At 46.9% G+C, this 105,396-nt stretch overlaps 2 protein-coding genes and 1 non-coding gene across 14 annotated transcripts; 2 read left to right on the top strand and 1 right to left on the bottom strand.

The window, feature by feature from the left end:
- Positions 1–1,161: 1,161 nt before the first annotated feature.
- Positions 1,162–67,983, top strand: RFFL (ring finger and FYVE like domain containing E3 ubiquitin protein ligase). Of its 6 annotated transcripts, XM_047080820.1 has the most exons (9): positions 21,034–21,160; positions 21,406–21,548; positions 49,650–49,757; positions 49,861–50,048; positions 56,578–56,991; positions 60,131–60,214; positions 61,180–61,390; positions 62,625–62,648; positions 65,293–67,983. In XM_047080820.1, exons 3-9 carry the CDS (start codon positions 49,673–49,675, stop codon positions 65,472–65,474), a joined length of 1,188 nt encoding a protein of 395 aa, XP_046936776.1. In that variant the 5' UTR covers positions 21,034–21,160; positions 21,406–21,548; positions 49,650–49,672; the 3' UTR covers positions 65,475–67,983. The 6 variants fall into 6 exon arrangements, with proteins under 6 accessions (XP_046936781.1, XP_046936776.1, XP_046936780.1 ...); XM_047080824.1 differs by lacking the exon at positions 49,650–49,757 and having other exon boundaries at positions 21,036–21,160; XM_047080825.1 differs by lacking the exons at positions 21,034–21,160; positions 21,406–21,548; positions 49,650–49,757 and adding an exon at positions 1,162–1,352.
- A 2,398-nt stretch (positions 67,984–70,381) lies between these two features.
- Positions 70,382–92,408, bottom strand: LIG3 (DNA ligase 3). Of its 7 annotated transcripts, none has more exons than XM_047080815.1 (20): positions 92,311–92,408; positions 89,429–89,982; positions 85,451–85,594; positions 83,404–83,601; positions 82,282–82,433; positions 81,422–81,588; positions 81,232–81,309; positions 80,600–80,768; positions 78,978–79,133; positions 77,117–77,248; positions 76,644–76,723; positions 76,218–76,305; positions 75,768–75,845; positions 75,314–75,437; positions 74,567–74,709; positions 74,146–74,220; positions 73,586–73,732; positions 72,755–72,947; positions 72,287–72,369; positions 70,382–71,168 (listed from the first exon to the last, which is right to left on the bottom strand). In XM_047080815.1, the coding sequence occupies exons 2-20, from the start codon at positions 89,976–89,978 to the stop codon at positions 70,935–70,937; spliced, it is 2,991 nt and encodes a 996-aa protein (XP_046936771.1). In that variant the 5' UTR covers positions 89,979–89,982; positions 92,311–92,408; the 3' UTR covers positions 70,382–70,934. The 7 variants fall into 7 exon arrangements, 5 of the variants coding, with proteins under 5 accessions (XP_046936771.1, XP_046936770.1, XP_046936773.1 ...); XM_047080814.1 differs by lacking the exon at positions 92,311–92,408 and adding an exon at positions 91,453–92,056; XR_006962297.1 differs by lacking the exon at positions 92,311–92,408 and adding an exon at positions 91,453–92,057 and having other exon boundaries at positions 71,081–71,168; positions 72,287–72,365.
- An 808-nt stretch (positions 92,409–93,216) lies between these two features.
- On the top strand, positions 93,217–93,319 carry LOC124513703 (U6 spliceosomal RNA). The gene has a single exon (XR_006962522.1). It is a non-coding gene; the product is annotated as a U6 spliceosomal RNA (small nuclear RNA).
- The last annotated feature ends 12,077 nt before the right edge of the window (positions 93,320–105,396 follow it).

Genomic DNA, 105,396 nt, shown 5'->3' with positions numbered 1-105,396 from the left:
TTAATAACATGGGAATGACAGGACTCAGTTTGCTGGGTTGTGAAGATTGGAAATCATACTTGTGAGAGTCTACGTGTATAAATGATAGTATTTTTACATCACTTCCTTGTGATGCTCATTATTTTCAAATACAAACTGTTCACAACTGTGGGAGGTTTTGACAGGAACCTAAAAATAGGAGAAAGTATCACTAGACTTGGTCAGAAGAATGATGAGAATGTATATTATTTTCCTAAGGCATTTTCCTAGTCTACACTGGCTAACGATCCCCCATGCAACCCTTGTGCTTTATAGTTTGCTAAGCACTTCTCCGTAGTGCTCTGTAATCCTCATACCAACCTACCTCCTAAACCATTCCAATTCTTTCAAGAATGAGGAAGCTGGAGTTCGGAGGTGTTAGTACCTGCTGAAAGGTACACAGCCGATGAATAGCCAGGGTGGGCTCCCGAGCACAGGGTCATTTTCCTTTTACTAAGGCCTTCCTCTGAGCAGTTTCCGCACCCTCTTAGGGTAAACCCTAACCCTAACCCTAACCCTAACCCTAACTAACCCTGGGGGTTTAGACTGGGAAATCCTAGAAGAGGGAGGTGCCAGCGAGTGAGTGGGACAAGCATGGGTTTTGATGTCTTACAGATCTGGCTTCTAATAGCTTTCCAGCTACAGAACCTTGACTAAACTAATGAACCCTGATGGGCCCGGGTTGCCTCCATTATGAACCATCACCTGCTTATAGCATTGTGGCGAGGAACAATGAGATAGGAGACGCGACTCACAACCTCTTACAACGAAACCAGTTCAAAGATGTTAAAGGACTCGCTCAAGGTCACCAGGCTGCACCACCATCTAGCTGAGCCTCAGACCTGGACTCCAGCTCGTCGCGCAGTCTGGTGACCAAGGCAACGAGGAGCAGAGGGATGTCCAGATAGGGGCGAATGCATGCATCCACAGGACTCAGTCTCAGACTCGGCCAGCCCCGCCTCCGGCGGCCCCAGCTCCGCCAGGGGGCGCGCTCCGAGGCCGCGCTCTAGCCCGCCGCGTGCCTCACCCCTCTCTATGGTGGCTCGGGAGCTGCGGGAGCGGAGGCGCGCTCCCGAGAGGGGGCGGGGCCGCGCCGGGGGCGGGGCCGCGCGAGGGGCGGGAGCGGCCGGGCCGGGCGGCTGGGGATGGGTGGGGGGGCCAACTTCCTGGGGCCGCCCGTGAGGATGTCGCGACCGCCCCCCGGTGCCCCTCAGCCCCGGAGACGCCGCCGCGGCGGAGCCCGAAGCCCCCCTGCCTGAGGCGTCCGCGGCCCGGATCCGGCTCCTCCCCTCCCCTCCCCTCCCAGGTGCGGACCGGGCGGGCGGCCGCGGCAGGTGAGGAGGCGGCGGCGGCGGCGCTGGGATCCGCGGGGCGCCCGGCCTGGGTGGGGTCCTGGGGGAGGCCGGGGTGGGGGCGCTGCTCGGCCTCGGCTCTCGCCGCGCTGTGGTCTGGAAGCGCCTCCTCCGTGCGGGGCGCGGCCTGGGACTCTCCCTGCCTCGCTGGAAGTCTCCGCATCCGGGGCAGCTCGCACCTGTCCCAGTAAAAGTCCTTCCAAAGAAAGCATTTCACCTGTGGGGGCAGTAACAGGAGACGGGTCTTTTCAAATATCCCCAAACGCCTTACATACCGGCAGGTTCAATTGGTTTGTGGGGGGAAAGATGCCGCCTTACGGCAGAGGAAACTGAGTCAGGTACGCGGCGGCCTGGTGCCCCCTTAAAGGAGCTGGCTTGTCCCTGCTTCCTAGCGGAGGAGCCTTTCGGGCCTCTCGGAAGGAGACGGCTGGAGTTTGGAGGCTTAGTGGAGAAGTTTGGGAATGTGCTCCCCCCCACCCCCTCCCGCTTTAGGGATTTGTCCTCTGTTCGTGTGAGGTGGTGTGTGAGGTCGTCAGTGGCCAAGACGGAGAGGGAAGTGGGGCCTCTCTGCAGCCGGCAGCCCCTGAGACATTTGCCCAGGCGTAGGGAAGAATGGCTAGACCAGGGGAGTCAGAGCATGGCAGGCATCTGTCTGCTCAGAACCTGATTTCGGGCTGGTAGAAGATACAAACAACAGCATATTTTCTCCTTTTTGTTGGCCTGTCATTTATTCTAGTGGGAAAAAACTGCTTGTGTAATCAAGGAAGGGTGTATCAAGCTCCTCCCAGTCTACCGCAGGGAGAAATTACGGTTAGCTTGGAAATAGGGCTTTACCCACTACTGTCACTTTGCACCTTGGCTAAAGGCCACGGTGACCTAATTACAGACATCCACAGGTGCATGTGGCCTTCTAGAAAGCAGCGAGTTCCTTATTCATCCCCTTTTACAGGTGGTTTGGAGGACCGGGAAGATTTCCCGTCACTCCTGTTGCTACAGCTGTCTGGGGAGCCTTGTGATTTTCTTAGTGACAATTCAAGTTACTGCAATGTGACCAAAGCTGTCCTATTTATTGAGCCATTTTTTTTTAGGAATGGGAGTAGGCAGGGGACAGGTGCTGGGCCGAGTTCCTATACAGAGTTCCAGGGTTGGGAGATGCAGGGTTGCTCTCTGTTCAGGGGATTTCAGGTTTGAATAACTTCTTTATCGTTTTTTCCTGATTGTGTTCTTTTTCACATTCAAGGAAGTGGGTGATGGCAAGTATTTCTGAAGCATTATGGCATATTGCCTAATAATTTTGGACTTCAGAGTACAGTTCATAAATTACAGTTGATTTAGAGGTGTTATTTTTCTTAAGTTTGGAAGTTGTGTATAACAACTTGATGTGGCAAGGCTAAATAATAACTTGATTGTGCTTGAAGGAAATTTCCATGTAATCTAGGAGACACCCACACACTTTAATGTCTATATCTAATTATGAAGATAAGCCCACTAAAAACTTTCAAATTGGTCAGGTAGAGGTAGAGAGCTGTTACTCTGTTTACATTGGGATCAAGGGTTTTAAATCCTCTAAATTGACTTAATTTAACCATTTGCTAAAATAATACACACAAAACAAGAGCTGTTCTCAGATTAGAAATTAATTTGTTTTTTTAAAAAAATTTTTTTAATGTTTTTATTTATTATTGAGAGACAGAGAGACAGAGTGTGAGCAGGGGAGGGGTAGAGAGAGGGGGGGACACAATCTGAAGTAGGCTCCAGACTCTGAGCTGTTAGCACAGAGCCCGACACGGGGCTCGAACTCAACCAACTATGAGATCATGACCTGAGCTGAAGTCGGTCGCTTAACCGACTGAGCCACCCAGGTGCCCCAGAAATTAACTTGTTTTTAATCTTTCTCATGGCCAAGGGGTTGACATAACTAACTGCTTAGCACTATCTAATAATGCATCTTTAAGGCCTCTTAAGATAGCAGTGGAAAAAGCATTTTCAATTACCAGCATTTAGAAAAGACAAAACAGCAACAGTAACAAAAAAGGGCACAATTTCTTCCCTAAACACATGTTCACTGTCATGTTTAATATAGCCACACCCATCTGTAAGAGTATTGTCCCTAGAACTTTCTGGAAACACCTATAGACACCTAAAGAGTGTTAGGGTCAAATTCCACCTTGATGTCTTATAATAGAATCTTTAATGCTGCTATTGCTTTAATGGTAGATTAGAGACTTAAAAAAATATTTATTTTGAGAGAGAGTGCTGCACCCATGAGCAGGGGGAGGGAGGGAGGGAGAGAGAGAGAGAGAGAGAGAGAGAGAGAGACAGAGAGAGAAAATCTCACGCAGGCTCCACAATATCCACTCAGAGCTCCACACGTGGCCTGAACCCACGAACCTCAAGATCATGACCTGAGCTGAAATCAAGAGTTGGTCGCTCAACCGACTGAGCCATCCAGGCGCCCCTAGAGACTTTTATATCAAACTTGTACTGACCATAGTGTTTATATTTTGGGATGAAAGTTTTAACCTATGTACCTTTCGAATCTCCTCACCTCTGCAATACAGAGCTAAGTTATAATTTAGAGTTTAATGAGAATACATAGTTTTCAATTGCTATTGGTTAAATCTCAAGGGACGAGCTGCTTTATTATTGTTTGGTAATGATTACTGGTTTGGTAATGATTACTGGTTATTATTTTTGTTTGGTTACTGGTTATTGGTAGTGGTTACTTGTGTTTATGTAAGAAAGATTTTGGTAATTATAAGGACAATCTGTATTTTTTTATTACCTTTTTTTGGTTTATTTTTTAATTGAACTATAGTTGACACACAAGGACAGTCTTTTTATATGCAAACACGCGAACTCCCATTCTTTCAATAGGGAAATGGTTTGGTCATTTTCTTGTATCGTGACTTTATATTATCAACAGTGTTTTAAATAGGACTTTTTTTTTTTTTTAATTTTTTTTTTTTCAACGTTTATTTATTTTTGGGACAGAGAGAGACAGAGCATGAACGGGGGAGGGGCAGAGAGAGAAGGAGACACAGAATCAGAAACAGGCTCCAGGCTCTGAGCCATCAGCCCAGAGCCTGACGCGGGGCTCGAACTCACGGACTGCGAGATCGTGACCTGGCTGAAGTTGGACGCTTAACCGACTGCGCCACCCAGGCGCCCCTAAATAGGACTTTTAATAGGATATTCTGTTACATCTCAAATGAAAGCCATCCCTGACAGGAAGGAATCCTAGGCCTTGGCTCTCCCAGTTTCCAGGATTTATCAGTTGCCATGGTCAGGACAGTGGTTTTATCTAATCCTATAATGCCATTCTTACTTTAAACCCATTATCTTCCTTTCTCTTGATTAAGATGGTCATGAAGTTTCTTTGCTTTCCCCTGTGCAGGTTGAATATTCCCCATTTTTGATGAATTTGGGCCCGTTAACGTTCTGAATTGGAGCCAAACGGTTAAGAGAATCCTACTGCACAATCTTAAACATTTTCCTTTTTCAGAGCAAGCATAAAATCTGTGTTTCCTCTGGGGGAAAATTAGCTTTTTGAATCTGATAGGAAAACCAAAGCTGGTTTTTCCAGCTTTGTACCAATACAAAATCTTAACCTTTCCTTTCTGGTTTTGCCAGTACAGTGACTGGTGACACTAGTGAATGATGAACTAGAGCCTTTGGGAGATCCCCAAGTCTTCCCGAATCAGTAAAAAAAGGTCACATTGTATTCAGTGCAGCCTTTAGCCTTTTTAGTGTGTTTTATTGCAAGCAGTTCCCAAAAGCCAGCCATTCCTTGAAAGCTGCAGTTTGCAGCTGAGTCACTAAGGGGTTCTTTAAAAATACAGATTTCCCAGCCCCACCTCCTGGAGATTTGATTGAGTGAATGAGTGATGACCAAGAATCTACATTTTGTTTATTTATTTTTTTAATTTTGTAAAAATGTTTATTTTATTTTTGAGAGACACAGAGCATGAGCCGTGTAGGGGCAGAGAGAGAGGGAGACACAGAATCCAAAGCAGGCTCCATGCTCCGAGCTGTCAGCACAGAGCCCAATGGGGGGCTCCAACCCACGAACTGTGAGATCATGACCTGAGTGAGATCATGACCTGAGCCGGAGTCAGAAGCTTAACTGACTGAGCCACACAGGCGCCCCAAGAATCTACATTTTAAAAACCATTCTGGCATCTATTTCCAAAAAGGTCCCCAAAGCGATTCTGATATGCAGCCAGGTTTGGGAGCCACTGTTGCACTGCTTTGAAATTCTTTACAAATGGTAGTCCCTTTAAAACCATCATTATGGTATCCAGGATGTTTGATTTGCTAGAATAGCCCATTTCCTAGTCATGACAGATAACAAAGAGCTTTTATAACTTTTATGTAAATTACTTTACAAAGAGGCCCCCCCCCCCACCCTCCCGCTGTATTATCTATCTGGAGTCATGAGGGAGGGTTGGTGAAAGTAGCTTCCTTTATTTCCTGAGTGGACAAATGAATGATAATGTGGAAACGACTGGAGGTCTGAATCAGTAGTCGAATCTAGTTACGATCAGTGTTGGATAGGAGAGATGCCTGGGAATTCTCCGCGTGTAGGATTTAAAAATAAAGCCAACTTGCCAGATGTTTCACTGCTTCATAGCCAAAGAGCTTTATTGAAAATAATGGAGGCTTAATAGTCAATAAAATTTAGTCACGGGTCCTTTGCGGAGTTCATGGAAGGAAGCACAATTGCTGAAGTACAGAACCATCCCAGTTAAAACAGAATTGGGGCACTCAACATGTTAGTTAGGGAATTAAACTTGGGAAAAGTGTAACAGTTGAGGAAATAGACAAACCTGGTTTTGAATCCCAATTCTTCCACCTTCTGGCCTCTGCTACTTCAAGACACGTTCCTTAATCTTTGTCAGCTTCATTTTCTTCATCCCCGAGATGAAAATAATACCTGATGGGATTGTTGCGTGGATTAAAAGAGAGAAGATCCATTCTTTATACATGGCAGGCAACTCCATGAATGTTCACTTCTCCTACTTTCTGCTAGGATTTCTATTCCAGAGGCTTAAGATGTCTTTCTAAATCTGGCCTTCTCTGTATCTCTTTCCAGGAATATCTACTCTGTCAGCTCTTTTAGAGAGTCTCTGAAAGAGTGAGGACTAAAGTTAGGAACTGGATGATATGGGTAAAGAAGAATGAGTCATAGGACACTCAAAAGTGTTTTTAGAATGAGAGGAGTATAGGCATATATCCAGAGTTACTGTTTGCAGAAATGAATTAATGCCATCCAAATTCAGCCATACGTATCTGTCTATCTGGGTGGTAGTGCGCGGGCACTCACGTCAGTCTAGGAGGCTGTAAGGGTGGCCCCGTTAAGTAGCAGCTGACATCCATTTCTTCCCTCATCTCCCGTTCTCCCTTTCGGTCTCTTTTGTTTCTCTTTCCCTCTCTCCTCCCTTTCAAAGTGCCCTTCCTTTCGACTTGCCAATCATGCCCCAGTAATCACAGGCCAGGCCCCTGAAACTCCAGGCTAAAAGAGAGGTTGCTGGTTGCTAACACCTGTCTCCCAGCTAAATGAATAGGCCCTTTTGTGGGCAGGATGTTAAAAAAGCTGATTAGTACAATACTGGCTTAAAGGACCTATTAATGATACAGCATATGTAAATCAGAGAGTGATTCAAAGCCATTTTCAAGATTTCTTTCTTATACCATATATTTATTTTTTATATTGAATTATGATGTTGGTTGCAAGTTTGTGTCTAAACCATGAATCTGTTTATTGCCCAAACAGACTAATTTTTGTCATTTGATTGGGAATCATTTATATTCTAAAGAAGTTTCTACCCTTAAGGGCCTTTGTATTGTTCAGCAAATGTCTAACTGGTGTGTAATACAATTAAAGTTTTGTTCACTGTGCTGCTGACATAATTAGTTTAATTTCTGCTCCTTATATATTTCTCTTGGCAGCTGGGAAATTAAAATACTAGATGTTGCATAAAACTGCTTTTTTGAGGGGGTGATTTTACTGTCAGTTGAATGGACTTAGGCCCCAGGGTACATTTTTTAAGATGTCTTATTCAACTTTCCTGTAATAGTCTTCTTTCTCTCCATAGAATTAATGTATTAAGGCACATAATTGGCTATTTAAGCATTCAGAAGAGACAATGTTTGGCCTTTACCCCATGATTATATTTTTTCCTTACATCTCTTTTGAGGAAATGTGTGTAATTTTTGAAACCTCTAAGTATATTACACTTACACGAGCATGTGGACTTTTGCAAAGACTGGAGAGTGGAGTGGGTTTCTCTGATAAGGTGTATTATTTAATGCCCTCCCCAAATCACCGCTCTGTTCTTTTTAGATCATAGCGTTTGCAGACCTGATGTGAAAGTGGAGAGGCTGAGCTGCCTGGCAAATCCTCCTCACAATTTTTCTATGATACGTTTCACAGAAATGGCTCTAGTCTTCAGGAACAGAAGTTGCTCTCGAGGAGACTTTACGTTTAATTACTCTAATCCGCCCTTCATTTCCTATAGGATTCTTGCAGAGATTCTCACCAGGCTGCTGATTTCATGGAGTCATGACTTTACACAAGTTTTTAGCTCTGTTAAGGCTTCCAGCCTCTTTTTGCGTTTTTTTTTTTTAATGGAAAGTGACCTTGGTCTGGTAATTTCTCCATTGTCCTCTCCTATAAAAAGATAAGCAAAATCTTCTTGCAATCTCAGCAGCCTTTTTCAGCAGCTACCCCTCGTGCTGATTTTGAACTTTTAAAAAATTTTGTTGAGCAAGTGTTACTTGACTTTTTAAAGCTGCCCCTCTCTGGTGCTGGGGGCTAGGCCCCCATCTCCCAGTTTAACATGCTCAGGCCTTCTGGAATCGCGTATAAAGACCTGATTTCATTGTCTCTGGGTTGTGGAGTGGTCAGGACTCCCTAGGACAACTGTTTGTTTCCCGCAGTCCAGTTCTAAAGGGAGGGGAAGCCCATCCCCATTTGAACTACCAGGAGCCAGTCTGGTGCTGAAAACATTTTAACTGCCTTGATCCTCTTGAAAGAAATGCTGCCTAGTCATCCTGAAACTTACAGGAAGTTAGGCCAACTGGAGGCTTTGCTGGCCTCTGAGTGGTTAATGCAGTTCGTTAGTAATCAGCACCATTGTTTATTTGCAACTGCTGGATTATGTTAAAAGACTTGCAAAAAAAAAAAAAAAAAGCTTTTCTTAAGTAAATGGAGCATCCTTCTCTCCCACCCCATCTTCTTCATGCTCTACTCATTTGCTTTGGAAAATCTTTCCAGTCTCAGTCCAGATGACAGGCATACAGACGAACAGCACAAGATTTGATCCTAAAATGTGTAGAAGTGTGTTGTCCCTCCAGCATTTTCTGTGAATCTTACCTTTTTTCTTTATGATAATGTTTAAGACATCTGCCTGGGAAATAGCCTCATCCTATTTCTGCTTCCAACCTTTTCCTAGGTCCTGAGTCAGTGGGTCCACAACCAATTAATTATACCTCTTCTTAACCATGGTAAACTATTATTTATTGGTGTGGAAGAAGATTCACCAGAGCATAAGGCTTTAATCGAAAATGCTGGACAAAAGGAGCATTCTAGTTTGGAGAAAGAGAGCAGAGTGTTTCCTAGGGCTTGCTCTAGCAGCAGTAGGTCAGCTGAAGTTCAGTTAGTTGGAGGAATCTTTAGTCAAGGATGGTCCTAGAAAGAGGGGGAATTGGTTTTTTTGTAAAGTAGCAGCCATTGTTTGGGCATTTGGGATTTTTTGGAGGGGTGAAGAGGGAGAGTTAGGGGCTAACATTTTGTACAGTTGGAAGAAGGTGGCAGGAAGAATTGCGGATGCTAGGACCCTCTCAGCCCATAGCGGGAAATTCTTAGTCTTTCAGCTTCTCTCCTGTTTGCCTTGGTTTCTACCTTTTGGGCATGACTGGACTTCAGGTACCATTCTTGGTCATTTTATTTACTGATGGAAGAATTTGCTTAATCATTCTGAGTGCAAGCTGAAGTTTGCCTTAGCCAGTGTTTGCTACGGGACGGGTGGAGCGAGGGGGTGCCTGAATATTCCCAGAAAGCTTGACAAAGGCCACTCCACCTTCCTTACTGCCCTCACCGTATAGTTGGACCCAGCACTCCAGATGAATCTGAATCCTCTACTCCCATGCCCACTGGTCTGATCCAGTTAGGTGTTTCCTAACTCTCTCGGTTGTTGACACAGTTGCAGACCAGCAGCTTGATGAATAGGGACAGTGAGCCAGCCAGTTAATAGGGGACGTAAAAATGGTATCATTCTGCCACTTCACCTCCAGATGATCTTCATCAGATTCTTAAACTTTGTGTGATAAAATTTTTGAGGGGTGCCTGGATGGCTCAGTTAAGTGTCTGACTCTTGATTTCGGATCAGGTCATGATCTCATGGGCTGGGTTTGTGAAATCGAGCCTTGTGTTGGGCTCTGTGCTGACAGAGTGGAGCCTGCTTGGGATTCTCTACCCTGCTTGCAGGCACATAGGCGCTCTCTCTTTTTCTCCCCACCCCCTGTCAAAATAAATAAATAAACATTAAACATTTTTTTTTCATACAGCATATCAACATGTCTCTTTTTTTTTTTTAATTTTTTTTTTTTTCAACGTTTATTTATTTTTGGGACAGAGAGAGACACAGCATGAATGGGGGAGGGGCAGAGAGAGAGGGAGACACAGAATCGGAAACAGGCTCCAGGCTCTGAGCCATCAGCCCAGAGCCTGACGCGGGGCTCGAACTCACGGACCGTGAGATCGTGACCTGGCTGAAGTCGGACGCTTAACCGACTGCGCCACCCAGGCACCCCAACATGTCTCTTGTAGTACCAAAACTAATACTGAAAATGAAAATACACTGACAATTATATTTAAATTGGTTTTTATTTGAGATATAGGCTGTCCATACCTGCACTGTACCTACTTTTGGAAATGCTCATAAACCGTAGCCTGAAATCCTCCTTGTCTCATCTTTTTAGAAACAACACAAACGTAAAAATAAGCCACTGGTTTTATTTGGGAGGGATTGCAGAAAATTCAAGAGTCTCTCTCCCCCTCTCTCCCTACATCCCTCTCTCTCCCCATCCCTGCTTGCACTCTCTCTAAAAACAAACAAAACAATTTTGATGTCATAACATGTACATATTTACATGTATTTTAATTTACATTTGGTCTTCCCAACCAAACATCATTTTTTTGGTTGTTGTTTTTTTTTAACTTCTGTGCCCAACGTGGGGCCCAAACTCACAACCCTGAAATCAAGAGCCACAGGCTCCACTTACTGAGCCAGCCAGGCACCCTCACCAATGTCATTTTTATAAATGGGGAAAAGTTGGGGCATCTGGCTGTCTCAGTTGGTAGAGCACGTGACTCTTGGTCTCAGGGTCATGAGTTCGAGCCCCACATTGATGTAGAAATTACTAAAAAAAAATTTAAAAATGGGGAAAAGTTGAAATTTATTACATATTACAAATATTATAAAAGTGTATTAGGGGCGCCTGGTGGCTCGGTCTGTTAAGTGCTGGACTTCAGCTCAGGACATGATCTCATGTTTCGTGGGTTCAAGCCCTGCGTCGGGCTCTGTGCTGGCAGCTCAGACCCTGGAGCCTGCTTCAGAGTCTGTCTCCCTGTCTCTCTGCCCTTCCCCCAATCACACTCCATCTCTCTAAAAAATAAACATTGAAAAAATTTTTTAAAAACGTTAAAATATGCTTTCTGTAAGTTTTAATATACGAAATTAAAAATATTCTTTACCTAAGATAATTTATCAGGGATTACACACAAATTGTAACCTTTTTTATTCCTAAAAACATTGCTATAATATATAAAAATATATGGCTGATCTCAAATTTTAGTGTGCCCCATAGTCCCGTGGGCACTTGTAAAAAAAATTCAGTTTCCTGCTTCTTAGCCTAGACTTATACAATCAGTGTTTGGGACTGAGGCTTGGGTTTCTGACGACCATAATGATGATGGTGGTGGTGGTGGTGGTGATGATGCTGAGAAATTCTGAAATTACGAGGCTGCCTTTATTTTGCAGAGGAGGAATTTAAGGCCCAGAGGAGCTTAAGGCACTTTGAATAGCATTGTTCTAGGTGGTTCTGAGGACATTGATAATCACTGTCTTCCTCAGCTACCTGTTACCTGTAAATGAAACAGCCCTGAGCTCCCATCCCTGCTTGGGGAGAGAAGTTCCATCACCTGGTGATTTGCTAATTCAGAACGACAGTGTTACTACTTGGAGATTAGGTGAGGGATACTTACCTTTAATATGTTTAAGAATAAGTCAGTACAACTTGCATTTGGTGTCTGGATCAGGAGGGATGTTTACCTCTTTTGACTAACCACTAAAAAGGAGTTTTCAACCTCTTGGCCTAACTGTGAGTAACTTTACTCACAGTTAATAAAACCTGCTTAAAAGTGTAAGACAAAATAAAATATGGGGATGTGCAGTTTTTTTGAGGCACTAAAGTTTGCGGTGCCTTTTTTAGAAACCTTTTATAAGTAGTCTAGGAACAAATCTTCCTAGTTTGTGTTGCTGTAATGTCAAAATGAATGTTGATATGGAGCAGGGGGGGATAATCTCTGCAGGCTTTGCATCCTGGTTTAAATTGCCTAGTTGGATAAAATGTCAAACTTGATAGATTATTGGAGCTGTTATTTTGGTGGTTAAACAAAAATGAAACTGTTTGGATGTTCTCAAGGAACACTGCTCCCTGTGTCTGGACTTTGCACTGGAGAAAGTTTCAATTGTTCAGAAGCAATACTAGTTAGAAAATGCAGCTTCTGTGGCTCCTAGCACAGCTGTCTAAATTACCAGCTCTGTTGGGGCCTTTGGACAAGCATTGTTGAACACTTTTGGAAACAATTTACGTTTCTGATTCCAAAACGTCTTGGCTGTTCCCTGAATAGTTGGGAAACCTAGAAGTGGAGAAAGGTATGGCATTGTGTCTAGATTATTCAAGTCAAAACTGTTTTCTTTAAGTGTCTCTCGAACAAATGTCTCTCGCCATCTTTCTGACTGGGGTGGGGTGGGGTGGGGGTGGGGGGCTGTAAAGAGAGTGTTGACTCCCTGGGCCTTTCTTTCCTAGTTACTGACTATTCAGTAGGATGGCACGTTGTCCGGCAGTGTGCCACCTACAGAGGACTTTGGTTATTATAACCTTGATTAGGAAAGAAGGATGGAGAACATGAGTGTGAGGATACAGATGTTTTTGAAAGTCTGTGCCTGCTGTGTGAAGCCTTGAATTTGCACTTTGAACATTTGATTTGGTGAAGGACATTATAAAACTGTCTCGACAAAACAGCCCCCTTTCCTATTGAAATCATATTTTGCCCACGAGAGTTTGGGAAGCATTAGGCCTGCTCAGCAGGATTTATTTTACTCATTCCGTTGTGTAAAATGATACTTTTTTTCTGAACGGAATTGTATGCGTTGTTTGGTGGGAGTCAGGGGAAGGCTTACTCTTGTCTAAAAGTATGAGAGAATTTGGTGGAAGACTGATGAAAAGACTGACATTTCTTTTGCTGTGTTATACTTGTCTTTGTGCCATATTTTACCTGTATAAAAATTACCAACACTCCCTGTGTACTTGCTGTGTGCAGGGACTTGACTATATGAACTTATTTCATCCTCCCAACAGTTTTACGAAGCATGGGTACTAGTTTCTCTGTTCCACAGATGTGAAAACACTGCACAGAGAAGTTAAGTGATGGGTGCAAGGCCACACAGTGTTTGAACCCTTCTGGCTGTGAAGTCCAAGCTTTCAACCACCAGGCTATAGTGGCCGCATGGTCCGCTGACACATCCGTTACCATTACTTTTCAGAGTATGTCTTCAGAAGTAGGTTCTAGTTCATATAGTGGTGGGCTTTGAAATTTCTTATATGTGGGCCTCTTTGTGTGAAATGGTATTTAAAAAGAGTGTTAGGTGCTTGGGTGGCTCAGTTTGTTGAGTGTACAACTTGGTTTTGGCTCAGGTCATGATCCCAGGGTCATGGGATCAAGCCCCACTTGGGGCTCTATGCTGAGCATGGAGCCTGCTTAAGATTCTCTCTCCCTCTCTCCCTCTCTCCCTCTCTCCCACTCTCCCTCTCTCCCTCTCTCCTTCCCTCTGCCCCTCTCCCCTGCTGGCTCTCTAGCTCTCTCTCTTAAAAAAAAAAAAAAGATGTTAGCAACACTTGTTACTTACTAGTTTTAGTTCTGTTAGCACTGAAGTGTTGTTTCATGGTTTATTCCAAATTCTAACGTTATAATTGTATTTTTAAAAATTTATTTATTTTTTTTTTGAGAGAGAGAGAGAGAGAGAGAGAGAGAGAGAGAGAAAGTGGGGCAGGGGCAGAGAGAAAATCCCAAGCAGGCTCTGCATTGTCAGTACAGAGCCCAGTGTGGTGCTCAAACCCACGAACCATGAGATCATGACCTAAGTCAAAATCAAGACTCGGATGCTCAACCAACTGAGCCACCCAGGTGCCCCTGTAATTGTATTTGGTGTATAAACCAGTCACCCTTAAAAGCACATTTGGCTAAACAGCTAAAGCTTTGGCTTAGAGAAGGATTTATTGATGGCTTTTCATTTTTCAATTATTTTTTTTCTGGTGGGGGCAGTGTCTTCCTGTTTGTCACTAGGCCTCAATAAATTGCCCTCTACATAAGACATGTAGATGTTCTGACTTCCTGTTGTAAATGATAATGGAATAAATGGTGATAGACCATTTTCAGGAGGAAGTCCTGATCAGTATAGAAAGTAAAACTTTGCTCTCTGGGCTTGAGACACGTGTCCTGCTTCCCCTACGTATGAAACCCTTGAGGACTGGCTTGAAGAATCACAGAAGAAGCATCATTTAATTTTTTTCTGCTAACCTCTCCCTCACATTTTTGGAGAATGCTCCTGAGACTTTTGTAAGGAAAGCTATTTGTAGTAAGAAGCCTGTCACATGTGAGGTGCCCTACCTGGTAACCACGTCTTTCACAATTTCTTTGTCTTGTTGCTGCAGTGTTCAGATGCTTTTGATTTCCAGCAGGGTACTTTCGGCTGAATGCTGAGCTGAAACTACAGCAGAATTCATTCTGTATGGGTTACTTCTGCCTTTTGGCTCATTGCTTATGGCTCTGGGGGAGCTCAGACGGAAATACAGGGAGGGATGAGGCACAGGTAATGCCTGAAATGTATTTCAGGTGGTTGGGCCAGCAACTGATCCATGCTTAGAGGATCTTTTTTCTTTTTTTTCTGGCATGGTAGGAACTGCAACATAAGAAGAAATGTGCTTTGCTTTACAAACTTTTCGCCTTTCTGGGTTCCCCGTGGTGATTGGACAGTTGAATGAGTAATTGCACTTTTATAGTCACATCATCCCTAATCCTTGGCAACCAGCGATCTGTTCTCTGTCTGTATAATTTTGTCATTTCTGAAATGTTATGGAAATGGATTCGCAACAATATGTGGCCTTCTGAGATTGGCATTTTTAACTTAGCATGATGCCTTCCATGCAAGTTGTGTGTTGTAGTAGCCCATTCCTTTTTGTTGAGAAGTAGTGGATGTGCCACAGGTTTTTTTTAGCGATTCACCTATTGGTTGTTTCCAGTTTTCAGAATGTAAATAAAACTGTCACGGACATTTGTTTAGAGGTGTTTTGTGTATACAAGTTTTAATTTCTCTAGATTAAGTGCCTAGGAGTATAATTGCTGAGTCGGATGGTTTATATATGTTTATTTTTTTATTTTATTTTATTTTTATTTATTTATAATAAAATTTTTATTTTATTTTATATTTATAATTCAAAAATGTTTAATTTATACTTATGTATAATTTAAAAATGTTTATTTTATTTTATTAATTTTTACTTATTATTTTAATGTTTCACTTACTTTATTTTATTAATTTTTATTTTTTTAATGTTTTATTTATTTTTGCGAGGGTGCGAGTTGGGGAAGGGCAGAGAGAGAGGGGGAGTGAGAATTGCAAGCCTGACAAGAGGGGGGGGACTTCAAACTCATGAACCATGAGACCATGACCCGAGCTGAAATCGAGTTGGATACTTGGGGGGGCACCTGGGTGGCTCAGTCGGTTAAGTGTCTGACTTCAGCTCAGATCATGATCTCACAGTCCGTGAGTTCGAGCCCTGCGTCAGGCTCTGTGCTGACAGCTCAGAGCCTGGAGCCTGCTTTGGATTCTGTGTCTCCCTCTCTCTCTGCCCCTCCCCCATTCACGCTCTGCCTCTGTCTCTCAAAAAGTGAATAAACATTAAAAAAAATTTTTTTTTAAGAGTTGGATGCTTAACCAACTGAGCCACCCAGGTGCCCCAAATTTCTGGTTAGTTCTTTAGAAATTTGCCTCAGTGAAAATATCCTTAAATATGCTGAAAATTGATTTTACAATGGCCCTACCATCTTATTCACATAGCTGTTTTTTTGTCAAGTGACCTTAGGTACCCCACTTCTGGTAATATTACTTAGCTTATGTCACTCATTTAAAAATACTGAAATAGCACGAGAGTGTAATATAAAGCAGGGGGTAAACCCCATCCTTATCAGAAGTAACTACTATGAAATGGTTTTAAACTTTTGAACTATATGTGTTTTGTATCTTTTTTCACTCTATGTGTATGTATATTCTGTGTGTGTGTGTGTTCGTGTTCCCATAGTCCCCATCTGCTGTTGTGTTAATGCTTTTTTTGTTTTCAGTGGAGAATGTATTATGGGCATTTTGGCTGTGATTTTTTTTTTTTTTTAAGTGCTTCAGCTTGGGATAGTGTTGTTTTCCTTTTTCTAACCCCTTTTGTTCTCTTATAAAAGGCATGAGAGGTACCTTTGAAAGACCTAAACAAAATGTATTTTATTCTTCGTTACATGAGTTTGGGTTGAAATAAGGTTGTAGCTTTATTTGCAAGGAAATCAGCAGAATTCTGGATGTTGGAATCTACCTATCCACTTTATTATAAGTAATGCAATTTTGATTTTATGAACCTTGAGGGAAGCAAGAGCTGTGAGCACAATAATCTTTGGAGAACGTACAGTCCTTTGGGTATTAGCCTACTCATCAGGGGCTTAATCAGATGGAGTGTTTTCTTAAGTGCTACTGAAATGCACAGTTCAGTCTTTATTTTGAAATCTCTCCTGTCTACTGTCTCTCTTCCATTATCTTGATTACCTTGATGGGACATTCAAGCTGTGCAGCCTTACTCTCTTATTTCCACAGCCTACACAAGCCAGTTTGAAGATTAACTGTAGGTGAACAGGTAGTTTTATCTACTTGGCCAGAAATCACCCATCCAGATGAGACACATGTCAACAGAGGCCCCACAGACTTGGGCACCTGTGAGAAGGTAACTTAAATCTTGTGGCATTTTAGTGGAAACCAAAGTGAAAAGTCAGAAAGTTTGACTTATGGGAGGCAGGGCATGGGTATGGGAGGTGGCAGGGAGTAGAGAGAGAAAGAGGAGTGTGTGTGGATGTATTTAAAGAGGAGAGTCCAGAGGTACATAGTGAAGAAGAATTGTGAATTCAGGAAATCTTCAGAGTTGAATTACAGAATCTTTGTTCCGAGAGGGTGGTTACTGGGGAATAGGACGTGAGCCTACTAGTCACTTCATTAATGAAGCTATGGGAGTTGTTTACGTGATGGAGTTGGAGGACAAGGGCCTGTCCCTGCCCTTCTTCTGTATTAACAACTCAGGAGAGAAAATGAAGAAATAGCTTTGTAAAGGAAATTACACTATCAGACGGTTCCCACATTTCCATCGCCAGGTTTCTAAATTGAGCTGCCCAGGATAGCAGATTGGTCACATTGCTGACTTCCTTTCCCCCCATCTTGTTATTAGGGCCTCCCACTGTGTCCTGTCAGCTTAGGATTCTTCCTTTTCCCGTAGGCTTGCTACTTTTTCAATTCCCTGACATTTAGGGATCTAGTATTTCACTGTGACTGAGGTAGGCAGTTGCTGTACCCTCGATATTGGATACCCTTTTGAACTATTACACCGCAGTGGATAATCAAATACCCACAATTACATTATAGACCAGATTCTGGTCACTGTACCATCAGGGACAGACTCATGTCACGTGCCCTCACACAGCTGGTTGGGGGGGGGGGTGTTGTTTTGCAGCAAAGTGCTGTGAAGCAGGTTCCCACACCTGAACATGAAAGTGGCTCGTTAAAGATTAAAAGGACTGCCTGGTCCTTCTGGCCCCAAGATGGAATGATCCCCAGCATGGCGACAGCCTCTGTCTCCCAGGAGAGGCCATTTTATACAGGAGGTTTGTGCTTCCAAATGTTACAGTAAGCCTGCATTGGCTGATGCTGTGGTGATAAGTTGGCATTTGGGTACTCTCAAGACATATGAGCTATATAGCATCCCATGGTTTGAATTTCTGGGCAAAACTGCCTCATCAGGAAGTCAAAAGCCTCTACTTTCAACCTGTGCCTTTTGGGAGGTTTTATCCTTTGTTTTATTTGACTATTTTGTTGAGTCAAGTGAACTTTAATCTTTACAGCCATAAAAATTCCATTAAGCCCCTTGTACTGCATCCCAGGTGTGAAAGTGTCTCAGTATAATGACTGTGGGTGACAGCTAAAATCCTTAAGAGTAGTTAGGGTAATAATTGTCTCTGGAGGCTTGAAGAAAATAATGGTCCAGTTGACAAAATAAATACAGTTCAGTTGTTGTATACTTACTTGGTGATTCTTGTGGGTAAGAGGACTAATGTCTGTGGCATACTCAGGGAGACTGTGGCTCATTTTGGTGGTCTTTGAAACACAACTTTTCATTTTATTGTAAACAGTGCTCGGGGAACATAGCTATATGACTGGTATCTCAAAATATTTGAGTCCCACCTGCATCAGAATCATGTGGGAGCAGGAGATGATTATTGAAAATTCTGATTCTGGGGCCTCTCCACTTGGGCTAATCCAGAATGTCTGAGGGACTCGGATGAGAAAGAATTATTTTCAGTAGGCACCCCTGTGGATTCTTAAGTACCCCTAGAGTGGATTCTTGAGTATCCTAAAATTTACTCATTTTTCACATTTAATTTCTGTGATTTATTAGACGATAGATGTTTGATTGATGCTCATCTGTCTTTTTTGAAGGGGAGGTACTCTAGTTTTTTAAAAAAGGTTAGAAGATCCTAGAACTCCAAAGATGAGAATTTGGCAATGTCCCTAATACTCAACAAGCTGAGGCAGCCACTGGTTTCTGGAGACTTGGATTTATCAATTCAACCTCTTCTCCATAAGAGAAAGGATATGGACATTAATAAGATTAATTTTGTTGAAAAGAATAAATGTGCAGTATCCTTTAGGATGTTGGGGAGGGGAAAGTAGGTAAAAGGGAGATGATTAGAGGAAAAAGTGAGAAAGGGAAAAGATTAGTTAATAAATGGTAAAACGTTTAACCCAGTTTTAAATTACCGATACTTGGGGTGCCTGGGTGGCTCAGTCGGTTAAGCATCCGACTCCAGCTCAGGTCATGATCTCACAGTCTGTGAGTTCGAGCCCCGCGTCGGACTCTGTACTGACAGCTCAGAGCCTAGAGCCTGCTTCTGATTCTGTGTCTCCTTCTCTCTCTCTACCCCTCCCCCGCTCATGCTCTCTCTCTCTCTCTGTCAAAAGTCAACATTAAAAAATTAAAAAAAAAAATAAATTACCAATACTTGAATACGTGTTCCTTGTTAAAACAAAAAAATTCAAATTCTCGCGAAACTAAAAATACCTCCTGGATCTCCCATTGCAGTTCCCTCCCTGATGTGTGTATCCTCCCATATCTTTTTGTATGTATTTGGTAATTCTCTATGGATTTGGAAGATGACAGAATCCAGAGATGTGAATTTTTTTTTCTCTTTTGACACCTGGCTTACTTAACGTTTGTAACGTTAAGATCTCTTGCAGAAAAAAAAGGGGGGGCCTATAAATAGCATTACATATTCCTGTTCAAGAAAAACAGTGAGTGTGAGTGTGTGCAGATATCACACACACACACACACACACACACACACACACACACACACACACTTAATCTCTCCTGTGACCACCCATAAAATGTACCTTTAGGTGAGGAATAACTTGTCTGAGTTTTAACATAATGCATTGAGAGAACTTAATAAGCACAAAGCCACAATTATTTTTCTTATTTCTCGTTTTCATATAACCTCCTAGTTTTCATATAACCTCATAAAACTTCAAGTGCCTGAAGCCATTTGTTCAGATTTAGCATCTTTTGAAAGCCCTAAATCAGTGTAATCCTCAGCCTTTCCAGTCTAAAAGAAGGAACTGGGGTGGGTATGTATGGTTATATTTTGGGGAAACTGATTGGAACTGTACAGAATCCCAAACCGGGAAATGATAATCTGCCATATTTCTCTTCACCTGCTAATGGTGTTTATTTTAGCAGAATTAGGAGATTCTCATGCTTCTGGCCCCCGTGTTGCTGTTTATATAATTTATATTTACTTCCTGGGTATAGTACCATCTGAATTTTCTCTTCCTTTTTTGCAGTTACTAATATAGAATGAGCCAGAAGCCTCTAACAATGTTTTCTCCAAAAGAGGTTTCATATTTGTCCATTACTGTACGAACCTTGAGAGTTGCTCCATACCAGAATGTTGTTTATCATCAACTACAGAAATATTTCTTAAAATGTGGTCCATGAGATAATGGTTGTCAGCTGCTGTAAAACGCTTTTATCATTTGAAAAGAACTAATTAACACATACTGTAGGAAAACTTCTTTTAAACAGCCATTTTCTGAAAAAGAAAATGCTGAAAGGGAGGAAATAAAAGAGAGAACATTTTATAAAACCTTATAAAGCCCAGTGTGGCTATCCTACTGGAATAATGTAATTAAGGGGAATTAAGCAAGTTGGATAAATAACTTTTTTTTTCTTTAACTAGACCCTTGAAAAGGAATAGAATTAAGTAGCATAGTTATTAAACCCAAAATCTGACGGTCTGCACATACATTTTAATTAACCTAATAACATTTACTGAATGACAGGCTGGGCTGGTAGTTATATCCAGAGTTCATAGCATGTGGGATCTGCCTTGAAGGATGGACAAGGCTTGGAATGGGAGCCTTGAATGCCCATGCTAAGGAAGAGCTGGTAGCTGTGGGAAATTTTGAGCAGGCAACAGAAGGATCTGATACGAAATCTCGTTTCTTTCCTATCAAATGAGAAAACACAGAAAGCAAGGGCTTAATCTTTTGTTTTCTTGGTATAGCACCAAAGCCCATTCTAGCTGGTCAGGGCAAATTCAATAATAATTAATAGCTGTTGATGAACCAGCCATTCTAGAATTGATTATTTAATAAGCTGGCCAATAAATGAGAATCGACCTAGATTTAGGGGTTTTTAAATGTAAGTGGTAATACAGTTTTCAGACACTCCTGTATTCCTTAAGCATCTGGTAGGTGTGATGGTAGATAATGTAGCTTAAGCTGTGTGTGGCAGCTGATTAAACAAAAAAGCCTTCAGTTATTTCTGTCTTAATTTGAGATTTTGAATTGCCTAAGGAAATAGAAAGGTCAGAGAAGGCCTAGTAGGGAAAAAGAAGAGTGAGCCTGGTCATAGCTGACAAATTCACTCTGATGATTTGACCAGCTAAGGATGACTGGGCAAGTTCCGGAGTCCTCTGACCCAGATGTTCTAATTTGTAAATGCAAAGTGACTTCTTTATCAGCCACTCTGGAGAAATCTTCAGGGTTGTGAACCTGCTACCTTCTGTAATCTCGCTGCCCTGAGCCCCGGGCTGTTCTCAAATGAAACTTTGGAAAGTGACCACTGGACCCTCCCAGGTAAGGGCTCCAGAGGCAGCCAAGCGACCAGCAGGAGGGCCATGAGGAAGCTGCCCCCGGTAATCACCACTGGATTTAAAAAAAAAATCAGTGGGGCGCCTCTTCTTTTTCGAGGTTGCACTTGATTGTGGTTGGCTCAGGCTGGGTTGTTTGGGAAAGAGGAGTTTTGCCTAGCATGAGTCAGCACTGCCCTGGGTAAACCGCCTGCTCTGTTGCAATCTCGCTTACCAAAGATACGTCCCCAGGCGGCACCATTCACTCTGCCTGAAAGCTGCTGCTGTTGGCTCCTGAGATGAGCTCATCTGAAATGGCTCCAAGGACCTCAGCGGCAGGAACTGGAGGCAGCCTGCTCTCTGCTGTGGTAATGTTTTGAAACAGGCAAAACCAGGTAACCCCAGACTGTTTTCTCTTAGTTTCATTTTCATCAGCTAGACTGAGCTGCAGGACGAACTGGGCCAGTCCTTTGTCTCAGAAGTTCGTTAATGCCTTAACAATTTGGATGTCTTAAAGTCAGTCCTTCAGTCCTTTGGAGGGGGTCTGAAGGGGAGAAGTTTCACTTCATTTGGGATCTGGATGTGGTTTTAGATCTAATTAGACCATTTATTACAGAAACCTTAGAGAAGCCAAACACATCAGGCTTACAGCTTTATCCATCTTTTGCTCTTACAGTTTCTGTCCTATGTTTTTTGAGAAGCAGTTTGGTCAAACTGAACCGTTATTAAAGGAAGAGAGAGAAGCAAAGGTATTTTATTATCTACCTAATCATTGGGAATATCGAATTATAGGGAACACTGTCTTATCAGTGAGTTTCCATATTTCTGAGGTACTATGAAGCACCTCTCTTCATCCCTAATTCTGATCAGGCTACTATTCTCTCTCCCTCCTGCTCTTCACTTCTAACCTTGTTTAAAAAAAAAATTTTTTTTTTAATGTTTATCTATTTTTGAGACAGAGAGAGACAGAGTGCAAATGGGGGAGGGGCAGAGAGAGGAAGACAGAATCTGAAACAAGGCTCCAGGCTCTGAGCTGTCAGCACAGAGCCCGATGTGGGGCTGGAACCCATGAACCGTGAGATCATGACCTGAGCCGAAGTTGGACGCTTAACTGACTGAGCCACCCAGGCGCCCCTCTCTTCTAACCTTTTTAAGTCTTAAGTCTCAATGCTAGGCAGTTGCCCCTCTCAAAGTTTGCTTCTGCTCCTTCCAGTTCCCTCCAAGTGGCGCATGTTCTTTTACCTCAGGCCTTTAAGGCCTTTACATAAGCCAGCCGTCTCTAAAACACCCTGCCCCAACTTAACCTAGCTACTGGCTTTAGCCTGGAAGTCACTTCTTCCACAAAGTCAGAATTTACTCTGACCATAGGGTATATCAGCAATCACCGTCTGTTTTCTTACACTTCTGTCCATATTACTTGGCACATGGTTTTCAGGGTAGAATGAGGAAGAACGTATAGTGTACTTCCTCAGCTCTGATCCTCTTACCAAACCGTTTGTTATTTCGGCTTCTACCCACATTACCTTGCTCGTGTTTTCCTGAAGAACCCAAGTAAACTCCAGATTACCAAACCCAGTGTTGTGGTTTTAGCCTCCACCTTACTTAATCTCTGCTTGGCATGTGGCAGTGTTGAACCATTCCTTCCCTGCCACCCCCAACCCTCTTCATTTGGCTTTGAGGCTACCTTGTCTCTTCTGAGTTTCCACAGTGTTCTTCTATTATTTCTTTGTATTCTCTTTTGACTATCCCATAAATGTTGAGATACTCCAAGGGTTTGCCTTGGGTGTCTTTCCACTCTTCCCCGTAGCTTTACTCCAAGGATCTCAAATATACCCATAAATTCAGCTATCCTCAGTATGTCTTACCAACCAGCTGTCTGTCCCACGCTTCAGATCCTTATTTCCAACTTGATAGACTTTGTCCAACTTGACAAACCTACCAGAGTGTTCAAAAGGCATCTTAAATTGTTACATACATTATCTCCACTACCCAGTATCAGTTATCTGCTTGTATTGCTGTAGGTTTGAACTCTGTCAATGATGTCTACCAAATCTTCCTATTCATACTTTTTAATGCCTCACATCATCTAAATATGCTAAATCCATGGTTGCTTAAACCCTTTTGATTGTATTATTGGAGTACTGTTTCATGTGTGGTTTTCCTTCATTTCCACTGTATTGCATTACTGTACCAGAGGTCAGAAAGTAGACATTTTGTTTAACCAGTCCAATGGCTTAAAATGTGTGTAAATAGTTTTAGGCAGGGCCTGCACTCTTCAATGATTACAGGTAACTGGGATGCCTGGGTGACTGAGTCATTTAAGCGTCCAACTTCAGCTCAGGTCATGATCTCACAGTTCATGAGTTTGAGCCCCACGTCAGGCTCTGTGCTGACAGCTCAGAACCTGGAGCCTGCTTCAGATTCTCTGTCTCTCCTCCCCCTTCCCTGGTCATGCTCAGTCTCTTTCAAGAATAAATAAACATTAAAAAAAAAAAAAAAGATTATAGGTAACCCTTCTCCCAGATGTTAAATACTAAAGATGTCACATTTTACCTACTTTGCCTCCAGGAATTTGAGTTTATAACTTGTGGTTGAGACCCTTATCATATCTTTTTTTTTTTTAAAGACTTTATTTATTTATTTATTTATTTATTTATTTATTTATTTATTGTTTTATTTTTTTTTTTTAATTTTTTTTTTCAACATTTATTTACTTTTGCGACAGAGAGAGACAGAGCATGAACGAGGGAGGGGCAGAGAGAGAGGGAGACACAGAATCGGAAACAGGCTCCAGGCTCTGAGCCATCAGCCCAGAGCCTGACGCGGGGCTTGAACTCACGGACCGTGAGATCGTGACCTGGCTGAAGTCGGACGCTTAACCGACTGCGCCACCCAGGCGCCCCTATTTATTTATTGTTTTAAAAAGTAATCTCTACCCCCAATGTGGGGCTCAAACTCACGACCCCAAAATCAAGAGTCTCTACGACTGAGCCAGCCAGGTGCCACCACCACCCCCGCCCCCTTATCAAATCTTGACTGGGCTTTTGCCACTCTACCATGGGTCTTTCTCTGCTCCTGTCTCCTCCACATTGTTGCCAAAGTTATCATCCTAAAAGCCCAAATCAAATCTTTTCATTCTCAGGTTTTCAGAGTGCCATTGGTTCCCTGTTACCAACTTATTTTGATACGTGAAATCCTTCACAGTTTGACCCTATCCTACCTGTTATTGTTACCTGTCTCATCTCCTTCCTGTCCCCAGTCATTTCTCTCCAGCCCAACCCCTTCCCAACTTCTCTCATTTTCCGAATCCCTGGTTATTGCACTTTCTTCTAGGACTCTGTGTCTTTTTCTGGTGGCCTCCCCCTCAGACTAGCAAAGTACTCATCCCCCAGGAGACTTACTTCATATGTGAAACCTTCCCTGCCTTCTTCAAGTAGAGTTATTCCTCCTTATTTGGACTTCCACGGTTTATTATTTGGTTTCTTCCAGTAGACTGTTGAATTCCTTGACTGAGCCTGTTCCCTGGCCTAGATCCTGACACCATCAGACAGTGTTTGAAGTGGGTTCCCAGGGTCCAACCACTAGTCCAAACATTTTTATTAGTCTTGGCAGTATTAGAAAATTCATAAGCTTTCTTATTAGGTGGCAGCTTTTTAGTCCTATTGGATGAACTTGAGCCCATGGTGCCTATTCCATATATTTCACCTGAAACCATCAAAGTTGATTTGAATATTTCTTGGGCTTGCTGAAACTTAGTTCTACAATATCACCTACTATTTTTATATAGTACTTTACAAAATTATTTCCCTTGTATCATTTTATTTGATACCTACAATACTGTTTTGGGTAGGCTTTATTTATCCCTATTTTACTGGTGATTATAAAGCTACATTTGACATTGAAGCCTACATTCATGTGATACTTCAGAGAGAAAATGTGTTTTTACATTGCTTTAAGCAACTGGTTTGTCTCTTTGTAGTTAAATATACCCTGTTGGGTTTTACAAAAAAAAAAAAAAGGTGCCTTTGCTCAATAGGCAAGTGCTAAAGATCTTGCCTTTTACAAGACTGCTTTGCCATCAAGGTGGAAGGAGGTACCCTGAGCCCACCTGACCTACAGAAAGGCCTTGACTGTGGTTAGAGACCTTGACTGAAATTAATGGCGTGCCCACTCCAACCTCAAGCTTTTCTGTTGTGCTTCCTATATCTAGAATTTGTTAAAATCTATTTCAATAATGGAGTGTGAAACCAGGTTGATGAGTGAAGGGAGTCGGCACAAGGTGGAGTAAGCTGAACGTTAAGAGCCCAAAAGTTTTCGTAATAATGTCAGCGTATGATTGCATTTGTAGGGTAATAACTTCTGTGGTGCTAACATGCCATATTTGGGACTGTGTGGAATTTGAACCAATACGATGAACCACAGAGCAAGGAAATAATCTCTGTTAGATGCTGGCATGTGACTTCCAATTTTTGTCCCCTGCCAGCACTGCCTCAATGTTTGAGAGGATAAAAATGATTACAAAGTTTAAAAACAAGTCCTATCATTGTAAGTTTAAGAAAAGAAAGGAAAGATTTTAGCCTACTGAAGGAAAAGCTAAGGGATGGCTTGATTACCATCTTAAAGTAGAAGAATAGTTTTTGCCAGGGGGGTTTTGATTAATTGTTCTTTGGTACTTCAAAGATCTAAGAGGAAATGGGCTTAAATTGAAGGAGGAGTCATTGTAATGAATATGAGGAAGATTTTCTTGATCATCCAAGTTGGGAAACATTTGAATGATTGCTAAAAGCGTTGAATTTCTGACGATTTCAGTTTTCTATTACCGTGTAGCAAATCATCTTAAAATTTGAGTGGCTTCAAATGGCAACCATTTTATTGCTTATGAATCTGTGAGTTATATTCAGGGAAGAAGGGCATATTGCTTTGCTCCATGTGATTTGACTTGACTGGGGGATCCAACATGGGTTCACTCACATACGTGGGCCTCTCTGCTAGCTGTTAGCTGAGACATCTTGGTTCTCCTCCATGAGTTCTGACACTCTCTTGGTCTCTCATCATTCATTAATCAAAATCAAGCTCCTTTGGGGCGCCTGGGTGGCGCAGTCGGTTAAGCGTCCGACTTCAGCCAGGTCACAATCTCGCGGTCCGTGAGTTCGAGCCCCGCGTCAGGCTCTGGGCTGATGGCTCAGAGCCTGGAGCCTGTTTCCGATTCTGTGTCTCCCTCTCTCTCTGCCCCTCCCCCGTTCATGCTCTGTCTCTCTCTGTCCCAAAAATAAATAAACGTTGAAAAAAAATTAAAAAAAAAAAAATCAAGCTCCTTTTACATGGTGGTTGGTTTCCAAGGTGGCCATAATGGAAGCTGCAGGGCCTCTTAAGGCCTAAGCCTGGGCATGTTAATCAGTATCTCCTGGAGGGTGTTGGCACGTATGAGACAGTCTATGTCCTTTCTCTCAGATAACCTTAAAATGAGGGTGGGGGTTGAGAAAGGGAACAAGACTGATCCAGATAGGTACAACATAAGGCAGAATGGTGGGTGCCTTAAGATAGGCCTGCTGGTCTCCTCTTGCTTCCAGGACCTGATTGAACCCTCTGCCTGGTATGCTCTGCCCTCCAGTCTGCCTAGGCTAAATTATGTCTCATTCATTCAGCACATCATTTAAGGAATGTTTTTTGAAACCTCGCATATTTTTTCTCATAGTTTCTAGCACCTTTTTCCTTCATAACATTTTTTGTTTACAATTTTTACAATTTGTAATATTTGTGTGATTATTTGACTGATCCACAGTAGACAAAAATATGTCTGCTTTGCTCTCCAGTAGCTAACATAGTACCTGCCTCATAAAAGGCACTCAGCAAGTATTGTTGAATGAATAAGTGGTTGATTGAATGCATGCGTGAATGAAGTGATACTTGAATTCAGTTTTAAAGGGTGATTAGAATTGTGGACAGGTGGAGCAAATGACTGGGAAATTCATGGTTCTGAAGTGGAGGTGTAGGTTAAATTGCTCATGTAATTCTAGAAGACGAGAGGAACTGGTTTGGGTGGAGATGAAGGGTTTGGTTTTGAGTGTATTTGCTGTGCTAAATTTGAGGTATGGATATCTAGGAAGCATTTAGAAGTCAGGTGCTGACACTGAAGGGTGAGAACTGATTCCAGATATTTAGATTTGGGAGTTATCTGGCTAAAGTCTGTGGAAACCATTCATTCAACACAGACTCCCCAAGCTCCGACTGTGTGTCAGAAAACTGTGTTACAGGGCAGGTGAGCTCGAGTCTCGCTGAAGAGGAGCCAGCTTGGTGAAGAGAGCTATGGACAATGTTCCAGGTCGAAAAGGAACCACAAGTGGGCAGACCTGGGCGGGGGGGCAATAAATCGTCCTTTTCTTTTTGAGGACCTGAAAGGAGGATCACCAGGGGATTAGAGTGAGGTGAATGGGGGAGTGGGGCAGCAATGGGGGGCGAGGTAAAGCAGGAGAGAAAGGCAGGCCCCATATCACACAGGCCTTTGTGGGCTCTATGGGGAGTCTAAACTTTACCAAAATAAGCATGGTGGTGGGAGTCACTGAAGGTTTTAAAGCAGGAGAGTAACAAGCAGTATGTTTTTTTGTTTTTTGTTTTTGTTTTTTTAATGAAAGGTGATCCTGAGTACTGTGTGGAGAAAAGAGAGTGGCAAAGAGGGGACCAGTCAGGAGGTGTTTGCCCTAGTTCTTGAGAAAGATCATGGTACGTAGGACAGGGTATGGCAATGTATAAGTGAGAATGGGATATTTGCAGGATAGATTTGAAAAGACCCAGTAGAATTCACTAGAGAAGGAAAAGAAGAATGGTAAGTACAGAGTCCTAGGGGACACTTAGGGGGCAAAAAGGAGGAGCCAAGAAGGAGTGGGAGAAAGATTGGTCTTTGAAGTCAAAGGGGAGTCTAGCTACTGCACTTTCAGTGGAAACCGAAGGGGAAGAAGGAGCCAGAAGGAAGAACACGGATAGGTCATTGGTATATGGCGCTGCAGGGAGGTCAGGAAGGTGGAGGATTTAGGGAAAAGTCATGCGTCCAGCCATCAGATCTTTGGTGACCTTGGAGAAAGGGCTTTGGGTAAGATAGTGGAGCTAACAAATGAGTGTGTGACCTGGAGGTGAAGCAGAGCACCACTCTGTTTTGGAGAAGTAGGGAGTTCGAGAGAAAGGGAGACTAAGCGGAGAGCCCACTTGTGCAAACTTGCACAGAGAAGCATGTGTGTGGAAACAGATTTATAAAAACTTTAATGGACCAGTGTTTACCGAGCATCTACTATATGCCAGTTGCTGTGCTAGGAACTATACTGAGTCTGTTTTATTTATCTTTGTTTTTAAACAGTTTGCCTAATAGTGTAGTGACCTCCAAAATGAATTTCTAGATTCTAAGGTATATAAGAACTTCCTTTGGGGTATGGGAAGGAGACATCAGAACTAAGTTTTTTGTTGTGTGTTTTAATTTTTTTTAATGTTTGTTTTTGAGAGCGACAGAGCGTGAGTGGGGAAGGAGCAAAGAGAGAGAGACACACACAGAATCCAAAGCAGGCTCCAGGCTCTAAGCTGTCAGCACACAGCCGGACGCCAGGCTCGAACTGAAGAACCGCGAGATCATGACCTGAGCCAAAGTCAGACACTTAACCGACTGAGCCACCCAGGCGCCCCAGAACTAAGTTTTTAAAAATATTTTTATTTTACTCTTTGAAATTTCTTCTTAGTATTAGGTTTTAGAAAGAACACAGTAGGGGCACCTATATTACATATAGATAATTGGAGATGTGCTAATTTTTTTTAACTGATGGTCAGAAATGGTGCTCTCCTGGTCTGAATAAAGGGGAGTTTTTGAGATGGAAAGAAAAGAAGAGGCAGAAAGGGGGGTGGGGAATCAGCATACCAGGTAGTTTGTACGTTGTTTTAAACCTGTCCAAAACCCTGTGATGCTGTTTCCGCCATTTACAGACAAACTGAGGACCAGAGACTAACTTGCCCGACGTCACACAGCTAGTTAAGCGGTAGAACTGGAATTTGAAGCCAGGTCTGTTTTGCTTGAAAGCCTTCTTACCTGACATATTTTCCCCCTCCCCTCGTCTGCTTGATGGCTCTTTCATATTTTTCCATTTAATTCTCACATCTTAAAATACACATTTTGGGTGTCCGTGGGTGGCTCAGGCAGTTGACTATCTGACTTCAGCTCAGGTCATGATCTCATGTTTTGTGGGCTTGAGCTCCCAAATGGGCTTTGCGCTGACAGCTCAGAGCCTGCCTTGGATTCTGTGTCTCCCTCTCTCTGCCCCAACCCCCTTGTGCTCTGTCTCAAAAATAAATAAACATTAAAAAAACCTAAAAATGAAATCCACATTTTGCAGTTGAAGAGTCTGAGGCAAAGGTAAACGGTTAGCACGTGGTCCCATATCTAGGGTAGGGCACCAGCGGCGTGGCGCGCCTGATCACCGTGTTTTTCCCAAGGTACCACCACTGCCTCAAAGTAAATAGAACCCTGTTGAATTGTTTCGGTAAAGTAGGTGAGGCAGTTGCTGGTTATTTGACCAAGGCGTGGAAGAGGGGAGAGGGATTGGTTGGGCTTACACAAAGTAGAAAAAAGTAATAGTTCCCACTTTTTGAGCATTTTGTGTTGTTAAGGGCTTGCATTAATTACCTCATTTAGGGATTCCATTTTACAGAAGTGGACGCGAAGATTGGGAAAGTTTAGCACCTTGACTGAGGTCACGTAGGAAGACTGAGTTCTGTCTAACTTCAGGCCCCATGTCCCAAAACCCTGCCGAACACTGCTCTTTGGAAAGTTCCTGTGGAGACATCAACTAACGATGAATAAAAGATTTCTGAGGCCAGTGGTGGTTTGGTCCCAGTTGTATGAATTTGTGGGGTACCCAGTAAATAAAGTCTTCTGACGTTTCTGTAATACTTGGTAGCTCAGGTGTGGAGAGGTTGGGGAGTTAGAAGGGAAGAAAACCATAGAATAAGAGTTCAGTAAATCAAGAGAGTTCAATAAATCCTGCCTCAGGGTGTAGGACTGGTGGATTGCAATGGATTGTGGTGTCGAAGAAAGTTGTGTTTGAAATTCATTTTTATAATAAATGTGGTTCTGTTTGATGCAAGGTATGTTGGGATATGGAGGCAAGAATGCAAAGATGATAAGATGGGATCTTTGACCTCTAGAAGGTCAGAGAGAGAGAAAGTGTTTGACTGTGGTGCATGATTGAAGGGTATGGAGCGGTAGAAGGGGAAGAAGTATGGGGAAGTATTCTACAGACTGGCTTGTTGCAGATCGAGGGTGGCACTAGGTAGGGCCGGCCCGGCGGGTGCCATCTGTTTCCTCAGGAAGACCCCTCAGGGTTTCGGTCACTACGTCTTAGGTCTGGTTCAAGGCACAACATTTGTCTTGTTTCGTACCTGGAAATGATCAGTCTTCTGGGGACAGCACTGTATTCAGACTTCAGTGTCTGTGATCAGAAAGGAATGACAACTTATTATTTTAGAGTGACTGAGGCCTTTCCTATTGACAGGAATCTGGATTTTGCTAGGGTATTGCTTTTCTATATCAAGAGATCTGAGAAATGAAATTTAATAATACCACGCTTGCTTGATGAGCATGGAATAATAGAATAGTTTGTGAGGGAAGTTAGAAAAAAAACAAGCTAGGATTATTGATTGCCTGGGGCGCCTAGGTGGCTCAGTTGGTTAACCGTCTGTCTGACTCTTGATTTTAGCTCAGGTCTTAATCTCAAGGTTTGTGGGGCCTGTTTGGGATTCTCTCTCTCCCCTCTCTCCTGTCCACCACCCCCATCAAAGTAGGTAAATCAACTAAAAAAAAAAAAAAAAAAAAGATTGTTGATTGCCTACTATACGCTCAGTTTGGTACTGCGTGCTTTTGCATAGAGTAGGACATTTAATTCTCCCAGTGGGCCAATTATCCTCAGTTTATAAATAAAGAAACCAAAGCTCTGTCTCAGCCGGTAAGAGGATAAACTGAGATTGGAACCCAGTCCCTCCAGTTCTTAAGAGCCCATACCCCTAACTGCTCCTGTACGCAGTTCCCATTTAAGCTTCATGAACAGACCTTGTCCCACAGGAGAGAAGATGGTGTGCCACCTAGTTGAAGTATTTCTCTACCTTGGGTTATTCTGGACTCAAAATGGCCCCCTCTGTTTTTTTCTAGGTTTTTCTAAGTTTGTTGACCACATTTTGATGTGATTGTGTTCTTTTTATTTTTAAGTAATCTCTACCCCCAATGTCGGGCTTGAACTCATAACCCCAAGGTCTAGAGCCATGTGCTGTACCGACTGAGCCAGCCAGGCACCCCAAAGTGGTCACATTCTTTATTTAAATATGTGAATACCATCACCCAAGCCCTTTTGTCTTCCTGTCTTCTTGCTTTTAGTTTGGGAGACATTGTATCTCTTTGGAGGTACTAATCTGTACACATTGATTTTGCATTAATTTTATTATCTTAATTTTATGGGTCATGAGATTCCTCCAAGCTCCTAACTTGTCACCCTCCCTCCTTCCCCTTCCTTCTCCACTGGATTTAAACTCAAATTCTGAGTCTGACTTTGGAATACTTGTCTGGCTCCAGTCCAGCTATCCAATTTAGCTGTGGCTCTGTGGATTGCTAACTGTTATTATTACCATCCCTCCCTTCATGGCCACTTATAACTCAAATCAAATCCAGTTTCTCACTGTACCTCTATGTCCTTGATTTCATACTTGGGTGTCCTTGCTTTTCTGTTGTGCTTTTGGCTTAGAATGTCATTCTTCCTGTGCAGCCTCTTTGTCTGATCCCTCCCTGGGAGTAATCACTCCTTCCTCTGGGTCTCATAGTAGAGAATTCTCTTTTATGGCACAGTACACTTTCTGCTATATATTTCAATAGTTTGTGTACATGCCTTTATCTCTCCTACTAGACCATAACCTCACTGAATAGATTTATCCGGATGACCTTTGTATCTCCTGTAGTGTCTAATTCAGTTCCCTGCACGTAGTAGGCATTCGATATCTGTTGGATGAATAGGTAAATGGAGAAGCAGAACTAATTTTTTTTTTTAAATATTTGCTTAGAGAGAGAGACAGACAGAGCCATGAGTGGGGCAGGGGCAGAGAGGGAGGGAGACAGAATCCAGAGCACAGAGCTTGATGCCGGCTTGAACCCACAAACCGGAGGTCATGGCCTGAGCTGAAGTTGGACATTTAACCAACTGAGCCACTTAGGCGCCCCTCCTGAAGCAGAAATTAAGATTTAAGTTTCTGCTCATTGATTTGGATTCTGCCCCCCGCCCCTCCTTTTTTTTTTCCTTTCTCATTTCTTTTTCTTTTCTGTTAAACTTGCTGTGTTTTCCTTTGTACTGACTCACCGAACTTGTCTTTACCACTCCTTTTTCTTACTCAGATTTTGCCTCATTTTTTCCCCATTAACAATCACTGTGTGGGAGTGCCACAAGCTGCTGGTCAGATTGTCTCCATCCTTTTGTGGCTTTATTCTGTACAGGAATCATATGACCAGCATGAGAACCGAGTGGTGACTACATTAAGATTTTAATAAAAAGACCATGTGTAAAGAGAACAGTCCTTAAGGTTTGTTATTTAGCTTGCAAATGGGAAACTTTCCGATCCACATTTCAAGGGAAGGGAAAAGAATCCTTGGGTACTTGAGAGGTAGACCAAGGCATGTATTCACACTGTGGATTTGTGGGGTGTTGGAGGTGTCTTTTTTGACCAAAGAAATAACGCCGAAAGCCACAGAAGCCTTTTCTCTTAGTGTTGAATCCTGGAATCTACAGCTGGAAGAAACATTAGGGATTTGTGTTGTTCAGCCTTCCTATTTTCCAGATGAGAAAACAGACCCTAGGAGGCTAACCGATGGGTCCATAAAAACTGGGATATTTGTTGGCCCAGCATTTATTCCCAACACTGAATGTGGCTTGTGGGGGACACCGCTAACTCTTTGAAAGCGGTGAAAATTTCACTTCACGTGGAGGCTTCAGGTCTGTAAAACCAGAAGGCTTTTGCTGCCAAGTAGACCCAGATTGGTAGCAGGTTGGGTTGGGGGCAGTGTTCACCAGAAGGGCCCTTTTAAGTGTTGTGATCACTCGGGTGGTTCCCTTCTGGGCATCTGCTCGGTGGGGATTCTGGGCTGACAGAAACCTGTTTCTTCTACATTTGAAAAGAGACCCACGTTTAATAATAAAAACATTTCCAATCTTCCTTGCTCTTTTCCCAGCCTTCATATTTCACGTTTTGTTTCAGGCGTGACTTCTTATCTCAGCGCATGTTTGTGTTCAGTTTTTATTATTTAGGTCAGGCGTCAGTAGGAAGCGTAGGAGAGACCGAAAGTGGCTCAGGAGCTCATGATTGTTTTTTTGGTGCTCTTCAGGTGAATCTTTTTTAACCCAACTCGTAGAACAAATGTTGTCAGTGGACTGCTGTTCAGTGAACCATTTGTTGGCAGATATGAAAGGTTACCTGTTTTGTGGCTAGGCAGCAGCAGTGTAAATAGATCAGACTGCCTAGAACAGGAAGTCAAGTGCAAACAGGATGTGCTTGTCTTTACTGTAACTTTGTGTATCTGTGTTTTGAAACTTGGTGTGGTTAAAAAGTCAAGACTTCTAGTATTTGAGCTTGACCAAAGATGTCTCTGTTTCTGGTTTGAAAAGGTGGGAAGGCAACTAACTAGTCCTTTATTGCCCTTGCCTGTATACAGGTACACATCTTTCTTCTAGGGATTAAGCCATTCTTCCTTACACCGTATTGCATCCATATGTTTCATAAAATGGAACCACTGAATTGCCTGCTGATGTGTTACTTTTGGTAGATGAGGGATCCAAGCTGTGCTTGGCTATTTATTTCTTAATAACAGTAGAAAATCTTAGCCTATAATTCCCCCAGCCTTTTAAATTACAGGTTCCTTTTGTTGGATTCCAGGATTTCTAGCACACCTTTTGAGTGCTTCCTAAGTGTGGTAGTTTACAAATTACCCCCAGGCCTTTTTAGTCTTTGAATTGAAAATTTCCTTGTATGTTGGAGGCTGGATCTAAAGCTAACTGCTGAACTGTTTTACCCCTGTAGGCATGTTTCTGGAGAAGAGATTAAATAAGCAGTTTGCTTGTTGGGGAGGTCACTCAGCTGGTAAACAATCTTAGGAACCTCTATTTGATAAACCCCTTCTCATTCCTCATTGCTTCCCACTGCTGAAATCTGCTTTATTACGTTCGTTAGGGAACTGGATGGTCTATAGAATAACTCCCTGTGGGAAGTAATCTTGGGATCTTTGTGGATTATCATAACCACTTGAGCTATTTCAGAACAGGTCCATTCTGGTGGTCTCAAACCATAAACTAATGAATATGGAGCAGGTATAAGTCTGGGTAATGTTTTTTGTGCAATCCACATCCTTGCCACATTGCAGACTATCCTTCCACTTTTCTTGTTTTTAAGTTTATTTATTTATTTTGAGAGAGGGAGTGTGCACTTGTGCACGTGAATGTGGCCGGGGGTTGGGGAGGGGGTAGTGGCAGAGAGGGAGAGAGGATCCCAAGCAGGCTGCATTTAGAGCCCTATGCGGGTCTCAAACTCATGAACCGTGAGATCACGGCCTGAGCTGAAACCAAGAGTCGGGTGCTCATCTGACTGAGCCACCCAGGCACCCCTGTCCTTCCACTTTGTAATTCCAGGAGCAGATGGGTAAAGTGGCACATGTTGGCATCAATGAGAATAGCATTACAGTATCAGTATTATGATAGACCGATATCAGCACAGGTGTCTCTTCTCTTGACTCTCGCAAGGAGTGGTAAATATGAGCCAGTTTGCACTTCATTCTGGGATATACAGGCAAAGAATAAAACCCGAAGACCAGGTTAAGCACAGGTGTTCTTCCCAAGGAGGGAAGGTGATGAGAACATGAAGGATTTCTTTGTGGTATGAGGTGAACTAGAAATCTCCATTTCTGCCTCTTGGGAGAGATAGTGGACATATCACATCCTGGCAGGAGCAGAAAACATTTCAGAGAGTCAGCATAATTTCTAGATTGAGATCAAACATCAAACCAAGCCAAAGGTCTGTGGGAGGAAGGGGGTGGTTAGTCTGAATCTATCCTGGGTTTATCACAAACTCCCATCAGACTTCAGCGCAGCACAGGCAGTTATGGGGCGCCAGGTGGGGGCCAGAGGTGTGTGTGTGCTCAGTCCTCTGCATCAGGTGGACAGAAGGGTTGAGCTGAGGGAGAGTCTCCAGTAACTGAGCCGTGGGAAAATTGGCAAACTTGTTGGCAAAGTGGTGGACTTGGGAAGAAGTGTAGCAGGCTGGGCTGCATGAAGGGAAAACCACCTCCAGATCCCCTCTGCCCCTTCTCCAGGGATTATAAAGTTAAGAGCTGATGGGAGGGGCCTGGGTGATTTAGTTCTTGGAGGATCATTAGAAAACTAGACTTTGCCTGATGAAAGAAAGGTATTAGCAGGTCTTGAAAACAGCAGATAGGGGATAGAGCAGGTAAATTTTGTCCCTTTAAAGAACCTTAAAACAGCTTTTCTTTAAGTTACTTGTAGCCAGCTTTTATTGAGTACGGTTCTGTGCTAGGCTCTGGAGTACATGCTTGACCTGCATTATTTTAATCCTTTCAATTATCCTTTCAACCTAGCAAGCTCTGTTGTTTTTGAGAAAAATAACGTTTAAAGGGATTAAATAACACCAGGGGCTAGAGTCCTCAGTTGAGTTCACGCCACTGTACGTTTAGCTGCAGTGACTTTTGTGCGGTCCACTTTGGAAAGGCAGATGGGGTCATTTTGACCCTAGACAGAATTCACGCCCTGAAGCGCTGCCTTTCCCCAGGGCTTTGCATGTGGCAGAAACCCTCTCAGTGAATCCCTGGCTTCCTTATCCTGGTGACCCAGTAGTCCTGTCACTGTGATAGTAGCTCAGGAGAACAACTTCTTGGGTCCAGAATAGCCTCTCTGGTAAATCCTGTTTTCTCCACGAGAGTTCAGAGGGATCAGAATCTCTTTATTCTTGATGAGCTCTGTCGTCAGTTTTGATGGAAGAAGGATCCTGGGGTAATTAAACCACAGGTCCGTTTATTCTGTTTTCAGCTTGTTTGAAGACTCCTCTGAACTGCTTTCTTTCCTGATTGACTCGCCCTTTGGGGCAAAATGCCTGGGCTGAAATTAAATGTGTAGGTTTCTCTGCTGCAGTGTTCAATCTGTCATCTCTCCTGAACGCCACACTAAGAAGCAGCCATTTAATTGGTCAGACCCCGAGGGTGAGATTTTGGCACAAGGCCATTGGTTAGAATTACTTTTCCCTGAACTTCGCAGCAGATGCTGAGGTCCCTCTGCAAGTATTTGTCATAGACTAGTTGAAACGAGGGAGTTTTCAAGAACATTTATAACTTGGATTATTGTGTATGTTTTTCACTTGTTTACAACAGTTATCACTTCAGGAAAAGAGCTCATGTATTACTAGCGAAAAGTGAAACCTCCCTCCTTTCCCCTTCTTCATGCTGTCATTTTAACGCTTTGTGTTCCAAGACCCGCTGCCGTGGTTCCTTGTGTCCTGCTTCTCCCTCCTCTTGCTTGAGCTGCGCACATTGGTAGCGACTGGCAAAGCTCTGCTTAGACCTGGGTGGATCTGGTAGAGTCTCTTTGATTGTCTAGCATTGCTTTTCTCTGTTGTTTCTCTTCTCCATGTGTTGATTTCACTTTAATTTGTGTTCTCTGCAGTTCTTATCACTGTGCTATTTATTCCCAACCGAAGCCGCTGGGAGGTCACTGAAGGCTTCTGTGCCTTTCGATGCAGGGAGGGGATGGACGTGCTGATCCTGTTCATCCTCGAGGTTTTCTGGCTTTCTAATGCTATCGTAACTGGCAGTTTTAACATGTGTCTGTTACTTCTAGAAACTCAGTCTGTTACCATTCTTAGCAGACACTTTAAAAACTTAATCCTCGGGGCGCCTGGGTGGCGCAGTCGGTTAAGCGTCCGACTTCAGCCAGGTCACGATCTCGCGGTCTGTGAGTTCGAGCCCCGCGTCAGGCTCTGGGCTGATGGCTCAGAGCCTGGAGCCTGTTTCCGATTCTGTGTCTCCTTCTCTCTCTGCCCCTCCCCCGTTCATGCTCTGTCTCTCTCTGTCCCAAAAATAAATAAACGTTGAAAAAAAAAATTAAAAAAAAAAAACAACTTAATCCTCAGCAAGTGTGAGGTAGGCATGTACCTATTAAACCTTTCCCTTAACATACTGCTATGGTCATTTGGGTTTAAAACCCTTAATTTGCTCATCAACCTGTAATCAGGATTGTAGAGTTTTCAAGCATGAATTTCTCTCTCTCTCTCTTTTTAAAGCCTGTTGTTGTTATCATTAATAAGACTTCAACAAATACCTGGTGATCACGTTTACCTGGCACTAAGGCTGGGAATTAAGCTGTAGACTCTTTTCCTGTTTCACTCCCTAACCATGGGAGAAGAATACTTGAAAAAAAAAATTACACAAATTGTTAGCCAATTGATTAAATGCAGTGCTGCTACAATGCTCATCCCCTCAGAATGTAATCACCATGTGGTGAAGGGACCTTGCCTGGTTTTGTTCCTCTTGGAGTCCCCAGCACCTGGAAGAGAGCTCTGCAGAAAGTAGCGCTAAGCAGACAGTCAGGTGAATGAATTAAAGTTCTTGGGAGGTGTACGAGATGCTGTGGGAGCACAGACAGGGTCAAAGGAGGTTTTCCTGAGGAAATAAATGCTGCATGAGGAGGTCAAGGTCGAGGGTATAGCGTGAGGGAGGTTCCTGAAAACCCACATAAGCTTGGTCTTTGAGGGGTCGACGGAATAGCAGGGTAGCTGGAGCTAAGAGCAAGGAGAGCGAGGCCCTGATTGCTAAGGATTTGCTTTCACTATTATTTAATGGGTACCAGTGAAAACACTTATTAAAAGGAGAGTAATAGAGTATTAGGTAGTTGAGACAATTAACTGAAAAACCCCTCCTCAGCTGGAACCAAGGTGGGCAAGGATGGAAACCGAAACATCTTAAATATTGATTAAGGGCTCTATCTTTAGAAAGTTGGGGGTCTCTTCATAGCGTCAGTACCCCAAAGTTGTAGTGGGTCGGAAATGCAGATGGCCTACTGGATGTATAAATTAAAATTCTGTATTCCCGGGGCTGGTTTGTCTGCCATCCCTTTTACAAGGTCCTCAAGTGTTGAAAGGTTGGCTCGGCGGGTAGGTGGTTTCCACTGTCTCTCCTATGGTCAACTCATTTACCTTGCTCTCCAGCACACAGGCTCTGTTAGTAGTGCTATGGGGAGGGAGTTGTGGGTGGTGAAAGCATCGCCCTCTTTCTGTAGGGCCACAGATTAATCACCCCTAGCTGTATGACTCGACCCGAAGGGCCCAGCCTCTTGATTTAGGAAAAGAACATTGTAATTTCGATGTTTGCAGGATTATTGTATTAAATGAGACAACAGATGCCGACAAAACAACTCACGTGTTTTGTAGTGTTTTTACTTTTCCTGAAAAAAATACTGTTTTCTAGGATCATCTGAGAAGGGATTTCTGAACCCCTGAGTCTAAATACCTCCTATTTTCCCCTTGTCTACCCCTGAAATAACAGCACAGGAAATTCTTTCTCTCACCTAGAGCTTTGATCCTTTATATTAAAGTAGAACTTGGGAACTGGAGGACATAGGAGTCCTAGCGTCTTTGAAGTCTGACATCTCAGAATGAATAGGGGCTCTGGGAGCTGGTTTGGAGAGAGGCAAACATTGAATCCTCCTTAGCCCCATGCCTTATTATAAGGCCAGCCATTTACTGAATGTCTAGTACCATCTTCTGCTCTTTTTGTAAGACTAAAAATTAGCTCGTAAAGTACACTCCCTCTTGATACTGAGCACCTACTCTGTGTCCAGCTTGCGAGGTACAGGCAAGTTTATTCCTGTTCCGCCGAAGCTCAGAGAGCCCACTTTCTCAAGTTCATTCCGTTATTCCTTGTTAGAGTTGGATTTAAGGTCACGTCTGACTGAAGCTAAAACCAGAGTAAGATGTAGTTGGGAATTTTTTTTTCCTTTTTTTTTGTTTTTGAGAGAGAGTGCGAGCAAACAGGGGAGAGGGAGAGAGAATCTGAAGCAGGCTCTGCGCTTTCAGCTCAAAGCCTGACGTGGGGCTCGAACCCATGAACCCTGAGATCATGACCTGAGCTGAGGTGGAATGAATGCTCAACCGACTTGAGCCACCCAGGTGCCCTGAGAATTTTTTTTTTAACTCTTGTATTTTCTAAAAATTTAGCCCCCAAATGAAATGCCTAGCTAGGAAATATGCATTATCCACTCCCCACATCCTAAGGACTGCTTGGGAGGATGGACAATGTCTATTAGGATTTAAAGCCTTTGGAAATGTTTTCGTCTGCTGTGTTCCAGCCTTGTGACAGATCCCTTGTTTATGCCCAGCCCAGACACCACTTTACCAGGGCTGCTGATCTGATTCAGGCCTCGGGTGTTAGAGTTCCATAATATACTTGTCTTCTCTGTGACTTAGGTGTTCTGAATTCTTTATCCTAAAGAAAATATCTCAGAAATAATGTCCGTATCACAGAGAACATGCTTCACTCTCCCACGCCCAGCAAGTGAGACCAGTGTGTAATATGGTGCACTTGTGGGTTGCTTACTCACAGGTGCAACAGTGGCCCTGTTTCATGCTCATGGTGTTGTCGCCAGCCCTTTAAACCTTCCCCAGCCAGGGTGGTTACCTTAGGCAGGTTTGCTGGAAAATTCAAGTTGTGACTTTGAGTTTGGGTTTTAAATTAAATAGTTTTGAGGGATTTCAAGTTTCTTTTCAAACGTTAGAAGTGAGCAGCCTTCCAAGTTGAGAGATGATTGTAAATTTCAGGTGAGTTCTCAAGATAAGGATTCTTTATCGTGTGGGTGGTGTGATCAGCTGTGCCGGAGCCCCACCTAACCCAGTCCCTTAGGTGGTAGGAGACTCAAGTTTTGGGGCATCAGAGAGAAAAAGCATGAGACGTATGGGGCTTTCTGGCTCATAGTCACTGTTAAACATCTAGGCTGTTGCCATTTTAGAATTGTAACTTAAAATGATAATTTCTTCTAGCATGTTATTTATTGATCAGTGATCACTTACTGTGGGTTAGGCACTTTCTGAATATTATTTTTCATCCCTACAATTACCTCCCAACACAGGGATTATCCCTTTTATAGAGGTGAGGAAACAGACTCAAAAAGCTTAAGTCACCTGTCCAAGGTTAGCTACCCTTTGTTTTTGATAAAGGGCTTTTTTTTTTCATAGTCCCTTTATGTCACTATAAATATTGACAAAATGCTTTGGGCCCTAAGGAGAGATAACTAGTACTTGCCTCATTGGCTGTATTGATAAAATACTTGAACGTTCTTCTGACCTCTGTTTGTTCATTTCACCAATTATTTGGGTGCCTGCTGCAAAGTGGTACGGTGCTAGATGTGGATAACAAAGTGAGGACAGGTGGGGTTCCTGCCCTTGGAGTTTCCAGTCTGTGGGTAGATCAGCTGTAAACAAAGCTTTATAATTGCAGATATCGGCAGTGCTCAGGAAGGAAACTAAGGGCAGTGAGAGAGAGGCAGTGTTGACTGAGGAGGACTCCTCTCAATCGGTGGTGTCCGGGTTGCATCCTGAAAGATGAGGAGGAACAACGCAGGCAGGGAGAACAAGCGGAGACCTGGAGGCAGGATGGAGCCGTGTGCTTGACCTCCTAAAGGCCACCATGGCTTGAAGCTTAGCGAGCAGGGAGAAAAGCAGCATGACACGAATCAGAGAAGTGGACTGGTGGCACATGCAGGGTCTTTTAACCATGCAAGGAGTTGAGTTTTCCTTTTAAAATGCAGTGGGACTCTGTTCAAGAGCGTGTGTGTGTGTGTGTGTGTGTGTGTGTTGGGGAGAAAGAATTGGAGAGAGGCAAGAACAGAAGCTGGGAAGCTAGTTAGGATCAGTTCTTCTACCCAAGAAGCCCTTCTAGACTCTGGAATTACAGTAGAGCGTAAAATCCCTGCCCTCGTGTATTTTTTAAATTCTAGTTAGAAAAGCAGTTAACAAGCCAGTAATACCAGTTCATGCTGTTAGGCATGAGACTAGAAAATGACATTGAAACTGAAGAGTGAATGGCAGGAGGGAGCCAGGTATGTGATATCCTGGGGAGAAGAGTCCAGGCAGGACTCTTCCAGAAGCAAACAGCAGATTCAACGTCTAAGGAGGGAAGTGTGCCGTGTGCATAATAGATCAGATGGCGGTTGAGATCTCTGCCGTATTGGGGGGGGGAGGGGGGAAGGGGGGTGGTGACAGGGGAGATGGAGATAGGAATTTATGAATCTTCAGCTTAAAAACAGTACCCAAAGTCACCCGACAGGGCTCCTCTCGGGAGACTATGGATGGAGAGGGTGCCAAAGACAGCCTAGGGGCTCCCAACATTGAAGAGCAGAGGGAGGGGAGAGAGCAGCAAATAGGCTTTGAGCTGGGAGGCAAACCAAGGACACGGAGTTGTGAAGAGTGTTTCAAGGAGGAGGCAAGGGTCACTTGTGTCTGGCTCTGCCAGGAGGTTAAGAGGAAGACAGAGAAGTGTCACTTGGATCTGGCCACTTGGGATTCCTTGGTGACCTTGAGAAGAAGAGATTAGGTGGAGTGGTTCAAGCGAGACTGGAGGGTTTAAAGAGTGAAGTTGATGAAGTGAGTTGAGTATTGGGAGAATTTTTTTTTTTAAGGTTTATTTATTTATTTTTGAGAGCAATCGAGCAAGGGAGGGGCAGAGAGAGAGGGAGAGAGAATCCCAAGCAGGCTGCATCGTCGGCACAGAGCCCTGTGTGGGCTCGAACTCATGAACTATGAGATCCTGCCCTGAGCCGAGGTCAAGAATCAGATGCTTAACTGTGCAACCCAGGCGCCCTAGGCTGATTTTATTATTATTTGACTGATTGATGGACTGTGGAATCAGGACTACTTCTTGCAGCCTGCAGAGCACGGGCTTCATGGTATAAGCGATTTAGTTTCACATCTTGGCTTTACTACCCTCTAGCTATGACCTTTAGCAAGTTAAGTTCTCTGAACCTTGGTTTTCTCACCTGTAAATGGGATGCACTAATCTAATTTGCCTTGCCAGAATTGTGAGGATCACATGATAAAGCACTAGGTAGTCCCTAGCTCAGTGCCTGACAGATCAGAAGTATTCTTCAAGTGGAGAATGACTACTTTCTTCTCTACTTCTGAAAACATGTAATTACTTATCAATTATTTCAAAGAGGCATAGCTAAGCCATATTGATAGGCTTTCATAGCATTTCCTTTCAAAGTCATTGCAATTGTACTTTAATTGCTTTTTAAGGATAATATACAAGATGAAGCAAAACCTATTCTGTATTAATGATCCATAACGTGGGATACTTTTCGTAATGCACTTACAGCCTAGCTGCTTTTAACAATTCCAGGAATATGGTAGTGACAATTGGCAAACCTCCCTCACGGAACTGCAGACATTCTTGAAGGCTTGCTTCGTAGCCACTTTCTGATTTGCCGTGTCAGAAAGGTACTTCTTTGAGGATTGTGGGCATTGTAATTCGGTTTTCTAAAAAGGATTTTTGTGAAATCTTACACAGTGGTTCACCATAAGTATGTTAATTCCAGGATGTTGCATCTATGTAAAGCCCGTTGTTGCAGAAGTACCTTGGCACACAGAGCAGTTAATTAAAATCAGAACAGATTGGCTGAGAACCTTGGGGACTTGACTTTACTGCCTTAGATTTTGGAGGTTAGCAAGGTAGTTTGGAGTCGCATTGCAAACTAGCACTTATTTTACTAGGGCACTGACATTCTGACCCTTCTACTCCATGGGTCCATTCTGACCCTTCCGTCCTCCTCGGTAAAGCCCATGACAACCACTGATCTGCTTAAAATTATTTGCCTTGGGCAGGTGAACGAGTGCAGAAGTGACTGTTTTAAAATTACTTAGGATTCTAGGACTTAATGGGGAGAAATCACATTATCTCCCTTCTTGCCTCTAACTACAACTGTACTCAGCCTACCTGGGATAGATCATTTATCTTAACCCTGTTATTAAAACTGTAATTTTCCTGTTCAGCAGAGCTTAGTCTCTCAAGAAATGCCAGCATACTTGTCAAGCTGACACACTCCCACATGCTGACTAGCCTTCTCGGCCCCGGACCGCAGGGTTCCTCCACAGGGAGGAGCAAGTTTTCTTGCTCATCTTGGCCTTACACCTCCCGTCTTCCTCCCGGTCCTGCAGAGCGGTCCTGCAGAGCGGGAGAGGAGAGCCTTGCAGGCTTCAAACAAGCTCCCTGGGACCGCGGTCAGAGACTGTATTTGGGGATTAAATCGCCAAGTCCGTCTTTTCCGAAGAGGGTGAGGGGAATCGGGGAAGCAATTTTCAAACCCTCAAAGAAGATTTGATCATTTTCTTTCAAGATCAGGAGATTTACAGATCAGAAGGGGAACTTTCTCATGATGGCGCCATGGGCAAAATTCGTTATACACCCACGGTTGGTTCCACTTCCAGCCCTTTGGTAACACGATCAGATGCCAAGTGTGTGTGTCTGTTTAGGGCTGAGGGATGAAAAAATATTGCCAAGAGAAAAGCGTTTGGTTTGTATGGCAATGTTAAAATTACAAACGCTTTCCTTTCACTCCCTGAGGTAATCCTGAATACAATTGTAATTTAGGCTTCGTATTTTCCGGTTTGGCAAGAGAGTACTTTTAACTGGCCACATTAGGAAATGGTATTTTAATTATATGTCAAAAAGAGTAAAAGCCTGGTCTCCTGACATTGGTGACAGGGTCACCAGTTACTGAAGTTAGCTACTTCAGCACTGGAGACCTCCCCCCGCCCCAGCCCTTTCTGTAATAGTCCCGTCCCCACGTACTCAATATGCCCGGGATAAGACTCTGTTCTCCACCTGCACATGGGGCCGGGGGAAGAACCCAGAGGCAATCTTCAAGTCTTCTCCCAGAGCCAAGACCTCCTGAGCCAGGCCACATACTTGGATAGGCTGATGGCTTTTCTTTCACAGCTCTTCAGAGGAGGCAGTTAAGATTAGAACCAAAGTTGAGAGAATGAAAATACTGCCGTGGAAGATAGATTGTCTTGGTTCTCGACTGAGGAAGACCTTTCTTAGCTCTTCTGTCAGGATGGCCGAGTTGAGCTGTATAGTTGTGCCTCATTGGGCCCAGAGTCCCCTGGGGGCAAGGACCTAGTCGACCTCACTTTTGGTATTCCCAGTGCCCAGCACAGCGCTGGTGCTCCCTAAGTGCTTGGGAAAGCACAGGAATTTAAACACTGTACAGCTGGCTGGCCTTCTGGCTGTTTTCCTGTTGATCATGCCTTGCTCTGCGGGCCTACCCATCGTGTGGCAAAGTCCTTGGCTTTCAGAAAAAATTGCAACGTTTAGATTCCTTGTGCGAAGGAAAAGTTTGTTTTCTTCTTGTGGTTAACATCCCCCCACCCTTGTCTTTTTACTTCATCCGTTCACCTTTGTCTGCTGGCAGCTTATCTTTGGTGACATCTGTCTCCCCTTGCTTCCAGTCTCTGGTGAAAGAGGTGACCTTTCTCCTCCCCGCCCACCCCCAGTCTTTCTTTCTTCTCCTGGCCCTGACTCCTACCTTGTGTTGCCAGCTTCCCTTCCCCTGTAACCTCTTCCTCTTTGGGGGTCTCCTGCAGTTTCTGCATTTCTCTGTCTTGTGTTAGTAACCTGCATCCTCTTTAGCTCTGGCCTTCTCTCTTCCCTTCATGGCCAGAAGTTTCTTCAGAGAATAGTTAATCCTTAGGGCCTGGCTCATCCTCACATCTGACCTGTGGTTAGCCATCAGGTTCTCTCTTCCTTAACTGCTCGGATGAAGAACACATTCACGTTTTCTTGAAACTGGGGCCTGGGTCCATTGGACATTTTGTATTCCATGCGTTCTACTCTCCGGGTCATTTGACAGGAATGATCAATCAATGACAGCATTGATCATTTCTTCCTGAAACACAACCCTCTTCCAGGTGCCCCCCCCTTGTTTTTATTTGTTTGTTTTGTTTAGTTTTGGTTTTTTGTTTGTTTTTTTTAAATTTATTTTTGAGAGAGAGAGAGAGACAGAGAGAGACAGAGCGTGAGCAGGGGATGGTCAGGGAGAGACAGAAACACAGAATCCGAAGCAGGCTCCAGGCTCTGAGCTGTCAGCACAGAGCCCAACGCGGGGCTCTAACTCGTGAACCATGAGATCATGACCTGAGCTAAAGTCAGCCATTTAACCGACTGAGCCATCCAGGCGCCCCCAGATCGCCCACCGTTGAGCATTCTTCCTTCCACTGTTGTGATGGTTTTCCTCCACTAGCCCTTTAGGTCGGGTCTTCCCTGGGGCACTCCCTGGCCACCCTCTCTGACCCCTCACTGTCTAATTCAGTCTTCTGCCCCGTTCTGGCTTGCCATGCTTCCAGCAGGCTGAGGATTCCCAGACCTTTGTCCTCAACCAGGACTGTGCTCCTGTGTGCTGTGTCCATCAGCAAGTCCCCTGGGTACAAAACCCCACTTGTCGTCTTAACTGCCCCCTGCCTTCACACAGACACATGCCTCCTCCTGAGGGCCTTGTCCCTCGTTACAGTTAAGGATTCTACCATGTCCTGTTGTTTTTTTCAGAGACCCCCAGGATTCGTCCAAGACTGCTTTCTCTCCCCATTCTCCCACTGCTTCAGTTCACTGACACATCCCACGAGTTTGTCAGAGATCTGTCTGTGCCTTTCTCTTACGCCCGTGTCCTCGTGTCTTGACTGTACTATAGCAGCTTCCTGCTCCTAGCCTTCCCCTTGCAGGCTTGTTCCCCAGGCTGCTTACCGGCAGAGTGCCCACTCTAAAATGTAAATAAGATCAGAAAACCTGCTTGCCTGAACCCCTCACCGTGTTCCATTACTTGCAGGATAAAGTCCAGATTCCTTATCGTGGTCTTTAGTGGCTGCTCGTTTGCCTGCTGCACACCCCACCTTTACTCTTGACCCTACTGAACATTTTGTAGTTTCTTTTTGTATTTTTTTAACTTAAATATTTAATGTTTGTTTATTTTTGAGAGACAGAGAGAGAGACAGCACGAGCGGGGAAGGGGCAAAGAGAGAGAGGGAGATACAGAATCTGAAGCAGGTTCCAGTCTCTGAACCGTCAGCACAGCTTGCCCATTTCAAGTGGGGCTTGAACTTACAAATTATGAGATCACGACCTGAGCTGAAGTCGGATGCTTAACAGACTGAGCCACCCAGGCACCCCCATTTTGTGGTTTCTTTAATGCCATGTTGCATGCAGTTTGCTCTTTCTTGCAAATTCGTTTTACTCTGGGCCAGTTACTCTAACAGCAGGATATGTGTGGCATCTCACTGGAGAAGTCTTCTCTGGTCATCCCTTCACCCCTGGGGAGTTGATTGTATCTTTGTAGCCTCCCATATGCTGTAGGAACCTCTGTTAAAGCACTGAGCACCCTGAAATTTCTAGCTTTGGCTTTACATTTCTTTCTGTCTTTTTAAAAAGATTTTAAGTAATCTCTACACCCAACATGGAGCTCGGATTCACCACCCAGAGATCAAGAGACATGTGCTCTACTGACTGATCCAGCCAGGCGCCCCTGCTTTTACATTTCTTGTTCCCCTGCCAGACTGTGAACCCCTCGAGGGTCAGATTTCTCCCTTTACCTGCCTAGCACTGGAAACAGCAAGGCACTTGCTTCCATAAAGGTTGGGTGTGTGGGGGAGTGGAGATTCTGACCAAAGTTGCAGACCACCCACAGCCGGGCTGCGCTGATCCTCGCCTTGCCCCCACCCCCTTCAGTTACTTGACCCCTTCTGCTAATTTTGTCACAGATGTCCATATCCCTTTTTAGGATAGCCCAGAAAGCCAATGGTAATTGTGGGGGAAATCTCTAGGTTTACTTTTTAATCTGAACCTTGCCAGAGAAATCGTGGCTGAGCTATTGTTATAATGCTCGTAGCAACGACTGATTTGTTTAGTGGCTCTCAGCCCAGAGAATGTCCAGGTGAGAAAAAGGAAGAACAGAAAGGTAGGACTTACTAGAGGCAGGTGTAGTAAAGCAAGGCTTGGGCCCAGGTCTTTTGGTTCCAGATCCTGCATTCCTTGCATTACAACACATGGTCCCAGATGCTCTTGTCCAGGTGATTGAGAGAATCGTACAACCCCTCTTTCAGAGGGGCCACTCTGCTGTTAGCGCCATTATCTTGCCAACACAGAACTCATTTATTTAACTGTTTCTCACTTTGTTTTTCCATGTGAACTATTCATTGCAGTTAAGACTGTCTTCTAGGAACTGAGAGGCCTTGGACAAGTCCTAGGCCGAGACCAAGGTGTTTGATGTGTAGGAAATGGAGTGAATGCGATTAAAGTTTAAATACCGTGTGTGATTCATCCTGTAGTCTTTGTTGAGCTATCTATCTGCTGGGCACTGGCTGACTGTCATGGTCCCTGTTCTCAGGGGAGGGAGGGGGGTGGGGGGTGGGAGGAGGCGGATGTGAATCAGACATGCCTGCAAAAGGGAATGAATTCTCCATCAGGAGTATTGGGAAATGCTAGAAGCTAAGAAGGCCCTAGAGTAGTCAGGAGACCTAAGGTTATAGCTGTGTGAACCAGGAAGTGAATCCTCCTGCTGGGCCTCTGTCTTTTCCTCTGTGAGATGACCAAGCTTGAACCAGTCGGCTTCATACTGTTAGTACTTCCCAGCTTAGCACATGTTTGAACTATGATTTGCAAAGGCACTTTGCATGAGTCAGGAGGCAGAGCAGAAGGTACCATTCTTCTGTGTGACCTGATTATTGAGTAGTAACACTAAATGTTTCATTTATTATTTCTGTAGGCAGAGAGTTCAGGCTCAAAATGTCCATATTGACTGCCATGGTGTACTAAGAAAAGCACGCTCTTACTTCATCACGGCAATGCTTGGCATTTCAGGGGACGCTTTTGCAACTTTAGGTTATTCTGACATTTGAGGGATTGGATCTTCTTTGTTCTGTGATCTTAAGCATCTGGGTGGCTCAGTCGCTTAAGCAACTTGATCTCAGCTCAGGTCTTGATCTCAGTTGTGAGTTCAAGCCCCGTACTGGGCTCTGTGCTGGGTGTGGAGCCTACTTAAAGCATTTGGGGTGCGTGGGTGCCTCAGTCAGCTGAGCGTCCGACTCTTGATTTCAGTTCAGGTCATGATCCCATGGTCGTAGGATTGAGCCCTGCATCATGCTGTGCATGGAGCCTACTTAGGATTCTCTCTCTTTCCCTCTCACTCTTTCTCTCTAAAATTAAAAAAGAAAACCAGGGGCACCTGGGTGGCTCAATCAGTTAAGTATCCATTCGACTTTGGCTCAAGTCGTGATCCAGCCGTTTGTGAGTTCGAGCCCCTTATTGGGCTCTGCACTGGTGGTGTGGAGACTGCTTGAGATTCTCTCTCTTTCTCTATCTCCCTCTGTCTCTCTCTCTCTCTGCCCCTTCCCCACTTACATTTTCTCTCTCTCAAAAATAAATAAACTTAAAAAAAATCTACTCCTTTGGACAAAGGAGCACCCCTATTTGATATGTTAAATGGGACTAATATTCCAGAATTTCTTAATAAACCCATAGAGGCACCTCTTCAGCAAGGTTACAAACATTGGTTGAGCTTCTTCTGTGTGCAGGACACTGCTAGGGTGCAGCACACACATGGCTAAGAAGTCATCCCTGCCCTCAAGGAATTTATGCTTTAGTGGCAGAAAATAGAGGGTAAGAATGTCTGTGCAACAAACTGTTTAAGCTGCTGGGAGAGAGGTTTAGGAAGGACTGGAAGAACAAACATCAGAGCAGTTTGCTCTGCTGGCCGGCAGAGGGGAAATCAAGGTGGGTGGCATGGTACAGGAAAAGAACGTTAGGTTTAGAGTCAGAAGACCTGGGTTTTCAGAATCTCAGTTCTCTGTATATTAGCTGGGTGACCTTGACTTCTTTGAGCCTGGGTTGTCTCATCTCTAAAGGAAATAATAATAGTTCCTCTCCATGGTCATTGTGAATATGGGATTATACTTGTGTGTGTATATGTACATGTATGATAAAGTCCTTTCTTTTTTTAAGTTAAAAAAAAAAAACTTTTGTTTATTTTGAGAGAGAGAGAGAGAGAGAGAGAGAACGCAAGCGGGGGAGGAGCAGAGGGAGAGAGGGAATCCTAAGCAGGCTCCAAGCTGTCCGCGCAGAGCCTGATGTGGGGCTTGAACTCACAAACTATGGGATCATGACCTGAGCTGAATCCGAGTCAGACGCTTAACTCACTGAGCCACACTGGCGCCCCTGATAAAGTTCTATCTATCTGAGCTCTAGGAGCAAATTCATCTTCCTGAATAAAGTGGGTATTAGGTCACTTACGATTGCTAAGGCAGTTCTTTACTTGAAGTCAGGTCTCAGATTAAACCAAAACATAGCTCAGCAACCTTTCAAAGGTAGGGTGCCATCTCGGCTGTCCGTGTCGTCCTGGTAGATCAGGCGTCTGTCTTGTGTGCAATGGCCACTGGTGAAGCAGGAGGTGGCGAGAAACCTACGGCCCCTGAAAACATGTCTTCACCTCGACGCTCGACTCTGGCAGCAGGTGTGGATTGAGTATCCCGGCTCACTTGTGCCCTCGGGAATGGGGGAATGCAGTAGAGGTGTGTCTTAACTCTGACCCTTTTCCCCTTCCTCCCTCGCACCAGATTTTATCATGTGGGCAACCTGCTGCAACTGGTTCTGCCTGGATGGACAGCCTGAGGAGGTCCCCCCGCCCCAGGGAGCCAGGACGCAGGCCTATTCCAACCCTGGGTACAGCTCCTTCCCCTCCCCCACAGGCTCGGAACCAAGCTGCAAGGCTTGCGGGGCCCACTTCGCGAACATGGCCAGGAAGGTGAGTGTTGACTTCACGGCCTGCTGGGCCGCTACAGCCTCAGGTCCTCGGGCAAGCCTGCCGACCCCTCCGTAATGCCTGTCGCCTTGCCGTTGCCTGATCCCATAACCCACACCTGATCCCTTCACAAGATTGTTAAAGAAAAACTAGCCCAAAGCAGAGCATCTCAGCGTAGATTTGGAGCCAGATAGGCCTGAATTCAGATGTCAGCTTTGCTGCTTACAAGCCATATGACTTAACTTTTCTGGAGATTCTTTCCCCACCCCCGTCTCTAAAATGGGGGTGTAATAGTCATACGCATCGGACAGTGTCGTGAGAATAAAGTGGTTAGGCCACCAGGGGCGTCCAGCATGATGCTTGGAACGGAGCAGGCACTCAGTGTTACTCCCTTCATTCGCTGTCGTCATAAGAAGCCCGGCCGCAGATTAACTTGTTCTTTTTATCACTCGCAGTGCCGAGGACATCTCAGGTACATCAAGACCCTGACAGGACAAAGACCGGGGCTCTTTACTGTAGCGACTTCACTGGCCGTGCGCAGTAGTCATCATGTTTTCCAGATTAGCAAGCAGCAGGGGAGACCAGTGGCTGGGGAGTTGTGCCTGGGTGCGGGCGTCCCTGGTTAGGGCTCAGAGGCGGCATATTCTCCTCGGTCAAGCACGGCCGGGGCTGAAGGTGAACCCTGACCTGGGAATTCCTGCATTCTTCTGCAGAGCGGGCAGTTTGCAGCCCTGGATGTGATGTTAGAATGGCGCTGATGGGGACTTTGAGAGGAAGAGCTACTTTTCAAGCCACGTGCTGTATGCCAGGGTCTGCTGTGAGCTGTGTGGATGTTTTGGTTTCATTTCATCCTCGCAGTGTCTCTGTGATAGAGGTTTCAGGGTCCCGAAATTCCCATTTTACAAATGAGAAACTGAGGCTTTAGAGTTTAACCGTTAAGAAGGAGACTGTCAAGTTCCTGGCAGATGGCGTAAGAGGAATTGAATGACTCCCGTCTTTTCCCTCCACTTAGGTAGTGCCCCAAGATCATGTGGTTAGTAGAGGGCAGAGCCAGGATTCACACCCAGCTCTTTGAATTCCCAAGCTGCCTCCCAGAAGACATTCAGCACGTCAGAGAATTCCTGTAGCGCTGACCACCCTTTTGTTCCCATAAGGTGGAGGAGGACTGGCATTTTGCCTCGTAGGTTGTGTTTTGCCTACGCTCCACTGCAGCGAAGGTGGGCCCTCAGCAGAGCTTTGCCGCGATTTGCTTGGCCGCCCTGGTCACTGCTAGAATGCCACCAGAGAGGCCACTGCAGGTGGCCAGGGAGCTGTGGTTCAGTGGCTGCGACGCTGTTCCCCTTACACTTAGACTGGAAGGTCGAGTCCTTGGACGGAAGCCGATGCGGAGACTAGAAGGAGCTGGGAGTCCTCTTAGTGATGGAGACGGTGGGGTGGGTTCGGGAGCCGAAGCAAGATGGGCAGGAGGCCCATGGGCTGCTTGTCACCTGCCGGGCACTGAGCTTGGTGTTTCAAATGCGTTCCCTCTTTGACCCCTTAACACAGCCTATGAAACGTGTGTATTGTTTGTTCCCATTTTAGAGATGAAGAAATTGCTCTCTCTGTTTAAGGTAGTCAGTAGTTTCCAGGACTCCTCAGGTGCAACTAGAGTCTGTTGGATAGTCCAAGACCTTGCTGTTTTCAACGAGAAATGCTGGGAACAACTGCGGGAAGAAGTGGCAAAGTAACTTCCTGTTCCTTTGGAACAGGAAAGACATTTGTTTCAGTGAGGCTGTGTGAATTTGCTCTAGGTTTGTGTGACCTTTTCTTGAAAACATCAGTTATACCCTGTGGAAGGCGAGTGGAGGGGAGCAGAGAGCGAGCGCAGTGATGGTGATCAGCTCGGGCACCAGCACACTAAGCGTGTCGAAAAGCATGTTGAGAGAACCAAGGGATCTGGCGAGTTCCTGACATTTCTGAGCCAGAAAAGAGAATGAGTGAGCAAGGAAACTGCCCCCCGAGAAGAGAGAATGGCGGGTAGGTGAACGTGGGAGGAGGCTTCATTTTTGTGTATGGTGCCTGTTTCCACCTGACGTAAATGTTTGCGCATGGCCCATCTTCAGAGGTGGAGCACAGGACGGGGATTCTGTTGATTTTGTTTGCAACTCTGTCCCTAGTGCTAGTAGAACAGTGACTGACATGCAGTCGTAGGCAATATGATTTTATAAATGAATGAATGACTAGGCAGTTGAGTTGCCAACAGTTTGTAAAGGAGGAAGTAGGCTGGAGAGTTTCTGTTTTCATTACTTCGTGGTTGATAATTCCATGCTGAAGATTTTCATTGAGGGCCCAACTCTGCTGCTGCAGCAGTGTGCTCACAGCTAGAGGTTACAGGTTTGTGGAGACGGAGCTGAGTCGGCCTTTCCCTCGGGGAGCTCCCTGGCTGGCTAAGGAGGCCCTCATAGCAACTGTGCAAGTTGTGTACTAGGGAATCAGGCATTGCTGGTAAATTGAGACACCAGATAATTCTAGCTGGATGAAAGAAAGTTTATTGATCTGCAAAGCAGCGGCTGAAGTAAAGACACCAGAGGTGGGGCAAGTGCCAGGTGTGTTTGGGAACTGTGAGTGGCCTGTTTGGCCAGAGTGCAGGATGCTCGAGGAGTTAGGGTGGACCACACTGGGATCAGATGGTGAAAGGCCATGACTTCCGCTGGAAGGAGCTTGTCACCAGATAGCAAGGAAGCACAAGAAAGATTTTGAACAGGAACAAAAGAGATCAAAGAGATAAGGAGAAAGCTTCTGTAGCAAAAAGAGCTTTTGGGGGGTATGAGAGGAAGAAAAGTTCCAGTTTGAACGGAAAAAGATGGCTATTGGTACGATGTTGTCTTGCCACAAAAATAATTAATTTTGTGTAATTCACAATGGATTTTGTGAATATTAAGGATGTTTTCTCCTAAGAGAATTTTTCATTTGTAACTTCCTTCTTAAGTGGATCAGCATTCATATCTTTAGGGCTTGGCAAATAACAACCACAGGCTTTTAAAACGTGTTTTCTAGAAGTTGGTTGAAAGGAAATGATTACGAGGATCCTGCTGTTTTTCTTTTCTTCATTGTGGTCAGTATCTTCTGAATACTCATCCAGTACAATGCACAGATAACATTCAGGACTATCTGGAGAGAACATAGCTTGTACCCCCTGCCTTAGAGTTTTTAGTCCTAGAGAGGGATGACAAGCCAAAGGTTTTGCCCCAAGCCAGAAACCTCCTCTGTATTTGCAATACCCATGTGTAGTTTGGCAGGGGCCCTGACCGTTTTGGAAAGTGGGGTGGGGGGGGCTGGTGCTCAGCCTCTTTAGTTGGACCAGTTGGGGGAGGCTGCGGAGGAGGAGGAGGTCGTACTTAGAAACTGGAAGAGATCTTGGGATCTCAGAGTACTGGCAGAAGCTCAGAGATAAGGCAAAGGGGGAAGGGAATAAAAGGTGACTGTGTTACCTTTTTTTGTGAGTGCCCACCTTATGCTAAGGTTTCCTATGCATGATCTCATGTAATGCTTTCAGTAACCCTTAGAGGTGGGTTGACCTTCTGATGTTACAGGTGAGGAATCTGATGCCCTGGGAACTTACTTGTTTTGTACAAGTTCCCTTAACGAGGAAGGGACCTGCCAGGAATGAATCCTAACTGTGTCACTCCTCAGGCTGTCCTCTTCCTCCCGCAGTGGGCTGCAGGGAGAAATGCCCATAGGAAGGCTGGTGCAGAGGAGGGGCTGTCCCACCTGTGCCAGGGAGTGTGCACGGGGAGTGGGGAGGAATAACAGAAGGGCAGATTAGCCAAGGAGAGCGACCTGCCCTCCCCTGCCCCCCACGCCAGGCATCCCTTGAAGGGTGGTGCCTGCCTGGAGGTGCTGTACTCTTGGCAATTTTGCAGGGATGTTGGCTTCGCTAACTCATCTTTCATGCTTCCTTGTTACTCAGTTGGTTTGCAGGGGTTGCTAGAATTTATACACACGTGTTGCCTTTGCTCATTCTGCCCACGTTTGTTGACAGCCGTTTTCTCCTTTCCCTTTGTCTGTCCTGGCTCTGCAGGCTGGTATGCTAGCCTGGAGGCTGTCTCACTCCTTGAGGGGGTGTTTCAGATGCCGGCTGACTTGAGAGTCCCCTGCGAGCAAGGGGATATGGAGAAGCTGGGTGGCTGCCTTTGCATTCTGATCTTGCATCCAATAATCCAATAAGCTGGGCACATTTGAAGAAAGAATAGAGAGTTGTTTAGATCTGGCTGATTGAGCAACTCAGGGCTTTTTAATTGCGTCAGGCTAGGTCTTGTCAAACTGCATTGACTTAAGTAATGTTCCACGTCAGGACCTGCAGCTTTATTATACCAAAGCCTCGTCATTTCATGATCAGTCATCCTAAACGTATTTCATTTCCCAATAGAAAAGCTTTAGATCTAAATGAACCCCCCAGGACCCCAAAACATCTATTTTCCACCTGAGTGGCTACAGGTTTCAGGACTCATGCAGCCATGTGTCCTTTTAACTTGGGCTCTGACCATTTTATTGTCTGGTTATGACTGTAGAGAGTGAGGGAGCTGGATATGTGTCCTTTCAAAACGCCTTCTAAGTATGAGTGGTCAAAACTGGGTGGTAGACATGCCCGTTTCCCTTTATGACACAAATGCCACTTGGAGCCTTCTTCAGCCTGCACAGGGGTATCTGATCTCACCTAGGAGAACCTAAGTCTCTCGGGCATTCTTGCGAGTTTGAATTCAGCTTTCTATATTTAGAAGAGAGGGAACAGAAATATTTAGTTAATGCTCAAGTCACCAGAGGATGAAAAGTTTTTAATTTCTTTAGAGGACTAGTGTGTGCTTCCAGGGCCATGCCAGCGTGCCCACGGATTACCTCTGCCGTGGGAGTGTGGCCTGCTCTTGGCTGGGACAGAGCTCAGTCAGATGTCGCTGTGCTGGCTCAGCCTGTAGGGCAAGAGGCTGAGGATTTGCTTCCTGTGAGTTGAGCAAGCCCTTGTGTGCTGTGTGGTCTGCCGTTATGGGAGAGGCTGCTGTCATGCAGTACCTCCTACCTGCTAGGTGCTCTCGTCGTGCGGCTGGGACACTCTGCACTTGTGCGGATGAGAGCTCCTTAATCGCGTCTGGGGGGCCCCTGTAGCTGTCTGAGTATTTGCCTTGGGTATGCTGCCGTGCGTCTCTGGATTGCCAGCACTCTGGGCCTTCCTGGGCGGGGGGAGGGGGGGGGGGTTGGAGATGGAGAGCCAGGCCCTGGACTAGGTCCTGCTGTAGGCTTGACCGGGACTGAGTTAGGCAGCATGGCCTGGTGCAACGGGTGTGGCTGCGGACATTCCCCATGGACAGGCCTGCAGTGTGAGTCCCAGCTCTGCTGTTCCCTGCCTGCCCTCGAGTACGGTGCTTAATTTCTCTGGGCCTCGCCTGCTTGGTGAAACAGGGAGGCCTGTTAATAATGATTGATTAATGATTATGTACATTAATACATAATACAGTGATACAGTAGTGCTTTGCGGGGTTGCTTTGAGAATTAAATGACAGGCCCTAGCACATCGTGGCCTCTCAGTAAATTTAATTAATAATAGTAGTAACCACCATCATACGTATGCATTTGCTTTCTTTTCTCAGCAGTAAAATAGAAAGAATCGTAGTTGAGAGTTTGAATCCTGGCTCTCAAAATTATCTCCCATTTCCTAGATATAATTAAAAGAGTTAACACTTATTGAAGAATCACCTGTCAGATATGCTAAATGCATTCTCTCTTAACTATACAATGGTCATATGAAGTAGATACTATTATTGCCCCCATTTTACAGATGAGGAAACTGAGGGCTAGAGAGGCTAAGTTACACACCCAAGGTGACACCATAAAAAATGGGGGAGAGGGGCACCTGGGTGGTTCAGTCAGTTAAGCGTCCAACTCTTGATTTCCACTCAAGTCATGATCTCACAGCTTTGTGAGATCGAGTCCCGAGTTGGGCTCTGTGCTGATGGTGCAGAGCATGCTTATGATCCTCTGTCTCTCTGTGCCCCTCCCCTGCTTGTGCTGTCTCTCAAAAAATAAATAAATAAACTTTTGAAAACAATGGAGGGGGGAGACTAAATAAAAATGTTGGTTTTTTTTCCGACCCTAAAGTTGGTATTCTTAGTAACCTCTGTTTTTCTATCTGTACAATGAAAAAGTAAGCCTCAACTGGAATAATAAACGTAGCGTCCTGTACATGGATACACAGATGCATACGGGGCGGGGGGAGGTCTGCCATCTGGGGGTGGTGTTTAACCTGAAAAAGGGAGCTGGCACCCGCATCCTGGGGCGCCTGGCTGGCTCAGTCGGTAGAGCGTCCGACTCTTGATCTCGGGGACGTGCGTTCAAGCCCCATGTCGGGCCGCGGGGCCTACTTTAAAATAGCCTAAAAAATAGGTAGCTTAGTACAAGTAGGAGTGATTGGGGGAGGCCTTGCTAGGCATGCAGCCGTAGGCCCCCATCCCACCCCTCTTGTCCTCCGTCTGACATGGTTTCCGCTGCCTCTTGCTCTAAGCAGCAGACCTGCCTGGACTGCAAGAAGAATTTCTGCCTGAGCTGTTCGAGCCAGGTGGGAAACGGGCCCCGCCTCTGCCTTCTGTGCCAGCGGTTCCGAGCCACAGCCTTTCGGCGGGAGGAGCTCATGAAGATGAAGGTGAAGGACCTCAGGGACTATCTCAGCCTCCATGACACCTCCACCGAAATGTGCCGGGAGAAAGAGGAGCTGGTGTTCTTGGTGCTTGGCCAGCAGCCCGTAATCTCCCAGGAGGGCAGGACTCGCGCGCCCACCTCGTCCGCGGATGTCCCCGAGCAGCAGGCCTTCCTGACCCAGCCTCGCGCCAGCACGGTACCTCCTACCTCGCCTCACCTCGCCTCTTCGTCCGCACAGGCCACCTCTGTTCCCCCAGCCCAGGCTCAGGAAACCCAGCAGGTATGCACCGGGTCACGGCCGCCCCCGGCCGATCAGGGGGCTCAATGCGCTCTCCTGCTCGCTGTGTGCGAGTGGGCGTGAGGCTAAGTGTCCCTTCTGCCTACTGATGCAGGCATGTTTTCTGGACATCAGACCCCGGTTTTGTTTTTTTCAGAGACGATAATGCACAGCATCAGGTATTTTTGTGGTTTTTGTATCTTCTCAATACAGACATATATCCCTGTTAGTCAGTTTTTAAAAACTCATTGTTCCAGAAATATTGTGAGAAAGCTGTTAATTCCAAATTTAGTTCTGTGCAGACTGCCCTCCTGCTTATCTTTGTTATCAGTCTTCCTTAGCCAGGTGGGGAGCTCGGTGCCTTAGTAACCGTCACAAGGCACGTAGGAAAAGGCACATGGAGAGGGAAGGGAGAACGGAGGAACACTGCGACCAAAACACGGTCGCTGCTTCTCTCGCCAGTCACCGTTTGGGTCAGGTTGTGGTTGGTATACTATGGAATGGGAAGTGGCCTCGGCATCCTCCCAGGGGGCTTAGAAACAGCAGGCAAAGAGCAGCACATTGGCGGAGCTGTGAACCAGGCCTGGGGAGTACAGAGCTGCCTGTGCCTTCAGGAAGCCCCTGTGAGAGGGAAGGTAGATGTGCACACCAGCTACCGGGTCAGAGCAAGGCCAGTACACTTACCCAGCGTGTCAGGAGTGGTGGCGCCCCAGAGATACACTGAAGTGCCTCGGTGACCCTTTTATTTTTCTGGCATTAGGACGTAGAAGATCTGGTTTCCATATCCAATCTGTCACTGACTCTTTGGTCACCTTGGGCAAGCTTTGAGCCTTCATCGATGAAATGGGGTTAGCGATCCCAGACCACTTTTGCTCTCACCAGGATGTTGGGAGGACTGGCTGGCGTGACAGCGGGTCTGAAGAGCTGGGAGCCTCTTACAGCTGGCTTAGCACTAGTGTTAGGTCCTGTGCAGGCCGTGGCTGGCCGCTGCCTCTTGCTTGTGACCCCCTCCTTCGCCGGGACTGGGCCCCTGATTCAGCTCTGGCAGGCACTGAGGCATAAAGGCCAGGGTGCTGGCTTACTTCACCTGCAGTAAACTCACGTAGCTCTCTTGGGGGCTGTGGTGTGCCCTCTCCCCAGCTGGAGTTTAACTCTTCCCTACACTGGGGCTCTGTCTCCTGGCAGGTTTTACCCCCTAGTATGACTTCCTCCCTTGGCTGGGTTGAGCACTCCTGTTTATGGGGAGCCCGGAAAGTAACTTGAGGAAATTGCTGTTCCCTAAAGAACTTTCAGGTGGGTTTTTCCATGAAAGGAGTAGGTTCTTAACTTCCTGCCCTTAAGCAGAAGTTCCAGGCTGCACCCGCAGGTCACAGCTCACATCCCCTGTTCTGGTGACATCTGCAGTTTTCAACCCAGGAGAAGAGACATGGGAAGTCAAGTAACTCGTGCAGACTACCTGCACCTAGGACGCAAATCTGCCATGGCGTCCGCTCCAGGCTTCTTTCCCTTCCCCTTAGCACCCTGGCCATCACTACTAGGGATAGAAGTGGGTGGAATAAGCAAAATAGTGGGTAGACACTAGTTACAGATTTTGATTTAGCCAGTGGGCAAACTGAAAAGACAAGAGCATGCTTTGCAGTGTGGATTCCAGTTTCTCTTTCTAGGAAAAAAAGGACATACAGAAGCTTATGGACATTTTTCTAGGAAAAAAAGGACATACAGAAGAGTCTACTTAGGAGGTTAGGCTCGGAAAGGCTTTGTAACTCCAGGAGACTGGTGGGTACCACATCCACGTAAAGCTAAGGGAGAACCAGATACTGTTTTGGGTGCATCCCCATACATGTATGCTACATGTGTGATCTCACCACCACCTGGCATTTTTGGTGGTGGTGGTGATTTTTACTTTTCATTTCCATTGTAGTTATTGGCCTCTTCTTAATTAGCTCTATGTCATGCATAGTAATCTGGGATGAGTGGTTGGGGCCATGGGGGACTGGTTTCCTGGGCTGTCCCTTTATTGTTCTGAGAGTCTGGAGGAAAGGCCTGTGAGCTCAGACACCTGTTCGCTCCTGGCTCACACCAGGGCCTTTGCTTGGAGGGAGCAGTGGGTGAAGAGGCTCTAGTTAAGGGGGTTGTGGCTTAAATGGTGATGCGGGGGTGGGGTGGAGTGCCTGCGTGGTTTAGTTGGTTAAGCATCTGACTCTTGATTTTGGCTCAGGTCCTGATCTCCCACTTTGTGAGATTGAGCCCCGTGTCAGGCTCTGCTTACTGACAGTGCAGGCCTGCTTGGGATTCTCTCTTCCTCTCTGCCCCTTCCCCACTTATTCTCTCTCTTTGTCTCTCAAAATATACATTAAAAAAAATGGTGATGGAACTAGGAGGCTCACAGTTTTAACTACTCTTTGACAAAGCCTTTTGAGAAGTTAGAATTCTAAACTCCTTAAGCATAGACATCTGTCTTTATAGTTTTGGGCTAATAGATTCTCTGGTGCATTAAGGTAATTTTTGACCAGGTATCAAGATAGCTCTTAGTAATAGTGTGCACTGCTGGTCGGAGCACATTTCTAGAATGTAAGAGCGGTGACTGGATGGAAGAGAGGGAACAGAGTGATAAGGTCTAAAAAGTCTCATCTGGGTCAAATGAGGAAGCCAGGGAGATATGGTGTGGAGGCGAGAAGACATGACGTGAACAATTTGTGAGAAGATCGTGGACATTGGTTCCAGGGGTAGAACCAAGGATGGTGGGTAGAAGTTACAGGAAGGGCAGTTTGGGATCAGCGTCAAGGAGAACCTGGATGGCAGTTAGAGAGCAGCCCGCAGTGCAGTGGACCTGTGGTCCTCCCCTCACTTGGACTGTTCAAGCTGAGATCACATTGATGGTGAGTGGCCACTAATGCCACCCTGGTGGTGAGCAGAAGTAATGTATTGCTTGTTTTTTAGAGTTGAAATCTGTTTGTATTGTTTCTCCCCCCGACAGAGTCAGTATTAAAGAGCAGTCTTTTGTAATGCTGTGGTTCGAGACACCAGATTTCTGGGGGAGATGGGAATACGTTTGGATATGGTATGAGCTGGGAAGAGGCCCATGCTGTGCAAATCCCTGGGTCGTCTCTGTGGATGTGATGGCACCTTTCTCTTCCCACAGGCCAATGGCCATGTGTCTCAGGACCAAGAGGAACCCGTCTACCCGGAGAGCACAGCCAGAGCACCTGCTGAGGATGAGACCCAGGTGGGGCCTCTGCTCGGGTCTGTGCCTTTGCCTTTGTTCTTTTCACTGGTGTTGCCAGGCTGTGATTGGGACCCTCTCAGCAGACTCAGAAGTGAAGAATCAGCCTGTGATGATAGTCTTACAATTCTGTTTTCAGGGGTGGAGCTTAGTGTTAGCGTTCCAGATAAACCTTGGAAGCCGTCAGTTGTTAAGTGAGGAGTTGTGAGGTCACAGTGGAGACCAGGGAGCCTCGCGGCCCCTTTGTTTCTAGTCTCTTGCCTTTCTGTAAGTCGCCAGAGGGCAGGCTCCTGGTGCTGCTGCGCAAATCTTGTCGTTCTTTTCTTCTGCTTCTAGCACACAGTAGCTATTGTCAGGAGAAGGAGGTCAGAAAATCAGGAGGAAAGATGAGACGGAGTTCAGGCTTCAGCCACGGCGGGGCCAGTCCAGAGGGCACAGCCAGCAGGGCCACGAAGCTGTGGTCGAGGTCGCGTACAGAGGAGTGCTGGCCAGGGAAGTCTGCCTCTTCCAGAGGGAAGCAGAACTCACTCCAGGGGAGAGGGGAAAGGCCAGCACCATGCTTGGTGGTTTCTTGTGTTGCTACCTTTAATCTTCACAGGAACCCTGTGCGGCAGGACGGCAATTTCTCCTTTACGGAGGGGAAGACGGGCTTAGAGAGGCGAGCAACTTGCTCGATGGTGTTTAGCATCAGTCGGTGGAGGAGTCAAAATTCGGGCCGCGTGACTCAAACCGGTGCGCCTTCTCCTGTATGACACCGGTTGGTGGGTTTGGGGCTGGCTGTGCCTGAGCCCAGGACCGTGGGTCAGGAAGAGACTGGGGGCTCTTTTGCAAAGCAAAGCACCAGGCCAGGTCCTCTTCCTGCCTCTGTTCCTACTTACTTCTTGAGGTCGGGCCCAGAAGTACGGTCTCTTGGCGAGAGCTTGCCGAGGTAAGAGCTGAGCCCACCGATCTCACCGTTGCCATTGCAGTCTGTCGACTCAGAGGACGGCTTCGTCCCAGGCCGGAGGGCCTCTCTGTCTGACCTGACCGACCTGGAGGACATTGAAGGTCTGACCGTGCGGCAGCTGAAGGAGATCCTGGCGCGCAACTTTGTCAACTACAAGGGCTGCTGTGAGAAGTGGGAGCTGATGGAGAGGGTGACGCGGCTGTACAAGGACCAGAAGGGCCTCCAGCACCTGGGTGAGGGGCCGGCTGCGCGGCAGCTGCACACGGACCCGGACCGCTTGCTTGCTCTCACTCTAAAGCCTGACGGCACCGACCTGACTAGATTTCCGTGTTTTTAGCCAAAGAAGGAGTCACCTTACGCATCTGCACCGGCCAGTAATAGCTGCCATTTGAAGTTGAGTGCCAGGACCGGGTTAGGCACCGTGTACATTCATTTAATCCTCAGAGCTGCCTGCGAAATAGGCATGATTGGCATTACCCTTTTATTGTAGAGCCTGTATTTGAACTGAAGGCATCCTGGACGGAGTCCATAGCCTTTCCCACCACGTGTCCCCCTCCCCCCCCTCCCACCCCGCCATACCCCGCCCAGCAATACCCTCCTGAGCAGTTGGGAGATGAGGAGGTGCGTCTGCACACGTGGTACAGGGGAATAGATCTATTCTGCCTGATCGTGGGCTTTCCCTGCAGTCATTTCCCAAAGCATTCTACATGGCATCAGTTTTAGGCAGTGCCCAGTAAAATATCTAGGCCTGTGGTTGAATGAATTTGGGGAAAGAACTTCGTCTCCCTATTACCGATTCATGAGGGACGCCATAGGAAAGGCAGAGAAGTCCTGTGGAAGAGGAGTGTGTATTCAGCTGTTTTTAAACTCCTCTTTTCCTAAAATTTCACCCAGAGCCCTCTCCTCCCCACCTGATTTAGCTTCTGCAATCAGCATTTTGATTCCGTGCATGCTGTTGGTGGTCGAGATCCGATTTCAGGCTCTCCTGTCCCACCAGTTTATCAGAGTTGAGGATGTCTGACTAGTCGCCTGCTCACAGACTCACTTTCCTCTCTGGGATTGTCCCCAAAATCCCTGTAGAGTTGTGATGTCCTGGGGAATAGGACATGGCCCCATGGGAGTACCTCATCCAGACTCCTTGGCTGACTGTTCCTTCCTTCTTGATGTTAATGCTGCTTCGAAAGTGATAGAAAAGGATACTGTGCCTCTGCAGGGTCCTGCCTACTTGGCAGTGTTGTTCATCCAAACCAGTGGAATCCCTTTTACCAAGACTGGACCGGACACGCCAGCGGGAGCTGTGTGTGAGCTCTGAGCGTGTGAGCGAGGAGGGCAGGCGTCTGGCTGGGCTCTTGGCCAGCCTGGCTCCCAAGCAGGGAAGTGGTCCGAGCACAAAGTGAGGACAGGCTGGTTGGAGACGTTCCTCACGCCATCACACATTCAGACATCTTCTTTTTCTTTCCTTTGCAGTGTGTGGTGCTGAAGACCAGAACGGTACGTAGTTGCTTCTATTTGGGACCGTGCTTGGACTCTGAGCTCTTCTGTCTTTCCCCTCTACTAACCCTGCTTCCTCTTAGCAGGCTAAGAATTGTGAGCGTATTGGCATCTAGACAGCGTAGGGAAAATTTCACGGAGAACCAGGGCTTCTCAGCATCTTTAAAAACTGTCCTTCTCGCCTCCCTGGGAAAGCTGGGGAAGGTGAAGAGTGGCAGCCTACCCAGGGGCAGACTGATGTGCATGTCTCAGGGTTGCCAGAGCTTGGGAGCCAGCATCTGTAAAATATTTACCAAAGCGAGCGGCGGCGCGTGTCGCATTCGCTTCATTTTTCATACTCCTGCTGCTAAGGCGCTCCTTCCCCTGCAGTTTTCACTCTGTTCTGGTCTGAGTGGGGAGGGTCTCTGCATGTACCTGCAGAGAAATCACCTGACATGTTTCACAGCTCCTGGTACCAACCAAAAAGAGAGGGAGGTGACTTGAGCCTTGTTCATACAGGGCTGGGCGGTGGCTGGAGCTGCTCTCGGGATGGAGCAGGAAAGGTGTCACATGTGGTGCTCTCTGACCACAAGACTCCTATACCACCCTGCTGCCACACCCCCACCTGGGTGTTAAAGACAGCCACTGGGCTGCAGGTATCCCAGAAAGCACTACAGAAATCTGGCGGGGCCTGGGCTTCATTCTAAAAATACCTTCGTTCTGCCTTTTGAAAGCCTCAAGGCTGTGCGATTGAGCTCTGCCCCCAAGAGAGAATGTTCTCAGAGTAGTGTTGGGGCCTGCAAACCATTTTATTTTTTTATTTTTTTTTTTTTATATGAAGTTTATTGACAAATTGGTTTCCATACAACACCCAGTGCTCATCCCAAAAGGTGCCCTCCTCAATACCCATCACCCACCCGCCCCTCCCTCCCACCCCCCATCAACCCTCAGTTTGTTCTCAGTTTTTAACAGTCTCTTATGCTTCTGCAAACCATTTTAAAACTTTCAGAAGACTCTCCCAAACTTGTTCTTTAGTAAAATGGCCTTTTGCTCAGATAAATCCTCAAACGTTGAGTTCTCGGCCCCCACAAACCCTTGGGGGTTCTAGACTCACCCCCTCTCCTGGTGCCAAGATCAGGCTAATCCACATGCTGTCTTTTTTGTTTGTTTGTTTCTCTGGGAGAATACTGGCAACTGAATAGATGGGTTATCGTTGTTCCTAAGAACAGCAATCAGTATGATATTCTGTAGTTCGCTCTAGATCATTTTATGTATATAGTTCAGTCCTTTCCAAACCCCTGTTGGGGCCAACAACTGCTCGAAGGGGCCAGTAGGTTTCACTGCCTTTCACAGCTAGCCCACCTCAAATGTTGCCTGACTTTTTGAATAGTCCGGGAAACAGAAGAAAGTGCAGAGCAGCAGTGGCATGGGACAGGTGACTGGCACGCGACCAGCTCCCTGCTTATGGCTACCTGGTTTGGGCTACCATTTAAAACATGCTGGGGATGGCTGGGATTTTGGACGTGGATTTTCTCTTTGCACTAAACTAGGATCCTGGCCATGCCCACTGCACCTCATCACTGGCCCAAGCCAGCCAGCTGCTACTAGCCCTGTGCACGGAGCAGCTGATACTAATTCCATAGTCCCTGTCCTTGGGCCACTTGCCCGGAAGGCCTGCCTGCTGGGATTCGAATCCTGGCTCCTCTACTTAGCAGTCTTGTGTCCTTGGGCAAGCCACTTAACTCCTTGGCCCCAGGTGCCAAGAGTACCTACTTCCTAGTTTCTAATGAGGAATCAGAGAGTGAAAATACGCAAAGCTCTTAGGACCCTGCCTGGCACAGCATTCCGCAAACGTGAGCTGCTAGCACTCCTTTGGGAGATGTTCATTTATGAGACATTTAGAGAACACCTACCACATGACTGGCATGTTAGGGATTCAAAGAGAAATACCCGACCTCAGAGCAGACAACAAATGCCAAGTGTAGAACTGCAGAAATTGATGGAATTTGTTGAATTAAGGAGCTCCTGGTGTGGTGGGGGAGATAAACACTGTGATCCAATGCGAGGAGCAGGCGTCGGGGGGTGGGCACAGAAGAGGGAGCTATGATCTCTGCTGGGCTCTTCTGCCCGGAAGTCCCCTCTGAGGAGGAGGCCCTGGGGAGGTCTGTGGGATAGCACAGGGGGCCCCCCTGATCCTTGGCTATATGAAATTGGGGATATGTTTACCGATAAGCCCTGCCATCGTTAACAAGCCGTTCACTACAGTACCATTTAGATCTAAACTTTTTGGAACCAGTTCTTTATCTTTTCAGCATGTTCTGCCTCAGGGGATAATGAGTCCCCAAGTGCCACTTTCTCACCATATTACATCCTCAACTGTCTGAAAATTCTTTTAAGCTTTGAGGACTTGGCCTTATTTAGTTCTCCTGTGCTGGCTTGTGTTTGATCTCCAAGTACTTTATTCTTCAGATCCGTAGCCTGCCCCACAGAGGCACAGATTAAGCACGCAGCTGGGATTGAGGACTGGGGGCGGGGTGGGGGGGTGGGGGGGAGATGTCTGCCTGGAGCTCCAGTTGAGGGAAGTGTGTGGACTGGGGCGTTTGTTCTCTTCCACACTCACAGCCTCCCCTCCCCTCCGCCTGCTTCCTGCCCGGTATTTGTACAGGGGGAGCGGCACCGTCCAGCGTGGAGGAGAACCTGTGTAGGATCTGCATGGACTCGCCCATCGACTGTGTCCTGCTGGAGTGCGGCCACATGGTGACCTGCACCAAGTGTGGCAAGCGCATGAACGAGTGTCCCATCTGCCGGCAGTACGTGATCCGAGCCGTGCACGTCTTCCGATCGTGAGGGCTTGCACCGGCTTCTTCAGTGCCTTATGGGGATGTAGCTTGAGATGTCTGGGCTCCAGACTGGGCAGCTCACAGAGGGGCAGGCTAACAAGAAAATCTGCAGTGCTCATAAGACCGGGGCGAGCAAGGATGCTGTCACCTCTGGGCATGCCTGTCCTGCCGCGGAGGCGCACCTCTTGGCTGGCAGCGCCGGAGGCCGGTGGAATCTGGAACAGACTGCACGAGCAAGTCCCTATCTCAGTGATCTTGGGGTAATGATGGCACCTGATGAAGAGAGGACTTGCCAGAACTTGGACCGCATCTTCCTCCTTTCATCCGAAAGCCTAACAGTTTCACCCTTGTGTACCCCACCCGTCCTTCTGAGCTCCCTGCCTCTGGCCTTCACCGGTCAGAAGTCCTGGTAGAAATGGTTCTCTTCCTCCCCAGCACATTTGGATTTATTTCTGCTCTGGCTTTCTGTGCTTTAACCTACCTTTGCTAACGTCTCTGGCTACATTGCCTAAAATCCATTTGTTTCTTCAGACCAAAAAGATGTTAGCTTACCAGACCGAGAGTGATCCTCCTTGGGACTGAATTTGGACCGGTAAACTTAGCTCTGGTGAGAAACAAAACTCAACTGCTACTGAAAAATTTCAAAGTCATGAAGAGTTGCTTCCTTAAGTGCTGGGACTGGAAGCGATGAGTCTCCTGACCCCAACCCCGGCTCCCAAACTGCTGGGAAGTTTGAGTCCGTTTGCGTGAGACGGCTCACACAGCCTCTCTGCTTCTCTAGGGCCCGCACGCCATCCCTGTTAGTTTGAGAGAAGGGAAAGTGTTGGGTGGAGGCAGGGGCTTTCTGCTTAACTTTGACTTCTCCAGCAGACAGGAATAGCAAACCACTTTCCTTTGAGAATGAAGTCCCACTCTTTTCCATGGTCTCACTGAAGGCAGAGAGCCTTGCTCTCCTCTAGCCACACTTCTCCTGAAGTTCCTGGAGACCAAACCTCAACACCCGAGGGGTATCTGAAGTTACCGAATGAGACTGGAGTCAGCTGTTGAGCAGACAGCTGCAAGTCTTACTTCCCCAGGTTGGTGGGGACTCTCTACTCCCATTTCCTTTCTCAGAACACTGACTTGAGGGCAGGTCAGGAAGAAGCATTCTCAAGGTCCTTTAGAAAGACCATACATTGAGCTAGAGGATTCTTGAGCCCTTTTAGGGTTGTTCTACCACTGGAAGAGCCAAAAGGCTTAGGTTTGCTGGAGAAGCTTAGTCAAGAACCCACACACATGCTATCGAAGAGCCTTGTGTGCGGCCATCACCAATGGATGAACTACACAAACCCTAGACACCGAGGGCCTTGGCAGACCACCGCCCCCACCCTACTCCTCTGCCGAACAGTCAAGTTCTCTCAGACTGGAACCTAGCATGACTTTGGAAGACAGTGGGAAACTCCAAGGGGACCTGTTTATCGGTACAGATGTGCTTAGGCTTTCCCCCATCATCAACCACTATTCCCCTTCAGAGGAGTGAAATGATTGCATAAGGTGGTTGCCAGTTGAACCACTGGGCCACTTACCTGGACATTACACCAAGCCCTGGATGACTGGATTCTGGGACTCAGCCTTTGTAGGAATTGGGGGAATCAAGAGGTCAGTGAGAGGACCTTTGACCTTTCTGCTGGACAGTAAATATTATGGTTTACAATGCGTACCAGTTTGGCAGAGAATTCCACCACTTCTCAATTCCACTGTGAAACAGGTCTATATTTATGCAACTCAGTTAAGATCTAGCAATAACTTCAGGGCAGATGCTGGCTCTCTCCCTAAAACTTGCTTTCACTGCTGAGGCCTTCCCTCTCCCCACCTCCCACAGTCCCTCTCCTAGACAGAAGTTACGAATAATATCCTGAAGGTTAGTAACCTCAGTAAGAATTATAACTGGTATCGTTTCATTCTGGAGAAAGAACTTGCCTTGGAGTCTTTTGATCTATTTTGACGAAGGTTTTCATTCAGGAAAAATGGTGTCAAACCACCCTGATTTGTCGTCATCCATCATTATCATACCAAATAAAGGCTGGGAATTCAAGATCCCATTTCAGTTACTATCTAATCTAGGTAGAAAACCTGATTTTTCTGAGTAACCACCGCCCCCTGCCCCCGCCCCCACCCCTCATGGATCCTTGGGTCTTAATTATCATGAAAACCTCTAATTCTTCCAGTTATTCCATGGCTTTTGCTGTGATTGTTCTGAGATTTCATTTGAGACTTGTTTCAAGACTTAGGAGAGCTGACTGGTTCATAATATATTGGAATAGTTGGATCCAAGCTAGTAAGAATAAGCTGTACAGGAATTCATGCACAATATATATTGTATAAATTGGTTGAAATCTTGGGGACGTGAATGTGTTACTTCAAGTGGCTTATATTAAGAGTCTTCAGAATTACTTGGGTGTTAAAGCAAACCCAAATGTGTATTTTTTGTTACAGAGCTCTGCTTTATAATTTTGTAATAAAATTTCACTATAGAAGCCTGTCTCATCTGGTGGGAGAACACCAGAGGTCTGAGAGTTAAGACTGACAAGAGAATTGATACACCACAGGCTAATCCCAGGCTGTGTGCACATAGGCATGCTCTTGAGAGACTGCATTATTTGTGGAGATGCTTGGGCCACTGTGGCCTTATTGATATTCCTGTTCAACAGATGAGGAAACTGAAGTTTGGTGCTGTTTTGACTTGTTCGAGGTCTCACAGCTAGAGTATGGGAGAAGCCACGGAACAGCCTACGAGAGGACGGGAGCTGCGTAGCAAAAGAACCAGCCTTAAGACTAAATAGCAAGAAACACCAACTGAGTTCAGACACTTGACACTGATCTCCTAGAGATGGGCCTCGAAGATGTGGGCAGAAAGGAATCTGAGGACAGCCAGTGTGCCCAGTCAAGACTTCAGGTGACCCTGGGAGACAGAAGGTAGTTTTTGGATACAGCTGTAGTAGTTATGGCTCAGAGGTCACTGAGCCTCGTGGGCAGATGGCTGTGTGCACACAGGCCTGTGTGGGGAGAGCTAGATTCCGTGCACATCTACCCTGGGACTCGAGGAAGCGATCTTGCCTGGTGGATGTAAAGGCCAGAGGCTGAGCTGCAGCTGTCCTCCTTATTCTGGGGCACCGGCTTGCTGAGCACCCAGGACAACCTCCTGTACGCTGCCAACCAGCAGCATGTAAACAGTCTCCAAGGAGGGCAGGCCTCCAGCACTGTGCTGGGGAGGTGTAAGATGTTGTTGCCCAGGGTCTGGGAAATACGAAGCTGTGTAGACAGTATAATCTCAGCGGCAGAAAAAAAACGCAGGAGAGAGACTAGAAGGAAACAGACATAGTACCTTGAACAGCGAACTGAAAGAACACCCAGCAAGACCGGGAAGGGCCAAAAAGGGCCAGGCTCATTACTAAGATAATCCCCTGTGGCTGGCAGGGCCCCTCTGCCATGAGGGCACACCTGGAATCTAAGTGACTGGTAAGGGCAGGTAGGTTGGGTCTAAGTCAGCTGGGCCAAAGGGCAGTGACAGTGTCCTTTGGCAGAATCCCAAGGGGCACACTTTGTTCTGCTGCCCTGTCTGGCTGCTTGGCCCGAGGAGGCTGGAGAAGGGGGTGGAAATTTATGTAGGTCAGCGCTCAAAGGAGCAGCAGCTTTTGTCTCCACAAAGGACAGAATAAAGAGAGTCTTATTCTCAATACTGATGTGAGACTGAATGGTGCCTATTCAGAAACACCAGTGTGCTGGACTAGAGTCAGGGTGGTACCAACCCCTCCTGTCCCTTCCTCCCAACACACTTGAACCAGCAGGTAGACACCCAGACGAGGTTAGAGCTGGCCTCCAGGCCGACTGGCAAGCAGCCTCCCAGCGGAATATCACCTTAGTTGAACACACTGGAGGGGGTCTGGGGGAGGCAGTGGTCCTCAATCTTAGAGACTCAGACACTCCAGCATGTTCCAGAGGTTGAGGCTCATGAACTTAGGAGATGGACAAACAAGCCTGACGACCTGTTGATAGTGAGACAAAAAAACTCACTCTCTGGAGTCTGCAGAATGGAAAACGTGGAAGCTGGTCTGTAAGGAGAGGGCAGCCTGATGAACCTGCGCCAGCCCAGAGCGTGAGCTGCACACACAGACCCGAGGCTGTGGGAGTGGTGTGACCAGAGCTGGGAAGTCAGGGGCTGGGGCGCCCTCTCCCAGGTCCCAGGCAGGGAGTGGGCACGCGTGCAGTCCCTGCTCCAGAAAACTGTGGACTGGGTGCTGTGCTGAGTACTTCACACAGGTTATCCTGGATCTGTTTACTCTTTGCAGCAGCCTAAGGACACAGGCACAAGTCCTCTCCTCACTCCTCTGGGAGGAAGCGAGGCTCAGACGTCACAGCCTCGGAGTCTTGGCTTGGATCTGAACCAGGCCCATCCCTGCACTGTCCAATGTGGTAGTTATTAGCCACTTGGGACCATTTAAAGTTGAATTAAAATGAAAACTTCAGTTCCTCAGTTGTGTTAGCCACATTCCAAGAGCTCCATAGCTAAGTGTGCCTAATTTATTTTGGCTAGTGAAGATTTACAGGGTATTTCCATTGCCAGAGACAGTTCTACTGAACAGCACTCCTCTACACTAAATTGCTTTCCTTTTATTCAAAGAAACCAGCCTCAGTGGCGCAGGAGCCTTTCTTGGGAAGGACGCTGTGTAGGTTTTGTCCTCGGGTGGGTTTCTGACTTTCAAAACCAGTCTTGCTTCCAGATTTGGAGGAGGCAGATCCTCTTGGAGCCCTATGTCCCCCAGAGGAGTAGCTCACACAACCTCGCTTCTGTAGAAAGGCCCCATTTTCCTACCTGATCCTGGTGCCCTCCCTTCAAACCAGGACCCATACCCTGGAAGAGGAGAACACAGAGAATTAAGTCATAAAATTCATTTTGTTTTCTTTCAAATAAGGATTCATTCCTGGCAAAAAGGGCCAAGTTGAATACAAGTTCCGCCAAGTATAAGAAGCGTTTCCGAAGGCAATCTTTTAAATACAACTTTTAAAATGAGCCTGCAAGTAAAAGGGGCAAGTGGCTTTGTGGATGGCCTTCAATAGCCTTAATCGCTAGGGAAGTTACAGGGGATGGGGGGCAAGGCCAGGGATAACTGCAAGAGATTTTACTTATGGGGGGGGGGCGTGGGGAAGCTGCTTTTGAAAGAAAACAAAGACAACCAAACCAGCACCCAGATCTGAAAGATCTATGTAAACCAGCAGGAGAAAGTGATTTCCCTGGAGGGGTGCCCACAGCAAGTCCATCCTGGTCGGGAAGAGACCAAGCATGGCTGGCGTGTTCTGAAAATGCACCGCTTGGAGAAGAAATGCCACCCGCCTCCCCTGGTTCCTGGGGCCGCCTGCCTGCCCAGCAGGAGCACAGGCCTGTGGGGAGGCAGAAGACTGCGGCCAAGGGAGACGGAGGGCCGCGGTCCTAGCAGGGAGCTACCAGCCTCCGTTTCCGGATACACGCCCAGATCCACTCCGGGGAGACCTGCTGGGCCTCAGGGTTCTCGTCCCTGCTCCCCAGCACGTGCGTGGCCGAAGCCATGTCAAATTCCTGCACCAGGTCCCCATCGAATGCCACAAAGTAGCGTCTGAGACGGCTGAAGTCCGGCGTGGAGGGTGGCAGGTAGAGCCGCACCCCAGTGAAGATGTCCAGCAGCACCTGCAAACGCACAGGGGTCAGTGCGGTCAGCAGTGGGACCGATGGGCCTCCACAGAGATGAGCACAGGCCAGATACTAAGGGGACTTGAGACACAACAAGAGCCAGAGATGAAGCCTAGCGGTCAGGACACCAGCACGGAGAGTTTAGTGGAGAAAAGAAACAGGCACTGAAACCCATGTCCTCCAGCCACTCTAGAGGAAGCACCCCCCTCCCTCCCTGCCTAGAGGGAAAGGAGGAAGACAGGGTGGGTCCCCATGCGGGGACCTGGAGAAGGGGGAAGTACATGTGTCTGAGAACCGTCCGGCAGGCGGGACCAGTGGCTCTCGGACTCTGGGATGCCGGCTGATGGAGCAGTCCACGGTGCCCAACTAGCTAGGCTGCGGGGTCAGGAGCCCTCCTCGGCCGTAGACGGATTCAAGGGCTTCGCGCAGGGAAAAGACGGGAACAGTTCTACACGTCTGCCAGGGACGGGGCTCAGGGCCTGACTTGCCAAACTTCGGTGCTTGCTTTGGCTAGCGGGGAGGACTGTGTGGCTCCGTCACACGGTACAGAGATCGGGTGTTTACTTCCCACGTCCCCCCTGGGCCAGCCTAATCACTGGCCTCAGTAGGTGCTCAATAGCTGTTGTCAAACCAACGACCGAGAAGGGGCTATAAAAGGTGAAGGGCTCTCTGGGGGACAATCACCAAGCCAGCGCCCTCTCCCCACTCCGCTCCTCGTGGGCTCGGTCTGCTCTGGCCCCGAGCACAGACAGCACAGACTCACACGGCCAGCCGCACTCCACCCAGACTGGGCTTCCTCCCCTTTCTTTAATGTAAATTGTGACTTGGGAGCGGCAGCCCGATGGGTCCCTGCAGCCTCTCAGCGAGGCCCGGCTGTTCTATCTCCTGCCTGCGGGCACAGCTCTCCTTCCTCTCTGCTGGCTGGCCGGCCGCCTCTGCAAGGCAACGAGAGGGCACAGGGTGGAGCAGCGGCGCTGTCAGCCGCGGCGGGGTGGGGTGCGTGTCTGGCCATCAGTCCCCAGACATCGCTCGTCTCTCCGTGTTCCAGTGCAGGGTCGGGAACGCACAGCCCCGGGCCAAGCCGGCCGCGGGTACCCCGCCATTTTTCCCCTCACCTTTGCTTGGCCCGGGGGCTCGTCAGGAGCCTTCCGCTTCTCTCCCACTCTCACGGGGGGAGGCTTCGCTGTGGGCTTGCTACCTGCGGGAGAGCTCAGGGTTAGAACTAGGCGGTGGGGAGGGGAGCAGACACGGACCCCGGAGGTCAGGGCAGCACGCAGAAGGGCCAGGCCCTGGCTCTCCTAGGAACACGGCTGAGACGGGAGGGGAGCTCAGAGGGGGCTTATCCAAAGGTCAGGTGGGCTCTCCCGGGGTCCCGTCACTCAGGTTTACTGAGCAGATGGAGGGGGCCCAGGAGAATGGCTTCTGGCCCGCAGCTGGACACACAACAGGAACACGGTCAATGTCTGCCACGGCGGATGCAGAGAATCACATGATCTCAGAGCTGGAATGTCAGACCAGGTCCCTGTCCTTCGATGTCTGCCTTCACACCACACTCATCGCCCCAGCCCCTCCCTTCTCCTCACCACCTCGGCTGTTGGGGCTGCTCCGCCTCCCTCCTGCCTTCTTGGCACTGGTGGAGGGCTGCTTCGGGGAGGCCCTGGAGGCAGGCCGCGAGGTAACCTCGTTCTCTCCGCTGCTACCCCCAGTAGTGGAGCTCCCCTCATCTCCGGCTGCCACAGTGAAGTCTGCCCTCTCCTTGGACAGCTGGTACAGTTCCTGAGGAGAGGCACGGAGAATATCAGGTGTGATCCTTCCCTTACCTTCCCAGCCACTGGCCTCTGAGGTGTGTCTTAGGTCCGTGTGGCTAAGGAACAAAGAGGGGAGACAGACAAATAAATGGCAGGGAAAAAAGCAGCTGGCTTTCTTGGCGTGTGTGTGTGTGTGTATGTTTTTTATTTATTTAGAGAGGGAGGGAGGGACAAAGAGAATCCCAAGCAGGCTCCCCGCTGTTAGCACAGAGCCCAGTGCAGGATCCGATCCCACGAACCGAGAGATCACGACCTGAGCCAAAATCAAGAGTCGACCGCTCAACCGACTGAGCCACCTAGGTGCCCCTCAGTGCTTTTCTAAACTCCATCCCTGTTTCTTAGGGAGTCGGTACAAATCACTGTTCTCTGTCCCCCGGTTCTTCTCAGCAGCACAGACCACAGCCTGGGGCCAGCCCCCGAGCAGGAAGCAGGAGAGCAGCACGGCATTCTCCCTCGGGGTGCTGCAGCTCCTGGCCCTGTGACAGGTGGTCTCCCTCCACTGCCCTCCTGGTCTCAGGGGAGAGAGAACACGTGAGCGGGCCAGATAGCTGGGGTGCCAGGCCAGGACAGCAGGGCAGAGGACACACATGCAGCGTAAGCAGGCACCTTGAGTTTGGGGAGGTCAGTGGCAGATTTCCAGTCCTTATCATCACGGATCCGGGTGCAACGAGGGAATCGGATGGAGATTCCGTCGGCCGTGTGAGCCTCAGATTTGGAGAACTCGGCCCCTGTGATCTCCCACACGGCAGCTTTCTGTCAGGGGTTAAGTCAGGTCACTCGCTGGTGAAGCAGGGAAGCCTCTCCCAACCAGCTAGAAGCAACACAGACCCGTTAAAACCAAAAAGCACTGGCTAACAGGTGCTGCTGACGCTATGTGACCTTAGGGAAGTTCTGGCTCTCCTCCGGGGTCTCAATTTCTCGGTCAGTGCACAGAAGGAACCGGGCCCGGTCACTTCGAGCAAACCCTCTGTGTCTAGGGGATGGTCAGTGTCATCCTCCCTCTATTGAGGATTCCTCAGAGCCGACTGGCCCATCACTTGGCTGCCCGGTCTAGACCCCCATCCTCAGGTGGGCTGTCCGCGAGGTTGAAACGGCATCTCTGTGGCCCTAAGGAATCTGCAAGCTTGTTCTGTGGGCTGGAGGGCCTCGGGCCACTGGGCTGATACCTTTGGGTCTGGAACTATGAAGTCCGGGTAGTAGATCTTGTTGATTTTCAGCCAGCTGGGTATCTTGCTGGGATCCTGGAAGACAAAAGACGCTGTGCTGGGCTGTTCCCACGCCAAAACAAGAAGCAGATGCTACTCCCCTCCCCAGTCACAGGCTTGTGCAAAGAGGTGACTGTTTACAAAAGGCTGACCCTCACCCCAGGGGATCCTCCCTGCCCAGAGAGAGTTTGGCCCAGGGAGCAGGCGGGCCGGTCTGCACAAGGTTGGCACTCAAAGACTCTGAAGGCCTAATACTGCTCCCATGGCCAATCAGCAACTCTCTGTGGAGACAGATCAACGATCCCCGCAGTCCCCCAAGCACAGCCAGTCTCAGTGACGATGGCCAGTCCAGAGGCCCGGGCCAAACAGGTCCCTTCCTCACCTTACTGATCTTCACCATGTCCAGTTCCTTCTGCAGGCGGGCAAGCGTCGCATCATCATGGCCTCCCGAACACTTGGTGACCGTGCACCACTTCTGGCTGCCTGGGTCATAGCAGCCCATGAGGAAGATGGACATCATGCCACCTGAGGGGGGCGGCGAGTTAAGTTGCGGATGGAGGGAGCCGTTGCTGTCAGCCCCACGTGCCCAGTGAGGGGCAGCCTGCTGGAGGGGAAAGCCCTGGGCCCAGGCATCAGAGCGCCGAGTGCCCCTCCTGGATCTACCTCCTCTACCTCTTACTAGCCGCACAAGTTAAACCTTTATGAGCCCCAATTTCCTCTTTAGTCAGTTAGGGACAATCATAGAGAATTTGTCAGATTCCGGTGAGTAAAACAACTTGAACAGTGTCTGGCACATAGTAGATTCATTCCTCAGACCCCAACTTCCCCTCCAGTCAGGAGATTTTGAGATTTTTCTGAGTAGAAAGTGGCCAGGCCCCGAGGAAGTAGTTGATGGTGAGCTTCTTAATGCCAGGTAGCATAGGGTACTCTTGCCTGACCTCTCCCTGCCCAAGTCTATAGCTCTCACATAGATGTCCCCACCTGAGGTGACACGGGCCAGTCTGGGGCCCTTGATCCCAGAACCGTGGAAGTCATGATGGGCCGTGCTGGTAGATTAAGCCAGCAAAAAGGCCAGCCTACACCCTGAGTGGTGCCTGTCAAAGAAGTCCCATCCAGAGGCCGCCCTGACCTTTGCTCCCTTGCCCATAGAAGGCCCCAAGGACCACCAGGTCAGCTGTGTCAGCCATGGCCCCCTCATTCAAATAGTCTTTCTTGACTTTCAGCCAGTGCCGCTTTCCAGGCTCATATGTACCCTGAGAGGAAAAAGCAAGAAAGATTCAAACTAGAATGGAACCCGCAGAAGGGTGGGATTTACCTCTTCCTTTGACATTTCGGCTCTACCACAGTGCCCGGCCCACTCTGGCCAAGACCCCCCAGCTCGCGGCCCAGGAAACATACACAAACCCATCCTCTAGACACAGAACGGAGCTGTGCGGACCCTGGAAAGGGCCCTGCTGCAGCCAGCCCCGGCCACCTCAGGCTGACGCCGCCCTCTGCTGGCTGGGGCTGGAGAGACTGGGTGGGTGGGGGGGCCCGCAGGAGAGAGAAAGAAGGCCGAGGGTGTGAGTGGCTGAGTGGCTCACCTTCACGTCCTTCAGCACCAGCCCTTCCAACCCCTCTCGGATGACCCGGTTTATCATGTCGGCCAAGTCCGAAGCTTTCTGAAGGATAACAGAGAGATGCTGAGGTTGGCGTGAGAACAGACACTGCTGTGGCGGGGAGGTGGCTGCGGTTCCCTTTCGCACACTAGTGCGGGGCCCACTGGAAACACCCCGACTTGAGTACGACAAACCAAGGTCTTGCAAAGCAGGGATTCTCCCAACCAGAAAGCTACTGCGGCTGTGAGACATGGGGAGCCCATCGCAGAAGACTGTTTCATGCCCTGTCCTCCCGGGGGTGACTAGTGGACGACATACACACGTCGGCAGCCCCCATAAGACAACTAAGACTCGTTCTCCCAGTCACATCTGACCAAGGGGCTGTGTGCCCTTTCAAACCACTAGGCGGCTGTCTGGGGTGTGGTCTTTGCTCACAGTGACTTGCTTCATTTCTGAGAACATGATCCGGTTGGGAATTTCAACCATGTTATCATGAAGAAACTTCCGCCGCTCACACAGAGGCCTAAGGGGAATGAGAGAGCTGAGGTCAGGGTCCTCCGACCCCCATCAGGAGTTCTGAGGAGGGAGGGACTCAGCGACGAACTGCTGCTTCGCGAGAGGGACTGCCATGGCTCAAAGCCTCTCTCGTGACCGAGCTGCGGCACAAAAGCCACTTCGCCCTCGCAGGTCCCGTTTCTGCTTCGTGGAGCACTGTGCGTGTAGCAAGTGTGCTACTTCTCAGCTCCCTCCTCCCCAGCTCTGGGTACAAAGAGGCACAGGCTCCAGCCCCTTCCCCTCCCTCCTTCCCAAGGTGAGCGAGCCCTTGCCTCCCTACTCAGGCGCCAAAAAGAGCTCCCTCACCTGTCCATCAAGCTGATGTCATTGAAGTAGATACAATCAAAAACAAACAGGCAGACGTTAGCATCCTGGAAGGCAGCTTTCTGTAAAGAAAAATGAGATAGGAGATACATGAGTGACAAAAACAAGAGGGCAGAAAAAATGGGGAGTCCCAATCCACTTCTGGAGACCCTCTAAAGCACTGGACAGAAAAGTCTTGACATGCTCTGAAGCCCTGGGCCACAAGGGCACTTAGCACATGGTCCTAAATGGAAATCAACCCAATTCTAAGTTCCCCGTACTAGCTCCTTTTATGTAAAAAACAAAAAAAACACATCTAAACTCAGGGCTACATTCAGAAGTAGTTCAGAAACAAAGAATAAGCCTAACCTTGAGTGAGTGACAGATTCCCCTCCATTCAGACCAACAGCACACATACGTCCACGTCCACATGCGCACACATGCTCCTTCCCACACGTGTGGCCCTGAGCCAGTACCTTGTGCACCCCAAGAGTCCCAAAGGGCAACGGTTTGCCTGTCTTAGTGTCGATCAGGAGCACCTCAGAGTCCAAGATCATGCTGTGGCCCCCAGGGAAAGCCTGGGGGATATAGTCCTTAAAGTGGGCCACCTGGAGGCAAAAGGGTGACTTAGGTAAGGGACAGAGGAACGGGCAGCAGTGACCTACAGCTGAGCCAGAGAGCAAAACCCAGGCCCCACAAGGAACGCAGAACATCAACACGGGGAGCCAAACTCATGTGCAAAACAGACCTAAGCCTTACCAGCCATTGAGACCAGAGGAATGGGTATTTCGGACCCAGGAAGAGGTGGGCCTGGGTTGAGTCCCCTGAGCCATGGAGGAGTTTGGAGGAAAAAGGAAGAAAAAGGGCGTGGAGTATGCGCAGGAGCAGGTGGGGGTGGACAAACGTGAGAGGAGGGAGTGCGGCCAGGCAGACACTTGTGGGGAGAACAGGTCAGCTACAAAGAGGTGGATGGAAAGGAAGAAATGAACCCTCTTAGGAGCAGTGAGGAAACAGGAGCGTCTTCTCTGAGAGCTTGAAATCCACAACCATCTTCAAAATGAGTAAGAAAGGATGTTTGGAATTAGAGTTTTTCCTGATAGAGGTAGAAACCTAGTCTCTGATAGTTCCAGAGAGGGAGGAGTCCCACCCTTGCTAGCCCCTGCCAAGTGATGCCAGCAGTGAGGTCCAGAGAGCGTGACTGCGGCCGATTCCTCCCCTGGGCCGGGCACGCAGGCCCTTGCTACCTATGGGGCTGGAAGCTGGGACAGGAGAGGCCTGTATACCTGTCCTGCTCTACTTCAATCCCCAACCCACTCTCCACAAACCCGAAGTACAGGAGAGACAAGGAACGAATGAAGCTTTGGAAAGGGCTCTACACTCCGAAAAGCCAGGCTTGAACTTCTTCCTGGGTAACAGAGGTGCCCACTGAGCAGCTGCTCCCTGGGAACAGTTCCTCGGCGGCTTTACTGGGTCCGACCACGCCAGTGAGCCTGCGCTCATCTCCCCAGGGAGGGCAGTGCTGAGCTCTCCTCTGGACATCTGAAATGAACAGCCCGAGGCTCAGGGCTCTAGCAGGAAGGCAAGGGGAGGGGAGCACGGGAGCCACCCAACAGGTCCCCTTCACCCCCGGAGCTCTGAAAAATGGAGTCTGAGCAAGGAGAGAACGGGTAGCAAGGACAGGAAGTCCATCTACTCACAAGCTCCTGGGGCCAGATGTTCCAGGTGCTTTCCCCTGAAGAGAGCCCCAAGGCTCACAGAGGCCCTGGTGCTGAGAAGGACTGAGGGGTGAGGTTCTTAACGCCCCTGAATGAAGGACAGGAGTCTGGGCTCCCAGATGTCCCCACTGGACTGTTTCCGTCAGCATGTAAGCCTCCAGGGGGCAAGAACCTTTGCCCATTTTTTTACTGCTGTACACCCACTACCTAGAACAGTGCTCAGCACAGACAAAACACTCGATAAATATTTACCAAACTCATGAACGACAGTTCCACAGCCTTTTGTACCCGACCTGTAATTTAGCTCTGAGAAGCACACGGGCATGGAAACGTAAGAGACAAGCACTTGCAAGGTGAGCTCACTGTCTCAGTGTCACAGTAGGCAAGGGGAGCATCGCTGTCCCCTGGGGCTCTGCTGACTTACCCAAGTCTGGGCTCTTTGGCTGTCCCTACTGGGCAGCCCCTCGTTAATGAGACTCCAAAAACAAACACACGTTCATTCAACAGATACGAGAAAACCCCTGTTGGGTACCAGAGCTGAAATGACTATGGAACCCTGCCCCTGAGAGTCTTAGAGGCGGGAAGGTTAAGAAAGTCCCGGCAGAAAAGAAGGAACCTATACCTTGTGAGGCAGGACGGGCTTGAGGCTGCGGCTGAAGTAGCTGAAGTGGTCTCCGTTCTTATGCACCTGGACTCGCTCCCCGTCATACTTGATCTCAGAGAACATGCCATTAGGACACTTCTTCATCGCATGTTCGATGGACTTGCAGGCCTCGGCCTTGGGGTGAGGAAAGACAAGCCTGGAGACTTACAGGTGCTCTCCCACTGGGGGCTGCTCAGCAGGGACAGCCCCAGAGTCCAGGTCCCGGGGAGTGAGGACCGGAGGATGCCCTCAGGGCTGGCACGGAGCTTGCCTTTTGAAGACTACGAATGTGATTCATTTTAAAAGAGTAATAAACTTCCACTGAAACAGCATTTCATTTTCTTCTCAATAATTTAAGATCTTGCAGGGTCTTGGCTTATTGTTAAACACACCGGTCAGCAAAGGAGGTACGCAGAGGTTAAGATAAGGGATGCAGAACGTTGACAGGGGCTGGCAGGGCGGCAGCGGTCAGGGACAGCGGTCAGGACAGGTCACCGGAGTGCTTCCTCACATACCAGGGCCACCCTGCCTCACACAACACTGACTGACTGACTACCATTCTGGGGCTATTCACGGGTATAGATCAGACATAGCCCCGCCACACCCTCCATGTGCTATCTTACATGAGGGACGCTGTCTTAGCTTCATGGTTGAGAAAACAAGACGTTCAAAGAGGTTGAGTCCTTACTTAAAGCTATATAGCTGGTCAATGGCAGGGCTGGTGTTTGCAGCTAGCCCCAACTCCAAAGCCTGTGGGGTTAAGCACTAAGCTATAGAACCCATACCACTCTTCAAATAAGTGACAAGTTGTACAACAGACTCTGGACAGAACTCTTATAAAAGTCAGAAAGGCCACTACTGCCGGTGACAAGAGTCCTGTCCCCGGGATGGTGAGCTCACAAATTTGGAGCTGGCCATCCCACATTCCCGGGAGGGAGAGAACACTTCTGCGAAGGCATTAGCAGCACACACAAGGCAGGTTCACAAAAGGCACTGCACCGGCTGGAGCAACCCAGGGACCGCATAGTAGGCCCGGCAGCATATGTGGAGGGGCCCGATGCACAGAAAAACCAATCCCAGAAAGGAAATCCCACATCTCGTGAAATGAACAGAGGCTCAAGATGATCTCGGTCACACCTGGTCTTCATTCCTTGAGCTGTGCTTTCCAGAAGAATGAGGCCAAGCCACCCTGTCATAAGCAGCTCGGCTCTGCCACTAAGTCTCAGAGCTACTTTGGGGTAGGTCACAGAATCTCAGGAGTTACTTAATACATCGATCTGTTTTCAGGAAAGATGACCGACAAACCATTCTAAGTAGATGCTTCAGAAGATTTCATACATCATTTGTGTGAGGGAAGGAAAAAACTAAGAAGGGCCAAGTAACTCATTCAAGATTCTACAGCTTGCTGGCAGAGTCGGGCCTAGAATTCAGGTATTTCTGCTAGATCACGCCGCCTTCTCCGTTACCTCTAATCCCCCGTGGAAACATACCCCTCCGCAATTCCACTGTTCCCTCCCCAAACCCCTCCAGCATCATACCCTAGCAGATCTCACAAGCACGGGGAGTATCTGGAGCACGTGGGGCCGGAGCAGCATCCTTACCAGCATGGGCTGCACTGGCGTCATCAGTGAAGCCTGGACACTCAGAGCTCGTCTCCGGCCTGGCTCCTTCTCCACCTCCTGCTCATTGCGGAGGACTCGCTCCACCACGTCCTGCAGGTTGCGTGAGGCTTTGAAGGCTTCATAGGCATTGGGGTCAAGGGCATCTAACCTGCCAAGGCAGATGGGAGCAAGGAAACAAAACCCACTGTCTCTGACCTTACTGCTTTAGATAGCAGTCAGTTCTCAGAGAGAGAGCATCTCAATACAGAGGGGAAGCTGACGCTCTATTGTCTAAAGGCATTCACAGGAAAACAAGCTCTTGGAAAACTCAGCATTTTGAGATACTGGGCCTCCATGGGTGCTGCCATGGCAAAGAGGGGGCCGGGGCGGACAAGGAACTCATATTCTATTTTTTGAACATGCTCCATACTTTCCATTTTAACAACTGCGTGAGAAGGGGATCTTTACATTTTACATGAGAAGACGGAGGCTGAGCAGGTCTAGTGATGGGTCCCACACGAAAGAATAAGGCAGAATGAGGATTTAAATCTAGATCAGGACTCCAAGGCCCTGACCCCAGCTGGCAACAAAGGAAGCTGGCAGTTCAGGCCATCAGAGGGGCTGGGACTTACACGTGTTTTGCACCTGAGTTCATCTTCAGGTCATGTTTGATCAATCTGATGATGCACTTAAGGTCGTTGGCTGTACACCTAGGGGTGAGGCACATTCAGCTTGGTCTCTGCAGAGCTGTGGACCCCCAAAGCCTCCTCTCCTGGCGATCGCATCTCCCCACGCCCAGCCCCACGAGGCAGCTCCCCTGACCTGGACGCGATGTCCTGCAGGGCCTGCTGTTGCTCATCCTCCTTGGTGAGCTTGGAGAGGCGAAGGAGGAACGCATCTACCTCTTGGATGGTGAGGAGGCTCTTGGCAGCTGGAGGGAAAGACTTGCTCTGCTCAAAGAAGACTCTGATCGTCTCTGACACGTCACCCTGTCTCCAAAAACCAAAATGGCTCTGCTGCAACCCCAGAGTGGCCGAGCGTATCTCCCAACCCCCCAGCACTAAAGGTGAGTCAGGGATTTCAATCATCACTCCTATTCCCAGCTCGCACATATTGGGCTCACTTCTTGGAGACTCTATCCCACCCACAGTTCCTGGAAAGGGCACCTCTACCCGCCTTAGGATCTGGCCATCTGCCTTGGCTGAGAAGTGACGCAAGGAAGGACTAATCCAGGACGCAGCCAATTGGGTTCCTGGTAGAATTTGGACCAAGAAACAAATATGGTCATCAGGTAAGGGCAGCGCTCGGTTAGAAACTTTCTATGCTGCCAAAGCTGGAGTTGTGAACAAACAAAAGCTGAATGTTATACCAAGTTACGGTGAAAAAAAAAACAAGAAAAAGGAGGGCCCAGAATGAGAACCCAAGGAGAGCCAGTGGGAAGTCTCAAATGCCGTCGCTGAGATCTAGGCCTCTCATGGGGTCGCAGTCCAATTTCCGTCCTCAACCTTGTGACACTAACGGCTGTGGCCTCTAGTAAAGGAAGCTCTCTCGAAAAGGAAGCTTGCTCAAATGGGTTTCAGTTTCCTAAAACAGTATATGCCCCAACCAGAAAAAAGAGGTTGCAGGTGCCTAGCTCGGCAGAGCCCCACCTGGAACGCCGCCCACCCTCCCCTTCCTCTGACCTGCTCTAGGTCTCGTGCCATATCATCTGGGTTGCAGTTAAAAATGCGGCTGAAAAGCTTCACAATCTGCTTATCGTTCAAGTTGTAAACACTCTTAATAACACCTGGCAGCAGCAGCTTCACTGTTAGGTACACGTCACCGTGGAAACCATCTGGAGGCAGAAGAATAGAACCCTTCCTGAGAAATGGGAGCTTAAACAAACACATACATAAACTCAAGGAACTGAAAGAGATGTCTACATCGCTGTCTGTGCTGCCACAATACCCCGTGTACTTCATCACAGAGGTAGAGGCTACCGCATCTGGTGGCTCGTGGCTTATGCATCTACCTCCCCAGATGAACTCCCACAGGGCGGAGCCACTGTTTTGCTTTAGTGTCCCCAGTGATGAGCACATTCAGATGCTGAATGATCATTTGTTAGATGAATCGTTCACAAAAACCTTATCCAACATGCAGGATAGTGAACTTTCCTCTTGGTCAAATGCAATAGGTCCTTCCGGCCTTCTGGGGATAAAATAAGGGCAGCAGAAGAGTGACGCCACTGTGCCCCAAGAACAATTGGCTGTGCTCCCTGTGGAGCCTGTAAGAAGTAAAAATGGGGGCGCCTGGGGGGGGCTCAGCTGGTTGAGCATCCGACTTCAGCTCAGGTCATGATCTCATAGCTTGTGAGTTCGAGCCTGCACTGGGCTCTGTGCTGACAGGTTGGAGCCTGGAGCCTGCTTCACATTCTGTGTCTCCCTCTCTCTCTGCCCCTCCCTGCTCACGATCTCTCTCTCTCTCTGTCAAAAATAAACATTAAAAAAAAGAAGAAGTAAAAATGCTGGGCTCATTCTTCAAAATTATTAAGAATTTCAAGTGGCATCTGGCTGGCTCAGTGGGTAGAGCATGCAACTCTTAATCTCAGGGTTGTGAGTTTGAGCCCATGTTGGGTGTAGAGGTTACTTAAAAATGAAAAATCTAAAGAAAAAAAAGAGAATTTCAAGATGGTATTAACAGAAAATTACATCAAAGCAAGCTCCCCCACTCCCCCTGTGAAACCGTATAGTTCACATGCCCATGAAACCAGTCACGGCTCTGAGCTCTTCAAAGGAAATGCCCATCCAGGATGTTCTAGGCCCCACCTCCTGCTGAACCTTTCCGAAGGAAGTCCTGTATGATCTGGGTCTTCGTGTTGTAGCTAGGATTTTCAGCCACCATGGCACACAACTTCCGAAACTCACGTAGCAGACAATCCTTGTGCTTGGGGTCACATCTGCTTGAGGACAGGCTTGACTTAGGGGTAGGGCTTGAGCGGGCTTCCCCAGAGTTGTTGGGCTTGGCTGTTAGAGAGAGAAACATGAGGGAGGATTCACTGGCCTTGCTGAGAAAGAAGAAAGGGAAAGTGACAAGCCATCTGCTGGAGCTTCACTTAATCCCCCAAAATAGCCCTGTGGGGGGGATACCATTATTCCCACCTTACAGGTAAAGAAGAGGCATCACAGCTATTAATGGGAAAGAAACACTGGCCTCACACCCATGCAGGTGCCCAGCTGACGCGCATGTGTTTATATGAGTGCCGCACAAAACAGGTCACCTTTGTGCCGAGAGCAGACCTCAGCAATGGTAAAGCTGACCCCAGAGAAGCAGGGAGGACAGCAGGAGAAGAAACCAAGTGACATATTAGTCAGTGGGAAATCATCACTACCGCAGACTGTTGGGGCTGGAAGACGCCTTAAAGATTACCTAGTTCAATCTCCTCATACTGATGAGGAACCCAAGACCAGGGAGAAGGCGTTTCCAGCCTTTCGCCACTCCCACCCGCCCATCACCACTCCCACCCGCCCATCACCACTTCTTTATTCTTGCCAAAATAACAGGTATTTGGCTAAATGAGCAAGACTTTCCTCCAGACATCCCCAAATGGTCCTCTCTTACTTCCTTGTGGCTATTTACAAAGCAAATTCTGTTCTGCAAGCTTGCAGCAGATCCATTAGCAAGCAGACTGCTGACGTAAGCTTCCTCTTGTCTGGGGTCTGTAAATTATGAACCCATCCCCATCTCTGACCTGGAGTCTAAAGAGGATTTTAGGGGACAAAATCTCCAAAGTGTCGATGTTCAGCAGGATGCGAGAATTTAGAACACCCCATTTCTCTCAGTTCCTCCCAAATTTCCCTCCCTAGGACCAGGGCCCTTCCAGAAACATGCTGTCCTTATTGCTACCTGAACTCTTCTGTACTTCCATCTCTGGCCTACCACCACACAAAAACCAAACCTCAGAGTTTTAAAACAATAAAACCCCCACAGAATCAGGCACTGTTTTTGCAATCTTTTCTCCATTAGTGCCCATGAGAATACCGGGTGGTAAACGAGGCAGGTGTTACAGTTCCCACTTCACAGATGAGGCCACAGAAGCTCAGAGGTAGAGCGACGTGCTCCCCCGAGCGAGCTGTCACATGCTGGGACTTCTGACTTCAAGCCTACGCTTCTTTCACTCACAAAAAGCCACCTCCGCGCACAACTTCTAAGGCCATGTGTTTGGCTTTACTTTCTTTACCTGAGTCACAGAAACACAGAAATGTCTCCAAATGATAGAGGCAGCAGGGTGCAGGGAAAAGAGCACAGGCGTTGGAGTTAAACAGACTTTAGCGTAAATACTAATTCCATAATGAACGCTGGACGTCAGCTTTCTCTTTCATAAGACAGGCCTCGTAAAAGTACTTCGTAAGGTTAACTGAAGAACAAACCAAATTACATGGGCAAGAGTCCCTACCTAGCCCAGTGCTACCTGTTACACAGGACACACATGCCACCTCCCTTCTTCCATACTTTCAGCTCTGGTTTGGGCAAGGTTAGGGATGCAAGTTCTCAAACTTCATTCAGTACCAAAAAACAAGGAAGCTTTAGGGCAGGGTATAATCATCTCCATCCGACCCAGGTGACTACTTCAAGGGCAAAAAGTCCTGCCAACACAAAACCTCTTTAGGCTGTCACAGAGATTCACATATACAAAGAAATGCTTGCTATACAACTGGAATGCTGAAAATTAGCCATTACCTGCCTCTGCTCAGAGGAAAGCGAATTATGAAGGAGGCCAGATAGATAGCACAGAACTTCCACTCTTAGCCAGAATCCCAAATAGGATTCCAAACTAAAAGAACCATAATGGCTAAAGCAGCCCTAATCTCTCACCTGCAAAACCAGAAAATTTCCGAGGATTGGTATTGGTGACAAATGAGGCACCTTTCACTGGAGACGTCACCTGGCCAGTGGCTGTCAGCTTAGCCTGGACAACAGCTTTCTTCTTTGGTGTGCTTGTTGCCTTGGAAGACAAATCTGTAGGACCCCAAAAGAAGGGAAAATATGTTTCAGTGAAAACTCCCTGAGAAAAGCTTCCAAAGAACCTCACAACTGCTCTTACAGCCTTACTTGGTAAGTTACTACCATGGCATTACAAAGGTTGGCTGTGGACTGATCTGGTTTTGTTTCAAGTTTATTTATTTATTTTGAGAGAAACAGAGGGAGGGAGGAGCAGAGGGAGAGGGAGAGGGAGAGAATCCCAAGCAGGCTCCGTGCTAACGTGGAACTCGAACTCACAAACCATGAGATCATGACCTCAGCTGAACTCAAGAGTCAGACACTGAACGGACTGAGCCACCCAGATGTCCCTGGACTGATCTTTTTGAGTGAAGCTAGTGGGTAACAGAGTACTGGGGGCAGGGGAAGAAGGAGCAGGTTCTGGCGACAAAAGACCCCATTACTCTGCCTCTGTTAGTAACTTATATTTTCATCAACACTCTCTACTTCTTATCCCATATATAATAATCTCCAGATTTGGGGAAAATCAGAAATCACATCTTCACAGATAAAACTTGGGGACTCAGCTCCATGGAATTAGCCCCCTGATTTATAGATGAACAGGAAAGTAAAATGAAGATGGAAAACAGAGCAGGTCAGGTTGGCACAGGCAGGAAAAGCCCCAGCTGCTGAGTTTTTTGAGCTGTGTGACAGTCTGACTCTACCTTGTATTTCTCTTCCTCTGAAGGAGATTAGTTAAGAAGTGACAAAGGCTAAGGCCAATGGACAAGTCAGGACAGGATGGGGAACTTGAGAAAGGAGTATATGTGAAGTAGCTTTCTCTCTTGGAAGTTTTCTCTCCTCTCCAAGAACAATGATAGATAGATGCCCACTTTTTTTTTTTTTTTTTAAATCTTTTTGCCCATTTTTAGAGCCACTGCTATAGTTCTCCTTCGGTGACCAGAACTATACTTAACTGAAGATAGGATTACTTTAAAAATGAACACATGAAGAGTGCCTGGGTTGCTCGGTCAGTTAAGTGTCTGACTCTTGATTTTGGTCATGATCTCATGATTTGTGGGTTTGAGCTCCACATGGGGCTCTGCACGGACAGCGCCGAACCTGCTTGGGATTCTCTCTCTCCCTCTCTCTCTGCCCCTCCCCTTCTTGTATGCTATGTCTCTCTCTCTCAAAATAAATAAAGTTAAAAAAAAAAAAGGTCAAAATGAGCACAGGAAGGTCATAAAGGACTAAATGGATTTGGAAATACCAGTGTAAGATTTCTAAAATATGCACACATGTGAATATGTATGTGTGCATATAGATGTATCTGTGTATGTAGATGCAGGCGTTTTTGCATATGAACATACATTTTCTAGTTGTCTGCTAAAAGAGCTTAAAAGCAAAGATACCTCATGGTAACAAGGATACAGAGCATCTAGATTTTGTTCTTTAAAGCCATTCCCCACTAACAGAACCAGGACTCTTCAGAGAAACGGCAGATTCCAGGGTTATGGTAGGATACACATGAGGTAAGCCTGAGAAGGGCACCTGGGTGGGTTAGTCTGGTGGAGCACGTGATTTCTTGTTTTTTTTTTTTTTTTTTTTTTTTGAGAGAGAGGCAGAGAGCAGAGAGAGAATCCCCAGCAAGCTCCACACTGTCAGCACAGAGCCAGATGTCAGGCTCGATCTCATGAACTGTGCAATCATGACCTGAGTCAAAATCAAGAGTCGGACACTCAACAGACTGAACCACCCAGGCACCCCAGAGCATGTGACTCTTGATCTTGGGGTTGTAAGTTCAAGCCCCACACTGCGTGTAGAGATTACTTTAAAATCTCCAAAGTAAGAGCTGCCTGGTGGCTCAGTCAGTTGAGCGTCCGACTTCAGCTCAGGTCATGATCTCACAGCTCCTTAGTTCGAGCCCCGCGTCAGGCTCTGTGCTGATAGCTCGGAATCTGCAGCCTGCTTCAGATTCTGTTCCTCCCTCTCTCTCTGCCCCAACCCACTCGCATTCTGTCTCTGTCTCTCTCAAAAATAAATAAACATCCAAAAAAAATTAAATAAAACCTTAAAAATAGTAAGGAAATAAAATAAAAAAATAAAGTAAGCCTAAGAGCATTATGCCAGAAAATTAAGGAAGTACTTTAAAATATTTTATTTTGTTAATATAATTTATTGTCAAATTGGCTAACATACAGTATGTAAAGTGTGCTCTTGTAAAATATTTTTAAAAACAGGCACCTGGGTGGCTCAGTCGGTTGAGCATCCAACTCTTTTTTTTAACTTTTTTTTTACATTTATTTATTTTTTGAGAGACCGAGAGAGACAAAGCACAAGTTGGGGAGGGGCAGAGAGAGAAGGAGACAGATTCCGAAGCAGGCTCCAGGCTCCGAGCTGTCACCACAGAGCCCAACACAGGGCTCGGACTCACAAACCGTGAGATCATGACCTGAGCCAAAGTCGTACGCTCAACCGACTGAGCCACCCAGGCGCCCTGCATCCAGCTCTTGATTTGGGCTCAGGTCATGATCCCAGCATCATGGCATCGAGCCCTACATTGGGCTCTGTGCTGAGCGTGGAACCTGCCTGAGATTCTCTCTCTCCTTCTGCCCCTCCCCCCCACACATGTGCATTCTCTCTCTCAAAATAAAAATAAGTTTTTTAAAAAACATTTTAAAAAATGATGAGGCAAAACTGAGAACAAACTGAGGGTTGATGGGGGGTGGGAGGGAGGGGAGGGTGGGTGATGGGTATTGAGGAGGGCACCTTTTGGGATGAGCACTGGGTGTTGTATGGAAACCAATTTGACAATAAATTTCATATATTAAAAAATAAATAAATAAATAAATAAAAAATGATGAGGCATCTAGGACACAGAAACCAGCTCAAAGGGGTTTCCCAAGTGGCCAACTATGGGATAAATACCAAATTAATAAAATACAATAAAATTACAAGCCACCAGGAAAAAGTAACCTGTGAGTCCATAGGATAAGAAGTTGAAAGATAAGAGGGTGTGATGGTAGGTACTCTAGTCTTTAAGAATATCAACGGCATTTAAAAAAAAAAAAAAAAGACTACTGAAATGTTCCACATTAAGGAGAACAAAGAGACAACAAAATGCAATACTGGATCCTAGAGTGGGATTCTGTACCAGAGACAAAAGCTATAAAAGATACTGTTTGAGGGGCGCCTGGGTGGCTCAGTCGGTTAAGCGTCCGACTTCAGCTCAGGTCACAATCTCACGGTCTGTGAGTTCCAGCCCCGCGTCGGGCTCTGGGCTGATGGCTCAGAGCCTGGAGCCTGCTTCCGATTCTGTGTCTCCCTCTCTCTCTGCCCCTCCCCCATTCATGCTCTGTCTCTCTCTGTCTCAAAAATAAATAAACATTAAAAAAAAAAAAGATACTGTTTGACCAACTGACACAACTGAACACAGATGGTGGATGAAAGTATTATATAAGGCATTGATTTACTGGAGCTGATAACTGTTACGGTCACATAAGAGAATATTCCTATTCTTAAGATATACGCACTGAAGTACTTCAAGGCCAAGGCCATAACGTATGCAACCTACTCTAAAATGGGTCAGGAAGAAAACTGCGCGCGTGGACAGAGAGAGTAACAGCACAGGAACACAAATGATAACGCAAAGACAACGAAATGGTAACAACAGGTATGTCTGGGGAAAGGGAATAAGAGCTTTCTTTTTTTCTTTTTTTATCCTCACAACTCTTCTGTGAGTTTGGAAATGTTTTCAAAAAGTTAAAAAAAAAAAAACCAAACACAACAAAAAAGAAGAAGGCAGGCAGGGAGGAAAAAAAAATGGGGTCCTACTCTCCGCCTCCTTTCTCTCAGCATCAGTTCCCCACCCACCTGCAATGTGCTGGCTTATCTGTTCCTTCTCATTATCTTCCAGCTCTTCCCAGCCTTCCAGCTCGGTGAGGTCCTCAATTTTTTTTGTGGTGGCCCGGGCCCGCTCCAGTTTCTCAAACATGCATTTAATGTGATACCACTCTTTCATATCGCCCCCGGACTCTGAGAAGGGGTTGGGCACCACTTTGCCGATCCGGCATACGCCCTTCACGATCTTTTCCTTGCACTTTTTGCAGCCGGCCGTGCCACGCTTGGCGTAGTCCACACAGAACCGTTGCTCGGCCATCTCACAGGGGCCACTGCAGAGTCCCACATGCGACCCTGGCAAGAAAACAAGGCGGGTGGCACGTGGTCTTAGACCGCCTTTCTGGGATGACAGAACGGCCTTTCTTCTCTGGAGGAGGCCGTGCCCATGAAACAGCTCTGTTTCTGACCAATGGCCGAACTGTCTTCTGTCAGGCCAGCAATGTTGTTCTCCGAAGAGGCAGAGTTCTTTTCGCCCGAGTGCGCGGAGGGTTGGGAGGAAGAGGATCTTGAAAGTCAAAGTCATACAGCTGCATGAAAAAGAGGCAGGAAAAGTGACATATAAACCAGAAGCTAGGCTTCCAGTGTCCCCAGAGGCCAGAGTCCTAACACAGTCCATGCTGACTAACTAAACATTTCCCAAAGTATTAAAGATTTATTGCCTACAGGATGAAGACAAGTTCAAAACAGGAAAATTCAGTTTGCAAAAGGGTGTTCAAGTATCTAATGCACACATGTACATCTAGTAAATCATAATCAAGGGGATCAAATCCAAATAACATAAAAGCTTTTCTCAGGCCATCAGCAACATCCGATACTCGTAATGGATGATGACTGGTAAGTATTACAAGCTATCCTGAAGTTTCTTTTTAATCACCAAGAAGAACTGCATTAGGTTTGTGAAGTTTTTAATGTGAAGCATAACATATATGCCATCCTCTGAAAATAATTCACTATATAGATTTGTGATGTAATCAGATGACCTACTTTGAGAGGCCATTAAGTGGAGAGCCTAGAACCAGACTGCTTGGGTTCATATTCCAGCTCATTAGCTGTGTGACCTTGGTAGGTCACTTAACGTCTCCCTTCCTCAATGTCCTCAACTGTAAATATGGAAAACGATAGTACCTAACTTGTCATTCTAAGAGGAAGGCCCAAAGAACAGAGCTGGGCACACAGCACAGGTTCAATACCCATTGGAAGCACTTATTCTTTAAGGAGAGGCTCCCTCTGTGCAATTAGCCTGTTCATAATTTATAGCACCTCGAATCAGGGAATGTTGAAGCAACTGGACGGCAAGAATCAAAGGAACTGATAGATCAACCCGCACGGAAACAAGGGATTATGTCTACCTGGTATCCCCCCACCTTTTTATATTCATATTTTCTAAAGTATCTTCATTGTTCCCATTTTCTTTTTTTTTCTTTTTCTTTTTTTTTAAATTTTTTTTCAACGTTTTTATTTATTTTTGGGACAGAGAGAGACAGAGCATGAACGGGGGAGGGGCAGAGAGAGAGGGAGACACAGAATCGGAAACAGGCTCCAGGCTCTGAGCCATCAGCCCAGAGCCTGACGCGGGGCTCGAACTCACGGACCGCGAGATCGTGACCTGGCTGAAGTCGGAGGCTTAACCGACTGCGCCACCCAGGCGCCCCCATTGTTCCCATTTTAAATATCCTGGAAATTCTTTCCAGCCCGCACATACTTTGCAAAAGGGAAATAACGTTAGCTGTTTACAATGACAGGCAGGCTTTACTTCCTGTAGTGCAACATGAAGCAGAGGAAGGCAGGTGGATCGGGATCAGGGATGGGAGTGCGACTGGGACTGTTCAGTTGAGTGACTATATTATTTTTGAGAAAACCCTTAACTCCTTGGTGTCTCAGTTTCTGTTCTTTCCAAAGTGGGGAAAACCATACCTACTCCACAGGATGAGTGGGAAAATTTAAAGGAGTCCATGGATGGGCTGGGGGAAGGGGCTCTGAACTCCCTGAAAACGTACACAAAATGCGCAGATTCATCAAGGGGCATTCTCTTGGAGAGGAGGTCTGCAGAGGTGAGTTATGTGGGCAGGGCAGGCCCATCGGGGGAGCCCAGGCCGAATTAGATTTCCACGCGGTCCTCAGAAGGATGTTTGGGAGGCGCGCCCCCTCGCTCCGCACGGAGCCTACCGGAGAGCGCGGCGCAGCACCCCACCCTCCGCGGGGCCCGAGGCCCGGGGCGAGCTGGGCCACGAGGAGGCACCACGCTGCTCGGAGCAAGCCCGTGTGCTCGCAGCCCCCAACGGCCGCCGCGCAGCGTTTCCTCCAACGTGGTGGAGAATGAAACGGCTGGGGCCCGAACGCAGCCCGGGCCGGGAAGGGAGCGCGCTGAAGCCGCTCTTCCCCGGGGGGCCTTCCCCGACGCCTTCGCAGGGGTGGGCTGAGCGACTGGCCGGTGCGAACGCCCGGGGACGGCCGCGGAGGAAGCGGGGAAGCGAGCTCCTCGGTTCGGACCGGCCAGGGGCGCGAGGACACGGCCCGGGGCTGGGGAAGGGGACGCGGCCGGCAGAGAAAGCCTCCCGACACGCACGGACGGGCACGGACGCGCACCGGCCTCGGCGCGGCCAGCGTGGTTCCGCGGGGGCCCCGGGGGACCCTCCCGCGCGCGGAACCGTGGGGGTCCCCGGGAACGACGGGCCAACCCCCGTGGGCTCCCCGGGGGCCGCCACGTCACGGAGGGTGTGCCCCGGGGCTCGGCGGGCGGGCGGGGGAGGAGCCGAGGGGGCTGGCTCCCGGGCCGCGTCGAGCCCCGGGCCCCCGGCCCCCCGGGCCGCCTCCCTCCCCGCTGCCCGGCCCCGCCGCGCCCGCCGCGCACCTACCTTCCCCGCTCCAGCGCACACCGCAGGCCTCGCACCGGGCGCCCACAGGCCGCGCGCCGCCACGACGGTTGTAGCGCCTGTCTCTTTAAATCCGGGTCCTTGAGCCCGCGCAATGCGCAGGCGCAGAGGTCCGGGCCCAAGGTGCTCTACGCGTCCCCGCCCCCCCTGCCACGTGGGCGGTGGTCAGGTTCCGCCGAGTGCGACTTTGGGAACGGTGTTGGGGTTTGGGGGTGGTTCCCTGCCTGCGGTGGAGGTCAGGAAAAGTGGAGGTGCCGTGGCCGGGCGGGGGTGCATGGTGGTAGCTGGGGTCGCACCCTGGCCTGACCTTCAGAGGACCCCCCCCCCCCCCGCCCCGATTCGTTCATAATGTTAGAGATGCTCTAGTCCTTAAATCGAATGGTTGAGAAACTGTTTTGTAATGAGCTTGGGGAAGGCAAAGGAATGCGTCATTCAACCTCTTTTTTTTCAATTTATTTTTCTATATTCCCTGTGTCTTGTGTCCTGCACAATGCCTAGCACATTGTATTCAATAAATAGTATTGAGTTGAAAAGTACTAGATACATGGACACACATTAAAAGTGTAAAGGAGTGTTGGGGAGAGTAATCCCTTGTGTTGCTTAAACCTCAGGTCAACTTTTTGAGGGATTAGGATGGCTAGTTTTACAAAAGAGCAGCAGGCTCAGAGAACCTAAGCGAACTTGTTCAGGGTCTAGGAACAGCAAACAATCGGGCATTATTAGGCAAACTAAAATCAGATTCTGGAGGGAATTCTGTGCTCTGTGCAAAAGAGCTTGACTTTTACTGTGTAGGGGATGGGCAACCATAAAGGGCCTTAGGGAATAGTAACTACTTTTGAGGCTGGGTCAGGGAGAGACTGAGGCAAGGGAAGAAATGAAAGGTTCTTGGTGCTTGCTGAGGCAGCACGTAGACTAAAATGGGAACATACAGAGATTAGCATGGCCCCTGCACAAGGATGACACACAAATTCATAAAGAGTTCCATATTATTAAAGAAAGACAATTTTTTCTTTTTTTTTCCCTTTTTTCTTTTATGTATATGATGGTGGATGCTACCCAAACTTACTGGGTAAGTTTTGTAAGTTTCGCATTCATTTCATAATATATAGGTCAAACCATTATGCTGTGTACACCTTAAACTTCTGTAGTAATGTATGTGAATTACATCTCAATAAAGCTGGGGAAAAAAAACAAAACATTTCTGGTAGTGACCCATGTGAGAAAGTGGCCTGAACATGCTCAGTTAGTTGGGATGGAGACGAACAGGCATTTTTTGAAAAATAAATATTCAGATTTTACTTTTTATTAAAAAAAAATTTTTTTGAAGATTTTACTTTTACATAATCTCTACATCTGACGTGGGGCTGGAGCTCACAACCCTGAGATCCAGAGTTGCATGCTCTACTGGCTGAGCCAGCCAGACGCCCCTAAAATAAATACTTGGATTGGATAAATAAATACTTGGATACAATGCTCATTTACCTAAAGATGAAATGAGAATGACTTGAGTGAGCAGGAGATAATGGTGCCATCAACTGAGATACAAAATGAATAGGGAGAAGTAGGTATTAGGGGTAAAAGGATGAGTTTTGTTTGTACATATTTGATTGGTTGAGGACAACCACAATCCCACTGTTTGGAGTGGGGCAGTCTTTAGTGTGCTGCAGAATGAGCGTGGTTTTGGGGTTTGGAAGGTCACTGGAGGCTCAAATTTTAACGGGCAGTTGAGGAATCCTGATTTCTATCACTGCATTTACTACATTGTTTTGAGAATCCCCTTGACTATACCTTTTTCCCAGGCCCTGTGCTGTTGGCTGCTGTCATTGCTAGCCACATGTGGCTATCAGGCTCTTGAAGCATGGCCAGTCCAAATCGAGACGTGCTGTAAGCGTAAAATACACACTGATTTCAAAGATGTGTTGCCAAACAAGAAAGGACTGTAAGATATCTCATCAATTATCTATTTGATTCCATGTTAAAGTAATCTTTTGGATAAGTTGGGTTAGTTAAATAAAAATATATTAAAATTAATCTCAACTGTTTCACTCTTTTGAAAATGTGACTAGAAAATGTAAAATTGCATACTCCACTCACTTGTTACTTCTGTTGGACAGCACTGCCCTGGACTTCAGTGTTTGTGGAGGGTGACATCTGTGCCTTATGTGTCTTTTTATCGTCACTGTGGAGAATAGTACTGGGCACATAGTAGGCACTCAGCAAATATTTATAAATGCATTAATGAAACCCATGAGTGAATGCAAGGACTTGAAACTCTGACATTGATCAGCTCCCTCAGAAGAATGTTTTATTACATTGTATCTTTGGCAATGTTTGATGTAAATGTGCAAAAAGACTCAGGCTCTTAATGTTTGTTTTGCTTGGATACAGCTCCAAGGAGGGGCGCCTGGGTGGCTCAGTCAGTTGGGCGACCGACTTTGGCTCAGGTCATGATCTCGCAGTCTGTGCGTTCGAGACCCGCATCGGGCTCTGTGCTGACAGCTCAGAGCCTGGAGCCTGTTTCAGATTCTGTGTCTCCGTCTCTCTCTGACCCTCCCCTGTTCATGTTCTCTCTCTGTCTCAAAAATAAATAAACATTAAAAAAAAATTAAAAAAAAAAAAAAAGAATACAGCTCCAAGGAACCCCTAATCTCTTTGATTCACCCTCCATTCCCCTGTCCCCCAGTATAAAACAGAACTAGGTGTGAAAGCTGGCAGTTGCATTTCGTTAGAGAAGTGGGAACTGTTACCAAGGAGGGTGAAGTAATGTGTAGTGGAAATAGCAGGGCTTTGGAATAACAAATTTAGGTTTGAACTATGCTGTGTAACTATTTTCTTAACTTCTCTGGGCTTCAGTTTTCATGGTGAAATGGGGCTAAAAATACCTTCTAGGATTGTGTGTGACAGTTAAGTGATAGGATTTATATTAACTTGCAAACTGCACTTAGAGGTATTTCACTAAATGTACCTTCTCCTCCACTCCCCAGCCTGGATGCATCCATCCCACTGCAAAGCGGAATCAATCAGGCAGGTATCGAATGCCTATTCTGTGTTCGGGACTATTCCAGGAAGTGGAATACAGCAGTGAAACAAAAAGGGGGAGGTAGAAAATAAATAACAAATAAAATGCATAGTATGTAAGGTGACGTTGAGTGCTCTGGAGGAAAAGAAAGCAGAGGAGGAGGATAGGAGGTGCCAGGCAAGGCGGGGATGGGGGTGCAGTTTTAAACACAGTGGTCAAGCAGCACCTGAGTGGCTCAGTCAGTTAAGCTTCTGACTCTTGATGACTCAGGTCATGATCTCACAATCTGTGAGTTTGAGCCCTGCATCAGGCTCTGCACTGACAGTGCAGAGACTGCTTGGGGATTCTCTCCCTCTCTCTGCCCCTCCCAGCTCGTCCTTTCTCTCAAAATAAATAAATAAACTAAAAAAAAAAAAAAAAAAAACCCACAGTGGTCAGGAAGGCCTCACCCCCAAAGCGACAACTGAGTAAAGACAGGAAGGGATGAATGAGAGCCACGTGGTAGTCTAGGGCACAGGGAATAGCAATTAAGGCCCAGAGGCCAGGATGCGTCAGTCAGGTTATGAGATCAGCAAGGAGATGGGCGTGCAAACAGCAGCAGGAGTTAAGGTTGAGGAGCTGGAGACAAGGTCAGCAGGGTATCCGGAGACAGATCCTATAGATCTGGTGCCTTTTATTGCAGGTAAAATGGGAAGCCAGTGGATTGTATTAAGCAGAGAAGTAACATGATCTGACTTAGGTTTACCAGGATTGCTATCATTCTGGCTGCTGTGTGGAGAAACTGAGAGATGAGTTAGTTGGCTACTGTAAAAATACAAGGGAAGATGAAGGCAGCTTGGGTGGTAACAGTGAAAGAGTAACCAAGTATTCATGTAAATTTTTGTAAGTGCATTTTTCTTTTTATTTATTATTGAGAGAAAGATAGCAAGCTGGGAGACAGAATCCCAAGCACTCTCTGCGCTGTGAGCACGTAGCCTAATGAGGGGCTCGAACTCACAAACCATGAGATCATGACCTAGAGCAGAAACCAAGAGTCAGAGTCTGAGCCACCCAGGCGCCCCTGTAAGTGCATTTTTCAAGGGAGCGCTTTTATTGAAGTCCTAAAGCAATTCCATGATCCAAACCAAAAATGACCTTGGTGACAAATAACCAGGGTACCTCCTACCTGTTCCTAGTTATTCAAAGTCCACACGATTAAATCCTCCCCTCGGATGTTGCTGCCAAACCCTCCAGGGCACCGATTCTGCTGCTGAGTCTCCCAGAGCTTCTGCCGCCCCCTTTTAAGACTGTAACATGGGGCGCCTTGGTGGATCAGTTGGTTAAACATCCGACTTCGGCTCAGGTCATGATCTCACGGTTTGTGGGTTCGAGCCCTACATCGGCTCTATGCTGACAGCTCGGAACCAGGAGCCTACTTCAGGTTCTGTGTCTCCCTTTCTCTCTGCACCTCCCCTACTTGTGCTCTGTCTCTCAAAAATAAAAAAAAAAAAAATTAAAACGAAACAACTGTAACATCCCTGACTTCCAGCTTAAGCTCATTAGGATTAAAGAGAAAAAAAAAATCGATTTTGTTCATTTTTTACACTACTCAGTATGGAAGCTTGGCAGTCACAGGCAGGAATAGGGAAAAGGCTTCACACCTTCCGAGAGACAGTGTGGGGCACTCACACTCAGTAGATTCCCTTTTTTAATAAGCTCTGGTCTATGAATCACATAAATCTCAGCACTGAGAGCCAATTTTACGGTTTGGTTTGCTTAATAGTCACACAATTAAAATAAGTTGTAAAAAACGGTGATGGTGTTTGCCAGGATAAATATTTAAAAGGGAACAGCTGTGGGAAGATGTAATAATTCACATCAGCCCATGGCTTTTTATTTTCAATAAAGGCTGTGGCAGTTGGTTCTTAACCAGCGGGGTTTCTTGGCCTCTCCTTGGGATAGCTTTGTGCTGTAGCTGCCAGGTTGAGGTAGGACAGAGATGAGTGGAGTCAAGTGTCTCGTGTGCCTCCGGGAATAGCTGATCATGACACAGAGACAGGGGCAGGGTTTAGGACGTTCGATCCCGACAGTTGAGGTCACAGATACGGAGTGAGGGACCTCAAAGTTGCTACGTCTTCCCTAAACTTCAGGGGTGGGTTTTCTAGTCACGATTTTTAGGAGGCAAGTTAATAATTTTCAAAAGGGAAATTTTTAAAGAGATGAGCCTATCTGGGAAACGGTACAGCTTGAAGATCAGGTTGAACGCTTCCTTCCTCTCTCGTGTCTCATGCCATTCCCTTTACATCAGGAGAGGGCCAACCCCTCTTCTCTCTTCTGGGAGCTTCCACCCATGCCCTCTTACTGAACCTTCTGACCGTGCAGCCCGCTGTGCTCTCCCTTTCCCGCCTTCGGCTTCGGTCTTGGTGTTGGTGATAGTGAAGAAAAAAACCCCAATTGCTTCCACTTGCATTACAGACGATACTCTGAAGACTGCTTCACTTGTGACACCAGACATGGATTTTCTACATCCAGCAATGAAAGGGTTTCGGTTAAGGGCTCAGTCCCACGAGACTGCTCCCTGCCCCCACTTCAGATGCCAGTCCCAAGGCCAAGTTGTCACCCGGGCTTCCGACTGACCACCTGCAAGTCAGAGCTTCCCAGACCCCCCTCTGTGGGTTTGATAAATGTGGTAGAGCAACTCAGGAAAAGTTTACTTCCTGGATTATCCGTTTATTATAAAAGGATGTAATCCAGGGCGCCTGGGTGACTCAGTCGCTTAAGCGTCTGACCTCAGCTCAGGTCGTGATCTCATGGTTTGTGGGTTCGAGCCCCATATCGGGTTTCTTGCTGGCAGTGTGCAGTCCGCTTGTGATTCTCTCTCTCCCTCTCCCTCTCTCTCTGCCCCTCCCCCACTTTCACTTTCTCGCTCTCTCTCCTAAAAATAAATAAATAAACGTTAAAATAAAGAGAGAAATAAAAGGATGTAACTCAGGGCCAGCCAGGTGAAAGAGATGCGTAGGGCAAGGTGTGCGAGGAGGAGTACAGAGCCCTCTCTGGCCCCCCACCCTCCCGGTACATCCACATATTCACCGACCTGGAAACTCTCAAACTCCATTCTTTCGGGGTTCGACAGAGGTTTCCTCACAGAGACACAATTGATTAAATCATTGGCAGTCGGTGATCCAACTGAATCTCTAGCCCCCTCTCTCTTCCCAGAGATGGGGGAGGGGTGCTGAAAGTTTAACTTTCTAATCGCAAGCTTGCTTCCCCTGGCAAGCAGCGCATAACCTTAGGGGCTGCCCAGTAGTCACCTGATTATCATGAACTCTGAGGTGGTTGAAAGGGGCTTGTTTTGAGTAACATATGACCCCTTTGTCACTCTTACCACCCTAATCACTTAGGAAATTCCAAGGGTTTTAGGAGATCTATGCCAGAAATGGGGACAAAGGCCAAAATATATGTCTCTTTTTTTAATTTTTTTTAGCATTTATTCAATTTTGAAAGACGAAGAGAGACAGAGCACGAGCAGAGGTGGGGCAGAGAGAGAGGGAGACATAGGATCCGAAGCAGGCTCCAGACTCTGAGCTGTCAGCACAGAGCCTGACGTGGGGCTCAAACTCACAGACCGAGAGATCATGACCTGAGCTGAAGTCAGATGCTTAACCAACTGAGCCACCCAGGTGCCCCAAAATATATAGCTCTTATTTTGAATCACAATATCACAGTGATAGACAGATGTGGGAGGGGTCTTAGGGAGTACCCAGATAGCATAATACCCAGAGATGGTAAAACTAAGGCTTGGAGAGCAAACTGACTAGACAAATAACACATAACTAGTCAGTGGGAAGAGTCAGACTGAACACTTTTGATTAGCTCTCTTTCTACTGCCTATACCAGTAGTTTAACAAATAATTGGATCCTGCTCAATTTTTTTCTTAAAAAAATTTTTTTTTGTTTATTTATTTTGAGAGAGAGAACAGAGGAGAGGCAGAAGAGAGGGAGAGAGAGAATCCCAGGCAGGCTCCGCGCTGTCAGCGCAGAATCTGCTGCGGGGCTCGAACTCACGAAATGTGAGATCATGACCTGAGCCGAAACCAAGAGTTGGGCGTTTGACCAGCTGAGCCACCTAGACGCCTTGGTCCTGCTCAATTTCTTATACTATTTACAGTACAACCAGCTTGTAGTTTTCTTGAATCTAAGGGTCATGTTTTCACTCATTTATTCAAAAGCATTATGTAAAATGCTTTTACATTTTAAAATAAAAAAAAATAATAAAAAATAAAAAAAGCTATATGTAAAAGCATGTACATGCCTTGAAATTCACTTAATCCTCTCAGTAATTCTAGGAGGTAGGAACTGTTACTCTCCCTGTAGTCGTAGAAACGAAGGGTGAGATCACTTACCCAAGGTCACATAGTTAAAAAGTGGTGGACCACAGGGCATGCTCTGTTATTTCCTAGTTGAAATGTCTGGGAACTGAAGTCATTATTCTTGCTCCCATCAGAGACCACTAAAGAGTAAAATTTACTGGGGCGCCTGGGTGGTTCAGTTGGTTGAGCATTCAACTTCCGGCTGAGGTCATGATCTCAAGGTTCGTGAGTTCGAGCCCTGCATTGGGCTCACAGCTGTCAGCGGGGAGCCTGCTTTTAAATTCTCTGTTCCCCCTTTTCTGCCTCTTTCCTGCTTGTGCTCTCTTTCTCTAAAAAGTAAATAAAAGATAAAAAAAAAAAAGGGTAAAATTTATTGCTGGTGAAATGGAGGAGGGTGGGGCAGTGTGGACAGTCTGTTAACAACTTCAAAAAATATAGCTTCCAACCCAGCCAAGGTCTCTGAACGGCACTGAGTTCTCTTAATGTTGATAGCAAACTTCCCTAGTCTTAATTCTTGCTATTTTGGGGGATCTTCTCCCCTTTTCTGCATTTCTGTATTAAATAGTAGAGGGAATCAAGTTACATCTAGTCTTACTTTAGCAATTGCTGAGTGACCTTGGACAAGTCATTGGATGTCTAAAATGGAGGCGATAGCAGTTGTTTTACCTCCGGGGGGCATTGAGACTTGACGAAAACTGATGTGAAGGCAGTGAATAAAAGATACGCTCACCATGTAAATGTAAGGTGATGTTAAATAATAATGATGCAGGGTAATAGTGAGGACTTTGGGATTGTTGCCCTGAGCAAGTTCCTTCACTTCTGAGCATCAATCTCATTTGTAAAATGAAGATATTACATACTTACAGGGATGTTGGGAGGATTAGAGATAGTGTATGTCAAACCCTAGCACAGAGCCAGACACATGGTAGGAATCCAGTAAACGGTAGTTATTATTAATAATAACCTGACAACCTGGCTTGGTCGACACTCTCTTATAACCACATTCGGCACACACGCACACAACGAAAACAGCAATAACCCCCACCATCAACCACCCCACCAGTGTGGTCCCCTGTGCTCCCCTAAAGGTGACGGCTGGCTCCCAAGTGCATGTGAAGCTGGCCAAATGCCGTTAGCAAAAGGGAGGTCTAGCCAGATGGAACTCCTTTTCTCCTCTGAGAGACTGGGGGTGATTTTAATGAAGGATGGCTGAGTGCAGACTCACCCTGAAATAGCTTTGACTGCCAAGTGACAGGAGGAGGGAGCCAAATGAAATGACGGTGGCAGACAAGAGCACCGAGGGCTGAGAGCAGCTGGGAAGCAATGTGTCCTTGCTGACTTTTTGATCGCACTCTGCTACAGAATCACTTTACTCCTCCTTTCCTCCACTTAAGAGGCCTCTAGGCAAAGAGGGCTGCCCACTAGCTCCCGCTGACATACGGACATCTCTGGACATCCCTCTTTGCTTGTTGGTGCCATGAGGAATTCTCATTAGCTGCTAAATGCAGGGGTGGCCCATTGCACTCCAGAGGCTCTTGTGGATACTTCTTGTACGGCTGCTCTCAGAGTAGGTAATGACTTCTTGTGCCAGACAAGGGACACACAAGGTAGGAAAAGATTTCTCAGCCCTTTAGGCCTCTGAATTGACTTTTGTTCTGGTTCTGGCTTCCATGAGTTAGCTTGGTCTTCTCACCACGTTTCCAAGCAACTTCCTGCTATGTGGGTGTTATTCATTCAGTGGATATTTATTGAACTCTATGATTGCTTGGCATTAATTAAGTTGTGGGCAACACAGACGAGTCCCCTGCCCTTGTGGAGTTTACATTCTGGTTGGGGAGAGACCTAATTCATGTGCAAATAAACAAGCTAATTCAAGATAATGGTAAATTTAATGAACCCATAGAATGATGTAACAAGAGGTGGAGAGATGGCTGTTTATATCATCTGAGAAAGAAACATCAGGGCTGAGAACAGAATAAGATTGCCATGCTATTTGAAGTCAGGTTCTAAGCAGAGGGTCCTGTGAGGAGGAGGTCCTAAAATGGCATGTCTGAGGAACAGAAAGTTAGCCAGCAAGAATGGGGACATGGAGAATAAAGGGGGGAGAGTGTAGCAAATGAAGTTAAAAGACAGGTCACAGAGTGAGATCCTATGGATTACCTTTAGCCTACAAGATGTTTTTGAGATTTCACTAAAAACAAAAACAACCTTGACTTGTAATTTCTCCAGATAATTAAAAGACATGGCCATGCCAGCCCACTATTGGAGAACAGTTGATTTCGACATAGAGCAGTTATGCTCTCCTGCCCTTTCCACCGCCCTTTAGTGGGGCTTGTGGCCCGTCATTAGTTCATAGGCAGTAGACATTCGAATCAGCAAAGCTGAGCACCATTTGAGCTTAAGAAGGGCCCGGACTGTTTTCCCCCAAGTGTAATGGAAGCATGCAATGAAGGGTTTTAAGTGACAGTGACTCGACCTAAATTCAATGTTTTTTTAATGTTTATTTATTTTTGAGAGACAGAGAAAGACAGAGTGGGAGTGGGGGAGGGGCAGAGAGGGGAGACACAGAATCCAAAGCAGGCTCCAGGCTCTGAGCTGTCAGCACAGAGCCCCATGCCAGGCTCGAACCCACGGACCGTGAGATCATGACCTGAGCCGAAGTCGGACGTTTAACTGCTGAGCCACCCAGGCGCCCCATGCCAATTTCCTGTTAATGAAACATGCTATCTCCATTGAGATCATCTATTCCATGTTCATTAGAAAGTGGTTTTTCTTCTTATAAAAATTTTAGGTGAGTATATATACCTCCAGAAAAGGACAGCATTGAGGGTGAAGGGTAGGTGGGGGGCACTATTCATATTATGCCAAGACAAACAGGACTATGCTGGGCAAATCTTGTAAGTAAAAGCAACAGCACTTTAGCCATCTGTCTCCAGATGATCAATTGAATGACTTTAAAAATGTTTAAAAGGTGAGATGCCACTTGTCTCATGGCAAAATTAAACATCTGGAGTTAAAAGAAATCTCAAGTAAATCATTACTCTAATTACCTCAGTTTCAGAGAGGAAATTAAGGGGCACTAAATTATTAGCCTAAAATGAAGTTAGCATGGGACAGGGTAAGACCAGTCCATCTTCCTTAACTTAGGATGGGTTTATTAGGACGTAACTCCATGGTAAATCCCAATAAATACATCATAAGTTGAAAATAACTCTAAGTGGAGGGGTGCCTGGGTGGCTTAGTCGGTTCAGTGTCCGACTTTGGCTCAGGTCATGATCTCATGGTTTGTGAGTTTGAGCCCCACTTTGGGCTCTGTGCTGACAGCTTGGAGCCTGGAGCCTGCTTCTGATTCTCCCTCCCTCCCTCTTTGCCTGTCCCCCTCTCACGCTCGGCCTCTCTCTCTCTCTCTCTCAAAAATAAACATTAAAAAAAAAAAGAAAACACTGTAAGTTGAAAATGGATTTAACACAGCCAACCTACCGAACATCATAGTTTAGCCTAGCCTACCTTAAATGTAATCTGAACACTTACATGGGCTTACAGTTGAGCAAAATCTAACACAAAGCCTATTTTATACTAAAGTGTTGAACATCCCATATAATTTATTGAATACTTCAAAGTGAAGGACAGAATAGTTGTAGGAGTACAGAATGGTTGTCAGAGTATTGGTTGTTTACACCCGTGATCATGTGGCTCACTGGTAGCTGTGGCTCACTGCTCATGCCCAGCATCACGACTGTATCATACTCCCTATCACTGGCCCAGGAGAAGATTCAAATCACAATTCAAAACAAATTTTTTTTCTTTTCTTTTCTTTTCTTTTCTTTTTTCTTTTCTTTTCTTTTCTTTACAGAGAGAGAGAGTGTGTGAGCAGGGCACAGGGAGAGAGAGGGAGAATTTTAAACAGGCTCCACATTCAGCACAGAGCCTGATGCAGGGCTCAATCCCACGACCCTGGGATTGTGATCTGAGCTGAAATCAAGAGTCGGATGCTCAGCTGAGCCACCCAGGTGGCCCACAGTTCACAATTTGAAGCAGTTTCTACAGAATGTGTTTTGCTTTCCCACTCTTATGAAATCAAAACTTCATGAAATACAACTTCATGTAGGTGGGGGACCACTTATTGCACTTCAATTTATAAATCCCTGTCATATGCGTGCGTCATTTGACCTGTAAATGATGTATCGTCATTTGACCTGTAAATGATATATCATCATTTGATGTAGGGTGTACTAAGGTTTAGAGATGTGACTTGCCCAAGATTACTAACCATTAAAATGTAGAGTGGGAACTTGAACCTCGGTCTTCTGTTCTCTTGCCAATTTCTCTGTTCTTTCTATTGTTCCATAGGAATCTAGTGAGTTACTACTAAAGGTTTTAGGCCTAAATTATTTTTTTTCTGGAATTCTCATTCCACAGCCTCTTGTTTCCTTGTGTGTAGTCATTACTTTCATCATTATGTGAAATACAAATGTGAAAGCATTTGGAAAGTTGTAAGGCACTGGGCAAATTTACACTTGAAAGCTAATTAAATCAGCTTTTTTCCCCCTCAACCCAGGGGAACTACAGTAAATTGGCAAGTGAATTGGTGAAGAGGATTACCTCTGTAGCATTTACAGTAACTCTGATATACTGTTGGCTAAATTAGGAGGTTCTCTAAAAAAGAGAACAATGGCTGGAAGAAATCTGTGGGACTAAGTCTTAAGATTTGGGAACTTCAGTGGATTTACAGTCTAATGCCAGAACCTCTTTGACCCAGTTCAGAGAGGCATAAAGGAGCTCTCCAACGTGTGGAGGATCTGAAAGGATTCACTAACCCCTATAGCTATTTACATTGATCTCAGACCCAACAAGGATTCCCTTGATTTTGTTCAGGGCCCCACCACTCATTCTCTGGGATGCAGAGCATTGGGAGATTTTGAGAGCTTCTGTCCCTCTTGAACAACCAATGCTATTTACACGTGTAGTAACATATACCTAGCACTTTTTTTTTTAATTAAAAAAATATTTTATTAGGTTTGAGAGAGAGAGAGAGAGAGGGAGAAAGAGAGAGCATGCGAGTGAGCACAAGCAGGGGAGGGGCAGAGAGAGAGAGGAAGACAGAATCTGTAGCAGGCTCCATGTTCTGAGCTGTCAGCGCAGAGCCTGACTCGGGGCTGGAACCCACAAGCTGTGAGATCATGACCTGAGCCAATGTCAGACGCTTAACTGACTGAGCTACCCAGGCGCCCCTATACCTAGCACTCTTTAACTGTGTTACAGTTAAGTCCTCAACAACCTCAAAGATACTCAATTGTTAACTTAGAGAAAGTTCCAACTCCTTAGAGCATGGCATTAAAGACCTTCCACAACAGTTCATAATCTAGCTTTCCAATCATAGCTTCCACTGTTTTCTGAAATGAACATTCTGCTCTATACTGGTCTGCTTGCTACCTCCTGTGCATGTTTTATTTTTCTACCTGCACACCTTTAAGTATGTACTGTCCTTTATTGTAGCCATCCATCACATATGGCTCACACTTGAAATGGAGCCAGTCCAAACTGAGATGTGCCAGGTTTCAGAAATGTAGAACCCCCAATTGTAAACTATTTCATTCATTGTATTTAAATATTGACTATATATTGAAAAGTGAATGTTTTGGGTATAGTGTATAAAACAAAACACATTGATACTAATTTCACATTTTTTACTTTCATGTG

This window comes from Lynx rufus, unplaced genomic scaffold (genome assembly GCF_022079265.1).
Source record: "Lynx rufus isolate CCGP_SWC_20201006 ecotype Redwood Valley unplaced genomic scaffold, mLynRuf1.p SCAF_18, whole genome shotgun sequence".
In the NCBI taxonomy this organism is placed as follows: Eukaryota; Metazoa; Chordata; class Mammalia; order Carnivora; family Felidae; genus Lynx; species Lynx rufus.
The sequence above is the reverse complement of the archived record's forward strand: the minus strand, read 5'-3'. Positions and strand labels throughout refer to the sequence as shown.

What these genes read in the sequence shown, in the direction of transcription:
- RFFL (XM_047080820.1), top strand. Translation starts at nt 49,673, where the DNA reads ATGGCCACTGGTGAAGCAGGAGGTGGCGAGAAACCTACGGCCCCTGAA. An exon ending in AGGCTCAGGAAACCCAGCAG is followed by an intron (nt 56,992 to 60,130) that starts GTATGCACCGGG and finishes CTCTTCCCACAG; the next exon opens with GCCAATGGCCATGTGTCTCA. An exon ending in TGGTGCTGAAGACCAGAACG is followed by an intron (nt 62,649 to 65,292) that starts GTACGTAGTTGC and finishes GTATTTGTACAG; the next exon opens with GGGGAGCGGCACCGTCCAGC.
- LIG3 (XM_047080814.1), bottom strand. Translation starts at nt 91,481, where the DNA reads ATGCCCCTTGATGAATCTGCGCATTTTGT. An exon ending in CAGAAATGAAGCAAGTCACT is followed by an intron (nt 75,846 to 76,217) that starts GTGAGCAAAGAC and finishes GTTATCCTTCAG; the next exon opens with AAAGCTTCGGACTTGGCCGA. An exon ending in CAGCCCCAACAGCCGAGGTG is followed by an intron (nt 72,370 to 72,754) that starts GTGAGGAGAAGG and finishes GCTCTCCCGCAG; the next exon opens with GTAGCAAGCCCACAGCGAAG.